Source organism: Lonchura striata, chromosome 13, assembly GCF_050655825.1.
Source record: "Lonchura striata isolate lonStrDom1 chromosome 13, ASM5065582v1, whole genome shotgun sequence".
Lineage (NCBI taxonomy): Eukaryota > Metazoa > Chordata > Aves > Passeriformes > Estrildidae > Lonchura > Lonchura striata.
In genome coordinates this window covers 11,455,944-11,600,122 of record NC_140715.1, presented here as the reverse complement: position 1 = coordinate 11,600,122, position 144,179 = coordinate 11,455,944, and the positions used below count along the sequence as shown (strand labels likewise).

Genomic DNA, 144,179 nt, shown 5'->3' with positions numbered 1-144,179 from the left:
GACACTAAGAATGGTTCAAAGTGAAGTACTGGCTGTGCATAGCAGCTTACAGACCCCTGAGCGATCCCACCTGTCCCCACTGCCATTCCCTGCTCCTGGGACAGTGCCAGGCCCAGTGACAGTGCCAGACCCAGTGACAGTGCCAGCCTGGCCGTCTGACACACCTCTTGGTGATCACACCCTCTAAGAGATCAGGTCAGGGCTTGGCATCCCGCACAGCACGGGAGCTTGGGCTGCTCCAGCCCTTTTTTGACATTTGAAACTCCAATCAAAACTTCAGCGTATTTTGCTGAGACATAAGCAGGGCTGAGCTCTGCTGCATTCCTTTGGGACACCTGAATATAGCACATAATTTCCACACTGTATCTCTGTCCCAGAGCACTCCTCAAATACAAACCCAGCCTATTTTCTTTTTATATTTAGAAATACATAGCCCACAGGGAAACCCATTTTCCATTCCCCCACTCCATCTCGCTCAGGCGCTCCTAAACGCAGAGAGGATGAGCCGGCTCGGCTCCAGAGCACCCCAGCAGCGAGTTTCTGGGGTGGCTTTGCCCGGAGCACGGGTGCCTGCGCTTTTCTCCCCGGCTGCCCCTCGCTGCCAGTTTGGGGAGGATTTTTTTCCACTGGGTTTTTGTTTCCTTTGAGAACACCCTGTGTTTGTGTTGCTCTTTCTCCGCGGCACAATGCGCCTCTCCATTTCCTCGGCCGGGGGCTGGCGCGGGCGTCAGATCTCGGCGGAGCGGAGTCGCAGGGGTCGCGGGTCACCCGAGGGCATCGGCGACAGACAAAGTCCCTTCAGCCGCTAATGTAAGCCGGGTAACGGCACGCTGAAAGCGCATCCACTTGAGACTATCTACAAGGCACTCAGCCCTCTCTAAGGGCTTATAATGTTGACTCTCCTGTCATTGGATCCAACCTTACTATAAGCCCTGGAGGTATGAGGGGCTTAGAGACATTCATTCAGAAAAATAAATCCCCCTGCTACCATTCTCTTCATGAAGATAAATATACCACAAACAGAACAAGGAAAGAGGCTGAACTCCTGATCTCTGCTCCAGCCGCTTTAAAAATTGCCATTAAAAAACCAACACTTTATTAGACTCTTTTATTATTTGCCATTAAAAAACACAACACGGTTTATGAGACTCCAAAGCACTTTATTAGTATGTTTTACTAGCAAAACTTGCCTTCGGTTCAGTGCCATTTCTAGTCCACTCAAAAGAGAAAATTTTGCAAAGAAAATGGGGTTTGTTTGTATTTGAACTCGCTGTTTTTTGAGGCATTGCGACATGAGCTGCTCCAGCCTGGGGAGAGTTTGTATTCCATGCTGGAGGAGTTATTGCTCAGCTCCAAACTGTTGTGCTTTGCATTGGTATTAAACCTAGGAAGACTCCTTGGCCTCGGGACTGCAGCTGGCCTGGGGCTCTGCAGACACTGGGGAGCACAGAGCACCAGTTCCAAACCCAGCAAAACATTTTGGGCACTGTGACATGTGCCACCCCTTCTCATGACCTCTTTAGCTTCCATACTTCTGTCCAAAGCTGTGTCCAACCTGCATGGGAGGGATATATTCAGCTCCTATTCAGTCACAAGGGAAAACAGCTGCCACGGGGATGTGCTTCCATACAGCAACTGGAGGTCAGCCTCCATCCCCACCCCTTCTCTTGCATCAAATCTTGCTGAAATACCCCACCCCTGGTTGTACTGGTAGAGCTTTTGAGGGTTGTGAATCTTTCCATATTTACTGATTTTTCCTGAGGGAAGGTGTCTTAATGTCCCCTGGGAGTTCAAGGAGCAGCAGGTTATCTCTAAGTTCCTGTCCTTACGTGCATCCAACCTGGCATGTTCCCAGTAGATACAGATAGTAAATACAGCTGCTCTGAATTTTTCCATATTTACTGATTTTTCCTGAGGGAAGGTGTCTTAATGTCCCCTGGGAGTTCAAGGAGCAGCAGGTTATCTCTAAGTTCCTGTCCTTACGTGCATCCAACCTGGCATGTTCCCAGTAGATACAGATAGTAAATACAGCTGCTCTGAATCTCAGTCAGCCTGGGAAGGGGATATGTAGAAGGTCTCCAGCAAATGCAAACCACTGACAGGACTCTGCTCAACAGATCTGGGCTGGCATCAGCATTTCTTCTTCCACTCCTCCATAGCTGGCTCCCTTAAAAAATTACACAAATCATTGATTTTTAGCAGAATTTTAACTTCCACTGCAAACGCTTAGTTCTGGATGTAGATGTGAGTTTTGACCATCTGCTTTTGTCTCCAAATATCAGGTGCTAAAGCAAAGTCTGAGGATATTTCACTTTTATATGTATCAAATTCTTTCTTCTTTTAAGAAAAATATCCTGGTGGATGCGGGTGCTCCTGCAGGCAGATTTCCCTCCTCTACCTCCACCTGCTCATTTTTTGGCATGATGGAGGCAGCAAGCCAGTGCCACTTGCAAGGGCTGGGCTCTGGGCATGGTGTGTGTACACGGTGAGGTGCTCAGATTTTGAGGGGAAAACATGCACAAAGGGGGAAAGTTGTTGCCTTGGGGAGCGAAAAGGCTGAACTGATCAAACTGCTTATATAAAAGAGGAATAATGGGATTTTGTGGGATTCACATTGATGTTCACATGAGAAGAGACTCTGGTTGCCTTTTTTCTTTCAAGCCACTGAACAAGAACTTTAAAGCCCCTTTAAAATCTGCTTTGGCTGAGCTAATTATTATCACAGGAGTTATTAGACAAAAGCTCAATGGCTTTTCCAGTGCCTCTTCAACAGTTTCTGGGCTGCCTCGACAACAAGAACCAGAGCTCCCTTTTATCATTGCCATATTCCTATTGAGAGTTTTCAACTGCTGATCCTTATGTTAAGCCTTACAGGAAACACAGACAGACAAGAGGGGTGCCCACCAGCCTGGCTCTCTCTCCTCTCACCCCACAGCCTGCAGCATCTCTGCTCCCCACCGGCACATCTGGCCTGCACACAGCTGTTTTATTTTCTGACATGCATCAGGGGAAAAACAAATGTCACAACAGAGTATCCGGTTTTTGAGTAGTGAGACAGGAACAGCCAGCAGGAAGCAGCAGCCAGCCTGAGACTGGCCGAGGCTATCCAGTGACTTATTCAAGGAAGCCATTCACACCTTCTCCCCAAGGAGAGGGCTGCCCTGGGAAGTGATCAGCCCCAGCACAGAGCTGTGCTTGTGGGTTTTTAATTTGAGGTTCCACTCCTGGGACACAGCCTGGGCTCTGAAGCCACGGTACTTCAGCCTTTGTTCTTCACCAATGCTTCCAGACCTTCCCAGTTTGATAAACTGACTTTTTTTTTTTTCTCTTTGGGAGAAGCAATAATTACATGGTTTTTAAACAAGGGTATCCATGGAAAAGCAAAAAGCAATAAACAAAGCAATAAGGAAAGTGAGGACAGCAATATAGGCTGCTTGTGGCATTATTTCTCCAAGAACTCCTCAGCACTGAAGGGAACCTGGGACCTCATTCAGCCCGAGACAGATACACCTTCAGTATTCCCCGGGGAGGAGAATTTCCTCAGTGCCAAGCAGAATGGCAGTGCACAGAACATGGAAACCAGCTACTAGTGTCCTTGCAGCTCTCCCATTCCCCATCTGCCCAGCCCCGGGGCTGTGGGGTGCTTTGTGGATCCCACTACCCAGCAATGGATGCATTGTGCCACGGAGAAAGAATAACACGGGATTACCCATGCCTCCACCTCACAGGTGCCAGTTTAGCACTAATTTCCCTTCTTTTTAGGAAACCTCTGCTACAAAGATGATGATGGTGTAAGCAAACTGGCAGTAGGTGGTGGCACAGGCTGGAAGCTATCCTAGAGCAGAATGGGAGCTGCTGGCTCCATCCCACGGCTCCCAAGCCCACAGGCTGCTCCTTGCAGGACTTCCAGCAGTTCACATTGTTTTCAGAGGGTCTTTCAAGATAAATGGACATTTTTTTTCTTCCCTAACTGGACATCTAAACAAAAGCTTTCCAAGGACTCAGGGGGAGATGCTTGATGAGCAGACAGGAAATGGGAATGATTGATCGAGTGCTGATGGCCACAGCACTGGCACCTGGGCTCAGGTTTCAGGCCAGAGCCCAGTAAGGAAGCACCTCTCACCTGCACAGCTGCCACACACCGGCTGCCTGCACGGGCAGCTCCCTGCCTTCCTCTGCACAGGGTGACCAAAACGTTTGCTGCCCCTGCAGCAGCCATCCCTGGCAAAGCAACCAACACAGGCACTGGCTGGGTGGAAGGAGGAGGTGTGAGGCTTTCCCCATCACTGGAGAACTTCTCTTTTAGCATACAGATGAGCAAACAACTAGCCTGACACATTCCCTTAGACTTACCTCACCAAAAAATTATCTTAAGGCAAAAGAGGAAAGTAGAGAAAAATCTTCTGTGCTAAATGGTCTAGTGTTTGCCCATGAGTGGGGTGCTGGGACTAGATGATCTTTAATGTCCCTTCCAGCCCAAACCATTCAGTGGTTCACTGATTCTGTGAAATAAATCACAGGTGAGCTGAACTGGGCTGTTCCTTCAAGCCCAGGCAGTCGCTTTCAGGTGTCACTGATGGGGTAACATTTACTGTCTCCCAGATAGCCTGTGAGCAAATCCACTGCTTTTTGCAGCAGCAGAGACCAAGTACACACCAGGGCAGGGGTGGCTGCTGACTTCACCATGTCCCCACAGAGCACCAGCTCCAAATTTGCCAGAAGGAAACACCATTTCTACTTTCATTAAACAGTGTGGGGGTTTATGATGCTCTCATAAACTGTGCGTCCTGAGCTGGCCAAGGTGGGAATTTTGAAGAAAGATGAGATAGATTTTTCCCCCACAACCTTTCCAATTCATATTTTAAGTGTTTTTTAGGCTTGTCCTCTCTTTCTGCCTAGAGCTGGGTGTGAGATGAAGCACTGACCAAGCAAGAAGAAAGCAACACCCTCTTCTGATTTCTTGGTACAGGTGGGTGCAGAGCAGCATCCCCAGCCCACAGCCAACAAATGCTCCAAGACAACTCCAGGCCAAGACAACTTTCTGTCTCTGCAGAAGGGCAAAGGCTCATCACTCCCCTTCCCCCTTCCCTTCTTCTGACCCTTGTCCATCTCCCTCTGTTCCTGGAGGTGAGCCCTGGGGAAGTCATGGGCTGCAGGGCACTGACCGCTGCCCACGCCAGCGACACCGGGATGTGCAGATCCCCCGGCCGGCCCCCGGCTCCTCTCCCTTCCCATCTCTAGAAGTCATCTATTTTGTTGTGTGTACACACAGAAAACAAGGGGCTGCCCCTTGTTCTCCTCCAGCCATGACACATCAAATTATCCAGCCTCCAAATATCCCATCTGGCTGTTAGTTTTTAGCTTTTTTTCCCTTCTTCTAGGTTGTTTCTGCTTTCCTCCTCCTCCTTTCTCTGCTCCCCAACCCATGTGTAAAAGTAGCAGGGGGGCCTTTATTAAAGGCAAAGCCCCACGGCAGCAGCTTCCCAGCCAAACTGCTCTTGTATTACTTTTTGATGAGTTTTCAATTTAGGCCTTTGCAGACAGGGGGAAGAAGGCGACTTGAGAGACAGAGGGGGGAAAAAAATGCAACAGATGGGGCCGATTGTGCTCTCTAGGCAAATTAAGGAAGACATCTGTAGCTCCCAAATACTGGTGGTCTAAAGCAATTAGTCCCCTGTGAAAAGGGGCCTCTCTGAGCCTCCTCCAGCCAATCCGCGCCCCGGCAGCACTCACGTTACAATGGCCTTGACCACAATTCACTGAGCCAAAAAAAAGAAAGATTAATCCAGGAGGAGCTGTGCGGCCAGGCTGGAGTTGCTAGGCTTAAAAGGGAAGGTTACGTCCGTTTCTGCCTGAGTTTGGAGCAGAAAAGCAGGGCGGGGGGAGCTTTTTTATCCTTCTTTCTGACGGTCACCCACAGCGTACCTGGTCTGTGTGGGATGCGTGGAGCGGGCGTGTGTGCGCACACACGTCCCTGTACCAGGAGAGAGCTGTAATCTGTAAATTGCTCAGGGACCTCAATTTTCCACTGGCTTGTTTGGAAAGTGATGAATGAAGACGCAAACCCCTGTGGTTGGAATTATCTCCCCCAGCCCCCTTTGGTCCCACTCCATCCCGAATAAAAAGAAGCTGTTATATGATAAGACCCCTCTGCAAGTGATAATTATAATGATTGTTATGATGCCAGGGTTCTGCTTTTACAATTGGAAATAGGAACTCCGGCTGAGCTAATCCGGTGGTGTGGTCCCTTATTTCATTCGACGTCAGGAAGCCGAGAGTGGAAAATTTAGAAAAGGACTTTATCCAAGCTGGTTATGAGCCCCCTTCCCCCTCCCCTCCTCTCCCCTGGCTCTTTTATTCATGCATATTTATGATCAGGAGATTTCAGTGGAGGAAAAAAAACACATACAGAAAACAAAACCAGCCTCACAATGGGGAGAGCTGCTCATGGGAGGTCACAGCACCTTTAAATTACACCTCTTGGCTTTGTTCACCCCCGCACAATGGTGCTAAGAGATAGGAAGAATAGCACTCTGCGCCCTGGCGCATCACAATTCTCCCAGTGATTTCAAAAAGGACACAGAGGCCCAACTAATTTGATATCTTATTGCATTTCTGCTAACCTAAGGCCATGCCTCATCCCAGCCACAGAGGCTTGGCAGGGGCCGGGCTCGTACAAAGACATGGCTGTGGCTCTGCAGAGCACTGGGGTTTGCCAGTCAAAGCAGATCTGTCTTGGTCAGCTTTGAATTTGAGCTGAGTTAACTGGTTTGGAAATACAAAAGCACCACCCGCCCACTGAACCTTTGCCCCTTTAAATTAATTAATTTAATTAACATGTTTATTGTCATGGCGCCCGTCAGAATGGGATCTTCCCGGGGCCACACCAAACTCCAGCCTGCCCTCACACACAAAGGAGATGGGCTCATGGTTTTGGAGATGAGTCGGAACCAAATGACTTCTCGAGGCACTGAAATTTGAGCCTATAATTTATTTCACCCCACCTTTTTCCTAGGATAGGAAAAACGGGTGACCAAAGCTGTGGGTCACAATGGAGAACATGAAGGGAGCAAAGTTAAAGTGAAAATTGCTGCTGTCTTGAGGCTGATATTGTGCAACAAGCTGGTAAATGCACCAACCTGAATATTTGGTAATAACTGCATCTGAAGGCAAACTAGAAGGGAAAAGGTGACTATAGTGTTGATAAAGAGCCAAATAATGAGAAGGCTCAAGGGACAGCAAGGCTCTTTAGGGGAGGACCTGCCAATTCTCCAAGAGTACCAGGCAGTCTGTAACTGCCAGCCCATAAAACTCAGTCTTTTCCCCCCTCTCTTTTCCATTGTTGACACAGTTTTCAGATTAAAATCAGGACAGGGGAGCAAAATAATCCCACAGCATTTTCAGATCCCGTATGTTGAAAACATTTAAATGTTGCAACTGCTGCCTATGTTAAATATAAAATACATTACTTGGCCAAAGGGTTGCTGGAAATTTAGAAAGCTATTTAAGTTTACTAAATGCTTAATGGAGCCATTGCCGTGCCATGATGAGCTGGAAGAGCATAACAGACAATCTCTGTGCCCACGGGACGTACAAACCTTTTAGGAGTCCAACCACGTCCAGTTGGGCTGGGTTAAATTGTCACACCTAAAAACTCTTATAATCATTCTCAGATTTCCAAGTCCTGAAAAGACATATAAAAAAGCAGTATCCCCTCACTTTATTATTCATAATGACCAAAATAAATGTTCAAATTAATTTGCATTTTAATAGCAACAGTTATGTCCCTCCAAGGCTAGGAGGCTCCCAAATCTGCCTAGGAATGCCATTAGAAGAAGAAGGAAGATCTCCTATCTATCCCCGAGGAAGGAAAGAGATAGAGAGGGTTTCAAAGTGCTTTCCAGCAGCAAGAGAATGCTGCTTAGCAGTATAATCATATCTGCTGCAAGCCTCCTGCAGAAAGCCACTCACCCTGGCCTGTGCAGGAGGCTGGCGGGGACAAGGTATGGATTTCTCTGCCCGGGAGCCAGGGTAGGGCTTGACTGACATCTCCATGGGGACTAATGACATAAGATTTCCCCAAGGACGCTGAGGGCTTTGAAGAATGGTCTTTCATTCTGTGTTGAACATACAGATAAAATGTCCACAGCAGAAAACTAATCAGATCATCTGTGGTTTGCTTTGCTGTTTGCTCAGGTCACTATCCCGTGGTTACGATTATCTCAGTCAAAAACTATACAGATGTCCAAATTGGCTTCCTGGCTTTTTCCTTAAAGAGTTCTGCTTCAGAGAACAGGGATTTCTACCAGGAAGTTCTTGGCCAAGTCTCTCATGTTTATACCTATCTCCAAGGATAGAGTCCCTCTCCAGCCTCCAGGCAAAGCTGGAACATCCCACCACCACACATAGCCAAAATAAGCATTTAAAAATCATAACTCACATATCAGAAGCACAGATTTATATGTGGAGAGGCAATGGGGCAGGGAAAGGAGGTGAGACGCATAAGATGCCTGCGGGTTAGATATCCTCAGCCTTTTGAAACAGCTGGGAATTCATTCTGCACATTTTTGGTGTATCTCTGGGAATTTCAGAATTAAATTCTGCAGCTTTTCCAGTGAGCATAAGTGCTCATGTGCTTCACTTCACCCTCTTCTGGTGGCTCAGGACTGATGTCTAGTTAAAGCAACAGCAGTGTAGCTATAGAAGTGTTTTGCTGCTGCTCAGGGCATCAATCTCTCCACTGGAAAAATTGCTTTTTACATAGGATAACAATTAATAATTTACTTAATTACACTGATGGATATAATGAGGATGTATGACCATGAGGAAGCTTTTGTCCGTGCTGGAACATGGTGGGGATGTCCTTGGAGACGCTCGAATAGCACTGGTAAGGGAAATAAAGGGCTGCTGACCCCAAAAGTCAGACCCTCTGCCCACCTTTCTCTCTGCAGAAATCTGGGAAATTGTTACTGCATTTGAATTTATTCTGGTTTGCTCAAGACTTTGATCTTGCAGAAGCAGGATGGGGCTTTGAGCAGCCTGGTCTAGTGACAGGTGTCCCTGCCAATGCAGGGGGGTCGGAGTGAGGGGAGCTTTACATTCCCTTCCCACCCAAACACTATTCTGTGATCCTGTGTTATTATTTTTTTAACAACATAAGAGTTTACCAAGCTGAAACAATAATCCTTAACATATTTAAATATATCCTTAAATTTGATTAGCATGAGGCAGAAGATCATCACAATAACCTGCAGAAAGTTAAGTAAAAACTCCAGGAACGCTCTAGAGGCCAAACCCGGAGCTGTGACTCGGGCTGATCTGGGGTGGGATGCTCCCCACGCGGCTCATCCCGGCGGCTGCCGGCGCTGCCGGGTGCCGCATCCCGCGGGCCGCAGCTCGGTGCCCCGGGCCGGCGCCAGCGGCAGCGCTGCCATCGAGCTCCACCCTCCGGCACGGAGCTAAACTGAGCCCGAGGAGACGGGATTGCGGCAGCGAGGATAAATACAAGCTCAGAGCAGGAGAAGGACGCGGAGATGCTCCGAGGGCTGGAGCCCCTCTGAGCTGGGGCTGCTCACCTGGAGAAGAGAAAGTGCCAGGGAGGCTTAGAGCCTGAAGGGAGCTTACCAAAACCATGGAGAATGACTATTTACACAGGCAGAGAGTGATAGGGCAAGGGGAATGGCTTTAAACAGAAAGAGAGTAGGTTTAGATTGATATTAGAAGGAAATCCTTCCCTGCGAGCATGGTGCGCCCCTGGCACAGGCTGCCCAGAGCAGCTGTGGCTGCCCCATCCCTGGAAGTGTCCAAGACCAGGCTGGAAGGGGCTTGGAGCAACCCAGGATAGTGGAAGGTGTCCCTGCCCATGGCAGGGGGTTGGAATAAGATGTTCTTTAAGGTCCCTTCCAACCCAAAGCATTTTGGGATTCTACAAAGACTCCTATTTGCTGAGGCAGGTTGGGTATGGCACTGCAGCTCTGAGAGGGGCAAAGATGCTCTTGTGCAATTAGTTACAGGAAATTAATTAGTACCCCTAAGAGAATCTGCAAGGCTTAGAGTTTACAGGCAAAATGCACCCCCAGAACAAAAGAGCAAAAGAGCAACATGAAACTTCTAGACCTGTGCTCCTGGAGCCTCTTCTTGACTGCCTCAGTGTACTCCAGACCTGCAGCATCCCACAGCCAAAGGGAACCCAAGCACAGAAACCTAAATTTGGCAGCATAAACCAAAATGCAGCTAGTGGAGGGGGAGACTGGCAGACACTGAGCATAAGGCTGTGGGAAATCTACTGCATCTTAAACAGAAGCATTCTGTATCCCTCAGGCAGCATCCTGACACTGGATGGGCAAATGGCAACACCTGAGCTGATAATTTGTGCTCTGGAGATGCCCCATCCTGTGCATGCTGAGGCCACCCAGAAAAGCTCTGAAATTATCTCTTAGCTATTTCTCTTCTTTTTTTCCTAACTGAAAGGCCACTGAGTGACCACAGTGCTTTTAAGCTTTGGATCCCCTGTCACCCCATACCAATTGGGAAATGACTTAAAAAGGATACAGAAGGAGACAGAAGGCTGTTTCTCTGCTGGCTTTGTTGTCAGATACCCCCAGAAAACCCACAGCCAACCTGCATGGTTTAGTCCTGCAATGCTTCATCTCCTGCTCCTTACCTGCAGCTTGGTTTCACTTAAACACTGCCATGCCCTCCTTTCCTATTTTCTTTTTCTTGCAGAGATGTTTTACAGAGATTAATTATAAATTTCATACAGTATGAAAAGGATTTATTTGTGCCAGACATATTGCAGGGCCCACATTTGCAAGGCATTGCTATAAACTCATTATAGAAGCTCGGGCTTTGAGAAATCTCTACTTTGTCTCACTTCCAGAAGATGGAGCCAGAAAGCTGGGACTAGTAGCTGCGGTGTGGAAAAGGCACCTTCTCCTCCTGCTCATGCCCAGCCCCTGCTCCTTCTCAAGAGCCACCCTGACGTGATGCAGGTGGTGCACAGTGGGGAGAGGAGATGCCGTGGGGTACCAGTGGGGTACCACTGGGTTGCTGGAAGGAGACTGATTTTCCTCTTTTCAGCTGCACAGCCCTCTGCACCCTGTTCTGCCAGAGGAAGAACATGCAGCTAGTTAGGATGGGATCAGGAGACACGAGTTTTATTTGCAGTTCTGTGGCTGATTTTGTCCAAACTAGAACAAGATCCTGAACCAGTCAGTGTCCCTGTGTTTGCTGAGGGGAGCAAGGGATGCTAAAGCTGCCTGTGATGGAAAGCAGAGGTGCTGCACAGAGCACACTGCTGTCACTCACAAACTATAACTCAATGCCAGCTTTTATCCTCTTTTTCCAGCTGATGGCATATCCTGGATCAGCGTGTAGTTTCTGGGAACGTATTCCTAAAAACCCAGTAACCTGATGGATATTTTCAAGGCATTTTGGTTTTTGATTCATAGGATAACTTCAAAATTTGGGGCAAGAAACGAATTAATTGGATGATGTTTTCATAACAGTTATCATCTATTTTTTGCTGTCTGCAGAGCTATCCAGAGACAGTTTATCATTTTCAGATATTTCAATTACAAAGATAACATTTTTAAAAAGTGATCACTTAATGAAAGACTTCTTACTGCTTTATTTCTTTCGGGTTTACTAGTTTCATTTTGCGAAGAGGACAGGCCAGAGCAGACCAGTGCTAGGAGGATCTTGCAGGAAGATTTCAGCACTGTCACCTTGGAGGATTGATGAGTCTGAAGAAGGGTCCCCAGCATGTCTGCAAGTCCCCCCAGGGCTGAGGGATGCTGATTTGAGTGAGCACCAGTTTGGACATCATCCAGGGTAGAAAAGCAGAGGAATGTTCCAGCTTTGCTTCCTCATGCCAGGTAGATGCCTGCAATGGGCTGCACCCCCTTTTTGGCTACTGTTCCTTCTAGCATGTGTAATTTCTCCAGCTAAACTTCTCCAGCTAAATATAGCCTGACTGACAATTTGAAGTTGGTTTTTTTTGTGGGTTTTTGTGGTTTTTTTTTTTTTATTATTTTTGGGGTTTTTTTTGGCTGCAGTACTTTCCTCTTTCCAGTAGCAAGAAACAATTTGTGTTTTGTTTTGTATATTCAGGTAACAACATTGTTTGAGTGTTGATGATGATTTATGTCCCTTTCAGCAGCAGAACTCTGGAAAACCACTTGGAAGATATGAACACCAAGCATTTTTTCATTTTCTCATCAGATTTCAATTGTTATGATATATGCCCTCAAGAGACTGCAAGGAGGGGAGAGGTGGGCAGGGGAAAACCTTTTATGGCATATTATGATCCATATGGAAAAAATATATATTTCCCACACATCTGATTCAACACAGTGTGCACATTTGTAAGGCACATGTGAATGAATGCCAAGAGAAGGGAATTTTTATGAAAGCAGACTGATTACATGGCAAAAAATCTATTGGCTGAAGTTAGATTTATTTACAGCATAGTAAATTGCATGCTCAGAGGAGCTGGTACTGTACTGGTGATGAAGATGTCTGGGGAAATGTTATGTTTGATAAAAGCCACCCGGGACAGCATTCCCTGAGCTAAAGTATCCATGTGTCATGCCTTTCTTGTGTCACAAGAAACCCAAGTCCTGAATATATTTGTACCAGTCTCCTGCAGATAAAGTTGGAGAAGGCAAGGAAGAATGGTGTGGGATTAAAATGTCCACTAATGCATTAAATGAGGCTCCAGAGATTTGGGGCCCTGGCCAAGCTATTTTCCTGTTTTCACATCAGCTGGAAGTAAAGAAGCAAAGAGCCTCCTCCATTGGGATTGCAAGGACTGCAGGGGAAGGGGAGGAAGAGGAAGATGGGATCCTCCATCCTGGGTTTGTGTACAACAACCTTGGCACCATCCTTCCAGGCCAGAGATGCTGCCCACTGCACAGCTGGACCCTGGATGGTGGAGATGAAGCTGGTGAAGGATATTATTAGGAAAATGGGTTTCCAGAAAAAAACAGGAAAAACCCTGTCTCCTTTTAGTAGGCACACAACCACTCCTGACAGTCTTCCTTCTCTACAGAGAGAAAAAAACATCTGAAGGAATAGGAATTTTTTCACTTTCCTTTAGCAACTTCAGGTTATGGGTTTTCAGCATTAGAAGGCATTTTCTGTAATTCACAGCTGTTCTTTGGTTAGTTATTTCTTGTATTTCTCATTCTTGTTGTCAACTTCATCTGTGTCCCATTTCCAAGGCGTAAAAAGAGACCCATCTTTTATCTCCCCAAGATCAGGGATTATTTTAAAATCCAGTCTTTGTAATTAGGGGATCCCCTTCTAATTGGAGATGAATGGGAGGAAAAGGGATAATGACAAACCTGGAGAAAATGTGCTGAACAGCTGAGCACCTCTGGAGATGCTCAGTAGATGGTAAAGCTCTTGTTCTCTCACAACTGGATTTCCTTCCACTGAAATGGTAGGGCAGGTAGACTCCATCCTCCTTCTTGGAATGAGGCTAGTTTGGGAAAGAACAGGCTTTGAAATATTTATTTGCATTGCAAAACAGTGAAGAGAGTTTAAAAGAAGACAGCAGAACCTGGATTAAAGGCTCTCAAACCTAACCCTAGCAGCAGCTTGACACTGGGGCTCAGGTTCCCAACACCGTGGCTGGTAGAGATCAGAAAGGTGTAGAAGCAGCAATGCTGGGGCCCTGCTGGGGTCTCCTTGGGACTCCTTTTCCATCCCCAGTGCTCCTGGAGCTGTAGGTTCTTTGGCTCTCTCAATCCCAACCCCAACCCCAACCCTCCTGGCACCCTGTGCCATTGCTGAGACCCCCAGAGGTGACCCCCATTACCACAGGGCAGTGCCAGCAATGCTGAGGCACACCCTGGCAAAGCCTTTTACAGCTCCATTGTCCCTGGAGCTCTTGGTCCTGTGGCTCCCTGAAACCCTAACACCAACCTCCCAGCAAGCTTGGGGCTGCCACTGAGGTACCCATCCCCATGATCTGAGAGGTGTGGAGGCAGCAGTGCTGTGGGCACACCAGTGTGTATGACCACAAACACACACAGGCTTTTCTTTAAGCAAAAGCAAACCAGATTGCATTAGCCCATAAGATTAGTACTTTATTGAACCTCATTATAGGTTCACGTCCTCCCATAGTCATATCCCACTGTGTTATTTCTGGCACATGCAGCCATCATGATTTAGTATCCTGTGTGAGAAAAATGAAGTCTCTTTCTAAAATATGTTGACTATTATTCCAGATGTGGTAGTTGCCTGAGTTTCTTTTCAAGCAGGTTTTTATGGCTGAGGTTGTTTGGATCAAGCATTATTTATTTATACGTTCAAACTAAAGAAGGGGCAGGAGCAGTTTTTAATGAAAGCTAAAGGAAAAGGGATAATAAAATGAGCTTGCTGGAGAAAGAATATTTATACATAACTTTTGTATGTTCCCCAAGAAAAATAAAACAAGGCTATATTGAAAAGCATGGTTATTATTTGGCATTCTCCTGCAACAGCAAAATCACAGGAAAGGACTGAACTTTAAGTAATTAGAGTCTGCAGTTAATTAACTGGTTATAACTAACTGTGTTACTGACAGTAGATCCAGGAGAAGCAATGAGTCATTACAGACTTTTTCAAGGCAAGATCACAAATTTGGGGATATACATGAGGCAGACACTGAGAGGGAGAAATGACCTGAATTCCCTGCTGCCATACAAAGCTTCCATGTCCTCACCTCGAGGTTTGATTTACTGTGGACCTGCTATAAACAGAAGAGTTATTTGCACAGCCAGATCAGGGGCATCCAATAAGCATTAAACAAACCTACTGGGGGGCAGAAGAGAAGGGGAAATAAAGATTAATAAATTAATGTATTGGATGAGAAATAGTGAGAAATGAAAGTGGGGATGAAAAACACCCAGGGGATGAGGATTTTGCCATGATGTCAGGAGGGCCAGACATGACCCTGGTGTGTGGGACAGGATAGGGCCCATCATTGACATAGCAAGGCAAAGTGCCCATCGTTGCACTTCTGGGCATAATTGAGCTCTACTTATTACTGGTAGGGAGAACTTCTTCTGTGAGTAAACTCTTTTTAAATGCTCATGGAGGAGCAGCCCGTGGGTGGCTCTGGGCAGGAGATGGGCTGCAGAGCAGCAGGTCCCCGGACTGCAAATTGTGAGCCTCTTCACAGAGCAGTGGGCTGGGATTTGGATTTCAGGTTACAAAGAATCCCTCTCAAAACAGGCCAAAGCTAAATTTATTTTTTAAAAGGATAAAAAAGAAAAAAAGGCTGCAAATGCTGAAGAAAACTCAGCCAGAAGACAAGCTCACATCAAATTGGGAAACAAGGATTCAAGTCAAAATTTCCACTGAAGCATCCAAGTACAAACAGCCTCAGGTCTGTTACCACAGTGATTTTGTCATGTACCTTTCCTCCTGTGTGTCTTGAACAGATCTGGAAACAGAACCAGAAAAACACCAGGTGAAAACCTATTTCATGGACTTTCCTCAATTTCTGGGAAGAACAAAGTCCTGGAATCCACACTGCATTTCTTATCCCTTTTGGCAGATGGAGCAGGGTGAGCCAGAGCAGCCAGAGCTGAGCACAAAGGTGGGTTTGAATTGTCCTTCAAATGTGCCTCCTTACTGCTTTTTGGTTTCTTTGGATTCACCATAGAGTTTTTGTATTTGATGATTTTAATTTGAGCACAAATTACTATGGAACAAATTCTCCAGTGTGGACCTGGCAGAGGAGGTTCCCATTGCCTCCAGTTAATCAGGGATTTTTAAGCACGCACCATCATCCCTCTGACAGGAGGGTGTGCAGCTGGGCAAGGCCCCTTTTCACCAGCTGGGTGGGATGAGTGGAGCTGCAGCCCCCCACCTGCCCATCCACAGCAGGACAGGTCCCCAGCAGGAGCCCCTTGTCCCAGGGAGGATGTTGGGATGCAGCCCAGAGCCAGCCCTGCTTCATGCTCCTCTGAGTTTCCATGACAGCTTGCGTGCTGGGACATCTCCTCACCACAAATAAAATCAGAAGTGAGTCTCTCGCCAGTTTTTCTCTCCCTCTTGAGATCACAAATTCTTCAAACAAAAAGAAAAAAAAAAGAATCAAATTCCACATCTGTGCTCACACCCAGGCTCACTCCCAGTTATTCTGGAGCTCCATTCAGTGGGGCTGTGCTTCACAGCTCTCCAGATGAGAGGTGTAAATCCATGTGTTTGTACACACAGGAGCAGCCTGCCCTCACTGACATCCCTCATCCCTCCAGGGGATGGAGCACACACTGGAGGCAAAGGAGAGTTAAACCCTGTGCCTGGAGCTCCACTTCATCTTCCCCTGGCACCCATTGCCCCTCTCAGAGCCCCACGCTCAGCACTGGGCTCACACTGAGCCTTGTCCTGCCTTGTGGCAGGAACATTCTTCTCTCTTTCAGGATTTTTTCATAGAGGAGCACAGAGAAAAGAAAGAGAAAACAATTTCTGTTTCTGCTCCTTGTTTTCCCATGTGGAATGTGTTTGGAGATTTACCTGGGGTGAGTGCTTGGTTGGATTCTGGTGAGATTGTTTGAGCCTGATGGCCAATCCAACCCACCTGTGGCTGGATTCTGCAGAAAGGGTCAGGAGTTGTGAGTTAGATATAATAGTTAGAAAAAGTTGGTTTGTAGTTTTAGTATCTCCTTTAAATAGTATATTAATGTATTATAGTTATAATAAAGAAATCATTCAGCCTTCTGAACTGGAGTCAGACAACGGCATTTTTTCCCACCAGGTTCACCTGCATTTACAATACTGCCTCAGCCCACCAGCACCTCACTGAAGGAGGGAGCAAGGAGGGGCAAAACCCTGAGGAGCTGGAAGGCCAATGTTAAGTGTTGGGGCTTAATATCTCTGGCCTTTCTTTTGGTATTTCAGCTAAACCCCCTAAGCTAAATCCCCTGTCCACACAAAGCTGGGAAGTTTTAGAGACACTGAACCCTGAGTGTCCACATTTCACCTGGTGCTTGTGACTTTAGATTGCTGCTCCCCTTAGGGCTGATAGGTTGAAACTGAGCAGAGAAGTAGGCAGCAAAACCATACAAAATCAATACAAATTCATTCATCTGCTGCCAAAAGAATTTTCTACTTTTAATTAATGATACTAGGTCCTAAATTGTCCCTGAATTCAGTGGCAAGATCTGACTTATTATTAAAGTATCTCAGGGCTGGAAATACATTAGATGTAGAATTTGTTCTTGTAAATTCCTCACCCGTTTAATCATCTGCATCAATAATGGTCCATGTGAGTTTTGTTCAGGCTGCACTAGAATGGATGAAGAGCATTCAAACAGTCATCACAACTTCTCAAGTCAGGGAACAGGGGCTTCTCAAGCTGTTATTGCTGTTTCACACCCCATGCTTTTCTCAAATCCAGAGCAAAACAACATCCAGGGGGGAAAAAAAAATCCTTCTGCAGTCTGGCCTTCAAGCAAAATAAAGTTCAGCCCAGGCTTAAAGAAATTCTGATTCATCAGCATCTCTGTGTGAGAGCAATAAGAAAAACAGAAATCTCATCACCACTGTGGATCCCACAGCAGCAAGGAGAGCCTATGGGCAGTGAGTGGGGTCTGCATCTCTGCAGGGAATTTGTGGGGCTGCTTCTGCTGCCCTGGGCTCCTGCCCCAGCTCCTGCGTGCCTCCAGATGGCTGTACCCCAGCAGCAGCCCAGCTCACGGGCACATAAGGCATATTTGGATGGATAAAAGGGCTGAGAGCTGCTTTAGAAACAATCCTGAGAAAACCAATGACATGCATGGCTATAGGAGAAGTGGGCTGGATTACCAGAGTTTTATTTCCCCTTCAGCAGCACCTGATGGCACAAACAGCATCCCCAGGCTGAATCTAAAAACACCAGGATGCTGAGGAGTGTCCCAGGTGGCTCTTGGTGACCTCAGGAGCCTGTGCCTGATTTTGCTTTTATTTATGCCAAACTGACACCACCAGCAATCTGCAACTGGCCTGCACAAGTGAGAAGATAAATTAGGCATTTTTTGGCAAGCTTTTCAAAAGAGTCACCAGCAACTCCTCACATTCTCACTATTGGCAAAAAAATAAAGGGGATAAATCTAGAAAATTAAATATATATCTGCTGTTCTAAATCTATTTGCTGATAGCCAGATGTTAGCTTGTGTATGGGTATTTCTGCTAGGAGGCACAGAAGGGCCAGCTGCAGATTAGCTCCAGGGAGGTTAGCTTTTATCCTAAATTGTCAGGAAACTGAGGAAAAAATAGATGTTATCCACTTGATAGTGTGGATAAGCAAAATAGACTGAGCTGAGGTAAGGGCATGACATGAAGAGTGGCTGTCCAAGGAATAGACCCTGACACTGTTACACCCTCCATTTTTGGCAGCTTTTCATTGCCTCTGCACAATACCCAATGAGCTTTTTTATGCTGAAGACTCTTTTGGGGGTAAAGAAGGGAAAATTTCACACTCTGGCCATTCCACAGGCATACTGAGGTACCAGTATGAGGTTTAACATTTTTCCAACATTACTCAGCACTCAGGGAAAAAAAACGTCAGATGACAGATTTACATCCCTGAATTTCAGTGGATGTGAAGGGTCTAAAATCTCCTTCATGTTTCTTTTTATTGATTGCTCCCAAGATGAAACAATTGCAAGTCTGAACGAATTTATAACTAGCTTATGAAATAAACCTCACATCTAGCAAAGATATTACATTGAACAGGAAACAAGCCCACAGAAATTCATTATGTTCCCAGAATTAAATGAAAACAATATAGTTTATGGACCATAGAAGGTAGTTACAGTAAAAAATGAAACGAAAATCCCTGGGCTGTGCACAGACAGCGCAGAGGTCCCGGATCCTCAGGAGTGAGGATGTTTCAGCCGCCAGTTTTGTGTCAGCACTTCAGCACTCCTGATCTCGGGAGCACAAAGCACAGGCACAACTCCCGTGGCTCCCTTCACCCAAGGAATGCAGCAGCAGCACTGGGATGCCCTTTGTATCCATCCCCCATGGCAGGACCACAAGGACAGAGGGATGCACAAGAAGCAGCAACCTGAACCGGAGGGCAGCATCCCTCAGCTGCCAGCACCTGGGGAAAGGATCATGTGAGCTGGAGACTTTTAAGCTGGCAATGAAAGGCAAAAAAAGCTCTTGGTAGCCAGCCTTCCTGTGTTTATTTTTAGCGAGAAGCATTCCTCTCCCAGCTCTTCTGTGACCGGCGCTGCATTGCTGCAGTGGGGAATGCGTGAGCTGAATTTCCAGCAGTGGAAATCTCCTTGCTCCTGGGTAAACACTGAGCAATATGAATATATATACGTATATACACACATATATATGGATATTTTTTTTAGGAAAGCCAGATGACAGCAGCCCCAGCAGCACCAGCGCAGATCTGCCTGCTGGCATTGTCCTGTGCTGGCTGTGGGGTGACAGAGGTGGCCATGTCACACCTGGGGGGAGCAGCAGCTTTTGACCCCACATTTTGCCTCTGGGAATAATTAACTTCTCATTACTGGGGTCAGCCTGAGGGGGTGAGACAAAAGCCAGGACAGCAAAGCTGTATGTCCACACCCAGAGAAAGGCGTGTGGGTATCACCAAGGGGACACAGAACAGTGTCCCTGAAGAAGATGCTCATGACAGAACAGTGTCCCTGAAGAAGATGCTCATGTCAGCAGATATTTCATTTGGTTATGAAAACCAGCTGCACCATGAAAAGAGAACTAGAGTAAAATGCAACCATTTCACTGCACTGCATTCACAGTGCAGTAGCAAGGAAGATTTTTAAAGGCAGAGTCAGAGGAGGAATGCAAATGGAATAAAACCCCAGTGCTGGAAAGCTGGAGACACGCAGAGCTGGGGCTGCCCCAGGAGCCATCACAGCCCCAGGGGTTTATGCAGAACCAGAGCACTGGAAGTGATAAACTATGTTTCTCCTGCTAAAGCAAAACCTTATTTCTGGCTGATTACCCAGGTCCTGTTAAACCTTGTTAATTAGGAATTGACCCAACATGAGAAGCCCCTGCTTGGTGGCCCACAAAGAATAACTGACAGACAGCATTTAAAAAGGGGCTGAGGATTTCAGGGAGCAGCAAGCCCTGGGCACAAGATGAACCAAGAGCCAGCCTTGCCAGCTCCATGTCCCCATGCAGAGGAGGCTTGTGAATTCCAGCAGGAACATCATACACTCCAGGCGGCATGGTTTGAGAGATGTTTGCCATCAGCATGCACGAGACTGTGCTTCCCTTCCCAGGTCAGCCTCTGCCTAGAAAAACAAAATCATTTATGTTGGAAGAGACCTCTGAAATCATTCAGTCCAGCCTTTAACCAGCACTCCCAAGCCCACTGCTAAACCATGTCCACAGGTGCCACATCTACATGCTTTTTAAACACAGACCTGCTCCCTGCCTCAGCTTCTCCTCTGAGAACCAGAGCAGCGATGTCAACCCTTTTGGAAAGCATGTGGAGATCTGCTGGTGAAGGCAAGTGCACAAGTACTGGCCTTTAAGGACTGGTACACACCTCTGAGGCACCTAGCACGTACAATAATTCAAACAAAAACTAAAGGCAAAAGCTGCAGCTCCAGCTTATTGAAACAGGGGGAGAAAAAGCTGTTCTGGGAGCCAGACTGGTTGGGCAAGCCCAGAAAGCTGATGGAAAGTGTGAACAGACCTGATGGGTCTGAGGTCTCCTCCCAATGTACATCTCTTGTTCCTTCAGTCCTCCAAACAGCCAGCTCCAGGAAAAGGGAGTGACAGGGGAAGGAATGGTGTTGTGGCAGCAGAACTCACACCTCGGCTCCCTTTGGAAAGCCCCACGAGCAGCACTGGCTGAAACTCAGCTTAGGGAAATAAAAAGCCACAAACTGGTTTCATAGTCCCAGCAGTGAGGCAAGGAGGAGTGAAATTCCAAAAGCAAGAAAGACAGCTTAAAGAAGGGACACTTCTTTGGGAATTACTGCATGGAAAAAACAGATTCAGAAGTGGATTGTGATCCCTTCTGCTCCCAGGCCTGGTAAGCAGAGCTGGGTGGGGAAGAGCTTCCCTCCAATATTGCATTTCCAACAGCATTCTTTTACCTTTTAGGTTTCACATCTACTGAAATAAGAGACGATGTAACAAACAGCATAATGGAAAAGCTGGCGAGGCTGGTTCCCCTGGAGAGCTCCAGAAGCTCAGCCCTTGGTTTTCCTTGTCTTCACAGAAAGATTCCCGAAGAAGCTATGGGCATGGAGAGAGCTCTGGGATCAGGCAGGGCCTCACCAGGAGCTGCACCCCTTGCATGGGGATTGCTGTTGCTGCAAAGGTTGCATCCAAAAGCATCAGCTTCCTAGCTTGGATTAGGAAAAGGTTCTGGCATTGCAGACCAGGAATCTGGCAGAGCTTTTAGAAGAAACCAGATTCCCACTGCTAAACACCTTCCCCCTGCCCTGTAGAAAGCCTGTAGGATTTCATATTCCCAAATGAGAATATTAACTTCATCATGAGCTTTAACACAGTGATTTAGTCTGTGAACAGCAAAACTAATAAAGACTGGATCTCTCCACTTTTTCTCTGGTGACTGATTTTAAAGGTGAAGCAGGAGCTTTTCAGTCTTTTCTGGGGCTGATCACATATGGGGACACCAGAGTATCATCTGGGCAAGCTGGTGCTGTAATGTTTCTTAGGCATCATGAACAGTCCTTACAAACTTTTAACATTTCAGTATCTCAGAGCTTTCTTATCATTTGCTCAATTTGTATAAAATTGATCAATAGAGTCACAAGTTACAGGAGGGCAAGAGGAGAGGGCAGGCACAGCAAGGGACACAAGCATTAGAAAACTCACTTCCATGGGAAATCAGAGACTGAATGGGGCTGCTCTTTCTTAATTTCCAAATGGCAGAAAGTTTCCACAGCATTATATTTTCCAAAATTATGAGGAATGTGGTCTCAGCTGTGAGCAGAGCTCCTGGCCAGGTTCAGCTCTGAAGTCATTGGGACTCACAGTGAATTTGAACTGGGATCATCCTTAAATATGTCCTTCCCTAAGCAGGCACAAAACAGCTCCCATCACATGCCATGACCCAATTGCCACAGGAGACTGCTGGGTTTTCCAGACTGAAACTCCCTTCACACTGAAATCAACAGCAAAATCCCCATCTGCTCCAATGAGGGTAAAAGATGGGCCAAAGCAAAACACTTGGGAAAAATCCCACTCCATCTAAGTGCTGGGGTTGTGCCATATAGCAATGAAAATTACAGACATGCAGAGAAGGTGTCAGACATGAGTGGCTTTCTTAGACAAGATATCATTTATCCACTTGCATACGAAAGTTAAATAAATAGCCACAAAATGATCTCATTCCTTAACAGCCTCTTTTCCAGGTCACCAAACCCTCAGACACTCTGTGCAGATACTGAGGGCCAGATGCCTTCACCACTTGAGCTGAATGAGGCCATTGGCATCAAAAGTCATGTCTGCTCCAAGCCAGGGACACACCACAGCCCCAGCCCATCCCAGGGCACAGCAAGAGACAAAAGTCCACCAGCCCAGCCTCATGTGTCCAGAAAAACCTCAAAAGAGCCCAAGACCATTTCTGCTCTGCTGGGTGTTTTTGGAAATAGTGTGGATGCAGAAACTTATTTCTAATATTCAAACAGAGGGGGGAGATTATCCCAGATAGAAATATTCATCCCAATTTACAGCCGTTTCCTTTTATTATTCAACCAGCCTATGTAAGTAGCTCAGATGAAGCCAAACTGAATCTTTCCACATCACCAATGACTGTGACATCTGTACCAAGCCTGCCTCCTTGCCCTCAGCCTGCTGAGGCTCAGCAGGATGCTCACTCCATGGCAGAGCTTCCTCACACTCATGCACATCCTCAGATTGCACTCAAACAGCAATTCTTCCCGGGGTGACTTATGTGGTTGAGCTGCTGAGGCCAGTACTGGCAGGAAACACATGTTAGAAATTAGTGTGTGTCTGGTAGAGCATCCCTTCTCTGTTTCTCCAGGTGGCTGAGCAAAAGCAAGAGCAAGAACATTTTCTGATGTTCACCCTGGTTAACGTGAGCATAAATACAAGGTTAATACCCGAAGGATGGTTGATCAAGGAAAAAGTGAAGAAAGGTAATCAGGATGAGGAAAGCAATTCAAACAATTCCTTGAAAAATATGCAGCTTTGGCTTGTATTCTGACAACAAAGGGTGAGGATTACCATGAAATAGGAGAGTAGCATGTGTTATGTTACTTACTCCTCAGGAACTAAATCAGCAGTGTACAGAAGATGTTAAATCTCTTAGCAAAACTAACTCAGTGCCTATTTTTAATCGAACAGTGTGCTCCAGCTCCAAGCAGAGTGTGCAGGCCGCTCTGTGGCTTTCCTGTGTGGATAGATAATGTTTTCTTGCAGTCTTGCAGTCTTACAGCTCAGCTTATCCTCAGGGATTTCAAAGCTCACCACACAGAACTGGGGCTCCTGCTGCCTGAAGTATCTGTGGAGCCAAGTGCATCCCAGTGCAGCAGCTGTGGGTGCTGCAGGCAACCACACCTTTCCAAGCAGGAGCCTCCAGACATGACACAGAGAGCACAGCTACTTAACACACTGCTTTGGAGAAAGCCAGCATTGAAGAAACCCAGGGTGTCTTCACTGGGAGCAGGGAATGAGGAGTGTGGAGCTGCTGTGATTTTGCTGTCAGGACACTGGCACAGCCAAAGATCAGTCAAAAGGCCAGGAAACTTCACAGAACTATTTGTCATCTCCATCACTTTCTTGTCTTTTCTTTGTTCCCCAATATTATGCTCAAGCTTTTTAAGGAAGGGAAATTCCTGCTCCCTCCCCTCCACATATTCAAGAAAAGAACAATCTGTCCCAAAGCCTTAATACATTTTATAGATACTTCAGGCCAGTTTTGGTTCTCAAATCCATCCTGGTAAATTTGGAATGAGCAGATTTCAGAGGAGCTGCTCCAGCTTCCTTGAGAGCAGATTTGCCCTCTCTCTGCCCAGTGCAATGGAAGAAAACTGTGAAAACCTCATCTTTGATGTTCTCTCTGCAGGCTGGATCTTCTCAGCTGCCCCCCAGTTTGCTTCATCATCTGTGATCTTCTTCAATCAGCTTGTCAGCTCCACCTCATGTCCCAGCCATGGCAGGCACTGCAGGACATGCAGCACAGGCAGCACAAGCACAGGGCTGGGCTGCAGAGAAGACTCCAGGTCCTGCTGAGACCTTCTCCCCGTGCTCCAGCAGGGTGCCAGAAGGGCTGAGAGGCCACCAGGAGCAGCTCCCCAGCTGCTCCCCAGCACCTCAGCAGCAGGTGTCTGCAGGAAGCCCTTTGACCTGGCCACAGATTGTGTCCCTGTTGGTGGCAGGGACACAATCCATGTGTGGTTCAGGACTGCTGCTTCTGCTCACTCTGGAAACAGCCCACAGCCTCTGCTCCTCTCCACAGTTCTCCCCACCTAGGGACCAAAGCAGATCTATTTCAGTGGAATGATGGATCTAGATAGGAGAAGTAGCTCTTTGCCATAAAAAAAAAAACATTCCTAGACCCTCATGGCCAGTGCAGGAGATACTGCATATGTGCTCATCCCAGATCCTGATCCACAGGGCTGTGGGTGAGCTTCAGGAAGTGCAATTCTTTTTCCAAGACAGAGGCTTTCAGCAGAAACAATAGGTGAGGATATGAATACTTCTAACACTGCCTATAAATTCTTGCTGAATGTGCAACAGTGATAGTTAAGAATGACCTTGGCTGGTTATAGAAACATATTTCAAGTCACTTCAGACAAAATGCAATGAAAATTAATGCAATATATGTTTTCATCCTTCTGTAAAGCAATAGTGTCATCAAACAGAGATTCTGCTCCTCTGTCATCTTTGGAGGCAACAGATGACATAGAAAAAAGTAAACCTCTGGAGTTCTTTAGGGTTTTTGTTCCCTCTGTCCATTACAGCCCCTCTGATTCAGCACTGCATCACATTTTCTGCTTTTAGACTGGTTTTACTCTACTTCCTTCTAACCACATCACTGTGGGAGCATGAAAGGGAGGGAATCTAAGTCAGAAAAAAATCCTGTTTAAGGCAAAAGCCCAACTCAAGACAAGTTCCCTGGTGCCTAGCCAAGCCTTGTGCTGTTCTCCTGGCTATTCTCTCCCTGCTTGTTTCTGAGGGACCTGTGTTGCAGCTGCAGCAGCAGCAGCAGCAGCACATCTTTGCATGGTCTGTGAAATGAGCCTCGTCAGGTCTTACCAAGTCATCCAACCTCCCCACAATGCATTAAAATATATCACATCACTTATCATCTGTAGCTGCAGACAAAGAGCCTGCCTAAACACACTCTTCCCTCAAAGAAAACCAGACACACTTGCAGGACCTTCAATTACCCCTTAAGCTGCCTCCTCCTCCCTGCTGCACTCATCCCTGAAGGCCCTGGAAAACAGATGGTCTTTGCAGCTTGCCTGCGAGTTTTTTAAAGCTGATGGCCCAAACGAGAGGAAGCAGGTTTCAGAAAGCAGGGCTGTGATCAGGATGCCCTCTCACCTACTCCCCCATCACCACGGATTTTGGCCTGAGCCCCTCCAATGCCCTCTGCTGCTACAGGTCTCTGGAGGGAGGAGCTCCCTCTTTCCCTCCCTCTCTTTATTACCCAGGTCACAAAATGGTTAAGGCTCTGCAAGCTCTGCTCCAGACCTGGAATTTCACCCAGAAACCTAATGGCAGCTGTGCTGATTGCAGAGCTCTGCATTAAATTCAGCTTAAGGAGGGGGCAGCTGCATGCTGTGAGGGTTTACTGAGCTGTTCATTCTCCAGGAGCTGCAGCATGGACACCTTGGAGACAAAGGACCACACTGACATCCCTGAGTATTGGCAACTGGGGGCTGTGTCCAAGATGTACCTGCTGCATCCCAGATAATTCACACACTCCTGAGAAGGAAGAAGGCTGAGTTCTTCTCCTGCAGATGCCACAGGGAAATATGTTCAGTGTCTTTATTTGACTCATTGGACACATAGTCCTGACATATTTCTTCATGGAATAGCTGGATTCTCTTCTGAGGTTTTGCCTCCAGGAACTCATCATGATCATTAGGCAAATATCCTCTAAAACCACCATCTGCATGTTGCTCATGCCCAGTAACAGGGAAAAGCCACTGCATGCACAAATGTGGGACCACTGATGAGAGCAATGGGGTATCTCAGGAACAAGCACGGCAGACATTGGCACCTTACTCTCACCTGTAAAGATCCTTGGATTAAAGTATGAGCATCTTCAGCTCAGAGTAATGACAAAACTTATAATCAGCTCATAAAGTGGACTTTCATCAGCTCTTCATGTGGCTTTGCTGGATGTGAGACTGATGCAAAATTACTCGTTCAGGAAGAGTGCCTCAGGTGCAGCAATGGTGGGGCAGAAGGAAGAAAAAAGGATGGATTTTTCTAGTTTAAATGTAAATCTCAGTTTGTTACTGAATATCAAATATCTCTTACAGATTTATCTTCCTAATGCAGGTCCCAGAAGAAAGTCAATTTCCAGTTTAACCCAATGGTCACTGAGGCTCCTGTGTTGGGTAATGAGCCCTTGATTGCTTTTTTACAGGACAGGGGTGTCTGTGCAAGTGCCTCAGCTCTGAGGTCACCACATTCTGCACAAGGACATAAAATACCAGCTGAGCTCTATTTCCTTCCTGGCTCTGTGGTAAGAGAAGGGAGAAACAGCAGTGATCTCCAAACCCTCTTTGAACAAAGGGCTCAGATACTGTGCTTTAATGAACTGCTATCACCCTCACTGGAGAGCTGGAGTATTTCAAGACATCTCTCAGCAGCTGCATTGCAAAAGTTAATGATCTGTTCATTGCAAGAGCACATACAGATTCAGGACGAAGGATATAGAGTCAGCCTTCTTGCCTTGTATCTTTTAATATTAACCTTTTTCTAGTATTTGACCTCAGAAATGTGACCAAGGAAAGCCACCAGCATAAAGAGAGGCTGGGATTGCAATGAGGTGGTGAACTGCATGACTAAGTAGAATGGATGTAGTTATAGATGTTATCACAAAAGAGTCTTCTTGCTTCAGACCCACAACTGATTTTCCTCAATCCTAGGCTGATTGATCAATCCAGCTAAATAAAGGTGACTGATGCAAAAAACCAAAAATTAAATGTGATAATAAAAGCTAGATTAGCAAGACCTGAACTAGCTTTGTTTCCATGTGTGGACAATGCTACAAACCAAAGCAATAGAAAAAAACTCAATAAGTCTGAGATGGGAGTTTATAAGAAAAGAATTGTTTTAAAACACTTGAGTATTAACAGAGAAAACAGGTCTGTGCTCAAATCTCCAAATTTGCCCAGAAGAAAACTTGAATTTGCAGTCAGGAAGTTATTAAGAGAAAGGTTTGTTATATCAAAGAACACTATCCGAGCCAAAGGTACTTGGATGCACAAGATCATCATCATCAAAAGCTGTTTACTTGATGTACAATTATTTCAATTTGCTGAAGTAATTTTGAAGTGTTTATATAAGAAGAAGAATCACATTAAACTGCTTTGAAATCACCTCTAAGCACCAAGAACTGAGCACTTGAGCATCTGAGTTGGCAAACAAGGAAACTTCAGGAAACAGAAGCCCAGAGTAGCCAAGGACATTTCTCCATAGAGGGAAAATTAAGTAGCTAGGATGAGAAATGGGAAAGGCTCTTGGGCATATCTATGAAAACAGCCTCTTCACAGATCTGTGCCCTTGATGACAAATAACTTTCAAGTACTGTTGCAAGGATCCGAGCAGAGGAATACAAGAAAATGAGAATTTGCTATTAAAACGGTTATGGAAAACTCCTTGGCACAAACTTAGCTCTTCTCAGCAAAGTCTGAAGCACTCCTTTGTTGAGTGGATGAGTTTTTGCAGGAGGTGAAGCTCTAAGCCTACCTAGAAAGGGCAGTTACCATTGGCATCCCAGTAGATGATCTTGCAGACCCTGACCAAGGTCTGTTAAATTCATGAAGAAATTCTTCAGGAGACAATAAATCTGGCATTTGATGCTTAAATGACTTGCATTTTCACTGATATTCTGTGGAAAGTTTAGGAATAATAAAATTATTTAAGGGAGAATTTTATTTTACTGCATGGGGTAAAATGAATGCATTGTGCAATATCTTAAAATTCATCTTTTTAAAATGTCACATTTTAGTCCTGGAGAAAGTCTTGCTTTTCCAGAACCTCACACATGTCATGCAATTCGCTGTGAAACACGATTCATTTTTAAATAGAAAATTCACTGTCGGATGCACATGGGAAGAAAATTTTGTTTCCCTGGATGCAAGGACTCCAGACAAGCACCAACAACCAGAATCCAGAGCATTGAGAGAGCTCTTTCTGTTGGGTGCTCAGGTGACCATTCAACTTTCCAAACCTTTCACAGTGACTGAAAACCACCATTCAACAAAATACATACAGAACACATTCTCCTGAGCTTTGTACTTTTCTGATCAACCTGGCACAATGATAAGGACATGGTTTCATGCAGAAGCAAAAATGTGTCACCCTCCCTGCAGTAATCAGCCATCTCTCATCCCCAGGTCCCATATCTAACATGCCCCTAGTGATATGGAGATGTTGAGTGAGCCACAACTGTCATGCAATCATAGACTCATAAAATAGTTTGGGTTTGAAGGGATCTTCAAAGGTCATCTAGTCCAGGCATCCTGCAAAGAGCTTCAACTGCATCAGGTTTCTCAGAGCATCATCCAAACTGACCTTGAATCTTCCCAGGTATGTGGCATCCATCACCTCCCTGGGCAACCTGTTCATTTTAACTTGCACTGAACGCTGCTGTCAATATTGGAGATGCTCCAAGAGCTCATCTCAGATGTGGAAGAAGAGGAAAAAAAGGAACATTAAATAAGCATTTATGACTTCAAGCTGAATCTCCTCCCAGGTGCATGCAGCCAGGGTCTGAGGTTTGCACTATCTCTGAAGGAGACCTGCCAAAAGGATAAGCAAGGGCTTAGTGCACCTGATCCTGCAAAGTGGCCAGAGCTCAGGTCCCAGTTCTGCAAGGCAGTGAAATGAACACTTAACTGTAAGCACATGAGTAGTCTCTCCCACTTAGCTGAAGCTCTTTTCCAGACCACTTTTAAAATGAGATTGGACAGAAAACTAGAAAAAAAAGGAAAAAAATAAAACCAAGCTCAATTCCCACAGTAAGTGGGAAACAGAGAAAGAAGACCAATAAACGTTTATCATTTCTAAAAGCAGAATTTGCAGTGGTGACTGGCTTGGAGAAAGATCTCATCTGGTCTGAGCTGACAATGTGCTGTTTTCCCATTGAGTACCCCAGTGCCTGAGGAACTACAACTGCTTTTTTCTGGGGCAGGGAGGAAAAGGGGAAAGAATAAACAGGGTTTTTTTGGGGCCAGGGGCGTCAGTGGTGGTGTAGGCTTTTACAGGCCAGCAAAAAGAAATATTTCCCAAGTGTTGCAAGATTTTTCTGAATATACTTGGTCCCTCTAAGTTCATGTGCTGTTGTCCTTGCTGCACCCTTTGAGCCACTTCCCAGTTGGTTTTGCCCTCAGGAGCACCCTGGAGTCCTCCATGCATAAACAGAGCCAGGGCTCCTCCCAAAAGGAGCCACAGAATTTAATTAACTCTACTCCATGTTTGCAGTCCTGTGATTTCTCTTACCTTTAACATGAACTCACATATGGATTAAAGTGAAATAAACCCTACAATTTGAGTTCAATTCAAAGCTGATTGGAAACATGTATTACCTTTCCTTGACCCGGCAGTGGGAAGGGAAGTTATTACAGTTCTTTAGTGAGTTTGTAAACTCTTTACTGCTGTGGCAGTTTTAATCCTACTGAGAGAAAATTTGATCTCTACAATAAATTGCTCCCATTTTATTCTAATGCTTTACAATCACAGGTTTAGATAGCAAACAATCATCTAGTTCTTTTGGAATCAACAAGTGAGAATATTACCAGCATCCTCATGGCATTTTTAGGTTAAACAGTAAACAGCCATAATAATAAGAAATTAATGCTTCAGATCATGCAGGTTCTAATATGCTGAGGCATAAAAATTTGGAAATTTTAATGGTTTTGTTACACCATGACCCAGAAAAAAACGTGCATGTCTGAACTAAAGTGAGTGATCCTGCATTCCCAGATAAAACAGCAGATCTTCACCATTCTTTGGAAGTTTATAAACATTTCATGGTCACACAGGAGAAAGTCACAAATGATAGATGCAAAAACACTGGCAAAGCTCTCATGAAAATGTGAGTCTAGTGCAAAGGAGTCCAGAGCAAAGTCCCAGCAGCTCTAAGCTCTTGCAAGCCCTAATGGCTGTTTGCACATCAGCTGAAAGGAACCGGAACCCATGCTCAGGCTGAGTGATGGGGGTGATTACACATTAGAAAAACAGAATTGGATTTTCTATCTCTCAAGGTCTTCAGATGAAGGCAGGATGTCTTCCTGGAAGACGTGCTTTGGCAAAACAGAAGTTATGAGGTTGCAAACAGAAATGAGCTGGGCAACATTTATTGGCCAGTGATAGATGAGTGGTGCTTCCTCTAATGTGCTTCCAGCTTCCAGTGCCATGAATCTCCCAGGAAAAAATCCATGAAGAATCTCACCCAGGAAGTCTAAATCAAATCTCTAAGGTCTTTGCTTAAATTAGGCAAATCAAATACTTTGTACAGGACTGATGTCTCCTAAGTGTTTGCATTTATGCATTCGCATGGTGATAAGGCACAAATCTCCCACACAGTGCAAGGTTCCCAACCTTTCCTTTTCATTTAATGGGATGAGCTGGTTCTGTGTATTCTGACAGCTCAGCATGTCACTGTCCCCAGGAAAGGAGATGCCACTCTTGGGTTGAAGAACTGGATAAATTTTAGCAACATAGTGAAATGACACCTGTAAAGCATTTTTACGTAATTCCTTAAAAATAAACAAAGAAGGTGCAGGAAGGGGAAAAATATATTTTTCCTCTACTCTCAATTTGCTTGCCAAGTTGAATGCTGTGTAAGCCACCTGGGCACTCAGGCTCTAGGAAAGGCACAGTCCATTAGCAGGATTTTCTATCACACCTGGGCACCAAATATCTGCAGGTTCTAGATTCATTTGCCACACTATTAAAGCTGAAATATTAAACACTCCAGGGTATTCAGCTGAAAAATGCGGGTTTATTATTCTAAAGGAGCTTTAGACTTGCCAGGCAAAACCCCTCAATAATATTCCTTTTAAACTTAAATAAATTATTTGCTCTACACAGAAGAGTCAACATAATATAATTTACAGGAACATAATCATGTCATTCCTTTTACTATCTCTGTTTTTTTGCATGGCACAAGGGTAAAAAATGAAAAATATTGATGCTGAAATCAAATCAGACAGAAGATGATCCAGTGTAAATAGAGCATAAGGGAAGAACTGTTTGGATTTGTTTTCACTGCTGGCATCTGTTCCTTCTGACACATAAAATTAAAGAGAATGATAATTTGTTTTCATGGGTGAACAAAGAAATAACTGCAAAATAGAAATAAAATCAAAAGCATGCAAGAATGTCAGTAATGGGTTAGACAAAGATGAACCAGCTAACAGTGGCCACTGCTCAGGCTTCTGAAAAAGAAATGAGGAAGAGGATGAATGCAGTGTGATGATTCTCCCTGTTCTTCCATGCTGGCATGTAAGGACTCCCAAAGCTGAGGTTCCAGGTTGGAGCAGCATGTTTGCCACCAGTCAGCTAAGCTCCAGGACTGCTTCCAGGACTTTGTTAAACTTCTATTTGTTCAGGAGTGGTTGCCCTGTCATTTCCCTGAGCACTACCTCCTTTTGTCTGACGACAAAAAGGACAAATCACTCCTTACTCAATGTGCCCACATGCAGTTTTACCAATCCCTATGTACTGTTTAGCCTCTCTTTTTTGGCAGTGATTACATATTCCCTGTTCTATGGATCACTCCCAGACTATTCCCAGGCTGAAATGCCTTCTTTAAAAGGGGTTACCAGCCTCCACCCCTGAGTACTGCTTAAGCAGGAGGGGTTCAACAGCCCCTCCTCGCCCATTCCCCTCAGTTTCCCAAGCAAGAGGTGATGTGTCTTTGTAAATCCTTTTCTACAAACTTCAGAGGTCTTTCAGACTGAAGGAGAAATAATTTTCCTTTCCATAGATGATGTGAGGCTGAAGAGGGTCAACATGCATTTTCCCACAAGCATCCCTGATGCTCCCAGCACCCTGGGCCATGTCAGAGGCTCAGTCCTTGTCCCTTGGCTGTTGTCCTCTCTCCCCAGTCCTACTGCAGCCCAGCTCCCCTCTGGCATTGCTTCTGCTGAGGCTGGCTGAGCATAGGGTTTGCATGCACGCTCTCCAACATCACTGTAACCAGCTGACTACCCTCCCCTCAGCCCCAATTTAATTTTATATCATTAAACAACAAGGTACAGTCCAGAATATCTAAAGCCTTTGAGTGGTCAATGTAACCTACAGCAGCCAAAAGCTCCTGATCCCCAGCCAAAGCAAACTCATTAGGTACCAGAGAAACAGCCGTGGCAACACTGTTTTTCTTTCAGTGCTGACTGCAGTGGGGATATTATATGAGGAATGTTCAAATGGAATATGATTTTTACTTGGCCAGTAATAATTCTGTGAGGTTTACAATCGCCGGGGTCTTGCAGGTCAGGAGTTATTAAATGAAGTTATGAATTTTGCATACCTACCAACATAGGAAATGGGCAGTGACCTCCTACACCGCTGAGACACACTCAGGTCTGTGGGGCCTGATGGGATCCACCCAAGGATACTGAGCCACTTTCCACCATTTCCCATCAGTGCTAGCTAACTGGGGAGGCCCCAGCTGATTGCAGGGAGCAAATGTGACACCCAGCCACACGCCTGGCTCCAAGGGTGCTGGGTGATGCGACAGCAGGGTGGGGTGAGGATGGAGATGGGGATGGAGATGGGAGCGTATCCTTCCCTGCACTGCTCCCTCCCTGCTCCTGGCCTCCCACTTACAGCTAAACATTTCAGCCAGCCCTTCAGGGTTGCTTTTGTTCTCTTTCTGCCTCTAAAAACCTTCCAGGGAAATGCAGTGCTAACTCGCTGGCCGGTGCTGTGCTCGGCACAGGGAGGGAGCAGGGGGGAACACACAGACACCAAACCCAGGGGTCACCACACCGATGGGAAGCACAGAACAGGCTTTGTGTGGATTTGCCCTGCCAGTTCCCTTCATTCTGCACTTGAAACACTTGCTGATAATCCACTCCTTGACCTCTCCTACACAGGATGCAGTGTCACTATATGGAAGCCATATGGAACAAAGGGATCACTCTCAATACACGCTGAGCATAAAAAATAAAAGTTTACAATGGCACTGTCACCACAGCAGCTGGGTCGGCTGTTTGCCAGCGTGCCCTCATGTTGGCAGCTGGAAGCTCATGTGCCTGGTATGACAAAGCACAGATTATCAGGCTTCAGTAAGAGGAATTTCTGCCAGGGAATGTGTTTGTACCTCTGAGCTAGCTCCTGAATTTATTGTCCAGATTTTTCCCCCCTTTGAGTAATCATTAAACCTGTGAAATGTTTTCTAGAACATGAGAAACAGATATGAGCCTTGATGGTCCTGTTCCTTTGAAGGAGGATACCTGGTTCCCATTAATAACCTCTATATTATGGGATGGAGCTATGGACAATTTGCTTTCTAGTGATTACAGATTGGAGTACAAAGCTCAGGAATAATCAGAAAATGCAATGAGTTTCTGCTCCAAATGCATTAAACGTGCATACATATCTCATGTCTAAAATTTAGATTTGCCGATAAAATTTAATAAACAACGCCCATCAAGATAAATTACCTACTTGTGCTTTGAGAATAAGAGGAAAAATCAACTAAAAAGTTGAATTACTTTGCAAAGAAACAGTAAGACTCTAACTTTTCCCCCTCAATACAGAAATAAGTACAAGGCTTCAAATGCGCCTTAAAGGGATGGAGCTACAGGTAAGGTTTTGATCTTCTTGTTCCGTATTTCTTCCCAAATCTGTCTCTAATAGCAGAAAATATGTTCTGGCAGATGCAAAAGCCACCTGATGACCAAATTTGAGCCAAAGTTTCCACGTCACTTTTATCAACAAGGTGCTACTCATCCCCTGCCCTGCATTCCCAGTGCTTCTGGAGCAGATGACTGGAGCTGGATTACAACCAGCAACTTGTCTCTACCTTCCTTTGCCTTTCAGGAAGGTTTTATTGGAAATCTCATCTGCTCCCATTGGTTTGGTCCTATGCCAGCTCTAAATGAGAAATGGCCCATTTCCCACTCCATTTCCCCTTCACAATTCACAGGGAGTGCTTGGTAGTTTTCAAACCAAGCCTTGACCAAAAAACCCAGCACAGCCTAAATCCACAACCCAAAGGAAACCCAGTTACTCAGCCCAGTGCTGCTGCACTGGCACCACTGCAGGGAGAGCAAGTCCTGCTTGGTTTCAGCATCTTTTGCAGAAACCCTTCTGCCCTCACCAGAGAGGAACACACATAACTTTTGCTGATCATCTGGATGCCTGATAATGAGAAATTTCTCATCATATGGCAGAGCACAAGCAGTGGTTTCTTCACCATGACAAGCTAAACCTTTCTCCAATTTTCAGCCAGGAAGGAGGGGGTTTAGTTTGGAATCAATTATTTAATTATTAGGCTTGTGAGTTCAGTATCCCTTATGAAAATGATAGAGACAAATGTGATGGGTTTTAAGACAGATATTAAGTGACCTTCCTTGCACACAAATCCCAGTTTACTACTCCACACTTTTGGGTGGCAAAAAAAGAGGGGTAAAATGTGTCTTTTCTTGTATGCTAGCAGCTGACCTCAGAGTAGCCTGAGGTCATTTTAAACCTACCTCTGCCTTTATTATGTGTGTCATATGCCCCGATCCATCCTTTGTAGTTTAAAGCAAAAATGACCTTTATAGCTATCTAAAACATAATTTTGCTTATATTCTCCACTCTCACCATTTGTTTTGAGTTAAATATCAAACATATGTGCACCCATTTTTAACGAAAAAATGTTTAATATTAGAGAGCATGCCCTCATATAAGACTGGGAAAGCCTTTTGGGGAAATAAGCCTTTCAAATAAAAAGGCATATTAGTAAATTTTAAAGTGATTTTAACTGTATATTTTCAAGCATTAAAGGAAACAGATCCAGCAAGCCATAAAGTGACAAGTGGGAGGTGGGGAAAGATATATGGTACTAGTTTGAAAGAGAAATTAGTCCTGGAACAGGATGGAAAAATCCACCTACCCTGGAGCTATTTGAATTCACAGGTTTGGAGGTAGGGAAGTTGGAGAGAAGGAAGGAGGGCTGAAGGCTGGATGGGGGCATCAGCTCCATGCCTCAGCCCCTGGCAGACACAGGTTGCTGAGTTGGAATCACACCATGGAGAAGGTGGCAACATCCAGGCTCATTTTATATCTCATGACTAAGAGGCAAACAGCAAAGCCCAGGTTTTTCAAAGCCAGCTCCCAGCTGGAATATTGTGCTGTGCCTTCATGAAGGTACCAATCAGCTCAGTACAAGTTTTGCTCTTGTTCCCCTCCTGACTCTGCAGCATTGACGGTGCAGGGCTGTGTAAAACATTCCACATCTCCTAATACTTCTTGGTGCTGCACATATTCAAAATACAGAACTAAATTACCTGACCTCCATGATCTGCAACAGCCATCTCCTCTGATGGTTAATGCTGAAATTAAAGTATTTCCACGTGGCTGCTTGAATTTCTTCTGCTGTAAGAAAGGACTTTCTCTGCTGAGACATGCCTGCAAATTACATTTCCATTTGGTATCAAAGATGGTTTGCACAGATTTACTCTAGTCTGGGGCTATTCCATTGGCAGTCTGGAGGAGAACTGATACCTCTGGTGTTTGTTACAAAGTCAGGCTGTGTCTGCTGGTGCAGTCCAGGAAGATGTAACTGGTTATCACTCCATTAGGCTGTCGCAGCAATACCTGAAACCCTGAATAATCTGAAGTAATTCTCCTTAATGACTGCTGAAGGGAAATGGTCCTGCTTCCATCCACTTAGCTTTGACAAAGCAACCTAGCCCAGGGGTCTGCAGGAATTAGAGCTTTGGGGGCTTGGGGAAATAATCCTCTTGCTCCCTCACTCTTTTTCAAGCCTGGCTGCCAGCTTGCACATCACAGCAGCTTCCCTTCAGTACCTGAAATACAGGTTCCTCAGCTGTGGGCAAAGCAAGAACATTTCTGTCTCTTTTAATACCTTTATTCCTCATGACTGGCTGAAGTGGGAATAGAGCATTTTGAGAAGTGTAACAAGGCAGTAGAAGATTTGTTCCTGGATATTCCACTCTTGCTGAGGGATCTCTTGACCAAAGTCTCATAGTTTGGGGGCTTCTGAGCCCAGGGCAGAGAGCAAATTTTGCATCTGGGAAACTGTTGCATACCCCTGCAATGTGCCAGGTCGAGCACAGAGGTGACAACTGCCACAGGACTGGCTAAAGGAACAGCTCCATCACATCACCCCACACTGGGGCAGTGCATTCCCAAAGCTGGGCAACGAAGGGAAGTCAGGGTGTTTTTTCTGTGCCAATCAGCCTGGCCTGCCACTGCATGGTATATCCATTGCATCATGAATTTTAAGGTCAGAAAGCACTACTTTCATCAAGGTGTATTTTTTTTCTCTATTCACCTACTTAGTTGAATTATGAAGCCTATCACCACCACCACAGTTCAACAAAGGGTCATCAGTTCCTCAATTAGGACTTGTTTTGATTGTGTTCACTCACAAAAGAGAAGCTCAACCATTTGGAGACCTTCCAGCCTGATCTATCTCCCAGAAAGTCAATGGAACTGAGGTTGGGCCCTTGCTGCTTTCATCTGGAAGAAAAATAACACAAAATCAGGCTGGAGAACAGGAGCAGTAGAGCAGGCCACTTCATTATTAAGGCAACTCAAGTCACAATCCAAGAGAATTCAATAGTGATTTTTAAATTCAGTGCATTAAACCAGGACAACCTAATAAAACCAGTTTTCCACCCTAAGTACTGAAAAAGAACAATGGAATTATTGCTGCTGGCTGGACCTGCTGCCCAGCTCAGTAGGATTTCCCATCCTTTGCTGAGAACAAGCACAGAGCTGACAGAATGTCAATGTGTGCTACTAGGCAATGAGAATCATTTAGATTCCAAACCATCCCATCCTAATCCTCGCCTCCCCACCAGCCGAGCTATTCATCCGATAACCAGAAACACCTGGCTACAAGGAATTTCCTGCTGCAATTCAGCCTTAATTTCCTCAGATAGTAAAAACCTAAGGCTCACAAAGGTGAAAGAAACCAGCAGTCAATCAAGTAAATCACCACCACCACCACTGCAGCAGTGATAGTACATTCTAAATTAAATTTTAATTCCCACCTGATGGTTCACCGGGAGTTACTTATATACAAACCATTCATCTGACCCACCTTTGTATTTCAGGCAATTTGTTGGGGTCCCATTAGTTATTAACACCCACCTAAGTTCCAGAACACTTTTTTTTATTTTCCTGTGATTCTGATCAAAATCAAAATCAGAAGCAAAGACAGCAATGTCTGCAGGAATTTGCTGAACAGATACATTAAGGTACACAGACAATCTTACTGTGGAAAGCAATGAACAGCAAAGCCAAGAAAACTCCCAAGCTCAAGCCTAAGTATAAACAAGACAGGTTTGGGATCTTTAATTTTTATTCATTTTGGGGTTAGAAAGAGTTTATGGTGCTTATTGGGATCATGGATAAGTGACAAAGTCACCTCTCCCTGTGATCAACAGTCTTAGCAGCAAAGATTTCTGAGAATTTGGCACAAACAAAGAGAAGCTGTGGCTGCCCCATCCCTGGAAATGTTGAGAGCCAGGCTGGATGGGGCTTTGAGCAGCCTGGGATAGTGGAAGGTGTTCCTGCCCATGGCAGAAGCGTTGAAAAGAGATGGTCTTTAAGGTCCCTTCAACCCAAACCACTCTGTGTTTCTATGATTCCTCAAAGGAGGCTGGACATTAATTAGAAAAGGTGATCAGGGCTGAGGCATGCGGGCAGAGCTGAGTAGAGAAAGGCAAGAGGGGACATTTCAAACCAGCACTTCCAGTCTCTCATCATGTGGATTAATTCATTAAAAAAATAAAAGTAAACCAAGTCCTGACAGCCAGATTTTTAAGAGCAATATTTGTTGAATTTCCATTTTTACAGACTCAGCACAGCATCTGCAGTCATTTCTGTCTGCAATTCTGCCAGATCTGTCAAAGTAATGCACACAATTAAAGTATGTTTTTGGCAAAATTTATTGCAAAAAAAATAGCTTAAAAGGAAAAAAAAAATTAATTCAGTATAAGAGTCATCCAAAATTGCTGACATTCCTTTTTCCTTCTCAGTGAATTTAAATATGAATAGTCACAATTGCCAGTTTGCCAGTGAAAACTGGATTCTGTATCCTAGGAAGATGCTTTGCAAGGCAGCTTCTGACACTCTTGAAGACTATTAAGACCAGGGAGCTTGCTGTGCTCACCAGGCAGGGGCTGTGTTCAGAGACAGCTGCCAATACCACAGGAGTGAGACCTTCCCAGAGAAGGTGTTGTTAGGTTTTACTGATGGGACAGGAGTTTCAACAACATCTCCTGCTGCTCCAGCACCCCAAGCACTGGGAAATGTCACACTGCACTTCTGTGGTAGGAGGCCCTTTGCCTTCTGGGGGAGATGAGAAATAAAACTTTCCCCATCAGCTGTAAAATTCTTTACAACTGAAAAATGCTGTGGTGATCAATGTGAATGCAGTAGCATCTTTAGGAAGGTATTTGCTCTGATATGTTGCAATGTGAGCATTTAAAGGAAACACTATTTTAAATCAGTCCTATCATTTGTGTCTGAAGAGCAACAGTGTGGCAGCTGGAATGGGTATCTTTAGGGGCGCAGTAAGAGACTTTACACACACCAGTTGCCTCTCACATCAAGATCAGTGCAAGGTAACAGATCTTTCCAAACTCTCAGACAAAGCAGCAAAGTAAGTGTCAGTGATAGTGTCAAGCCAAAAAAAAAAAAAAAAAAAAAAAAAACCAGAAAAAAACAAACCTGCAACAAAGCTGTATGAAATTCTGTCATTGCAAACTAGGATACAGAATGGGATGTTACAGAAACAACCAAATTATGTTCTGGCAGTGTAAAATTCATGTGGACAAACAGGAGTCCTGCACTCACAAGGAGAAAACAAAGCAGACACCAGGTTCAGGTCTTTATCCTTTCTGGTTTCTGTCATGCTGAAAAGCTGCCCAAAGGCTCCCAGAGTCCCTGTCACCATGACATCTCACAGAAACTGCTGGGACCTTCTCAAGGAGGAGGAAGATGAGCAGATGTCTCTGTAAAGCCCAGCTCTTTATGGGTCAATTAACTCCTTGGGGCCCTGTTGAAGTTAAACTAAAGGGAGACTTTTCAAGGTACCTGGGCAATATTTCAAATCCACTTGGTCCATATTTCTCAAAAAATAAGGTCAGATAAGCCCTGGAAGGGGAGAAATTCTGCAGTAAAGAATATTTCCCACAGACACATTCCAGCCTCTGATGCACCAATTTCCCAGCAGAGAGTGATTCCTTCCCTGCTATAATGGCACACACACGATGGTCCAGAAACTCTGAGAAGGGAAGGGTGATGGGTGAACTGAACAAGGACTGCACCAGGAATAACAAACACACTCATATGGAAACAATTAGAGCTGTTTCTCAAGGGAGGAGATCTCTCTTTGCTTCTTCAAGCTTTTCTTTATATTCCTCCCTTGGAGTTAGCCTGAGCAATTTTTAAATTCATAAACTATATTATGTAGGTGGGATTTTCCAGCCTCCTGCCTGTTTATAGCAATCAGGATTGCCTCTGTCAGGATATTATGTCTATTTAAAAATGTTTATCACTCACTAGTTGAACCAAATTTGAAAGCATATCTGTTGCCCAGCAACGGAAAAAGCTGCTCCTGCTTCCTGTACAGAAAACAGGAGTTTAATCACCTAATGTCCTCCTGTTCACTGATAATTAGGCAAAATATGTTCAAGTAAATGCCTTATATTAAAGTTACAGGAATTAATTTTACTTCCATGTGTAGGATCAGATTGTGGCTTCTCCTCTGTGGTTTGTGGGGAAACTTTAAAACTTAAAGTGTGATGAATAGGGTTTCTTCTAAGTCCTATTCACTCAGGACAGTCTCAGAGCTTAATTCCATCCAGGTGATGAGAGAGAGGGAGGAACCATACTCAGATCTCTAGAAATTCATCTCGACATGCCAACCACAATGTGAGCCCCTCAGAACTGTGTGCAGGTATTTTCTCTTCTTCCCATGACCAGGAGATCTGCCTGACTGCACAGTTCTGCTTATGGCCACAGCTCAATGGCACACCAGTAATGCTCCTTGAGGTCTCCTTAATGGTCCTCTTGGCCTTAATTCAGGTGGATTGATCCCTATTTGTGACTGGACGGGACAATTACTCACTGCCTTGGATGGCACTGATGATGCCAATGAAGCCTGGTCCCACTGTGCAAAGGATGATCTGAACTAGTTCCTCCAGTGCTGTTCTCAGTGCCTGGAAAAGGAAGCCACAGGCATCCTGAACAGTTTAGAGTCTTCATAAAATGAGAGCAATTAATTTTAATCCCCACTAGATGGTGCAGGAAGTCAATAAATGTCAATCGTCCGCTAACACTGGACTTGTCTTTCAAGTGCTTCCATATTCTCCTGAAATACCTCATCAGATGGTTTCTTTCATGAAGCCCTAAGTAAGGTTTGAACCAGAATCTGAGCAGCACCTGAACTCCCTGCTGTGCACCAGAAAGAGTTTTTAAACACGTTTTGGGCATAACTCTGTGTTTGTACAGCACATTATTATTTTGAAAAATAATAAAAACAATATTAATAATAATATCCATCTAGAAATTGCTTGCAAAACTTAACAGAAATCTAGTTATGCTGACATTTAGAAATTCTCTATGGGATTTAATAGACAACTGCATCCTTATTCTATATTAAGGCAGTTTAATGTATCAAAGGACAAGATCTGTTATCTTATAATTAGATTGTGAATGATTTCCAAATACAGACCGTACAGCTTCTTGTACAAATGCTCTAATTCATGGTTAAAGATCTCCAGGATTCTGGAATAACATAAAAATATACACAAAGATAATAAAATCCTCATGGATTTTATAATTATTTCTGTCTTTCAAGATTATAACAGCTTCATACCTCCAGTTCAGTTTTTGGACTCTCAGGCCATAAACCAGAGAGGTCTTGCAGGATCAATATGCAAGTTATTTAGAGGACTGTTTGATGCACATATGATTTTCTGTAACACTGACACATGGCAGCACGTAGATCTAAACCCAACAAGCAAACATGCACACATTGGAGTAAGGATGAAAGAGAACGAGCGTGGCAGATGTTAGTTGGATCACATAATGCTTGGCTGGAAGGCACTCGGATACTCTCTGGTGATGAAGGTAGAATAACATCCTGTATAGATGAGAAAGCAATTTACCCAAGGAACTTGCAAGCAAATAAAAAAATACAGTACCACACTCATGAAATGAGCCCTCTCTCTTCAGTCCTAAATTCTGCCATGAGGCAGTGCTCTGAAACATCTAAATATATATGGATCAGATGAATTTCCAGCTCTGAACACTAATCAAATCCAAAGAGATAACGAGCCAAACAGAGACATTAATTATTTTTTATGCTGTCATTTATTTTGCAACATTTAATTAATGCCATAAAAATATATACTATACATTTTCAATAAAGAATTTAAAGTACCACAATCAAAGATCACATGACCCTAGTTTCATTATGAAAAATACCTGGATTCAATAAAAGGAGGACATAACTTTATCCAAGACATAAATTTAGTTCAGGCAGGAATATTGAGAAAGGTTAAATGGTAAAGAAAACTAATCTCTTAAAGCAATATGAATCACAGAAAAAGAGGTGGTGGTAAGGCGATAATAAAAGTCAGAGCTGTGATTTTCTTCTCACAGAAGCAATGGCTGCTCGGGAATGCAGAGCACTGCGGGTGCTTCACACCACAGCAGAACCCGCAGGGTGAGCAGGGACCAAGCACGCAGAGCTAGGAGTCACACCTGGGACAGGATGATGGGGGAGAATTTGGAAACAGACTGCCTAACAGGGCTGCTTTGCAACCTTCAAAGTGCCACTGGGGTTAAATACTGTGGGCACATTGTCTCCTGGTGTCCAAGGGTGCAGAACTATCATTTGTGTGGAGCTGTGCCAGTTTGCTCCAAATATTTCCAATTAGTATAATTGCTTATTTATATTTTTGAAGCCAGTTTAATGAAAGATAGTTTAATACTTCTTTACTCTTCACTGCACATTCTCTTTGCTGTCAGCCTGAAAATGCAACCCCACCAAAGTAAGTTGTTTTCATTGCCATTTGTCCTAGAGTTTTAGACTTTGTTGAGTTCTGAACTTTGAGTCCAGCTGAGGAGACCCACCTCTCAGTCAGCACATCTGGCCAGTCACTAAGATTTGTTAGCATCCATTTAGAGACATGCAGACCCTTTGTGTTGTTCTGGTTTGTTTCTCACTTGTTTCCAATATTTCATGTAAACCTTGGCATGTTTTGAGTTCAAGTTTTTTAATTGTCTCTTTGGAGGGACAAATTTGGTCTGACTTATTTTGGTTTACTTTAGTCTTCCTGAGCCAAAACTGGGAAAACACAATGATGTGGCAAGGTTGTAAAGCCACAGTGATTAAAAAGGCCATGTCTTGAAACCATTGCTTTCTGAAAGGTGGAACTGCAACGACTCCTCAGATTCACTCTCTCATTAGGAAAATGCAGTCTGGTTTCCCTCCTGCCATCAGAGAAAGACTGATTCTGAAAGCCAGTGCTCATGAATGTATGAGTAGAAGACGGATTAATTCTGCTTCTTTAACAAACCAGTGTGTCCCTGTATCTTCCTGACACCTATTTGAAAATCTTCACTGCTGCACAGTCATTATCCTGCTACCAGCTGCCTGAAACTCTAACACGTGTCTCTGGCAGCAGATCTGTCTCCTATCCAAAACTCTTTGATGAAAACTTTAGATACACAGGCTGGAATTGAGTTGGCTCATGAGGAAAGGCTAATACTTCCCAGAAATAAAAATCCCAGCTCTGTTACTCACCAGCTAGATGTGGATAGCATTTGCTCATATTCCTAATAATTTCATATATGGGCATCAACCAAACCATGAAATGGATGAAACTTGAAACCTCCTGCAGTGAAGCCTCTCTGGATTGAAAAAAGAAAGAGCTCAGTGGGTCTCAAGTATTTTAAGATCTTGATCAAACCAGGAATTCCTGGCATGCTGGCTGTGCATGGCACATGACCTTCTGTCATGCCACTTTCCCCCTCATCCACCCTTAAACTTGCAGTAAAATATTGGATATATTCATAATTTCTCTAACCCTCTTACTATTTATTGCCAGACCCTGAGGAAACTGTTCCAGCATTCCTTCATTTCCATTTCCCTGGCAGCTCTGTAGCTACATTCAGGATTTATTTCTTGAAAGTACAGACTAAGTCCTAGACACAATCACACTACATCACTGCCCTGTGCAGAAGTTGTCTTCACATTCTGCTCCATTCCCTGCAACTTTCTCTGTTATCTTAACACTGAATTTTTATTTAATTACACTAATTCTTCTTTTATAGCTGAAAGCTTCTCTGATAACCTAAATAGAGATATTTGGGTTGTACCTTTAAATGTTTTAATATTGTTCCATGTTTCCTGTATGCTTTCTGGAGAAATAGATTTAGACCAGCTAATACTGTCTGGATAATGGAGTCCAGAAGCCAAGAAGAATGAGCTCCTTCAGCATGTTTTACACAATCCAGGGCACTGACAAATAGCATTATAAGGCAAAATAATAAATACCTCATGTGCTACACCACAAGTACTGCCTAAAGAGAGATAAGAAATACACATCTTTAGGATGCATATCTGACAGAAGCCTTTATTTGATAAAATTACCAAACTCTTCTCTGATGAACCCTCTTGCAGCTCAAATCTGCTTATTCCAGCTGCTGTGTTCTATTCCTTTGCTTCCCATGCTATAATCCCCTCCTCAAAACAGTCAATAGCAATTCCTACACAAACTGACCATAGCCTCCTCATTTTAAGTCAGTAATTACCTCAGTCAGAGAGCAAAACTGGGGTGCCCTTTGCCTTCTGAACAACTGCTTTCACAGCCGTGGAGCTGTTTCCCAGCTTTAAAGAAAGCAGTGTGGCACAGCAGAGCTGTGTGTGTTTCACAGCAACCTCCAGCACAGCCATCTGCAGGGGAGCTGCACTGGGGCAGCCACAGCCACAGGGACAACACCTTTTGCAGCAGGAGGGGGACATTTGAGCCTGAGGAGAATACCCCTAAAAAAAAAGCAACAGACCTTGGTGACAAGCTACCGTATATATCCTGAATGCTTAAAGCTACATGATAGGAGAGCAGGAGCTCCTGCACAGAAACAATAGTTCTTTAACAAGAAATAGTGAGTTTCCTACAAACCAAAGAGATGATCTCTTATAATCATCTTCCACAACCATTTCCCCACCTTAGATTCCTCCCTCCTTGTTCCCCCTGACTGCTAGAAGTCAGCAAAGACCTGATAATAATAAAACCCCCACTGTTTGCTTTGTCTTTGGATTGAGGTGATGGCAAGGATCTCTGCAGAAAACAAAGCCTTGCTGCTGATGAAGTCATTTTAAAACCATCTGTCGTAATTTACTGAGTAATGAAGTGAAGGCTTGCTCTCCCCAGCCTCACTGCAATTTGCCATTTTTTTGGCACATATATAAAACAACACTTGCCTCCTCTAGCAGTCTCTGTGACAGTCTCAAGGTGACTGTCCAAATATTCCTCAACTCTGGCAAATGTAAAATTGCCAAACTTTGTTTGACCCTCACTGAAAGACATTACAATAGAGTTAGTTTTGCAATACTCTAACAGCAATTTTTCTCCCAGCGGCTGTGTGTTGGCAGTAAAGGACAAGATCACACAGAATACACAGCAAATCCAAGTAAAACTGAAGTTCATTGCAGAATTGATTGACTGAGGTTCAGAGGCAACTCAAAAGGTGAAACCATGTGTTACCTCACCATCACCTCTTTTATCTTGTACAGCAATTCACCATCCTTGACTTTGAATCCTTTCTTTCTTCTCTTTTTTTATTCTGCTGGAAATACTGCAGTTAATATGTGGGAATCCAAGCAGCATATTACTTATGGAATCCCATCTGATTTCAGGTACATCCCATTTACCTCATACCCCATACATTGGCAGTTAGATTTTGTTTAGAAACTGAAGAAAAATAATACAGAATCATAGAATGGTTTAGGTTGGAAAAGACCACTAAGATCATTGAGTCCAACAGAAATATGAGAATAGTTTATTTAATTAAAAAAGAAATAGCCTGATCTTGCCAGAATTTTCCACTTCTAGTTCAGGGAGGTTTATAGCTTGCCAGTAGCTCAGTCTTCACCCTTTGCACATTTTTCTTCCCTTATGTCTGTAACTCCCTTCAATCCTGGCAGGTAAAACGATGTTGGGACTGGAAGCACCGAGGTACACACGTATGCTGAAATCAGGCATGAAGCATTGCACCAGGAGGCTGGAAAGCCTGTTTACAGTGTATCATTTCAAGAGTGGAATGCCATATATTTTCTTTGCTTTTTGTAGCTTTCTTTAAAAAGTCTTCATGGAGTGAGCTGCTGATTCAGCATTGCCTCCTGGTGAGCTGTGAGAGGGTGATGATGTGAAACTGAAACACGAGATCCAGCTCTGGAACAGATCCTTAGATCAGCAGTCAGCCCTCTGCTATGGCAGAAAGCACATCATCCAGGCCTTTGCACTGCTGAGGTTTTCTAAGGTGGCAAGCAAAGCACTGTTAATTTTTGCAGTTGGCGAGACAGTAGGAATAAGCCAGGGCTGGCTGTCTGAGCCCACCCAGGCAGGGATGACCTGCCCCCTGGAACGCTTCCCGGCGTTATTTATGACAGCCTCCGTGGCCACGGCCGCTCTCCTTCTCCAGCATCAATTGCCAACTTTCCTTTTTTTGGCAGTTAATAAGGAGAAAATTCTCTTTTTTTGCCAGGTGAAATGTATTCACTGAGCTCAGGGTATTTGGTAGTAAATTCTGGCTCTGGCTTTGTTTAATGCTACTTTGGTCGAGTGCAGTTTGTCCATCTGCTCCCTAGTGCTGCATCCATTATGGGCGCTGAGACGCTTGTTTTATAGCTCCTGTTACTCCCTTCTCTCTCCTGAGGCGTTCTGCTGACTGATTTGAGAATACAAGCACATTTTCAGATGCAAGGATCTGAAAATCATTTTAATGCTTCCAAATGTCTGGACATTTTCTAGAAGGTCTTTCCAGCCTGTGTCATCTGCTTTGAACATGATTTTTGTGGTGCTTTGCACCTCTCCTTTGAGTCCTTTGTTACAGGTTTAGTGTCATTAGTTCAGGAAAGACCTGGTTTAGATGAAAGCAGTAGTTTTTCTGTAGCCTCTACAACTGAAAGTTCAGTCTGTATAATATGCTTCAGTGTTTTGCCTGTAATTCACATTGTCTCTGCAGTAATCGAGTTGTGTCATCATCTGCTTTCAATGGCTGCCAATTCCCTTTCTTCTCCTGCATAGCTCAGAGGAAGTCAAGGTAACCTGGCAGTCCCTGATCTGCCCATCTGGTTTGCTTTCCCTTTCCTCTTTGCGTGTTCCTGCCCGATTTGTGTCCAGTAGGACTCCAGATTTTATAGACTCCGTTTACGTGAGGTTTGCAAACCATTCCTGGCCAGAAGGATGCAACCTTTGAATCACCACAGCACTGAGTAACAAATTTTTTCCCCAAAAATTGTGACATAAAGTCTTCCCTGGATGCCAGGACTGCTTACAATTCTATTAATCAAAGCAAATGCCCGCATTGTTTTTCTACACAGTCTTACACACCTCTTACACTGATTCCTGGATAACAGCAAAAGCTGCCTCCAGAACAGAGTAGCTTATCATAGCAGCATTTACTAAGGAGCTCCTGTCTTTAACCTCAAAGCAGAACTCACAGTGCAAGATAAAGTGATTCCAGACCACACAGCTCATCTCCAAGATTGAAGGAATAAGCCTTGGAGCCTGGCTCTGCTCCCAGGCAGATGCCAGCCATAACCATATTCTGCTCAGAGGGGTTGGCCAGCTCCAGTCTCTCTAGCTTTGGCTGTTGTTCAGCATTAGGTTCATAATAAAGCTCAGTGACAGATGCATAAACCTTGCTGTCATCTACCTCCCATTGCTACCAGTGCAGTGTTATATTTGTCAGATACTTCTTGACCCTTCCATCTCTTTCAGTGCTTAATGCAGCTTCTAGTGAAGCACTGCCATCAAATCCTACACTGAACTTATTCTAATCCTATTTTTTGCCATTAAGGAAAAAAATTAAAACAGTTTAAATTAGGAATTCAGTTCATCTGAGTGCTCCTTCTCCCCTCATGTCTGTTCATGTATACATAAAAATGACAGATGATTTTTTTTTAAATTTACACATAATCACAATTATTTAGCATTCCACCACATTACTCCAAATTTGAGGCAAGCAAGTGAATAAACTGCCCATGCCACCTTCAGCAGCGGCAAAACTTACCCGACCCAACGCTCTTCCAGAAGTGTCCATAAGAGGCATTTTCAGTAGTACAGTTTCAGATAAACCTTAATCAAAGTCTCAAACTGCTGTTTAAATGCAATTTAAACCCCACCTGCTGGCTGAGCTCCTTAATGGCATCATGTCTGCCCATACAGATGCTAACAGGGCTTAAGGATGCTCCCCTTCCAGTGCTAAGGGGCTTAAGAAAGATCTATGATACATCCCATTAAGAAAAATACCAGGCAAGACTTTCTAAAGTGATTAATCATCTATATTAGCTCTGTTTAATAGTAACATGTCTAAAAGATCTGATTTGCAAAACCACTAATCACATTTGGCAAAACCAACCCTGAAATACTCTGAAACACAAATGGGTCTAAGGAGAAGCAACAAATGTCCTCTCAGTTAAAAAAAATTGAATGTATTTCACAAAGAAGGCTTGAAATAGGGGTTTGATTACCAGATATTGTTTTGTTTCCCAGATCCAGTTTCCAGAGATACATTTCAAGTAACTGTAGAACACTAACTGTACATACATACACACAGAGAACACAATGCAAACATGTAACAATGAGGGATTTGTTCAGAGAGTTTACATTTAATTCAGTTGGGACTCCGATATGACTGTGTTTTTACAAAACCATATATTGAAAGAAAATTAGGCTTTTGTTTTCATTTTTTATTTCAGTACCTAAAAGTCAACTTCAGTGGAAAAACAATCTGTATAACAGTTTAAGAATATGAAGTGCGTTCAGGAAAAATGTTGGGCATTAGTAAATTTTTCCATGTGTGATAAGGGTAATTTAGCATAAAACTATGCATCTTCTGTTTTCTTAAAGCTTGCCAGACTTCAGAAAAATGTTATGGTGCTAATGAGACAGAAATCTCTGCGAATTCAGTGCATGGCATACAGGGAAATCAAAAATTAATTTAAGAGGCATATTTCTAAGCTATGAGGGTTATTGACAATAATCAGTACAATCAGGAAGTCATCAAACACTGACTTGACTCTTTTCAAAACAGTGCATAAAAAGATATTCATTTTGTTTTGTGTTCATATTTCATATTAATTTATTATCCAATAAACAGTTTATGTGACTGTATTTATATTGCATGAATTGTTTGGAAAGTATTTACCACAACTGTCACCCAGAGAACATTTTACTTTCCATAGCTCAATTTGTGGAGCAGGTCAACTGACACTTGAGACTAATTCTGCTTGCCTGGTTAATCCACAAGCTTCAGAATGACCCTCTAAGCACTTCCAAACAAATACCCTGGCCCACTTCTCTCTGATATCCACCCCAGAGCTTTCCATAAGCCATTTTTTATGGATAAAAATGTCATCAGATGAATTAGCAAGAAGCAAGTAGAAAAGAATAACATATCCTGACATGAATTGTAGGGCTTTATGTAAACACATATAAACACACAAGAATATATATGTTAAAAGCATCTACTGATTCTTATTGTTCTTAGTGGCAGAATATGAATAAGAGAAAGATGGACCTACTCAGTTGGTAATACCCTGTTACCTTGATGCTGCTTACACCTTCAAAATTAGCATGGGAGGACAACCACAGTGAAAAGCCTGTTAGGGAAGAAAAAAAAGAAAAGCAAAGCAAAACCCAACAATAATCATAGGGCTTCTCATTAACATGTATAGTCTTTAAAAGCTCAGGTTCTGAGTAGCTGTCAAGAAACCAAGACTTTAGTTAGAAATAATTAGTTACAGTTCATACCCTCAGATTCTGAACCTCATCAGCCCACCCAGCCTGTCTGGAACTAGCAGGAGCAGCAGATGCTTGGCCAGACAGGTAAAGCACTGTAGGAGATTCCAGCTGCCCAGAGCCTGGGGCTGCAGTGCAGGTGATTCCCATAGAGGGAGATGTTGCTTTGTTTCTTCCTTATTTCAAAGGTTTTCTGTCCATGTCATGTGAAAAACGTGGTGTGCTCCAGTCACAGTGCAGACAGTTCCCAATAGGTAGATTTTTAAGATGAGCCAGAACTTTTCGGTCATGTCTATTACTGAATTAAATTTTTCCATTGTCCTGCCATATGGCTTTTTTGAGCCAGCATTACTGAATTTACAATTCCTGACTGTTTTCTTAGCCTGTCCAAAGGAACCCATGAGGATCCTCAAAGGGCTGGAGAATCTCTGCTACAGGCTGAGAGAGCTGGGGGTGTTCAACCTGGAGAAGGAAGGCTCCAGGGAGACCACATTGTGGACTCTCAGTACTTAAAGGGAGCTTATAAAAAATGGATAGAAACTTATTCCAAAGGCAGATCTTATCATTTTCCCTTGTCTTATCCTTAGTGATAAGGGAGAATGATTTTAAACTAAAAGAAGGGAGACTTATATTGTATGTTAGGAGGAAATTTTTTCCATTAGGGTGGTGAGGCCATGGCACAGGTTGCCCAGAGAAGCTGGGATTGCCACATTCATGGAAGTGTTCATCCAGGCTGGATGAGATCTTGAGCAACCTGGTTCTAGTGGCAGGTGTCCCTACCCATGGCAGAGGGTTGGAATGAGATGAGCTTTCAGGGTCCTTCCAACCCAAACCATTCTGGGATTCTATGATTCCTAAAGAAGGATGGAGATGGAAACTGTTCTTACAAAGCAATGAAGCAGCTACTGCATTCCCAGCACTCTTTCAATCCTTCAGCAACAGCCAGGCTGACCACATCACTTGGCACTTTTGACATGAACATACTTTTGTGTCCATCACAAATAGCTGGCACCATCACTTCCTCATTCTGTACCTCCACACAGAGAACATACTTCAAAATAAACAGAAGGAATAATGGACTGTCTCTGATATAACGAATTTATGGAGCTCAGGTTAAACTGAGGACATCATCCCTGGTAACCTATGGTTTGCTATGACAGCCAATGATGTTTGCATTTGCAAGAGAAGTTTTGTCTAATTTAAGGAGTAGGATATGAAAGCACCTGATTTCATTGCTGCCTGGTATTATGGTGGACTCTTCATGAACCATATGCTATATGTCTGCTGTCCAGCACAGGAGCTTTTTAAATTAATATTCCTCAGAGAGGTGATCTGATATTGCTTTTGCAGGCAAAGAAATGGGTCTGCTTTAAAAATAACCTCTTATATGAAATGATGCATCATAGCAATCCCATGCAGAACAGCAGCTAGGAAATTATTCCATAGCAACGGCCACATCTTAATAGAAGATCATCTCCTGGACATCTCCCTCTGCATTTCTGCAATTACCAACTATGTCTCCTACCATCTGCAATTATATAAAATCCCTCTGGCAAGTACAGCTATTGCTTACATGGAAAATTAATGTAGTGGAGCAATGGGACCTAATAACTAAATATAAGAAATGTGAGTTATTACTACATTACTATCTGCCAAGCTTTACACCAGCTACCAGGAGCCATTGAGCTGATCATTATGTGAACTAATTTTGAATTCTTTGACTTAATAATATAAATCATAGCTCTTGGATTTAATATTATCTTTGCACAATAATGCAGAACTTTCTCCTGCCACTTGACATTAAAAATGCAGCAATGCAAGAGGCTGCTTTCAAAATCAGAAAGGAATTAATTGATCTGCTCAAAGGACAATGTGGGAGCCAGGTTATGTTGGCAGCAGCTGTGACCACAGGAGCAATGGACAAGTGTGCCTGGGTACTCCAGGGTGCATCAGGCTTGTTTCAAAGCACACTTCTTCCATACTGCTCAGAAAGAGGCATTTAAGTTTCCTGCTGCCCCTGCGTCATACTGCTGTTGGGCTATTGGTTTTATAAATCAAAAAGCACTTTGATTCTATGTAGAAGAAGCAGGTTTTGAAGTGATTTATATGGCAGGTTAATATTATCCCTAATCTACAGATTAATAATGATTTTACAAACTTTGGTCTTTTTTTGTCCCAGCATCCCTTGACTGTATTAATAACTTCCTACTCTGGTTTTAGAAGGTGCAGATATCATAGTGGCTCTCATTTTCATCTTAAAAATTTAAGACATTAGGCTTCTTTTTTTAAAAAGTGACATTTTATTTAAAGTACTTTGAAAGCAATTAAACATTTTCTGACAGTGGGTATAAACATTGATAAAAAATTCCATAACTGACATTTTTCTAGAAGAAAGCAATGACAAATGGCATCCATGTTTGAAAAAGTTGCACAAATATCATCTTGGGGAAAACAGTAAGACGTCGCCTGCCTAAAAAGATTTGGAACAAAGTAAATTATTGGTACTAACCTATCTCTGTCTACCAGCCTAGGAAAGAAATCTTAGACATCCACTTTTTGTGCTCTGGAAGTATTAATCTCACCATAACATAGCAACACCAGTCAGCACTTCTGCCACAGAACAACATGCCTGGCAATTAATAGAGTTGCCAGTGCCTTGACAAAGTCGAAGCAGGAGGAAATGTTCTGAAGAGGGAGGATATCCCAGTTGTCATGACTTGGATGTCAAAGCAAAGATTGACTGTTTGAAAATTGAATTAATCCTGCTCACCTGTGGCAGATGAAGAAAGGCTGAGTGTAAAACAGCAGCTCAGTCCAACAGTTAGCTGTCAGGTTTTGAACTGTGCTGAAACCAAACTGCAATTCTCTGGTGGTCTAGATAGAGGAGATAAAAAGGGATCATTATGATCAATGGCTCTGACCCTGAACCAAACAGGTATCAAACATACTGTGCTTCCAGCACCGTTTGTGGGCAACCTTAGTTGCAGAACTTCCTGATTTTGATTGCTAATTTTGAGTAACAGGAAAGCTGAGTTTCTTCAGAGTGTCTGGAAAATAGAGGGAAGTGAAAGCAAAGGCCTGGCCCACACACATTCAAGCCCTGTGGTGCGTCATTTCTCGGGATGGTAACGACACCGGTGGATTACAGCAACCTGCTGGAAGGCCAGGGTGAGCTCTGTAAGTCACAGCCAGTACTGCCCTGGGACAGGCAGTAATTCTGTGGGTCACTTTAGGAGCATGAGCACTGAGTGGATTTGGTACAGTCACTGTGCCCCTGTGATGGTGAAGGCAAGAATGCCACTAGCATGATGCACAGTACAGGTATATTTATCTGTGTCACTGTAAGCTGAAGTTAAGAAGCATGGATTAGTCACATAGTCTGCAAAGACAGAGGAGGCTGAGCAGCTGAAGGAGGTTCAGAAAACCCCTTCTGAGAAGCAGGTCATGTCTGAGGAATCTGTCCTTTTCACCATGTGAAGTTTGAAGGAAAACAGCAGGTATCTGCTGGTTAGGTATACAACATCCTGAAGGAGTATTTCAGCAACCTGCAGTAACCTAGCACATGTATTCTCACTAGCCAATAAACATACAACAACAAACAAATACCAGTGCCAAAAGAGGTGACACATTTAGAATTAGAGTAGCTATCCCAAACTGAAAATGCTTACCTAAGTTTAAGAGGATTACCCCCAGCCCTTCCCAGGCTGCTCTCTGTCCCCTCCCAGGTGATATTTGCTTCTCCACCACCTCTGTTGCATAAACAGTTAAATATTTGTATTCTCAATCATTTAGAACTTTCTTCTGCAAATAGTCCCTTGATTATAGATTCAGTGTCAAAATAAGAGCAAATAAATGTAAGAATATGAACTGTTTATATTAGAAATAAAGGCAGTAGAACCCTGGAAATACGCTTTTTATCAATTTATAGATAAATAAATATATCACAACTGGCAAAGAGAACAAAATCTAAGCCAAATTTGTTTTAGTGAGGTAGTTCATGTAGTGTAGTTTCACAGGCTTTCATAGAAACTTCAAGACAGTCACAATACATTGTGTGCTTTCAAAATGGGCACTCCTTGTAGATCCAGCAGATGTTCAATATAATAAATCTGTGTTTTGGTGGGAGGTGAGCCAGTCAGTGCTAACATTACACATTATCAACAGCAGTTTTCATACTAGCATCCTATTCCACAGACAAATTGTTCAGGCCCTCTGCAAACTCAGGCAGCTCTCACTCCAGAAATTCTCACCAATTGAGAAGGCTTTGAAAGATAAAATTGGAAGTTTTGAAGGCTTTCTTCAAAAGCATAAAATCCATAGACATCCTTTCAAGCCAGACAAAATGAACAATGATAGCAGAAGAGCACAGAAAGCGACCTTTGGGTTGTAAGGGACCTTAAAGATGATCTAGTTACAGCCCACAAGTCCCTACCCCTTCCATCAATCCCATCAGACAATGTTGTGTGTTCTTCAATTTTACACAGGCCTTTGCAGCTCATATCAACAGATATATCTAGGGGAAGGTTGGCTTTGTGGTTTGGGTTTGTTTTTTTTGTTGGATTTTTCTTTATTTAAATAAAGCTTGTGTGGGTGACAGGAAAACAGTGTGAAGAGCCATGCACTTGAGCAACACCAGCTCTGCTGGGTACTCTGCACAGCATACAGAAAATGTTACTGCGTGGGCAGCACTACCAGCAAGGAAAAAACAGAGCGGGACAACGAGGAGGAGGAAGAGGAGGAGAAGGGGGAGGTGGGAAGGAGATGATGTGTGTGGATAGGAACACAGGGAAAGCAGTGTGTCCTCAGCTCGTAAGAGCTGTGGCAGATGGCCTAGTAAGAACTGTATCCATATCCTTGGGTTAAGGGCAACCAGGGTACTTACCCAGCAGAGAGCCTTTGTTAGGCAAAGCTGCACCACTGCAAGACATGCAAGGTACAATCAGCACCCAGGGAGTGCAGTCAGGACTGGGCTGCATTTGACCCTGTGGTGCACTGAGAAGTAATGAGAGATGTCTCCGGAGACACTGAGTTTAGCTATGTTAAAAACCAGACCAGGTCTGGCCATTTAGATGGATGAGAGCACCGCAATTATAATGCCTGAAACATTTTTTGAAAGGATTTTCTCAGACCAGACACACATTTTACATAGACTGCTCCCGCTCCCCTGTTCTTTCTTTTTCTTTTAAACCCCCTTCTTCCTTTCTGTGTTCTATTTTGTATGACAAAGGTCCTGTGATGATATGCTGATATTCAGCAAAATAAGGAGAGCTGGAGCTCAGAGTGGCTGATGAGAAGAGCAGGAGAGAAACTCCTTGTAATCTAGTAGTAATGGCATTATGCCACTTGTCACCTGGTACAGTTCTACCCATGAAAGAACAGCAAGGGACACTGGGGAGGAGGCTATGGGCTGGCATTCTGCTTTGGGTACTGAAGGAATAGGATGCTCCATTCAAATGGCAGTAGCACAACAGTCTGGGAACACTAGCAAGCTAGGAATCTTCCAGAACTTTAAGAACTCCAGTTGCTTCTAGTCCCACCATTATAAAAACAGAGGCAGTCTGTTGTGACTTGTCTGTCCCGCAGCCAAGATCCACTGTAGCAACTCCTCTTTTCCACTGGCAGCCGGTGGGCAAGGCAATGGGGAGAGGCAGGAGAGAGGTGGAAAAGGGAATGAACCCTCGGTCTGGCACAGGGTGTGGGGGCAAGCAGCAACCCAGCGCTCCCAATCCGGCAAGGTGAGCTCAAGGACATCCGTGTGGCCCACGCACAAACGCCTCCAAAGGCTCCATCTGGGGCCTTGGTAAAATGGCACTGAGCCATTTTTGTATAGCACGAGGGAGGTGCGTGCCCCTCACGGAACAATCCAGCTGCTCGTTCTCTTCCCTCCATGAACTTCAATCTTCGGAGACCACAGCGCGAACGCCTCGTTCAGACCTCCCCGTCCTGAAAACGTGGGAGCGGAGGCGCCTGCACACAAAGGCTGGGCCGGCAGCAGCTGCGGAGGCCGCGGTGCCGAAGCGCAGCCCCAGCAGGGACCGGCCTTTTCAACAGCCGGGCGGGCGGGCGGCAGGGCCGGCAGCAGAGCCCCGGCAACCTCCGGGATGGCGGCACCGGCGGCCCAGCCGTGAGGGGATCCGTGAGAGGATGGCGAAGGATTTGAGCGGAGCGCGGGGAGGCCGTGAGGGACGGTGAGGAGCGGCGAGCCGCGCCGCCAGGGGCGGGCGGTGGATGTGACGCGCGGCGCGCGGGGCATTGTGGGAGCTCCGCCAGCCCGTCCAGCCGATCCCGGTGGCCCCGCGGGCGGAGCGGAGCGGCGGCAGCGGGGACGGCAGCGGGGACGGGAGCGGGGCCGCCGCCGGCCGACCGGAGACATCTTGCCCGCGCCGTAAGTCACCGCCGTGGCCCGCCCGCCGTGGGCAAGGAGGGGGCGCGGGGCGCTCTGTGGCGGCGCGGTGGCACCGGCGGGGTGGGGGGGCAGCGAGCCGGCCGGGCGCGCCGTGGGACGGACGGGAGCCGGTCCCCTCCCCTGAGGAAAACCGGGAGTCGGCTCAGCTGCTTCTTGCTGCGCCTCGGGTGAAGCCGGGAGATCCACCCGCGCCCCGCGAAATGGTGGCAGCGGGGCTCTGTTTCCCTGGAATCCGCTGTGGAATGACGGTGTGGGGCTGGGGGAGCCGCGGGGTGCAGAGCGGCCGGGGCTGGGAGCCGCGGTCCCGCGTCCCGGCTGCTCCACGCACGGACGGGCTCCGTCCTTGTCGCTCGCACCGCGGGTCGCCGAGCACGGGAGGATAATCGAGGGAGACTGCGAAAAACACAAGGCAAAAAACAGCAGGACTCGTTTTCCGTGTGTTTCACTTCGGGATGAGGAACCCGCGGTGTAAAAGTTACCTGCCTCGTTTGGATGACTTAATTTTAAAAAGCCTAATGATGTATTTTAAACCGTAAGCAGAGGCTTCTGAGAGTAGTAAAAATAAATGTTTGTCTGGAATCAGGGCTCCTTATTCTTTTAGGACTGTCACTTCTTGTGGAGGCTGCAATATGTCTGCCTGCGGGATTTGAGCAGCCCGTGTGGACGGGCTGGGGGTGGGAGTTCCTCCGGGGGCACCGCGGGTGCGGCCGGGCAGGTGAACGCGGGTTCCTGGGGCTCCCCCGAGTGCTGCAGGGCGCAGGTTCCTGGGGCTCCCCTGCATGCTGCAGGGCGCAGGTGAATGCGGGTTCCTGGGGCTCCCCCGAGTGCTGCAGGGCGCAGGTGAGTGCGGGTTCCTGGGGCTCCCCCAGTGCTGCAGGGCGCAGGTGAATGCGGGTTCCTGGGGCTCACCGCGGGTGCTGCAGGGCGCAGGTGAGTGCAGGATCCTGGGGCTCCCCCGAGTGCTGCAGGGCGCAGGTGAACGCGGGTTCCTGGGGCTCCCCCGAGTGCTGCAGGGCGCAGGTGAACGCGGGTTCCTGGGGCTCCCCCGAGTGCTGCAGGGCGCAGGTGAACGCGGGTTCCTGGGGCTCCCCTGCGTGCTGCAGGGCGCAGGTGAGTGCAGGATCCTGGGGCTCCCCCGAGTGCTGCAGGACGCAGGTGAACGCAGGTTCCTGGGGCTCCCCTGAGTGCTGCGGGGCGCAGGTTTCTGGGGCTCCCCTGAGTGCTGCAGGACGCAGGTGAACGCGGGTTCCTGGGGCTCCTCCGAGTGCTGCAGGGTGCAGGTGAGTGCGGGTTCCCGGGGCTCCGCACCCGCTCCAGCTCAGCAGCGCTGGGACTCGGACTCCAGGCTGACGTGTTGGTGCGTGTAGGAGACAGGGAGGGCAACAGACTGTTTCAGTGACTTGCATCTCCCTGTAATCCTTTTGTTTCTTCTGTAATATTTAAAAGTTGTAGAAGGCCCATGAAATTTTGCCTGAAGCCAGCTAGTTGGAACTAGCTCCTATGCTAGCAGGGTGGTGTAAAGCTGAGGTTGCTTCATTTGTAGAGATGGAAGGAGACTTGTTGTTGAAATATACTTGGATGAGACTTGTTATTTATCTCTTGACCGTGCAAGTGAACAACCATTTTTTCCCCAGGACTGTGTGTGGCTGTCACTTAGCAACAGGTCTGTAGAGAACTTGGCAGATCCACTGCCTCCCCCATTCTGAAGAGTAAAAGAAATAAATTAGCAAAGGAGCAAGAGTGACATTAATAAAAACAGTACCTGGGTTCTTAGGGACAGCCCAGAGCTGAAAGACTTATGTTGGAGCAAGACAATTACAGTTGCTTTGAAAATTATGTTTTAATGCAGTTGGGTATGGAAGATTTTGCATCAAACAGTCCCTAGAAAACTACTCAGTGTATTTGGGAGTTTGGAGCTTTTTTTTTTTTTAAGTGTTGTGAAAGAAAGGAATTAAATTGTTTACTTAGTAATGGTTACAGGTTATTTTGTTGCACTGTGTTTCATAACCTTTCACACTGAAATCTAGACCTTCTGGGTTTTTGAACAGTAACTTTGCTTTTCTGTGTGTGCTGCTTCTGATTGCCAGTAAAGTCAAATGTTGACAGTGTAGATTAAGCCATAACTGATATGAAAACTAGTGGTAAGACTAGAATTTGGCTTAAAGTCAGTAAAGTGCTTATGCACTGCTTATTTTGTAGATCAGCATGAGCAAAAAGAGAAGTCCACCACTGCAAGCTTAGTCTTAAAAGAAACCAGTGTGTTTAAATTTGTTCTTAGGAGTTGCCTAGTTCTGCCGGTGCATAGCAATGATCATTGATAAAAGATATTTTCTTGATAAGGTAGGTGATAGAATCACACTCTGGAAGTATAGTCATGAACCTTTGCTCTCAGAGAAGTACAGAAATATTTTTGTGCAGCTCTGTCAGCTAGTTTCAAAGCTTGCTGTCTGTTCCACAGAAAAGGTAGTCCTACCCCATGTTGGAATCAAAGAGCAGGGATCTGTAACTGATGCCACAAGTGGAGAAAAGAGCCTCCAGACAGTTTCTCCATTGGGAGAGGAAATTTTGGCCCTGTGGGTAGTGCTAAGCATTAGGTTTTGTCATCTCAAGAGGTAAAATTGGAAAAGAAAAATAAAGCACTCATGGAAAGACTGCAGGGCTGGCTTGTTTGCTTGCTTGGGAAGGATGCTGTGAGCACATAAAGAAGCTGTAGTTCCTTACCCAGGCCCATTCTAAAGACAGGATGGTCAGGATTCAGCTCATGGTCCTTGTTCCAGGAGTGATGCAAGAATCATTCATGACCTCCTTGATGGATCAATCCCTTCTCTCAGCAGTATATTATCTATTTTAAATTTTGTTCTGCATCTGAATTTTGCTTTGGAAGCATCCACATGAATTCTTTATTATGTTTTTATTTTCCTACAAAAATGTTAAAGGACAAAGTTGTTTTCAAAGTGTTATTTAAAACAGTTTTTCTGCATTGAGTTCATAAATTATCCACTGACTTAAGGCCCTGTGTAAATTTTTATGCTTTCTGTCTAGTGTACAAAAACCTACAATGTATAAATGGTTATTTCAGGCCAGGTCTCCCAGCAGTGGTCAGTGAAGACAATTGTATTTACATTTTCCTGGATATTGGTGGCAGGATGCCCAGCAGAAACTTGTCACACTCCCAGCACTGTTCTTAGTGGAAGTTTGCACATTAAGGGGTATTTGTTTTGGTGTTTCAGACCCACTGTGGGAGGGAGGGGCTTCTGCCAGTTGAGTACAATTGTACAGCAGTATTTTGTTTAGCACACTGGTTTTGTGAAAATGTTATTCCTGTTTGTCTCATCCTTTCTGTTACTGCTATAGGAATTTTAATTGTCTTAATCTTCAACAGAAAGTACACATATTGTGCATTCCTAGATAGAGAGTGTTCTCTTGGTTTTCCAAATGAAAATAAATGTATGGTGCTACCTTCTCAGATGAGAAGTTAATGGAGTTTTCTGGTTTACAACTGTTTTTCACTCTTCTGTCTGTTTCAGACCTCAAAGAGTTACTGCTTTGATATAGAGCTTGATCTGAAGTTTGAAATCACATGTGATCAAATGATAGCTGAGTGATTGGCTCTTTTTAGTTCTAGAAACCACAGTCCCAGGCAGAGACACTGTTGTGCCAGGCAAGCATTATTAGAGAATATTCTATACCATTTTATAAATATGCCAGAGTAGCTTCTGATTACCTAAGGACAGAGCAAGCTCATTGTCACAGCAAAGTCAAATGCATGTTTTCAGCAAGAGTTCAGCGAGTGGCTATTATTATGGGACATAAATAGATTTAATAGAGAATGGCAGCACTTACATTGTTAATCTTTTGAAACAAGGGAAAGAAAATAGTATTGCAACTAATCTCTTGTGATACAAACTGAACCTTCCAGTTTGGTCTTTGTACTGAAATAAAAAGAATTACTACATCTTAGTATTTCTCTTACTGTAGTAGTGATCTCCTGGATTCCACTAGTTACTGATATGATGATGTAGACCTAAATTGAATCATCTCTTTGCTAAATGCAGTTGATACACCAGTGTAAGCCCACAATCAGAACAGTGTCTGTCTCACAGCAGTAAGATTCATAGTAATTTGTTTAGTCATTAACAACCAGTACCTGAAAACCGTTAATTACAGACTGGGTTTATTACTGCTCTTTGATCAAGGTGTCAAATCTACCAAACTAATGAATTGCTGGTATTTGGAATTTGGGGATCATTTCACTAGGATGTTCAGGCTGTACTTTAAGAATTATGTGATGTTAAACCTTTCAGAAAAACAGCTGCCTATGTGCATTTGAGGAAGGTGGTATTTGAAGGTGTGGTTCAGCAGAGTATCTGTCTTCACACAGAAAAATATGGCCAACCAGAGTTACTCCAGCCAGTTTCAAAGAGAAGAATGGTAATTTTGCTGATTTCATTGCTATACATTAAGGATGTTTCTTAAGAAATGTATTTCTGGCTCACAAAGATGTGACAGCAGAGGAACCTTGTAGCTTGGATCTTTGTTATGACCCAATTAATACACCATCAAATCTTATTTAGGCATTTGGAGATATTAGAAACCAGTGTGAATCTTGCCACAGTCTTTAAGGGGTTTCAAAAGGCTGTGAATCAAGTGCTAAATTCTGTATCTAGGGCGATCTGCATCCAAGCACAGCAGAGCCACTGAAGAATATAGTGTTACATTTGATTTGAAGTCAAAGCTGAACTCTAGATACTTAACTCCTCAATGACATCCCCTGATTATCACAGTGATAATTTTATGAACTCTCACATTGAAACAAAATCATATTATTGTCAAATCTTTGGGGATTTTGCAATGTATTTGGTAAAGTTCTCAAAAATTCCATTACAAAGGCAGGACAGAAGAAAAAAAGGAAAGTACTGGTCCATTGACTATGATTTATTTTGAAATATATTTACTTGCTTTTATTATACTGCTCAAATCTAGTCTGCACTATGATGCGTGTGATAAGGTTGCCTTCGGTTGCCTCTCTGATCTGTGGGCTCCCAGTGACTCAGCAAACAGCTCTGGTTCATTAGTGCTGGCAGCATTCCAGAGTTTCTGGTGCTACAAAGATAAACCATTTCGGAACATGTAAGGCACATGGCTTGCTTTGGTTTTTGATCTGTTGCTATGCTCTTTGCATTTCACCTCAATACATTTTCTTGTGGCTTTTGCAAGTGAAATCTTTCTGTTCTCTTTTTTGGTGGAGAAATAGGGAAGAGGCATTTGAGAGTTGGTTGGGCCATCCTGCAGCTCAAAGGCAGGACAAACAGGTTCTGCAGAGTAATGATCCTGAATACACAATTAAGCTCTGAGAAAAGGTTTCCATGCCAGGCTCTCACTTTCACCTTTCAAATGGCTGCATGGTTGGTAACAGTAAAAGTGGTACTTGAAACCTAATTGAAATTTTCCTCTCTCCACCCCAACATCTAAGCAATCTGAGCATACATGTAGGAATGGGATCCTTGAGATGGGCATCTATATATTTCACCTTTAATAGTGAAAGTTTCAGAAGTTCTTGGGTTTTTCACTATTCAGCCCTGTGCACCAGCATCTTTCAAATTCAGGCAAATTAATTAATAAAAAAATACATTAAAATAAAAAAACACATTAATATTTAGGATACCCTGGACCTAAGTGCATAAAATAAATTATCTGTAGAATTTGCAGAGGTGATGAAGTAAGCTTATGAAAGAAGAAAAAAAGACACCATTTTATAAATGGGTTGGTGTTACTCTGTATTACTACTTCTTTACTAGTGCTTTGATGCAATTGTTACAGCAGCTGACAGCTAAGATGACATTCTCCCAGAGAAAGAAAACATTAGGAAGTAAGGATTTCCATATTCTCTTCCAGCTGTTCTGATATCCCATAAACTCATGAAATGATTAATAGACATTTGCTGCTTAAGGCTTTCAGGCTTTCTCTAGAAAAGTTATGGTTTTCATCATTGACCTCTCAGTTACAAACCAAATATATTGCAGGGCAGCACAGATATTTCTCATGCCCCTCTCTGTGGTGTTTGATTCAATGAACCTCGTAACATTTGAGGTTAAACATCCCTAGTACTGTTGATGAAAATGGATTATGAAATATGAAAATAATTCTTGGCAGAAGGTCTATAGACAAGTCAAAGCCCCACCCAGCCTTCCTGCTAACAAAGACAGAGCTAACTAGATGAGAAAATGCAATTAAATGGATGTTTTTAAAATCATTGGTGAGCTGCATTTGGGTCATTTCTCAAGGCAAGAAAATTGGCTTTTGTCCTCCTCTTCACAGAACAATGATTGTTACAGAATTAAGTCCACAGCAGATGAAAGGAGAAGGAGCCCTTTTGATGGCTTCCCCTTTCCAAAGATTCCTGTCCGTCTCTGGACATGAGTTTCCTAAACATAGTGTGACTTTCATCTGATCTATGAAGATGGACTTGTTTTGTTTAGCCTTAAAAAACAGTAAACCCTTTGCATTTAATTTACTTAATGTGCTGTGCAGGTGTAGATGCTGATGAATGGAATGTGGAAGTGGAAAGGAGAAGAAACCTCTGATACTCGTGTTCCTTTAGCTATTCTGACTGGTATTTGTTTGGTAGTTATGTAGCCTAAATCTTATTGACTCATTGGGAATTGAAGGACTGCAGGATGTGTCAGCACAGAACAGAAATTGCAAAACCTAGGAGTGGGGTTGATGAACCTGTTTTGCCTTATTCTGAGATCACTTCATTGTGGATTCAGGCATGTGGAAAATACAGTTAGGTTCTGAGGGCAAGGAGAGAATTCAGGATAAACAAGTGAAAAATAGGGGAAGTAGAGAAATGGTGTGATAGGAAAGCAGAACTAAAGGAGGTTTCATTGTGGAGTGTATAAACACATCAATGAATGTGGATGTGTGCTAAGTAGGATTTGTGCAGCAAGGGAAGAAGTGAGGTGTGTCTGTATCACTGATGCATTCCGCTGGTTTCCCTGGAGTTCAGACATGAGGGAGGGGAGAGGTGGGGAGATGGGCACTGTCTCCTCTGAGGTAATTTCAAAACCCAGTGAGTTGCCTAAACCTTCAAAGACACCTTGAGAGCCTGTGAACCCTCCACCTCTTTGGATTTGTCAGTTTCTATTTACAGCCTGAGCAGAAATCAAAGAGAGGACAGAATATGTTTGACAGCTGTATCAGCAGTAGGTTCCCTCAGCGAGATAAACTGAGATACAGTTGTCAGATACGTGCTGGGTGTTCAGAGCATTGTGCTGTCAGGGAAAGGTGGCAGATAGAAGATTGTCAGATTCCTGGAGGGAATGTTGAAGTAATATGGTCTTCAGGGTAGAGATGGCTGAGTTTTGGTAGGTTCAAATCTCAAGAGGGTCATTTCAGAGCTTTCTAAAAATAGAACATCTACTGTACAGGGAGATGTATTTTGCCATCCATAGGCCTTTGTTCTGTCAATTCTCATGCACCTGGAAAATCAAGTATTTTAAAGGAGGTGAATATACTTTTATGAAAGCTTTAGTGGATATGGTTTCTCCTAGTTTGGAATATAATTATACATGAACCTAACTGCCCTATCACATCTGTTCAAATGTCCTACCAAAATATTTTCATGGAGATAAGGGGGCTGTGTCAGTCTCCTTTCAGAAAGCATCCTCTGCTTCAATGCAGAAGTTCTATTTTAAATCCGGTACCTATCACTCTTTGCTCCATTAGTGGTACAGGGTCTACTCTGTTAGGAATTTCAGGAAGGTTGATTCTTAGGAAATAACTTGTTTTATATACTTTCTGTATGAAGTTATATGAAATTACAATGGGGACTAAACATTCAGTGGGAAATTATTTTAGGTTCTTGTGTATAGTCTAAAAAGACAACTCGTCTGTATGTTTTAGATACTGTAATGCATTGCCTACCCCAAAATGCTGATTTGCCTTGGAATTCAATGTGTGGTGTTACAGTATCAGTCCTTATTAATAACCTTTTATATTTTGTTCCTTTTTTTTTTTTTATTTCTTCCTAAATATAGAGTGCTGTTTCAGACCTGATACAGACAAGATGTCCAGCAGGGGTGGAAAGAAGAAGTCAACCAAGACTTCCCGCTCCGCAAAGGCTGGAGTCATATTCCCTGTTGGAAGAATGCTCCGGTACATTAAGAAAGGCCACCCAAAGTACAGAATTGGTGTTGGTGCTCCTGTGTACATGGCTGCTGTACTGGAATATCTAACTGGTAGGTTTTGCTGAATTATGTGAAATAGTAGCAGTAAAAGTTAAACACAAACTGAATTTACACAGGAAAAAACCCAAACAAGCAAAATAAATTACAGCTGAAGTGTGCATTTTGCTGATCACATATCTAAGCCAAAATCAAGGTACCCTCACCCCTGCCTCAGAGCCTTGATGACTTTTGTTCATTCCAGCATGGAGTTTGCTTTCACGACTTGTAAACATACTCTTTCCACATAGTCAGGGTTCCCACTGCCGTCAGTGTGTGTGGACTACATTGTTGCAGTTCTCCTTGCTTTGATTTGTGCCTGATGACTTTGTTTGGGTTATAATTGACTGTTAAGCTTATACATTAATTTTAAGTAGAGAGCTTCTCCATGTTTACACAGGGCTGAGACTGCTTACAGTTTTGTTTAAACATTTTTGTTCAATTTGCAGATTTATTTTCAGACTACACATGCTGTTTGCAATTTGTTTGATTGATTCTGTGTATACATGCAAACTGTTCATCTGCCCTGGATCTATGTAGCTTATTTGCTTACAGCTGTAGTTCTTGTTCTGTTCCCTTCATCACATCAGAATGAGAATACCTTAAATAACTATCTCATCCTCACCTTCTCACAGACAAAAGTATTATTTTGCCTCCATTTAGAAATAAGATTCAAAGGAATAAAATACTTTGCCCAATGACATAAACAACCAGACATGCAAGTGAAAATCTTTACATAGCTGTTTTATTCTCAAACGGAACTGAAGACATTGCAAGTTTACCCACTCTAAACAACATTACAAAAGCAGTCTTTTGACAGAAAACCCCAACTGGAATAGAATCAGCATATGGGCTTTTTGCAATAATGGTTGGCTTAAAATAAAGAAAACAAATGGATAAGAATGTTCAATCACCTTCATGTGGCCAGATTGATGTCTAAGTATTTACCTGTGGTGTAGGGATCTAGCAAAAAGCACAAGTGCCAGACAGATGAGTGTTTGGAGCCAGATTCTATTAGCATGACTAAGGAAAAGTTTAAATTGGATCTTATTTCTCAAAACAGTGTTTCTTTATCCAGTGCATCTTGCTTGTGTTGGTGCTCTTGCCATAGGTTCAAGTGTTTCAATGGACAGGAGACTTTAAGCTGTATTGATGTGCTGAGCCTCTAAAAGGTACAGGTTTTTCTTTGACTCAGGTAGAAAGTTATAAAGCATTGTCTTTTCTGGGAGTATTTAAAATTGAAGCAACCTGACCTTACCACACTATTACATATAATGGCTCTTGACATTGAAGGACAGAAGATTTCTTCTTATAAAGTTTCTTCTTCCCCTAAAGATGAAGATTGGCAATATTACCAAAAAAATAATATTGTGTTTGTTTTCTGTAGGGTATTCATAACATCAAATATATTTTTTTTCACCTTCACTTGTCAACATTCAGTATTCTTTATAATACAGGTGAGCTTAAGGCTCTGCTAATGAGCAGCACATATTATGGGTTAAATAATTTAGTGTTGAATGAGGCAATGATAGTTTAAGCAGTTAAGAATAGGCTGGGGAAATAAAGGTGTTTCTTTAACTGCTGTGCATCCCGAGAACTTGTCTGAGGATATTACCAACAACAAGAAAAAGAAAAAAAAAAACCAAGGAAAATAACATATATCACTTTAGGAAAAACTAAAGGCAGGAGGAAAGAAAAGAAAGAATAGCTGAAGGAGAAAGTACTTTCCTTCTTTATCCCTTCAACTCTTTTAAGGCAGTTTTGCAGTGGTTTTTCTGTCTCCTTGGAAGGCTAGGTAGGTAATCCTAATAACCTGTATCTCATGGCTTTCTTTAATTCCTGTACATAGATGCATGTCAGAAGCACAGATATGCCTTTCTTTCCAGAGTTGGTACCAGTTTTATCATAGAATTATTTGGGTTGGAAGGGACTTCCTTTTTCTAATCCATTTTCCATGGACAGGGATACCTCCCTCTACACCAGATTGCTCCAAACCACGTCCAGTCTGGTAGCCTTGAACCATCTTGGCCATTTCCAGAGATGGGGCAGCCACAGCTTCTCTAGGCAACTGTGCCAGTGCCCCAGCACACTGACAGGGAAGAATTTCTTCCTAATATCTAATCTAAATCTATCCTGTTTCAGTTTGAAGTGATTCCCCCTTGTAGTCCCATCACTACAAGTCCTTCCTTCTCCAGCTTTCCTGTAGACCCCTTACTGTTTCAATCTGGTGGTTTTTGTTTTTTTTTTTCCTTTCTGTAAGTTTTTCACACAGTGTATAGTATGATTTTTAAGCCTTTAGTGCTCAGTATGTTTTCTGAACTTCAGGTCATTAATCTTTTTCAAGGTATTTCAGAAACAGCCCCTTGAAATTGAATGCTTGGAGATTTTGGGTTTGTGTTCTTTTTACCTCTTGGTAGTTATTACTTCACAAAACCATAGAAATCCTGACTTCTCTGCAGGAGAGTTTTTAAAGATCCTTATGTTAGCACATGGTCTGAGACCAAATCAAAGCATTTCAACCATTTCAAAGAAAAACTAGGAACGTGACATAATAGGAAGGAGACCATCTGAACTGGCATGCTAATAAATTGGCTAAATCAAAAAGCAATCCTGTGTATCCAGGAAGGAGAAGTATAAAATATCAAAAGCAGTCATAGGAAAGAGAAATTTCAGAAACAAAAACGGGAGGGGAAATGACAGAGACACGACCTAATAGAAAGGAACCTACTAAGGTTTAAAAATTGGTACATCAGTGCACAGAATATGGAACCATCTTCATTCATTTAGAAAGTGAGGTGTTAAATTTTGCTGGCCTTTTCTGAGGTTTAACTTCAATGTAAATCTGAAGTCAGCCCATAATGTGGTCAGATCTGGGATTTTTTGTTCAATTTGAGATTTGAACTTCTGAAATGCTTCCAGCTGTTCAAACTTGAAGATCTGTTCTGGATTCATTTAGAGTTATGACTTACCACTTTGTACTTTGAAAGTAGCTTATTTTTATCATGTATGTACAACTCTTCATCAAAAAGTAAGAGTACATATTCTATGATTTCACATGTCCTTAGATTTCAATATACTTCACATTTAAACAAGTTGCACAGTGAGTAGTCTCCTTTTCTTACTTACTCGCTAAAGGTTCTCATTACCTAGAAGTAACATTAGAAAATAATTCTCTCATCAGCACAAGCAGTGTATCCTGTTTTGTTTCTTAGGCCAAGTTGCTTGTTGTTTCCTGGTTTTATCTATGGAAATAATGTGTTATGTCCACTGTAAATAGAATGCAAGTGTGTCTTTCATGGGTAAATGTGCAGAAAGTACCTTTGTGTGTTACCAATATTGAAGCAGGTGGATATATACTTCCTTTCTTTACGCTGGAGGAATAGTGTGGATGCCAAAGAAATATAAATGCACAGTTCTTTCTTTTCCTTCTTTGAAGCAGTAGTTCATGCAGTGCTTCCTGCTTTGCAGGGAATAGTCAGAATAGTGGATCAGTTCTGCAGCATAAGCAGAAATTAATTTTAACCATTATCAACAGTTTTCAGTTGGCACATTCTCTGTTGATTACTTTTGTCTTCTTTCCCTATTGCACTTACTTTCCAATGTTCCTTGCCTATTTGTTTTTCCAAATGTGAACTTCAGAAAACTGCAATCCCCCCCATAATTTCTCTGCAAAGTAGTGTATCAATATCAGTTTATGTCAAAAAAGAACTCTAGGTCAGTCAAGAGAATGGCCACAGACTTCATCTGGGGCATTGCAGCCACTCACATGAATTTTGGTGGTTTATATTTGTCAGAACTGGTCCTGCCATACATCTCATCAAATATGGTCTTTTCGGGTGTAGAGCTTGCACAAGTTACAATATGTAGTCCAGTCTTTCTTACTAATGGAAAGAGATACTCCTTTGCCCTTGAAAAACAGAAATCTCTTGAGCTTATTTAAAGGCAGAAAGAGCCAGGCCTGCAAGTGATTTCTGCTCTCCCCTCCCCCATCAACCATTCTACATTGTAAATAATTTTCAATTGCCAAAATGTCATAGCAAATGAGAAGAAGGAGAAGTTTATAAAACAGCAGGAGCACAGGAATACAGAAGAAATGAGACTGATTTATACTTGTTACATACATAATGAAGGTAGGAGAAAATGTTAAATACTTGTTTTCTCCATTAGATCTTTTTCTTAGCTGTGTTTTTGGGATTGTTTTGCGCAGGGGTACTGTTGATCATATATTTTCTTGAAGTGTAAAATAAGCACTTCTTGAACCCCATGGTTAGAATTGCATCTGAGGCATTCCCTTGTTTACCTGAGTTTTTGTTTTAAGGCTTTCTAATGTCACCAGAATCAAATAATGGGGGTTCCTGTGCTGGAGCTCAATTCATTGCATTTTTATCTTGATGAATTTTCAATGTGGGAAGCATTTTTGATCCAGCTGCTGATTGGCTGCAAAAGACAAGTCTTTCCTGAGTGCAGTAGGTTTTACTGCTCATTTCAGATGCTCGCTTTGCAATGTCCAAGCTGAGCAAATTGAATTGCTGTTCACCTCTTGTGTTCTGCTTACTGACCAAAATCTTCACAGGGTCACAGAGGAAAACAATTATTTGCCCTTTCTTCAAAGCAGATGTTCCACTGAACTCCTGCTTGGAAGCAGAGGGGAGCTCAGGGGATCACAGTAATAAAGCATTTGGTTAAAAGCAGATTCAAGTTCCAGGCAGTCTGAGACTCCCATAAATAACCATCCTTGGAGAGTAATGAAATTTAAGAAGATAATTAACTGACAATATTTTTTGATACCATTGAAATGTGTATTCACTACCAAGATACATTTCTGCTATTTAAACAGGCAGCTTTAGAAACACAACTTCATTTAATGGTGGTGTACCACAAACTCTGTCCCAAAGATGCCAGAAGTAAATTAGGGGCTCATAGGACCTGTGCCTTCTTTGAGCGAGCATGAAAATACCTCTTTGTATGTATTGTGCTTTCAATATGGATTAATACTGCACCTAAAATACAGCAGGGCTGTTTATGACAATAACCTACAAGCAGAGACCTTTTGACTGTATCGGCATAGGAAAACTCCTTTGTAACATTCCTTCTACATAAGACTAGTGTCATGCTCTCAAGTGAAGTGTCAGTATCACAATTTAAAATTGCTCTGCTTGTAAGAAGTGCAACTTCAGATATAAAACTTTGCACTGTTATCAACTGAATTACCAACTTTCTGAATTATAAATGCATGAATCAGTCTCTTTTGAATGTTTATAAATGAAGAGTTTTCTTTCACTTACAAGCCCTTCCTTAGCTCCAGCCCCGTAACACTTACAGATATGTCTGTCTTATTATGTAGTCCTGTAAATTTCCATGGATCTCTGAGTTACAAAAGCTTACTCAGTACAAAATTACTGACCTGATTACAGTCGTGATGTATTCTCCAAGCTGCACAGGTCAGGTTTGACAAAAAACTGTAAGAACCAACAAGAGAGTTTTCTTGTAATAAAAGCTCTAACAATGTGTACTGCTATGTCAGCATAGTTCAGAGTGGTGAATATACAACATTGTGACGTGTCATATTGCAAGAATGTACAAAATGCTGGATAGGGCTGGTTTAGTTTTATGGCATGGTCAGTGAATATTTCCTGCCTTGAAAATTTTTTTTGCTATATTTCAGTTACATTTTAACTAACATTAAATACTTCTTAGTCTATAAGTAATTTCACCTGTTTATTTGGCTAAGCTGCAACAGAGTAATGACTTCATCTATATGTTGCTGCTCAATTTAACACTGGTATCAGCCTTTGTTTGGAAGAATGGAGTGTAAAAGAAGTGTAAAACAAAAATGTGGCTGATTTTGTTACATGGTTTTTACCTACTCATACCTTTGTCTTAAATGGAATTCCTTGTTGAGAAGAATAAAAGAATCTATAAAGCTGAAGTCTTTTCTTCTTTGGCCCTTTATTCTTGGAATGACAGTTGTAGGACAACTGGGTAGAAGCAGGAAGACATTCTGACTCCACAGTGTATTTAGCAAACAGTTCTTTCCTCGGATACTCTCAAATTCTAGAAGTTCTTGCATCAAGTATTGTAAGCATGATTTTTTTTTTCTTTTTTTTCCATGAGGATTACTTATAATGCCTGAGTTCAGATAATATTCTGTCTTCGATCTTCGTATTTTTCCAAAGTATATTTTTCCCTGAATTACATTTAGAAATTAAATTCCATGTGGATTCTTTGGTCTCAACAAATGAAATGCTCCTTCCGCAGTATAAACTTCACTGGGGAAAAAGAAATTTAGGGGATATACAGTGAAATACAATATTTCTAAATCATACAGGAGGTACTTTCTCTCAAATTGCAAAAATGTCTGTGGTATAGCAGGCTTTGTTAGTGGATGATGTCATGGATACTAAAAATGGTGCTAAACCTTTCTGAATGGGTTCAGAAAACAATTAGACACATCCATAGAAGTAAAATCTGTTGGGGAACTAAACAAAAAGACAGCATTTCTAACTTGGGGAACCACTCAGCTGCAGATGGCTGAAATCAGAGGGAATGTTCTGGAAAATTTGCTTGCTCCTTTAATGTCCCAGCCCACCTGCACTTGGGCACTGGCTGAGGACCGGAGGTCAGGCTGGATGTGGGCTTTGCTCCAAGGAAGTTACAGTGAGTCCTCTTGGTTTCTTTAATGTTTAGAAAAGCAGCATTAAAGACTAAGCCAGGACCCGGTCTCAGGATGTGAGTAGTCCCCTGTATTCTTTAACAGCCAGACCAAAGCATACATGGAAATCATTTAGATTGGAAAAGTCCTCCAAGATCATCAAGTCCAACTGTTAACCTGGCTCTGCCAAGTCCAGCACTAAACCATGTCCCCAAGTGCCACATGCTGCACTTGATCAGGTAACGTCTGGCAGCAGTTACTTTAATCATGTTTGAGTGCTTGTCTAAAACATGTGTAAGCTGTTATGAGGAACAGCAAAGTGTACTGCCAGGTAGAGGAAGCTCCACTGAAAAAGAATAAAGGCTGATTTGAGTTTGATTAGGATTCTTGTGAAGAAGAGCTAGGCTATCTCTTTAAATTAGTGCTCAGGGTGTAGCCATTGTAAAAAATAACATCTGAGTTGAAATTCAGGTTTCCCTGAAAATTGAACTCTCATGTCCCTTACAGATTAATAGTAAATAAGAACTCAAAGTATAACAAAAAAAAAGGAACTTATGTAACATTGGATGTCTTACAAAAAAAATAATGGATGGTATTATGGTATTAAAGTGTAGAAAAAAGCTGAAGAGACGCGTAAGTCAGATCAGAAGGCTCTAAGTGGAAGTGGCTTTTGTGGCCTATTTGTGTTTTATGTAAACAGCAGTCTGTCGTCTGCCTCACAGAAATGCAAAACTTATAATAACTTTGTGAAGTTAACAGTTTATCCTTTAAAGGGGCCTAGTTTTGATACAGCTCAGACACTCAAAACTGAAAGGATTGGGGTTTTTATCACATCCTAAGAGAACGATTGCCCTGCTGAGAGTTACAGTTTCATCAGGGCTTGTTCAAAGCAGTAAAGTTTCTTGAACTGATTTTCTCTGCATCAGGTTTCCACAACTTTGAACCAGGGATGAGAACTGTTTTATTGGAATACGTAAGAGGGAAAGTGTTGTTAAATGATTCTACCTTCACTCTTGCAACTGCAGATTCCAGGGGGATTGGGTGGAATACATGGAGAGAAGAATGCAGGAAACTCTTAACAGCCTGGGTTGATTGGGTTAAAACCTTCTGGAATCATGTAAAATGAATCTCAAGTCAATAAAATGCTGATGGGAAAGATAATTAATTTAAGTACAATAAGCAGATTCTTTGTCACTTTTTTGACTCTGTAGCAAATACATATTTTTCTCAGTGGAATTGTCAACATTTATTTTTCTTTGATTTCTGGATATTGTTTTCAATTTTCTTTTAAGGAGTGGCTTCACAATTTTTTTAGAAACCCCCGACTTGTTCCTGTTGGAATTCGTGTGTTCAGAAATTGGCCTTGTATCAGCACATCACCTGTTAGTTGTTAAGAGTTTAATTTTCAAATATATGATTTCATCTCCCTGAAGATAAGGTGAACAAAGAGATTCAATGCAACAGCAATGATTTAGCTTGCAATTTAAACCAAAAAAAGAAAAAAAAAAGGGAAAAGAACATTTTGGGGATGAAGTCAGACCAGTTTAATTTATTGCTTACATTGAGAAAGAGTACAGCCTGGAATGCATGATAAGCTAAAGGCTTTTTTATTTAGGCTTAAGAGGAGTTTTAGTCAGTAATGACTAATAATTTTGTTTGAAAACTAGTAATATTTTGTTTGTACTAGTAAAACTAGTAATATTTTGTTTGAAAACTAGTGATAAGTGAATTTGAGCACTCTCCAGGAGTGGGAGGAGAATGCATTTGTATTTGTAGCATGCAGGTCTGCAGTTTATACTGTGCCTGCTTTGTTCTGGCCTAATAGTAAATAGTTTAATTTTAGCCATGTGTCGTGGTCTGTTCCAGAATTTGCAAATGTGAATACCAATGTAACAGTACTCAGGGCAGAAGGCAGCCCCTTGTGAAACAGGGAAATGCAAGTAGTGAAATTGGGAACTTAGTAGGGTGAGTAGAGATGACCAGGGTCTCTGAAAGTAAAGGACAAGGAAAACTGAAATCTGAGTCCTAAATCCTTCATCCAGGATGAGGTTTCTGTGGTGACTTCTGACACTTTTTGGTTGCGTTTGAGTAGGAAATGTCTTGACATCAGCTTTTCCTGTGGTCTTATCTCAATCTTAAATATGAGGATATACAACCGGTTTGCTTTTCTCCTTTAAAAATACTTAACTGAACTTTTAAAAACCTCAGATGAAGAAAACCAGATTTGGTCCAAGTGCTGAAAACAGGCTTAGACCAGTTTTCAGTACCCATATACCAGTTCTAACTATTACCAAGAAGTTTTTCAAGTGATCTAAATGAAATCTGCTTTGGAGATACGTTTTAAGGAAAATTTCTTAACTTTTAGGGTTTCCCACTCAACGCTTTTACTTTATTAATGACTGAAAGGAAGAAAAATATTAATCATAACAATGTCTTTTAAATCAAATTGGTATGCTCACAGTATAGTCAGATTTCTGAAGCATCCATACCTTTTTTGCTATTAAACAGCTGTCCATGCGCGACTATATCACATGCTGACATTGAATTCCTAATTAATTTTCTTTTCCTAATTATACAGCTCTCACACTTTTTTTTTGGTTTTTTTTGTGTTTTTTTTTTTTTTATATCTGTACTTAAAGTGGTACGTGTTGGTTTGCATTTTTGTTTGAAATTATTCAAAAGCACAGAAGAAGTCATTTGTGCAGATGGAGTTTATCTTCATATTAAGCTGATTTCAGTATGTAGTAGTTGAAGGATACATTCCAAACCATATAATATTGAAAAAGTTGGTATTTTTCTTCTTTTTTTAAAAAACAGAGCTCTTCATGTTCTGTAGTTCTGTAAAGTGTGTCTTGCAGTTGCCTGCTGCCTGAGTGGTAGTGATGTAATTATTCTCTAGGGGGGAAATGCCTTGAGTAAATATATGAAACGAATGGAATAGACATTATGCAACTTCCATCCTTTTTGTGAGGCCTCATTTTTGTAAAATATTTTTGTTTTGGTTTTCTGGTTGGATAAATACAAGCTGAGTGAAACCTGATGTCATGGAAGCTCTTAAAACTTTCTTTTCCCTCAACAATTCTAAGCAAAGCTTTCCCTCTTGACCCTTCTTTGTTGCTGGAGTTGATTTTTAAATGCTTTCTCCTACTGTGAGAAGATTGCTTTTAATGAAACAGAACTCCTCAATGACTCAGACCTTTGAACCTTGTAGAATGACACTTCCAAAGTGATGGGCTGACCTAAGAGTTCAAGTCCAGTTTCAATTTTAAGTACTTCTTCCCACCTACTCCTTTTCCAGGTAAATCCACAGTTACTCTTCTGAAAATTTGAATCAGTTCCTTTACAATCCTCTAATGTAAAATTGATTTTTAAAATGGGCAAAGCACCATTTAAATCTCCAGAATTAAAGCAACATTAAACAGTGCTGTCTGCAAGAAAAATCCGGGCAAGTAGTCTGAATCCTGTCTGCATCCAGAAAGTCTTCATTTCCAGCATTTCTAAGTGCTCTGGTCTGTTGGATTTGGATTAGGTTTGTCTCTTGTCAGTTCTAAATCAAAAAGCTGTTGCCTATGTTTGCCTCAGTTTGAATACCCCCTGATCCTCTGTTTTTAGATAGGGGAGTCCCCCTCTGACCAGACTCGTGCACATAGCTGAGTCTGGCAGCTCTGAGCGCTGTGGGTCTCTCTGCATGTACAAGCAATACTTGATTGTTGTTGGAGCATTGAGGAGAAGGCCAGAAGAGAAATTCCAGCCTCCATGGCCTCCTCCTCTCTCCCTCTCCCCAAGCTCCTCTTTTGTGGTCCTCAACACCGGTGCAAAGCGTTCTCTTCCTGAAGAGGAAGTGGGGTACCTCAACTTCCCTAAAGGACCATTAGAAAACTGTAATTTCAAAATGAGTTTCCTGTCCAAGGAAGAGGGCTTAGCACTTACAAGAACAGTTCTCCACTGTACGAGGCAGACATTTTAGTTTTATGAGGAACAAATAAAACATTCCTGTGTGCTTTACAGGCATAGCACTTTCTTAGAGTCTTTAGTTCCAGAATGACCTGTCTGCATAGCTGTGCTGATCAGTCACAGAGAGTAACACGGCCTGACTGTTCAGCAGGGCCCGGTGCCGGAAAGCAGTGGAGGTGGAGGAGCAGAGGCCAACCAAAAAGCAGCAAAGCCTTCCCTTGCTTTTGAGCTGGCATTAAGTCTGAGGTACAAACAGTTGCATTCCTGGTGTGAAGCAGTGGAGGTGGTGGCGTTACTCAGTGACAGAGCCTTGCTGGGGTCAGTGGGGGTGCCTGGGGTGCACCCAGGATTTCACAGTGTCCACTGCGAGGTGATGCAGGGCTTTGGCACCACAGGCTGCAGGCAGCAAACCTCACGTGTCTGAGCTGAGCCTTGCCAGAAGTATGTGAAAGGGATTATGCCAACTTAATTCAGTTCTTTGGAGGTGTGGAAACAGTGGGCAGGTTGACCTTACCCTGCTAATCCTGCTTTAAAAATAAATTAAAGCAATTGTTGTCAGCATGAAATGTTGACTTACTTTGGGGTTTAGACTGAATATTCTGCCTCATGCTATACTAAAGTTAATTGTGTGCTTTGAAGAACACAAAAATGGTGAAAGCACACCAAAATCCACAATGAAGTTTAGTTGTAGAATATCCAGTTGAAAGTTTTCCAGTAATCATCATAGCTTAACTGTTATGGGACTTAGGATGGAAAATAATTGGTGAATCATGTTAAATTCAGTCTAATGAGAAGCCATAGTCTGTACTGTATAGTATTACTGAAGATTTACTGTGTCTTATGGTAAAGGCATGTGGTCACGTTGATTTCAGTCATTCTGTTTCCAGGTTAATGCCTTAATTCAGTTCTCTTTGCTTCTAAATCAAGCTTATGGGAGAGCTCTCATGGTGTAGTCAGTTCTGAAATGTGAAATCAAGCTCATATATTATTGGAATGTTACATTTTAATATTAGTATGTAATAGAGGTAAAAAAAGACATTTCCCTTATTTTTCCCCTCTTTTTCTCCACATATTACCAGATACACAAAAGGAAATCTACCAAGTGCAATAGTGAAACACGGATTGTAGAGAGGGAGATGAAAGGTTAAGTGTAATGGAGACAGCAGTGGCACATAATTGCTAAGTCTGATAAACATGTTATGTCATTTTTTTTAATTGTTCCCCAGACTTTCTTGTAATTAATTGCATCCTTGCCCAAGGATTGTTGAGCTGCAGATAAATCAGTTAGCAGGTAATGCTCTAGCCTTTCTCTTCAAAGATCCTTGGACAGGGAGCAAGATCATCTTTCCTAATTCAGTAAAAGCCATTAAATGCCTGGCTGTTGAACATTATTTTGTCAGCCCTGGAAATATCTTCTAAGGAATAATTTATGAGGAGCAAGCAAACATGATTCATCAATTACTTTTTCTGGTTAAAAACTTCTCAGATAGAGAAAAAAATCTTTAAATTAGTGTAGCAGCAGAATTTTTATTTTTAGTGTCCTAACTTGGATGTGTGTTTACATGGTTCCCTAATGCTAAAAATGAGTCATTGATAATAGTGTCTTTTCCAGTAATAAAAAAGTAGGTGATGCAAGCCAGAACTCACATTTGACAGATTTGAGAAAAAGACCTATAGTATTTGTCTATCTACTGTACTGTGTCCCTGATAGGAGAGGGGTCTTAAGAGATAAGCACACAGTAGCCTTGAGAAGAACACTGAAAAGTAAGGAATCTGGGGAAACTGTTTCAAAAGAATAAAAAATAATAATTCTAGTTTAAAGCACGAGACTTAAGTGTGCATTTGTTCTTCAGTGATTAGACATATAAAATCAAAATGATAATTTTGGAGTTAGATGTCTATTGAAGGTATCTACAGCAGTTAGGAGTAACATGATGTAATTCCCATACCTTTTTGCATGGATGCTAAATAACACATTGACTTTTCTTAATGACCACACTGTAATTAAAAGGAGCTTACTTTTTCCCCAGCGGAAATTCTGGAATTGGCTGGAAATGCTGCAAGGGACAACAAGAAAGGTCGAGTCACTCCTAGACACATCCTGTTGGCTGTAGCAAATGATGAAGAATTAAATCAGGTAAGAAGAGCCTCTGCCATGTGAAGGCCAGGATTTCATTTAGGGCTTCTTAAATTATTTTTTTATATAGCTGACTTGTAACTCAAGACCTCTGCTTATTGAGCAGCACACCAGGAAACACTCACTAGCATGCTGCCTGTGTAACTAACTACAGCACTCAGCTTAATTATGTATTTCAGCACTCCTAAAATGTGTAAAAATGCAAAATTGATGTAAAATTATGCTTGCTAACACTATTACAGAGGCAGTGGACGGGATTAATGTACCTTTTTGTGAGGTACTGTAAAAACCCCCCTGAAAAGATACTTTTTCCAAATCTGTGTATCATGATGGAGCAGGAAAGAGTATTCCCCCAACCACCCTCCTTCTGGTTTTGTATGAAATTTGGTAATACTTTCCATTCATTATCCCTTTGTAAGCTTGGATCCTCACTGAGTTGAGTAAACACAAATCAGAAGGTTGGAGCACCTGGGAGACTTTGATGTCACTGTCTGTATCCTCCTGAATAGTGAATTAGTCCCAGTTAGATGTATAAAAATGAGTTAAAGTGGTTTTAAATACAGAACATGATGTATTTCAAACTCTGCTTTTAAAGGGTTGAATAAACTGCCACTTTTGAATATTGATCTTCAGCTGCATATTTTTTTTAAGAAAGACAGGTATAGAGATTTGCTTAAATGTTTCCCTCCATTCTGAAATTTCTTCTTCTAAGAAAAAAAACTTTTTAATAATACAATTGCAGGAAAATGCAGCACTTGGGACATATACTGGGTTCTTCACAGTGTGGCACCCACTGTAATCTCACACCCTGGATTTGGGGTCCCATTTTTCTCTCACAGGCTGCCCTGCTGGGCCCTCAGGTGTGTGCCTGGGGCTGTCTTGGTTTTCCTCACTGGATAACAGCCTTCATGGCAGGGATTCAGAGAAACAGATCTCAGGTGAGCCCTAGAGATGCTGACAGTGACAAGCACATGTGCAAGAAAAACACATGCTCCCTTTATAATTAAAATCAAATATGTGGCCAGCTCCATTTCATATATTTCTCATCTCTTCTTCAAGGATAATGGTGGAGAAACTCACAGCAGTATACAAAATATGCAGTAAAGGCTATTTTCTCTTTATTGGTGAGTAAATACTAGAATTTGTTATGTACAACTTTTTTTTTTTTATTAGCTATTGAAAGGGGTCACCATAGCCAGTGGTGGAGTGTTACCCAATATTCACCCAGAGCTGTTGGCAAAGAAGCGGGGATCAAAAGGAAAACTGGAAGCCATCATCACTCCACCCCCAGCAAAGAAGGCAAAGTCTCCATCACAGAAAAAAACTGTATCAAAGAAAACAGGCGGCAAGAAAGGAGCAAGGAAATCCAAGGTAGAGTAATGTGTTTATTTTAAACCCAAAGCTTGCCAGCAGTAGCTGCAGGGAGCTTCACACCGGGCCAGCTCTCCATTGCACGTGTTGTTACCAATGGTGATTTCAGGGAGGATGAGCTCTGCCCTCTCCCTGGTGCACCTGGAGCCTGAACACCCTCAGGAGTGGCCCAGGTCTGCACAGACAGATGGGCCATAAATCCTCTGTTCTTTGTAAGAAACATTCTGAGGAGGGCAGAGGTTGTACCAAGAGACAAGAGGAAACCGTCTGGGGGCTGTACTGCTCTTGCCTTACAGATTTCAGTTTGTAGGAGTAGGAAATCTTTCTACTGTGTACATGTGTAGCCAAGGATGTTTTCTCTTTTGCAAAGCAACTACAGTTAAGCAATATGTTTGGCAAGTAGGAAGAAAAGTACAGGAATTTCACATGAAATGGACAAGGAATGTGAAAGTTCCCTCTGGGTCAAGCAAAGCTTATGTATTTATCCTGTTACTGTTTACTTGGTCTCTCTTCTGATTGTTTCACTCTTTTGGTTTTTTAAGCTGTTGAATTTAGATTTCTCCCTCAGAACACCTATTAGTTGACATTTCAAATGCAGTGCTTCCAATAACTAACCATACACTAATAATTCCCCTAAATCTGGAATTTTTTTGCCCTGCTTGATTACAAAAGCAGGAAGTCTGTTGTGGGGTTCTGTTTTTCTTCCACACAATAAACTGTATTGTCTGCTTACTATATTGGTATTTGGCTAATAGTAAACTCCTAGGGAATTGAAATAAGACCCATGAAAATGTAATTTTCAAAACACTTGTGTAAAGTAAAGCATGGTTACAGTTTCTAAAAGCACAATGTACCCTTGCATCAGTTATTTTAGTTGTTTGGCCTCAGACTTCATTTATATACTTCGGAAAGGGACAATAGGAGAACAGTGACTTCCTCAGTGTTCCAGGTGTCCCTTTTTTTGATTCAACACAGATGTTGCTGAGGCACCAAATATTTCTGTAAAATTGTAAATAATCATTTTATTGAAAATGTGAAATTGGCACCAATTGAGTTTATAACCACAGCCTTTGTGAATTGACTTCCTTTTCAAAATGTTCTAATCCTCCTTTTTGTTCAGTAAACCAATTAATTCCTGAAACCTGTTATTTCAGTGCAGCAATAAAGTTGAAAAGAGAAATGGTGGTTGAGGGGAACTCCTCTCTCCTCCAGCAGTTTCACTGGAGATGAAAGTAGGTGATGATGGTAAATAAGACAGAAAATTGTTCAGCCCATTTCCTGCAAGCAGGCAGATAGAAAGTATTCTCTTGACACTGCTTCTAAGGACAGCCACATTACAAAGGAGAGTTTCTAAAATTAAGTCTGTGAAATCTGGGAGCACCTCCCTTCACAGATAAAATTTATTCTCTGACAAGTCAGTTTCTAGCTTACAATAAGTGTCTGCCCACACACAGAAATCTGTAATCTTTGTCCACACAAGCCATTAGAAAGCTTTTAAAAGGTTGGGGCTGTTTATATGTTTTCCTGCAACATTTAAGACAACTGTCATCTCAACTGTTGTGGGCAAGAGGAGGCGCCTGTACATCTGCAGACGTTGAGGTTGTTTTTCCTATTGATCCCTTCAGCTGTTATCAGGCACTTTGGTTGGACTACAGGATAAAATCCAACACAACTGTTTGTACAGGCATTTTATTGCCTGCTAAGCATTTAGTGCATATCATATATTTTAGTGTCATTAAACTGTTTTTCTCAGAGCCTTGAGTTAACTAATTAACTATATTTCTGGAAGAAGAAGCAGGGAGAAGTGAGCAAATCAGCCAGTGCTGACAGTACAACAGAGGGAACTCCTGCAGATGGTTTCACAGTCCTGTCCACCAAAAGCCTGTTTCTTGGCCAGAAGGTATGATCCTACATTTTTATAAATTAATATATATTCTTCTGTGCTGCTTAGGGAACAGCCCTCTCCTACTACCCCCTTTTCCACAAAACATCTAGGTACAATGGACATTTCCCCACTGAGCAATCAAGGAGATGTATGATATCAGTTTTTCTCATCAAATAAATTTTCTGAAACAACTCTAGAGCATTTTAAAAAGTACATAAGTCATCATGTGACTACATAATTAAATACTTAATTAGAAGGAAAGCCTGTGTGCTTGTAATCTGTCTCTTTCATAAACAACATAATTGTTACAGATAAGCAACTGCCAAAGAGATTATTCTAAGCATAAAATGTGTTTTTCCAACAGTCAGCCCACTTCATTGCTGATGTAAATGATTTACAGGTTTTTATCAAAACCTATTTTAGACATTTATTCATAATAATGGTGTTATGCTGTGTTCTGCATTGTGATTTACAGAAGTTAATGTTGTGTAATAGTGAATTATGCTTTTATGAAAAGCTAGAGATCAACTATTCTTTTTTTCCCTGTGAATATGATTTGGGATGTGGGTTGGTTTAATACAAATACGTATCTGCTTAAAGAGGATCCATTTAAAGAGATGAGTCATTAAATTAATTTGGTCTTTTATCCTGAAACCTGCCTTTAATTTGTGATGCAAAATTTTCTTAAGTAAAACTGCATCTTTCTGCTATCATTCAATAATCAGATCATTGTGTTGTAAGCCATAAAAGATGAGCCATTGTCCATTGTGGAATGTAACTCCTCTGACTCATTTTTATTTCATACTGAGGTTGTTCTTCATTTATCCTCCAGTTTGTTTGCCAAGTAACATGCATGACAGTAACATTTTTTTCAATACTTCTGATTTTCCACATTTAATTTTACAGCTAGGTAGCTGTTTTGGTAGGATTAGTTTTTATTTTCCTCTTATTAGGAGGGTGGTTTTTCAAAAAACATTTTGATGACTAAATTAGAACCTAAAATTTATAGCCTACATTACTGTTTCAAGAAAGCAAGTAACGTCAGCCTTCCAGAGCTGATTTTGAGCTCATTTTAGTTACCATAGGAAACCTGTAATAAGACCCAGTGCTGTGTCCCAGCAAGACTGACCCAGCAAATCAATGGGGCTTTGCTGTTGGGCTCAGTGGAAGAAAATCATGAACTGCTTTAAGCTGTGGTGGCCAGTGTCTGTTGTGCAGCTTCCCAGTGAGTCCTGATACTGGGGAATGGACTTTCTGTCTTTGTCATTCACTTGAGTCCAACCCCCTGAGAAAAGTACTGGTGTGACACATCCAACCCTGCACTGGGTCCTTGTCAGCTAGCCCTGCACATGACAGGGACCAGGTGTTAGCATTTTGTTGTAACACATAATGAAAAGAGAAATTTAAAAAAATGAAAACCTGTTTGTCTCCTGTGAGGGAATGAGGGTTAGAGAAGATATTTGAAGAACTGCTGCTGCGATCAATCAATCAGGATCTTTCAAACCTTCTGTGACATTCTTGAACACCTTCCCAGCCATTTGTGTGGTTTGCAAAGCCATTATCTGCCAGATCAGAAAATCCTTTGCTAAATGCAGAGAAGGAAGAAAACAATCTTGGTTTTGATGTCACAACATTCATAAGTGTTTAATGAAAAAAATATTTTTCTAGGCTCCATGTTTATAGAAGGGAAGGAACTTATTTGCAAGAGCAGCTCTTCATCCTTCTAATAACCCTAAATTTAATTTGATGCAAAATCACAAATGAGAATGTTGCAAACCTGGGTATTGTTCAGCTTTTAAAATTACAGTTATTGCATTAAATATTTAGGTAACTGCTGACATTCAGCTGGAAATTCCTAGAGGTCATGAAATGGCAAAGAATCCTTCAGTTATACCTGAAGAAGTTTATTAGTGCCACATTAATTATTAAAATCTAGTTAATATGTAAATGATTGCACATCCACAAGTGACATCCCAGTGGAAATGTGGTATTGTGCACATTAACTAGTTTGTTTTTCCTGAGAGTATTGCAAAGTAGAGGCTGAGTTGCAGGATCTCAAGCCTAAGCTTTAAGGTTTGGATTTTCCAAGAGACCTCAGCTTTTGGTCTGCACTAGGCATCTTCAGTTTTCAGTATGAAACTCATACCAGAAAAAGCTTCAAGACTTTTAAGGTAATTTTGTCTGAAATCAGAAATGCCAGGCTTGGCTTTGAAAATATTTATGGATGTGCTAAGTGCCATCTGCATTTTATCTAACTAACATTTAATTGAAATGTTACCTCAAGTTATGTCCATTCTTTGTTGCACATGTATATGCAAGTTGTGTCTATTTTTTTAAAGTTGCCCTTTAGGGGATCACTTGTGCCTAAGACATGCTTCATACTATTGGGCAATGAAATTGAGCAATTACTCATTGGAGGATTTAATTCCACAGGAAAAATTCTGATTAGTTTTTTTTTTTGTTTTTGTCAATTGGATAGCTAACAGTGCATTGAGCAGTAAATGCAGAATTTAGTAAAATAATACTTAGCTGCCAACACATGCTATCAGTCATGCAGTCATGGGCAGCTTTTTAAGCATTTTCTTGTTGTTGCTAAATTGAAACTTTAATTACCAGCTGGCTGTTATGTAAATGCCATATATGACTAGGCTCAGGGATAGATTTAAGCTCCCAAACAAAAACAGTCTGCAGCTGATAGATCTGTGGCAAAAACTTGTAGAGCACAGAATTAGGAATTAAAAAAAAAAAAAAATCACTTACAGAATGACCAAAATATGTTTAGGAACATATCTCCACAAAACAGTTGTGGTGTGTGCATGTGTTTTGCTGTTGTGTTTTTTTTTAATTTTAAAATTCATTAAGTTTTTTTAATATTTTGATTTTGGTTTGATTTGATTGACTGGTTTTTTAAACAGCAGTTGCTTGTAGTCAAACCCAAGACTCAAACTCCAGTATGAATAACTCACCACGTGTGAAGTATTAAAGGATTCCAAGCTATTTGGAAAGGAAGCTTTCTTAGATTTTATTAGAAATTCCCGAACAGACACGTACTTAAAACAGGGCTGAATTACACTCATTTTTAGTCAAAATCACCCTAGTTTGAGGTAACATAGTTTATTCAAGCAACGTATGCAAATTATATGAAATTGCAGACTTTTAAAAGGAGAAAGAAGTTCAATTCATAGAATCAAATTAATGAAATGGAATTTTTTTTTTTTTCAGAAAATATAAATATAGGGATGATGGCCTCTTTAAAAGTCCCATTCACTTGTATGGGTTTCATAGACTGTCATATTCCCTGTTAATAAATTAACATACACAAAGAAATTATTTGAAGAGTTAAGTTTAAGAATGTGGGCTACAACAAACAAGAGATAAAATTCTGATATGGATGATATAAAGTGCCATGCCTGAAAATGAATGTTATGCTTTGTAGGCTGAGTGCTTTGGATTAAAAGGAAAGCCTGGCCTAACTGCAGCTGGTTGCAGGAACTGTATAAATGAATGAGAGCTTTCTCCTTCATAGTTGCTTTCCGTATCACCCCAACAGCTACTGGAAAAATAAATTAAAATACATATTGTAAACTCAGGCATTGGTTATGCTGTAGCTAATGTATTTCCCCAAATGAAAAAGTCTAGAAAATCTTTTGTACTTTTACAGTATTTAAAGTTTTGTCAGTAATCAACATGGTTCCCATGAAATCAGACTTTCCAACAGAAGCTATGAAGCAGGGTCAAACCCTGGTTAGAAACTTCCCATACCTGCAGTTTTGACCTCTGCCAAGTTTAGCATTCCCATTAGGTTGCATCAAATTGTAGAGTTGGTTTTGTGTTGTGGGTCACATCCTATTAGGAGACCCCCAAACTGTCTCTTAAGAACTCATAATGCAGATGTGAGGTCAGTTTAGGCCTCTGTGCTGCCTTCTGCAGTTCCCTGTGTGCCTCAGGAAAGAGGAGAAAACTTCAGGAGCAATCCTCCTGATTTACAACAAGAAAGAAATTGAAAGACATGCTTGAAATATATGAGGTTACTTAGAGGAGTAAATGAGCATTAATGGGTGGGTTTAAAAATCTCTGCTTTCATAAGGGACAAAAGGAAGTAAAACAATCAAAATAAGAACTAGAAGCAATAAGCACGTAATATCATTTGCCTGCTTATGGTACCTCACCAAGACATTCCCAAAGGCTGCAGAACTGTAATGAGTACTGAAGTATACAGAACATGGTGACCACTGATAAGGAAACAAAAAAAAAAAAGCCTCGTCCCCTTGTTGGGATAGAGGAATTGCTGGAGACAAGTGTCTGCTTTCTCAGAGATAGGCTCGTGTTTGCTGGCTTAAAGAAGGAGCAGCAGCAGCTTTGATCCTGTTTGAGTGCAGAATAGTCTCAGCACATCCCTGTAATTGATGTTTAAGGGATGCTTAGGGTGTCCTTCATCTCTATACTTGGGAAAGAAACAAATACCCTCATTTAATGGCAAAATTAGAATCACAGAATAGTTTGGAAGGGACCTTAAAACTCCTCTCAATCCAAACCCCTGCCATGGGCAGGGACATCTTCCATTATCCCAGGTTGCTCCAGGCCCCATCCAACCTGGCTTTGACCATTTCCAGGGATGGGGCAGCCACAGCTTCTCTGGGCAGCCTGTGCCAGGGCCTCATCACCCTCACAGGGAAGAATTTCTTCCTAATATCCAATCTTAATCTCCCCTCCTTCAGTTTAAGGTCATTCCCTTTGTCCTGTCACTCTATGCCATCATGAAAAGTCCCTATTCAGACTTCTTGTGAGCCCTCTTTAGATACTGGATAATAATAATCCCACATAGTGATCAGTGTAAAACCAAAATAGAGCTTACTAGTTGGTACATTCATGATCTCCCAGTATAAACCATGTTTGAGTCTTGTGTTTGAATTTTTTTGGGCTAATATCCATTTATGACCTGCCTTTTATTTTGCATATTTGTTTGCAGTGATGCTATCTCCATCTGTGTTGCAAAGCTCACTTTTCTGCAGCTTCTCTGTGATTTCCCAGCTGTCCTGTTATTTCCCACCTCATGCTTTTCTTTTCAGCTGAACCTTATTCACAGTGAAATCAGTAATTTAGCCGGCTTCGAGGTGGAGGCCATTATCAATCCTACCAATGCTGACATTGACCTTAAAGATGACCTAGGTAAATGGGGCATGGGTTGACACAACTAACGGTCACATGGAAATTATGGAACCCAGAATTTACTCTCTAGGGCTTCATACCTTTAATCAGAGCAGAAATTCAAATCTTGCAGGTCCTGCTTTTTTGAAGAACTATATTCAAAACACTTTTTGACCAATTCTGAACACTTGCAGCTATTGCTAGTCTTCAAGCTGATTTCAGTTCAAAAATTTTAAATTCTTTTCCATAATGATCATATGTGACTGTTAGCTATTTTGGGGGGTTTCTTATTTGGATACTTTGAGGACTAAAATACTTTTTTTGTCAGGTTTTTCTCAAAATAAGCAGTTTCTCCATTCTACCTGCAATCTCAGGGGTTTTATTTCAATATTTAGACTAGGCTTAAAATTTTTTTAAAGGGCTTACTACATAATTAGCTGTCCCCAAATCTTCTGTACCTTGATTTAATGTTTACTCAGTCAATAATTTGTTTCCATTATGTTTCAATCCTTCCCTGTCACTTTTACATTCAGCTGGAAACAAATACTGATATTATATCAAAAGTGAACTATCATGGGTGGAGAATCACTTTTGAAGCTTTTCTCTTGTTTCAGATTGATAAGAAATCAAAAAATCCTTCTTTAATAGAAGTTTATCCTTCAGCAAAACAAAAATTGCCTTTCATGCATTATGTACTGTGTTTCCTTCTTATTTGAGTAGACCTGCTGCTGTCTTTTTTTGAAACTTCCTTAATGGAATACAACCCGTAATTCTAATACTGCTGCATTTCCTATGGGAATGTAGAGAAGTAACTTCACAAGAAAAAAGGTCTAAGAAGGCTAATTTTTTTATCAGCCTTTCTTAGAAATATGTATATTTCTACAAGTGTCTTAGCCAGTCCAGCACATAATTAAAAGATATGCCTTACTTTAACAAACAATTATTTGTAATTTTAAAGCAAATTCTGTACAACCCTGGCTGCAAATACATCATTTCCTACACGTGAAGGAAACTGACATTTTTAGAAACAAAATTATGAATGGCTTTATATATGAAAATCAGTGGCTGTCAGCTTATTAGTGCTGACAAAATGGAGAAACTAATTATTTTGTTTGTCTTGATGATCCTGAATTTCTCTTTTTTAAACAGATTCCTTATTTTAATGTCATGCTCTGTGGGGAACTTGTTGTTCTAGGTTTCTGCAAAGTGAAATGGGGCATTAGCTGATTTTAAAACTTTGGAAATGATCTCATGTGATTGCTCTGACTTGTCATTTTAACATTTATTTGATCATGTCATACTCAATATTCCTCCTCCTGCTCCCTACACCCCTTTCTCTACACACACCTGCACACACAACTCAGCATACTCCTTTGGCGCAAGGTTTGGAGATGTAAAGGTAGGCAAATATGGACGTTGGTACATGTGTAAATGTAGAGCCTGTGCTGGGTCTCTGTCCAACGTGGTTGATATACATCTGTTTACCTGTTGTAGTTGCAAGTTGTACAGGCTGACATTGCCACGATCGACAGTGATGCTGTCGTTCACCCGACAAACTCTGACTTCTACACCGGTGGTGAAGTAGGTAATGGCAAGTTCAGTGCTGCGGAGTTCGTATGTGTGTGCATGGTCGATCAGCAGCCACCAGCTTGTTGTAGCTATGCAGATTTGCATTCATTTCTCACTTCCAGCAGTCCCGACTGATCGTAACCAGAAATGAACAATTACAAACCTAGTGAGCATCTTTGGTTTTTGTTGCCAAATCAGCCTTTCAGAAGTAACCATGGAGTGTACCACCAAAACTGAAGTGCAGGAACAGTGCATTAAATGCAGGCACATGACCAAGGAAAATTAATTACGACATTGTTGGTTTGCCAAATGCCTGTTTTAAATGTGACTTGAGTCTTGATCTTTAGATTTTAACCAGTTCCAGTGCACCCTCTTCATGCTAAGTTTCAGATGTTCATATCTGGATTCATGGGCTAGATCTAACCTGTTTGTATTTTCCAAACTCTTAAGAATATCCTTATAGACCGATGACCTTCCTAGCCCTGCTCCGTGGTCCTCACATCCACAAGCCCAGGCTAGTGCTGCACACACATCGGTCACCTGAGCTACACGAATGAGAGAAGGCATGACAGGAAACAGGACAGATCTCTTAATTCAGTCATCTTAACTGTCCCTTGAGTAACTCTTCTCCTAGCCCTTCTCTTAACCCTCTCATACACAGAATTTTGAAGGATTTTATAAAAGGATAGGAGTACTTTGATTTAACTACCTTGGTAATTTGAGAAGGCAAATCAGAACTTGGGCCAAATGTAGAAGTTGCTGGCAGTGCTTAAGAACAAGTCAGCTGATCCCAGCCTCTGTTCTGCATCTCATCTTGACCATTGCTGTGAGAATGGGCTCCCCCTGTGCCTGAGGCCTTGTTTTCAGTACTGACTTGGAGGGACACATGTCCTGCACCACCTGTTTTTTCTGAAAGGGCTGCATTCTGAGTAACAAGCAGAAAAATGTAGCTCTGGTTGGCCTGTTGGGGCACAAGCACTGTGACTTTGCTGGCTAAATCATATGCACAGTGTCATAGTAGCCTGTAGCTGAAGAATATGCTACCAAAGTCTGTCAGACCCATTCAGCCAATGTGCCTGTCTCCTACCCTGTGACAAAGAAATGCTTTGCTACTCTGCAAAGAAAATTGTCTCTTGAAGTTGGACTGCTCATTCCTTAGTGTAGGTTCCTGTTGCCTCTGACTGCTGTAAGAAAGAATAGAAGTGCACAAATGCTTAGCTTCCAATGATTAACTTTTACCCATCTAAATTTTTTTTTAATTTTTCGTTGGTTTTTTTCCCTAACAATTTAAGTGTACTGGGGGCTTATCCTGAGAATTTTAGAGCCTAAATTTCTGCTAACGCTGTTTTCAACACTGATACCAATGCCTGCTTGGAAAGCATGAGATAATGATCTTATTCTCATGGGAGTGACACATATTTATGCTTGTGAGCAAATAAGCTACTAACCTTGAAGGTGTGAAGCAAGACTTCCATCAAGAAACTTGCTAGTGTAGTGGAAAATGGTTAAATACAGTCTGTCCTTTGCCAGATTAAGCTAATTTACAACATAGATGTCGAGTATTATTTCAATATAAACCCTCACTATTAATCAGAGCATAATTGAGGAGTAAATGCAGAATATTTCACTCATTCATACCAAATATTACTTTTTCTCTTCTTTGTACCAGATCTGCAAGAAGAGAGCTCAGTGGAATAAACTGACATGGTTGTTCATTGCTTTTAATTATAAATTAATTCCCAGTAGAAGGGAAAAAGCTGATCCTTCTGGATTGAATTAAACCAAACTAGGCTAAATTCCATTAAATGTACAACAGCTTTGCAATGGCAAAGAAATGACCTACTTAATAGAACTTTGCTGTTCCTAGGTTCTGCACAAGGCTTAATTATGTTTCCCCTTGAAACAAGAGAAATTAAGGATTATGAATGTCATGGGTTTTAGGACTGATCAGAGTCCATGGACTCATGGGGAATATAACTGGCATATACATAAATATAAATAGGAATGATATCGAAATATATACAACAGGACTATAACTAGATTGGAAGGCAGTTTCATTCCCTCCCCATTCCTTCTCAGAGTGATTTTATAAGACTCTGGAGTCAGCCACATCTGCTGGATGGGCTCAGCAAAGGGCACAGGGTGTTTTGCTTTACTCATGCCTTTGAAGGGTAGAGTGCTTCCAAGCACCTCAGTGCTTCTCTGGACCTCATTTCCCAGCACTCTCCCGAGACACCTTGCTCCTACAAATAAAGCCACTACTGTCTTTTCTAGGAGATTTGTAAGGTAATCCTCCCACTCAGTTGCACTGGGATAGGCAACTTTAAGTTTCAGGAAATCCTTAGGAGTTTGGCTGAAGTATTTATATGTAAAAGCTTAAATGAGCACAAACAGCAAATTACACTCTGACCTACACAGTCTGACCTTGCAATCCAGTTTTTGGCAAACCCTCTTGTGAACTGCTTATGAAAAAGCCAAAGAAAAGGCATAGCTTTTGTAATTGTCCTCAGCTTTTGTACCCCAAAAGCAATAAACTCCCATGAACAAAATAGACTCAGGGTCACAGAGTCAGTTTTTGAATGGAAAACAAATGCATTGTTTTCAACTTTTCAGTTTGGAAGAAATTTAACAAAACACAACAAAAGCATCTTGCAGTCTTCTTAGTTCCTAGAGCTATATAACCTGATTTAGTTACCAGAATCTTGGAGGAGGGACTCTGCTTCCTGGAGCATACAGTATGTGCACTTCCATCAGAAATTGCATTTTTTTCTTTCTTCATCAGTGGAAGTAAGGGGTGTCACCAAATAAATGTCTAGATCTTTAGAGATCATAGTTCTGAACTTTTAGAAATCAGTTATCAAAGCAATATCTCAAATCAGAGCCTTTATGATATCACTGCTTTTTATTTATCTTTATAATTAATATGTAAAATCATGTGGGATGCTTATGTAGTTAGGAAAATGCTTTCATGGGCTGTTTTTTCTTTCATTAATATTTAAAACTAGAGCTGCAAAATAAGATCTAAACCATTTAATGATGGACTGCCTTTGTAAACAGCATACCTTTTGGTTGCCCTGACACACTGCACAGCTCTTCTCCTCCCAGAATAACTTTGTCCAGCTCCTTAGTTGTAGTTAGAGAAGTTCATTGGAGGAATGTGTTCCTTAGAGATTCTCCTTATTTCTGAGGCTCTTCCTCTTGGTTAAAGGTGGCTCAACAAGCTGGGCAGTTACCAAGTAAAGCAGCCCGCTGCACTCACGAGACTGTTTCATTCCTGGGGCCACCTGTTGGGGTCAGGGACCAAGATCAGGTGAGTTTCAAATTCTTATTGTGGCAAATGGCTCTTTAAAACAATTTGTAAGAGGAGAGGGGAAATGAATCATAGGGGAAGGAATTAAAAACCTACAACCACTGTTGAGCTAGCACATTCTTCTGGAACATTTCACACTAAGAGATGCTCATGAGAAGGAAGGAGGTAGGGATGTCATGTCAGATCTTTTTTGACAGTAAATTCAAGTCTGAGAATGTTAGCAAGGGATATCAGTGTGAGGTTTTTGGGTTGTTAGGGTTGTCTTTTTGTTCTTTCTGTTGTTGTTGTTGTTGTTTTTAATGACTAGCTAATTCTCAAGTCCCAAAAGGTTTAGATCTTACTTTGCAGTCCCCAAAAAAAATGTTTGGGCAGAAAACTCTAGAGTGATGTAACAAAAGCAAATGATGAGTCATATGTCTGCTGCAATCAGAGGAATAAACTAACAATTCTCTGTTCAGGGAGCACTTTGGAAAAGAAAGGTGGCAAGGAGTTTGTGGAAGCCGTCATTGAGCTCCGCAAAAAGAACGGGCCGCTGGACATAGCCGGAGGTGAGGCTGCGCTTCGGGACCCCCAGCCAGAGCCCTGCAGCAGTGCTGGGGCTCTGCTGTCTGCAGGCAGCTCCCAAGGGCTGTGTGTTTGTATTCTCCACAGTTAAACTGCACACATTGCATCTTAAGTAACCTTTCCCTAAGCACCTGGGAAAGGGCAGTGCTGTAGAGGTACAGTAAAGCCAGGCCGCTCAAAGGTACGTGCATGCACACTCAGTGTTGATCGTTAAGGGCACAGTTCAGAAAAGCAATTAATGAGATGCTTATTTTTGAGTCCAACTCTGTTAAACATCTGCTTTGCTGAAATGCTGCTGACTTTCACTGAACTTAAGCATGTGCCTAAAGTTCAGCATCTGCTTGGGTACTTAGTTTAATCAGTGCCAAAATCATCACTATAAAAGCTTATGACTTTTTGATGCCTAGTTATCAAAATTTATGTAATCTCAGAGAAAAATCTACTATGTGAGTAATAAAGTTTGATAATGGCAATATATAATTTTACACCATCTGTGAAATTGCTGATCCATGTTGTTCATATAGAAGGCTGATTCTGCCATCTGTGTTTATGCTATAAAAATAAATAAAGTGTGCACAGTTTTGTAAACGAATCCTAACTACAGCCGAAGGGGAGATGTAAGAATTCAGCTCTGACAGGAAAAATTACAACTGTTTACTTCTGGAGCTTAATACTTTGGGGGTTTCTCCCTTGCTTTTTAAAAATTTTAATAAGTTTTTCTTGGAATTTTTGTTCTGCAAAAATATGCAGAATCAATTACTCACTTCTTTCTTTTTACTAACTTCTGTACAAGATTGCTTACCAGCCCAGACCAAACTGCTCCAAATAGGTGGCAAGTTGAAAAGAAAAGTTTCTTTTTCTCAGCTGTTAGTGCATCCCTCAGATCTGGGGGTTGCTTGGCAGTCTTACTCCAGGGCAGCTCTGCACTGCACTTAGATAAACTGGCTGTTAGGGACTTGTTGGAGGACTCTAGAGCAGAACTAATACATCCATTTTTCAATCCTACATATACTCAGGGTTCAATTTCTCAATTCTATGGACATCTCTTTAATATACCCATAAGCAGAATGCTTACCTGGAGTGTGACTAGCACAGAATAAGTCCATAGTTGGCTTTATCTTTTCTTAATTCCCATTTCAGTGCACTTGCATTTGAAGTAAAGGACAGCTGCTCTTGGTAATGAACAGTTGTCCTCATTAGAATCTTAATGAGTTAATTAATGACTACCCTGGAAAACACTCCCTGAGAAATATTAAAGTTGGTCATGTGTATCAATACAGTATTTTATTCTTTCAGGGTGAGGATGATATCCATATTTCACATCTGACTAGAGATATGTCAGCTGCTTCTAATAGATTTTTCTTGGATTTATGATGTATTCTGAATCTGCTAACATTTTAGTTGCACATTATGACAAATTAATATTGCCTAACACTGAGGCTATTCAACATGTTGGGACTCTGCAAACCCATAAGAACATAAATGCTTGTGTTTCCATTGTCCTTCAAAATGTTCTGGTTAACCCCTGGTCAGGATCCATATGACAAAGTCTATTTTCTCTTTCCTGCAGCAGACACGAGATAGTATCCATATGTGATGATCATGTGCCAAGAGTTACCTCTACTATACTTAAATCGCAAAATGCCTCATAAACATTCCAGAATGGAATAGAGGAATTCTATAAGCACCTCTTCTTATAGACTGATTTTTTAATTTTTAAAAAAAACTTGTTGGTATTTTTATTATGGTTTTGTGAAGACATAAGTTACCATTTTATACCAACACTTTTGTGCAGTATTTTAGGAGCTGACTCTCTGTGAAGGCTCACTGTATGTTCTTGTGAGATTTCAGATGTTTTTCTTCCCTCAGCTTCTCATTAGGGTGGCTTGCTTCTCCCCACCTTTTTTTCTTTTAACGAACCAAAGTTACAACTTTTTATTTGCAACCACAGCCCAGTGAGTTTGGAAATGACAGAGATCCTCTCACCCTGGCTTCTGGCAGGCAGAGCACAGTCTGTTGTTGATCTGTGATGGAAAGTGGTGAACCCAGAACGTGTTCTCCTGCAGAGAAGGAGGCCTCTCATCTGGAGAATCCCTGCCTGTCAGCAGTTTGTAGGCAGGGTCTGCTGCATCTTCTTAGTCCCCACATGTTAATATTGTGGTGGTAAGATATGATTAGCATGGTAAAAATTCTTCTTCATTTCTTTGTACATACAAGGCCTGGCCTGTTGTTACACAGGCAATGTGAATCAAACACTGCAAATCTGTAAATGCATCCTCTACACCCTTCTGTCAAAAATGTGATGAAAGAGAGAAACTAAGCCCAGCATTGTTCAAGTGATCTTGGATGACCCATACACAGAAAAGCTAAAATAAGGCCAGGCCCAAAGTCTTGAAATGACACAAAATGTCTTCATTATAGTTATTCAGAGACAAAGCTAGAAATAAAGCCAGAATCTTAATTCACCTCTTTTCCATCCTTCCTTTGGGGTTTGCAGAACACTAGTAGCTCTGAACTGCTCCAGTTTGGGCTGGGGTGTGATCAGAAGCCAGCTGAACACTCTGTACATTTAGCAGGAGTAGATGAAGGTCATCAGATTTGTAACTCCTTGTGCCTGTCCAGCATCCTGGTATTTACTGTATTTCTGCAGTAAACCCAACCAAAACAAGATCATCCCTTGTCTGGGTTTGGGTTCTGCCCTTCTCTTTACCCAATCCTAAGTATAAATGTGCTTCCTTTGATGTCAGCAACGAATTCTTGCTCTCTCTCAAATAAGCTTAGCTATGATTTGTAAACTATCACAGCAAAATGCAGCTGGAAATGGAAAACACAAAGTCTCTGTAATCATGTTATATTTTAAGGCTGTGTGATTTATAATCTAAAACATTCTCAGAGGCTAAGGGAATGTCTGTTGATTGTTTGCTACTTTAATCACATGTACACTCCTTTAATCCTAAAGAGAGGAAGGTAATTATGTTTCATTTTCAATGCTTCCTAGCTGTTGTCAGTGCTGGCCATGGACTGCCTGCAAAATTTGTGATCCACTGTAATAGCCCAGGCTGGGGCTCAGACAAATGCGAGGAGCTGCTGGAGAAGACAGTGAAGAACTGCCTGGCTCTGGCTGACGAAAAGAAGCTGAAATCAATCGCGTTTCCTTCCATTGGCAGTGGCAGGTAAGGTTGTCAGGCAAACCTGATGCCAAATAGGTCACATTCTCTAAGTGCCATCTGGTGTTCCAGTCCCTTCCCATGTACAAAGCACAGCTACAATGCTGGCTTTTTTCTTCCTTGTTTGAATCAGCTCCCTGAAAGAAGAGTTTCTTCTAGGTTTGTTCAGGCAGTGCTTGGAACCTGCAGTGTTTTCCTGAGTACCAATTTAGTGTTGGCAGATCTCATAGTGATCCCTGCAAATCTTAAAGCATGCAAATGAGATAAAGAGCATAAAATGAACTTTCAAGAGACTGTTAAAAGACTTCTTTTAGACAATCAATTCATTCATATAAATTGGAGATGTGGAAAAGAACATGAAGAAAAGGGGTCTCTTTTGCCTGATTTTAGTGCGTAATGAAACTTACCTGTCTTACAATAGCCAGAAGACATGGCTTAGTGTTTGTTTAAGCAGCAAACCTAAAATGCCTTGATTTTTCAGGATTTGCAGAGTCACATCAAGCTTTCATCCAAAATCCATAAGCTGAATTCCATAGAGTTTACATCATGGGACCAGTTCATTAAAAAAAACCAAAAACCTTAAAAATCCTTGCCAAGGTCTTTGAAAGCCTTAGTCTAAAGTTCAGGTCCTCTGGCTCTGTACAGTGTCCTCAGTGCCTTTGAAAGTCAGATCATGTTCTTAAGAGTTTCAGTCCAGACTGACTGCACCTTCAGTCTGAGGCTTCTGGGTTTGGGGTGCAGAGAGAGGTTGGGAACACCTGGCCCTCATTGATGGCTCTGTAAGAAGACCAAGGGCCAAATCTAAGCTGAATTACACAGTTGTGTCTCTTAACCCTGAACAACTGACCCTTTTCAGTTGCCATGAAAGAAGTTAGCTGGTATACAATAAGAATATTCTTCCCATTGTGTTGTGTTTCAACACTAGATTAATTCTTGCATATTCTGTGGGCTAAGGTAGAAAACAGTGTTTGAGGTTTTGGATGAATGACAAGAAATAAAAGTTTCATTAGGATGCTAAATTTAAGCAACTTGCATCATAGAAATCTCCAGCTAAAGTTAATTTGCATAGGTGTAATTTTAAAGAGATAACTTGAGCAAACTTTGCAGAACAGTAGAGAAATAAAGCAGGGGGTTCATACTAACTTAATGGATTAGCTGTCAGGGTCACAGGCTGGTCAGTACAAAGAGAAGCTCTGAATCACTCTCTGGGAGAAACTCTATTCCTCCACAGAATGATGTGGAGAGTGCAGAGCGTCTGTGGAATTGGTTATGTAAAAGTGGGACCATGTAAAAGTATCTTCCACACAGCCCTGTCTTTTCTGGATAGCTCCCAGCAAAGAACCATTCCCAGCCCTTGTTGTGAAGTAGGTGATTGGTACTGGAAAATGATGAAGCCTTGAACAATCCTTAGGATTCATATTTTGTTCTGAAATTTGGTTACTGACAGGCAGGATCTAGGGCAAGTCCTCCACTTGGCATATACATGTAATTCTTACTTGAGCCAGCTGAAGTGGTGCTTTTAAAAGATGGAGAGGAATCAAAAGGCCTTGAGTAATATATGAGGTTATGTATTTTTCCTTTTTTTTCCCCCCTTAATTAGAGATACTCAAGCGTAAGTTAATTTTGGAGAGAACATAATATATTCTGACAATACTCTCTACTTGTTTTATGAAGTCAAAAGTATTAAAAAAAGAAAAAAGTAAAGCTTTAAAAGATAACAAATGCCAAAGACACCACATGTATGCAGCTGTTCTAGTACAGGCATCTGTCAAGCAGACATCACCCAATAAACCCACATAAACAGTTTCATTCTCTTTTATAGTTGAGGAATGGGATTACATGAGGGCAGTTCAAATAAATCACGAGGGGAAATAAAATAGCATACTTGTAGCATTCATTGGGCCAGATGCTCAGCTACAGCCAACTTATGGAAAGCACAACTTGGGTTCTGTTCAGAGGTAGCCTGGAGTTCAGTCTGGTAGGGCCAGCAGAAGAAAAGGGAAAGGAGAGTTAGGGATTGAACATGAACTCATCCTCTGAGAAGGGATTTCGTTCTGAGGCTCTGACTTTGATCTGAATTGACACTGGTTTGGCTGAAGTCCCAAACTGCCTTTTCACAAGAATTTAACTCAGACCCATAGATCAATGCATCAAGCTTCTGTTTCTCACAGCCCACACATGCCCATCAGGCCAGCACCTTTCTGCTGATTTTTCTGCTCTGTTGTTCTGGGGAGGTGTCCTGAGCAATGGATTGTTATCAGCTAGCCTAGCACTGTGCCTTCCTTTCACCAGGCCACTCCTCTTTCATGTGCCCTGGTGTGACCACCCTGCCAGAGCACTTGGAAGCTGTGTGACTTCAGAGGCTCCTGAGAACAGTTCAGAAACAGTGTATGTCCCTGTTTTGATGCTGCCCTGCATCCTGGAAGATCTCTTCACTGTATGCCAGGATGCAGCACTCACAAATAACCTGCAAGTGCCCAGGTGTGGAAGCTGCTGACTCCTACGCAGCTCCTGTGTCAAAACTGCTCTCAGTTGATTAACTTCTCACACAACTGATTATCCCTGACCAGCTCATTTGGCTTTGGAATAGTACAAACTTTGCTCACAATGCTTTTTCCTTTTTTTTTTTCCCTTCAATAGAAGAAAAAATCAGGCATTTTCAAGAAAGAAAAGAAATAGTGTAAGCTATTTCATGCCATCATTTTTGAAATACCACAAACATTTTCTTCAAGACAGCACATATAATATCACATTACAGGCAGAGCTGATATAGAATTGCTCTCTGAGAATGTTTTTTGATAAGGCAATGTGCAGCAAGTGGGCCATGACACAGGCAATTGCCCTTCACATTTGGTGTGTTGCAGCACAAAATAAGAGGGAGATTACAACAGCATTTTACTACCAGTGTGGTGCTTCAGTGAGCAAGTGCTGAGAAATGTTCTCCTGTTAGTGCCAGAGGTGGATTATCCCAGCTTCCTTGAGCTGCTCAGGAAATGCTGAAAAATTCATCCATCTGTGTAATCTGTAAATTATTTGTAGTATTAATAGTACACACTTCATAATAGGAAGGATTAACTACCAGGTATCTGTAAGTGCACATCAGGGAACCAGGTGATGTTCAACAGGTTCTTTCAGGTTCTTTTTGGGTGCTACTCCTAAGAGAGAGGTCATGTCCCATCACCTTCAGACTGACTATGGAGTGCACATCATTGAGGCTGGGGGAGGGCTCAGAATTTGGCAGGGTAGAACCGTGGTCTGGGTGAGTAGCACTACTTCAGGAGTAACACAGCAACAAAGTTCAGGCAGTTCCAAGTAGTTACCAGGTGTAATTCCAGGAGTTTGCCATGATCTATAAAATTCAGATCGTAAAGTTCAGATCATAGCTTTGTTCAGACAATTCTACTTGTGCTTGACTTGTTTTAATAATAGATGAATCTTTCAGACAAGAATTCCTAGATAAAAATGTGAAGAATTTTATAAGAAAGGTTGTCAGGTTAGGTCCTGTAAAATCCTGTGCTTAGTTACCATTAGTAGTGGTAAGACTGTATTGTAGTTTGGGTCTTTTCATGTTTCATATTCTGTATCAAGTTCTCTGTCCCTTTTTACTTTTCTTTAACAGTTGCTTTGCTTTCAGGACAGTTTAATTTTGCAGCTCCAACACATACACTGCTTTCCAGAATACTGCAGGCTCTTTGTTTACTTACCTGTTAAATGAGAATAATTGACCCATCAGGTATCATGAGGTTCAATCCAACATTGTGTGTAGACTCTGTATTCATATTTTAGGAATGCTTTTCTTCTGTTTGAGCATTTTAAGTCTTGCCTAAATCAACAAGCCTCTAATTCACACTGTAAACACTGATTTTGTAGCTTTATTTGCCATGAGGTGTTGGAGAAAAGATGGAGCCTTCCCTGAGAAGCTAAACCATCAAAAGTTGGTTCAGCAAGTCTTGATTTTCTTTTTTTTTTTTTTTTTTTCTCTCTCCTTCTAGAAATGGCTTCCCAAAGCAAACAGCTGCTCAGCTGATCCTGAAAGCCATCTCCAGCTATTTTGTGTCTACAATGTCCTCTTCAATCAAGACGGTGTACTTCGTGCTCTTCGACAGCGAGAGTATAGGGATATACGTGCAGGAAATGGCCAAACTAGATGCCAACTAAGCCTAGAAAGCTACAGTACCAGCCCCCTCTTCCACCCATCAGCATCCTCAAATCTTTAAATCATTGTGAGGCAGAGCATCTCTTATTTTAACTTTTGCTCATCTAGGGAAATAAACGTGGGGGGTTTTGTTGTTTTGTTTTGGAATTTTTTGTTTGTTTTGTTTTTCCTCTCTAAACTGTTTTATGTTGGCACTGATAGTTGGCATTACTGCTGTTAATGCACTGTTATACCAGGCATTGTCTGAAGTTAGTGTAATCTAGAAGATTTTATAGTTTTATTTTAATGAAGTATAAATTGGAACAGGAAACTGTTAGGAGTATGTAGTCTTTTACTTGTGAAAGAAACAGGCCAACCCTATTTTGTAACTGTGTTGTGGTGCTTTATCAATACATCAAGTGGCGTTCCTTTCATTTTTTAAAAGAACAGATGCTATAAACCTAATTTGTGTTTGTTTATTGTCTTAATGATTCTGGAAGAAAAAAAAAATACAGAAACCCAGTTGTCCTTAATTATATTTACAATTTTGAAACTGTGTGAATTGATTTAGTAAAATGTTTGAACTGTTGCTCTTGGTGTACTTGGATTGATTTTTCCTTTAAGCCTTTATTTTTTAAGTTCTGAAAAGTTAGCTCTGAGAGGGATGAGAGCAGATCAGAATCAGTGACCTGGAAGTTTGTTTGGATATGCTGGGCTTCTTCCCTGTGTGGCTGCATTTGAGTGAGCTCAGTGACACTCACAGCTGGGACTTCTCCAGAGTGTTCACCCTTCCCAGTTGTAGCTTCAGATCCTCCTGTGCAGAATCTGCCCTAATTGCCTTTTCAGTTTGGGAGGTTGAAGCCTTTTAGATCAAGCAAGGCCTAAGACTTTTTGAACTCTTTCCAGTCATCTAATACTGGCCTGTTTGAAGCTACTTTGTATTTTTTCCAAATATTTATGAGCCCTGTTTGTAGTGGTGGCCCTGTCCTTTGCACAGCTGAAATCCATACCAACATTGACTTTATGGAAGCCACTTGGGTTTGTACTTTGAGAAAAAGAAGTTACACTGTTAGCATGTGGATACTGCTCTGAGGGAGGCAGCTCTTCCTTTGAAGTTTTTAGTTATTTGTAGGTAGGAGGCATACGTTTTCCATCTCTGTTTTGAAAAACTTTATTTGCTGATGAAAGAGTATTTCACATCCTATTGGATTGGCCGAGAGCAACAAGCAGACCCAATCTGACTTTTCAGTAAGTTCAGGAATACCAAATATTGAAAATGTGTAGATGGAACTCCTGCAAAAGTTTGGGGTGTTTTTTGTAGAAGTTGAAATACTTGGAGCCTTCAAGTGTGGCACCAATAACAGAAGGCAAAATTGAAAATATAAAATAAAATAAAAGTTAATCTAAATATATACCCGAAGTTAAAAGGATCAAAGAGTAAATTATTTTTGTGCTTCAAATGCATAAAGTCTTTGACAGAATATAAGCTTAAACTTTAAAATTTTTAATGGCCATTTCTTAGACAGCAGCTTAAGGGACAGTAAATGAAATAAGGTGCAGTACTTTGGGCATTTAATTGTGATGCATCTGCTACTGACTGCAGTTGGATCAGTCCTTGGAGTTCAACTGAACTTGCACTTTCCCCAAGTTTCACTAGATGTCACTAAAAGAATTGAAAAATATCAAAAACTCTCACAGCTAACTCTGAATGAAACGGGCCTTGATTTTTTTCAGGAGTGCATTTTTAACACAGGAGAGCACACATCACACTGAGCATTCAGATAACAGAATCCTGATCTGTTTGCAGTGTAGAAATTACTATACTGTATTAAATCTCACTATTTCAAACTCAAAAGGTTTTAATGTCAACTAAAGTGTTTATCCAGTTTATTTTCTAGGTGGTTGAAAGTACAATCTCCAGTGGCATTTAACAGATCTCACACTGCACCAGGCTGGGAAGGCCAACTTTTGTCTTTCAGCTAGAAAAGCCTAAAGCAAACTGAATTGTAATTCAAATCACATGGACTTGGTTCTTTTGGCCTCACACCTCACCTTCTTTTTTGGCTGTGGGCTCCACAAGAAGCTTGGCTGACTTCCTTGGGATCACCTGTGATGTGCCATTTTATTTGCTGGGATTATGGTGCTTTTGTAAGGAAAAAGCAAAACCAGAATCATTTGCAGTGTTGGAGCTGTCTCATGTGGGGCATTGCCATATTCTCTCTCCATACAAACACCAGAGCATCCTCTTCTTCCTCCTCCAGCAGCCCAGAGCCACCGTGTTCACCCACATCTCCCAGAGCCCAAGGAGTGCTGCTGCAAGGCCCAAAATCCAGCAGCCTCTGTCAGGAGATCCCAGAACAAGCTTGACCTCAGGCAGCCTGAGCATATTATGGCACCTATTCAAGAACCTAAAAAGTAACATATCAGGTTACATTCATAACAAGGAAAACAAGAGGAGAAATTCCTGCTAACATGTGCACTGGGGCCAGGATATTACTTTGGGAATCTCTGTGGTGTTTTGCTTGTTGGAGCTAAATGTGTAAGCTTCACTTGCCAAAAAAACCCCAAAAATAAAAATAACACTTTGGGAAGGCCACACATGGAAAAATGTCAGTGAGATGCCTTTACAGCTTCTTCTCTTACTGGTAAGTTCATTCTGTCTTACCTGAACACAGCAGTTAAGATAGACATTCCCTAACTTTTTCAATACTTTCAAGGTAAAAAAGTTTAAAGCATTTTGTGGCCAATAGCATTTTCAATTCAAGTCAGTAGAAGTCAGGTGGCTGAGCAAGGATGACCCTGACAGGAGGTACAGACACATGGCAGAGACTTTGCCTGTCCTGATGCCTGTTGCATCCTGGAGATCCCACTGCTCCCTATTTTCGGGCAATTGGGCAAAGAATAGGTGGGACTGAATTGCTTCCATGTGCTTGATTACAGGTCTGACACTACATTTCATCATCATCATTCAAATTTACAGCATAGTTGAGAACAAATAATTGTTCTAATTGTTTAATGAATGATGAATTTTAAAAAAACTCTGATTAGTAACTCAAGCCCTCATAACCATAATATTGGAGATGCTGTGTGCAGCAAGGTAAACAAACACACCAATGGGACAACATCAGGACATCTCCAGAGATTTGTCACCAAAAATGCTTCCATTTACAAGATTTTATCACAATTGGGAAATGCAATTCAAGGGTTCATTGGGAGCAGTATCAACATAATCATAAGGATAATACGGAAATACAAAAGATAGGTGTTAATAGCAAGATAGGAGAGTGTGTAATCCTTCAGCCACCAAGTGTACTAAGGAAGTCACTGAAGTGACTGTAGTTTTGTAAAAATGTGAGGAAGACTGGAACTGGAGTCATTAGGTGTGAGCAAAGCACTTTTAGAAATGCTTTTTTCAGTAAGAAGGTGAATCAGGAACCATCCTGTTTGTAAAAACTCCAAAAACCAGAGTAGAATCAGAGTCCTAGGGTGGTTTGGGTCAGAGGGACCTTAAAGATCATCTCTTTCCAACTCCCTGCCTTGGGCAGGGACACTTTGCACTAGACCAGGTTGCTGAGCCCAACCTGGCCTTAAGCATCTCCAGAGAATTCAGAAAAAGCACTCCAAAAGGGAAAACAATAACACACAGACAAGACATCAGAGCCATACTCAGACTGAAACAATCAGAGAGGCAGAAGTTTACAGAAACATAAGGCTCCAGGTTTCCAGCATTCATTAGCACCAAGTTTTTGTGAGCTCCCTTCCCCTTGATCCTAGCTAAAATTGGGGTTTCTAGCCCAAGAAGCAGCATTGATAGGAGCTGCAGGTGCTGGTACTCGAAGATGAGGTCTGCAGTCAGTGCTAACCAGTCACATACTCTGCTCTGTGCTGCTTTTACAGAGGACAGTAATACCTCAAGTTGTAACTGCAACTCAGAAGGAGCAGCATAATTGATAGGCCTGAAGAGTGCAGGTAAGTAGGAGGATTGTATTTATATCCCTGGCATGAAACCCAAAGGGAACCAGGCTATTGCACACTGGCTAAAGTGCTTGAAAATTGCCACCGATCCCTTTTTGTGTCAAGTTCTTCAGAGATTTACTTTGCTCCTCCATAGAATCCCACTTAATGCCTCCACAATTCATGTTTAACCATTATCACTAGCAACCTGCTCATAAATGCTGCTTCCTTGTTACATTCCACAACCAGGAATCAAGGGGAGATGATACCACTGTTTCCTAATACAAAGGAAGGAGCAACGATGTTTCACAGCGCAGCCCATAAAATCCCAACTGTTCCCCACTTTTTCACCAGCCTGGTTAACGGAAGAAATTTGATATTTTTGTACCTTGAAATGACTAACCTTCTTAGGCTTAGGAGAATAAATTAAAGTTGAGTCAAAGTATGCCTCAGCTGCAGCAATGGGCAGATTGATTTGCTTTCCATCTGGGAGATTAAATTCCACTGCCAAAAAAATGGCACCAGCATAATTAGCTGTCAGTCAAGCTGCAAAGAGACAGACTATGTGGGATAATTGAAAGCCCTGCAGCTTCTCATTACATACTACAGTAGCCCTATTTGCAAATTTCCACCTTGAGGAGGTTCTCCCAACATGGTCAGTATTGTACTCATTCCTCCTGGCACATTCTTGTGAAGTGAAACAGGAGTGTTGTGCAGGGATGGATTAATTTTAAGTAACTCGCTTAACCTAAGTTGTTTATAATATATTTGTCAACAGCCCCTGACAGCTCCACTAGACTTTAATTGCAAACAAATCCAAACAGCTAGAAGGAAATTGTGTATCTTCCACTCTGGGTACACCCAGGAGACACCTTTACAGACATAAAAATCACCTCCCTCCCTTTGCCTTTTTTTTTTTTGTTATGTGCTGTCCCTCCCACAGGATCCTCCTATTCAGCAAAATGTAATTCATAATGAATCCATCAGTATGCAATATTACAAACATGTACCTTTCATAAAATAATGAACTATTTTTTCCTCCCGTTTCCTGAGGCTCGAGCATGCTTCAGCGATTGTTGAGTGTACAGGAAAGTTTAGAATCATAGAGGAGAATCACAGAATGGTTTGTGTTGGAAGGGACCTGGTTCCAACCCCCTGCCATGTGCAGGGACACCTTTCACTAGACCAGGTTGTTCAGAGCCCCATCCAGCCTGGCCTTGAGAAACAAGCAGCTCTGATGATCAGCCCAAGCCTTACTGAAGGGTGTCTAGTAATCTTGGTGATGAGTCAGGAGGCAAAAATGGTCCTAAGAGTAAAATATGTTACAGCTGTCACCCTAAAACTATAGGGAATATGTAATCCATATTTTCCCTCTGACTATAACGGGAGTCAGCACTGCCTACACTCTCCTCTTAGGGTGAGATGTAATTTCTGTCCCTCTTCCCCACCAAGCTAAGGAGAATTGGGTCTGTCACTCACCAAGCTCCCAGTTTTAACCAAGGCACAGCTCCCACCGCGGCCGCCCTTCCCTCCCGGGGAGGAGGCAGCCGTGCCCCGCCGCACAGCGGGGCGTTTCCTGATCTCACCTGCAATAATGTCATTTATAGCCATGTCCCGAGGTGGGAGGCATGGGGGAGGCTTCGGGGGCTTCCTTTGCTTTTGGCGGCTTCCAAGTTCTGCGGCGCAGGGAAGTCTGTGGTTCCCACAGAAGAGGGAGCCAGCGCCACACGCCCGGCTGTGAGCTCCGCGCTAATAAAGCCGCACTAATGCACTAATAACTCTTCCTAAACCAGAGCTTTCATTATAAATGTAATTTATGCTCACCTTTAAGAGCACCACAAACCTGAGCCCTCGCACAGCACAGATTTGCCTCCCTGCAGCACTTCCTCAACACTGGGACGCGCTGGTGCGGACTGGGAGCCAAACTGGGAACAGAGCAGGTGCTTCATAAATGGAGTAAAGGCAAAGTAATGAGTTTGCTGCTGTGCTGGGGGAGAAGACTGGGTTGGCACGACAGAATCTGCAGAAAACGGTGTGAAACTATTCCTGATTATTCAGGCTCCATCAGAAATCTAAACACGCCAATCTTCTCCTGTGTCTAGAGGGAGCAAGTCAGGATTTAGCAACAGACAGGTCTCACGCTGGCTTATCCTCATGTATGCTAGGAATGGGAAAATTGCCCCTCTTGTCTGTGACAATGCCCCTTTATGATTTATTAGACGGTCCTCTCTTTTTGCCTCAATTACTCACTTCAAAAGAGGGTGGAAATGGGACATTCCTAGCCCTAATACTAAATGCATGTAGTCAATAAAAAAGAAAAAACACTGAAAAATGTTTAAAGGGAGGGTGCTTAAGTTATTGCAGCCCTTGGGAGCATTAATGTATGTGCCAACAAGTTACTGTATGTGGCTTTAACATGCTTATTTATTCTGCTGTGCAATAAAACTCTCTCTTAAATAGTGCCAAAACCTGTTTGCCATGGCAACCCCTCATCACACATGTGTTCCAGTAGTACTTACAAGCACCTTCTTAAAGAGAAATACACAGCAGGATAAATGTCTTGTGACCTTCAGGGCATTTTACAAAGTTTTAAGTACCCAAGTAAATATTACTTTGGACTGAAATATTTATTCCAGGTATTTTTTTTTCCTTTTTGAGCAACATTAAGCAGTGAAGCAAAGCTTTTTCCTTGCTCACTTCTCCCCAAGTGGAGCTCTAATGACTTGGACAAAGCACAGAGCCTGGTTTTTACCTGGCAGGGCTCAGGTGTTGCCAGTTGGCTGGGGAAGCATGGTAGGGATCAGCTGATCTTCTATAGTTTCAAGTGCACTGCAGCTGTTCCTGGTGTAATTAGTCATCCTTTGTACTGTACAAGAAAATGGATGTTTTTCCCTCCTCCCATCCACACAAATGTTTGCTCAGTGTAGCCACTGGCCTGGAATCCAAGCATGCACATGTCCATAATAAAGCCACTAACACTGGCATTACATTTCCAGTCCTGCAAGTACTCAGGAAGGGCTCAATCCTGGTCTCTTTTAGCACTGCTGTTTAATTTACTGCTGTGCCTTAACACAACTGGCAAGACCAGCTCATTTCCCACATCACTGGGTGATACATCCATGGACTGTGCAGGAAACTGCAAGGAGCAGGTCTGGGTCCTCCTGCTGAGCCTTCCTCCCACACTGCCCTGGTTGCTTCCAGCCAGCAGCTCTCAGCTGGAGGCAGCAGTGAACAGAAGAGCCCTTCCAGACACAAATTCCCAGTGACTCAACAAGCAAAACCTGATTGATAGTGGCCTTTTTAAATCATCATTGGCTGTTTGTGCTGTTGTGCACGAGCAGGACCAGTGGAAGGAGCAAGCCAGGCAGGTTCTGCCCAGAGAGTGGGGCTCCCCCAGGATGGCTTAACCTTCCCTGCCCCTCCCTCCTCATCTGCTTCTCTTTGTGGGGTTCCCACTCCTTTCCTCCCCTTTTCATTTCAAAGAACATTATTTAATATTTCCCAAACCCATCACAGGACTGTAGAGGATGATGAAGTACCTTTATTCCCCAGGTGTGGAGAGGGCAGGGCTGGCTCACTGAACATCAGAAACGGCTGCTGGGGGCTCCTGAGGAGCCACTCCCCAACAGCTGCAAGGGCCCTGCATAACAGCACATCCTGAAAAGCCCCACAGCCCTCCAGCCCCAGTGCCCTCCATCCTGAAGGTGGCACTGCCCAGAGGTGGGTTCATGCTTGGGGCACCCCTGGGGGCATGTCCACTTCACTGAATTCTGATAATAAGATTGTTAGGGGGGAAAATAAGAGATATTTTATTCCTCTGGCATCATATAGAACCACAGAACATTATAAGCCTGAAAACAATAGTAAGATGATCAAGTTCAACCATTAAGCTAACACTGCCAAGCCCACCACTAAATATCATGAATTTTTGCACAATAAAGTTCAGTTTAATCTTTCCAGAAAGAAATCCATGAATATTATCAACCTCTCCTGGGCATGCACTTTCCTCAGAGCTGACAAACCTTGTCTACTCCATTGTCCACCTGAATTCCCTGTCCCAGCCCTGCTGCAGACTGTGGAGGGGAAGAGCTGGTCCCAGTAAGGCACAGGAACATTACCAGATATGGCTGTGCAGACATTCATTCTTGTAGCCAGCTCCAGGGAAATGCTCCCTCCAGCACCCAGGAAAGAAATCCTAGAAAGCACCAGAAAACAGTTGTTTTAAAAATAAATAGATGTATATAAAACAAGAAAAGAAAACAGTGTATTCTTAATGCTCCATTATTAACGGTGCTCAGGAAAGGATTTTCTGCTTTACTGGAGCATGTAACAGGCTTAAATAAGAATCCCTACCAGAATATAATTTTGTAATTATGCAGATAATTTTTTTTCTTGTAATGATAACATGAACACTCAAGCTACATTACTTGCACATTTCTGTAAATAGCAGGGATGTCTCTCAGGTTGCACTTCCATGAAGACCACAAGCATGTCACCCTGACAAACCACAAATCATTTAAGACTCCAGGCATTTAATAGTGCTGTCCTGTTGGTTTTAGTGAGGCTTTCAGCTACTGGCTCCTAGCAGGATTCCTGAAGCAGTTGTGCCAGGCAGAAAGCTGATTTCCCAGCCCTATGTTAATTAATTAACTATTTCAGCACCAACCCAGGTGCATCCTTTAATGCTCAGTGAAGCCTGTAGAGAGCCAACCAACCTGAGGGCTGTTCTGAAATGCCTCAGTTTTACTCTTTATCTCACAAAACAACAATACCACACCTAGAAATAAATAAATCATAGAATGGTTTGGGTTGGAAAGGACCTTAAAGATATCCCATTCCACAGCCTGCCATGGGCAGGGAACCCTTCCACCAGACCAGGTTGCTCCAATCCCTGCCCAACATGGCCTTGGACACTTCCAGGGATGGGGCAGCCACAGCTGCTCTGGGGACCTTGTGCCAGGGCCTCACCAACCTCATGCTGAAGAAATACCCTCTTTTTGTCTTCCTCATTTTCTCAGTGGCTAACAGAGAATATAAACACAGCACTTGCACGCCTGCAGCTGTGACAGGACATAACTCAAAAATTCCAAATGTACAGAAATAAAGTCTAACAGCTCTGTACAGTAAGTGATTCCTTCTGGCAAACTGTGACACACTTCTATGGTATCACAGCAAATATATGTTTTACTGCTCTGGCAGTGGGATCGATCCCTTCCACAGTAAGCGTTTAAACAGATACATGCTTTGCTGGAGAACTGTTTTGGGGTCAAATCCATGAAATTTCAAATTTGTGCTGAAATGTCTAATTATGAACACTTCTGTCATGTCTTACAGCTTCCTAAATCCCAACTGGAAAATATCTTTATTTTATACTGGTGTCATCAGACAAACATATAAAGTTCCATTTATTGAGCTGCAATTTTGCAGTGCATTTGCAAAATTCAGAAAATATGTTAATGCTTGATTCCTCCAAAAGGCAGGCACAGAAAACACACACTGATCTACTTGCGCATGTGTTTATAATTATTTTTGTACATTACTGTGTCCAAATAGCTGTTAGAAAAAAATCCAGGCTAGTGTGGATATGTTTAGTTTTACCCCAATGTCCATAAATGCATAAGAAATCTCTGCTGCCTAGAGACTTCTGAAAGCCTCATTCTAGCTGGAATCAAATATCAGGAATGATACCTATTACTGCATCCCCCTTGCCTGCTCCATCATAACTTGGAGGCATCACAATATTTTGTGTCATTACATAGTGCTGGAGGCATGAAAATTCTCTGGGCTGATTAGCATCCTGGAATTTCTCACACAAGCACCTAATCCATTGGAAAGGACTGTTGGGTCTCAGCTGATCACTCATTTGTCTCACTGAAACACTATGAGTCCATTTTAAGAGCTTTTTTATAGACTCGTATAAAGGAGAAAGTGAACTTTTTAACATGTTTGCACTTCACTAAGTCAATACACATAAAAAGAAGTACAACTGGGGTTCCTACATGGATATACAGCCCAGAAGTGCTAAGCTGGTAAAGAGATACAGCTACTAGCTAGGCAAGAGATTAACTTTATTTATTTCCTTTTCTTCAATTTGCTAACTTCTTCCAAAAGATGCAAGGAGCATCCAGGAATGTGACAGCAGGATGAGTCAGATCCCAGACTCCCCAGACAGATGTTTTACCCAGGACGTTTATATGTGAATTTTTTTCCCCCTTAAATAATTTTCTTGGAGCAGTCTGTGTTACTCTGCGAGTTGTTTTGCTGTTGCTTCTCTGTCCTTTGAATGCCAAATCCAAAAGCAGAGCAGGATTCCCAGAGCACTGTCATTCCTGTCTCTACAGAGCCTTACATACAGCTCAGCACACACAATCCCCATCCCAACAAGCTTTTCTGGGAGCACTTTGCCCAGTTACCTGACAGGAGCAGCAGTGAGGATTAAGGGGCTGTTTCTCCTACATGAAAAACTGATGCACTTGTCCATCCTGCTGCCTAAATATCTAGCAGTAGTTCATAAAGCATGGTGGGGTGTTTGACCATCCCAATTTACTGAGAGCTTCTCCTTCTCCCCTGCTTGTTGTCCAGATTGTTCCCACACCATTGTGAAGGTCTGAATCATGTGAGAGAGAAGAAAATCAAGTTCTCTGCAATGGCAGTGTTGGAGGCACTTCCCCCCTCTCTGATGCCTGTGAGATGCCAAGAGAAAGAATCTCAGCAGCTGCAAGATGCAGCAAACAAAAGAGACTTTTTTTTTTTAAATAGAAACCATCAGTACCAATACAGTTGTCTACTGTGCTTTGCCCAAGTGAATTTTTATTAAGCTCTGTAAAACTTTCCAAGTCTGAAACTTTAAAAACTTTTTTTTCTGTTTAAAATGAAATTTAAAGTGGCAAGTTTTATTAAAAACTAATGTTAAAGCAAGAGCATAGCCAAGAGAATCACTGAGATAAATAATGTTATCAACTATCATTTAAACATCTACATCTTCAATAGTCATCCAAAACCTGTCAGAAGGAAGACAATCAGGATCTCCCAGCCAGATGGCTGAAACAGCACCAGCCAGCCTTTCCCATGGATAACTGCCTCCTTCACAGTCTAACTTCCAAAATGTTCACAAATCTCTGACAAAGTTTAAAGAAAAATGCTTGATCCAAAATTAATGGCATTGGTGCAGTACCACTGATTCTCAGTTTGCAAGAACCTGGGTGGCATTCAGGAAAGGACCAGAAGAAAGTACGAAAAAAGAAGAAAAGAAGATAAGCAAACAGAGATTCAGAAAGTCCAGTTTTATACAGAAAAGAAGAACCGTCACATCAGCAACACAATCAAAGTGAAATTTGCAAGTTATCTTGGATGATGTTTTAGTTAAAGCTTTTCCAGGTTGGGGTGAGGTTTTTTGTTTTCTTGAAAAGTACAGACATTAGCCCAAGCCCTCTGAAGGGTGATGAAAGCCACCAAATTCCCAGCCATAGCCCAGCATTATCTTTTCCTAAAAATATTGCCCTCGGCTTTTATTTGACCAAAAAGTTGAGAACATTCAAACCAGAGTGAACCACAGGCTAGAAACAATGCTCATTAGAAACAGCCTCAAATTATATGTATATTTGTATACTGTGATCCTGAAATTATATAACAATAATTCTTCTTGGAAGAGAATCTTCCTGGAAACAAGGGCAGAAATTTATGCTGCCCTCTCGTTTCTGACACTACATTGAGAAATACCCTGGCAATTCATGGTTTATTACCATGAAATGAAACTTTAAGGGAGGAGATCTGTCAGGGAAAGCAGCTACTGGATCAAAATAAATACACACAACAGAGGAAAAAAGAGTTCACAGCCAAGTCTAAAACCTGAGGGAACCCAACTCTGCCCAGCTCCACAGGTTTAATGCAAGTAACTTATTGTAATAGCCATAACTGTATCAAGGGCATAACTGCTGCTTAAAATAACCCAGAGAATCAAGCATTCATACTGGGATAAAGCTGGACCTTCATGGTGGCAGCATTTCCATTTGTAAAATGGGGATGTAAAGCAACGGGGACCCACCAGAGCCACGGCTGTGCTCTGCCAACAGCAGCCAAGATTTCCGGTCCCAGGCCAGTTTGCTGGGGAGGATTAGGGATGAGCAGGGCTGGGGATGACAGACATAGTGAGAGCAACCCAACACAGCCCCCAGAGCATGTTCAAACACACCAGCATCAGCTGTCAGATGTAAAAGGAGGTTGAGAGCACTGGCATGCAAAGTATTTTCTCCAAGTCTACACCAAACTACAGTCTTGAAGGGAAATCTTGATTTCTGTCTCTATAGTTCATAATCAACCTCATGACCCAGGAATTAAGGGAATCTTGAAATAATTGCAAGCTTCTTGTGTAACTAGGGAATTTGTTTTTCATTCCTGCTCTCCAACAAAAATTTTTCACTCTTCAGCTTCTACATGGTCCCACACCCTTCCCAACAACAAGGTCATTAAATTTTGATCCCAAAAGGATGTGAAGAACAAAAGGACATCAAAGTTTTTGGGTCAATTCATGAATGCAGGACAGCAAGCCATATACAAGTATTGTTTGAGTTTTCTACTGTTCCCCCTGACTCCCAAAATTCTCTGAAAGACCTGGTAGAGCTCATGTTATGATGGGCAATTTGACAAGAATCTGAAATATGTCCTATCCAAAATACAGTCTGACACACAAGTGGTCTAGGCAGCAAACACAATGTTTGCCCATATGCTATGATTCTATGAACATGTGGAGTAGTATAAAATGAGATTTTGAAATGCTTTGGAGTTTAACTTCATTACCTCACTCAGTGCCTCGTTAGCTAGGTCTAATTTTAATCAGCCAGCAGTCCTAATTGAGCAGAGCTGTCTTCCAAGGGATAGTGGGAACAACACCAGTGTCCCATCACATTTATTCAAGGCACAGCATTCCTGGAGTGCCTGTCATTCCACAGGCTTTGTTTCAGAAACCACGGCAGTGTGGTTTTACCCAGCTCTGGTGGGTACAGAGATCCATTTCATCATAGTTCTCACAACAGGACTGTGGAGATCCACGTTTCTAAGCAAGATCACCATGACTGCTCCCATCTCACAAAAAGGTGGGAAAAGAAAGACATGTCACAGATTTTGGGGCAAAATACTCAGGCCTTTCAGTATTAGGACTGTTGATTGAAAGACCTCTGATTTTTTATTAGCTCTAAGAGGTAATTTTTTCAAGCACTTTCTTAGTCCTTTATTAAGACAACTTATTTCCTTTTAATTAAGAAGCCAGTGGTCTTCTGAAAGATAAACAAAAGGGAGGGAGACCCCCAGCCAAGTGAACAGGATCCACTCTGTGATATGCAGTTTGTGCATGGTTAATGGATGTTGGGCATTAATATTTCTTACCCTTTTGTCTGTGTTCTCTGTAATAGAAACCCCTGTCTAGACTGAGTGGCTACTACAAGTAATCCCAGTAATATCCAATAAAATCACTCTGAAATGTGATAGCTATAGTTATCAAGGAGCACCAGGATTAACTTGATTGATTGAACAATGGACTTCTGGTTTTTAACATGATCTATATGTGTCCCAAAAAAAATTCAAAAATATACATAAGGTTGTAAAACCTTCAATGCTGGGCAACTTATCATAGTCTGTAAGTGTACTGACACACCCTGAAAGGAGAGGGATTAGTGCTGCTCCAAAATTAAAGGGAAAATGGCAGTGGTCATAAAGAAATACTTTCACTTAACCAACTTCTGCAAGGACAGGCACATCACCTTCTCACTGACAGCCAGCAAACACAAACATAGATACTCAATCTTTGCTTGAAAGTCCTCTGCTGAAAATGCTGCAAAAATCATCATTTATGGCTCAAGTCTGACCATGAAAACCACCTGCTTTTCCTAGAGTGGCCTCTGAAGTGTCTCAATAAATACATCTTTCATTGAAGAAGGTGAATTAGACTCTTCCAAGAGGTATGAGACCACATGGAATGCATTTGTTGAATTTACATAAGTAGCAAAATATCTAAGTCCAGGTGTAGAGCACCATCCACTTCTATGAGCCCACAATGGCTTTCCTGCTGACCCAGGTGTACAGCTTGCATCCAGCACTCTGCTTTGAGCTTGGTTAGTTTATGGTGGGATATCTGATCTGTCTGGAGACTAAATCACATCAGTGGATAATTAATTAGTTAGAGGTACCTTGAACCAAAACTCTTGCACTCATTTCCAGCTCTGCTCAAAGTCCTCTTTTTGAATTTGTTCAAAACCTTGAATTCTTTGCAAGGGCTGATATGAGTCTGGAAATGAGAAAAATGTTCCTGTCTAGAACAAAAGATAGAACATTCAATTACTAAATGCATGCTTAAGTTGGAGATTAATAACTTCTCAAACTATAAAAGTATGAACCTTTAGGAAAGTTGCTCAATAAACCAGTTTAATCTAAGGAATCCCCATCCAAAGAACTGCATTTTGTTTCTAGAGTTCATCATCAGTTCCCAGGAAATTGGAAGGAAACTGTCCTGAGTTTGCAGCAATACTGACACCAGGAATTTCAGTGAGGCACAATCTCTTAGGAATGGGTTTTGAATGACCTGGCAGCAAGATGGGGTTTTGCTCATCTGTGGTATACCAAAAAACAACATGTCTGCAAAGGAATAGAAAGCTACTAACCATAACAAATTCTTCTGATGTTCAGGTTATTTCTGCACCAGATGTGCAGTCACACAAAGCATTCAGGCACTGTCTCATACTGCAGCAAAAAGAGCTTCCTTCCCCAGTACCTCTGCCTTCCCTTTTATAGTGCACCTGTGGATCACATTTCCCTGGCTTCCTGCATTAAAATGGCAGAACAGGAGGTCAGGTTTGTTTGAAAAAACAATTAAAGGAGCTCTCCCTGTACTGCCAGTTGTTAAGTAGCTCAGCCTTACTCACCTGGGACTGGCCTACTGCAGCAAGGCTGCTTGTTCCCTTTGTTCCCGCAAGTAATTCAATTTGAGCAGGGAAGGAAAGGGAATTACAACCAAAAGTCATTCATTCACTAATAATTTTTGGTTTTTTCTGGTGGAAACATTCTTATTGCTGCAAGCTCAGCTGTACCCACTGCCTAACTTTGCTCAAATTCCAACCAAATCCAACATTTAAAATAAGCAAGAGATGAACACTTTCAATCACTTCCCATCCACCAGCCACTATGAAGCTCTGGCAGTTTCTTAGAGAAGGATATGGTCCATGTCTAGCAAAACATGGTTAAAGAGCTTGCTTTGCTGACCTGACATTGAACCTTTCCCTGAGCTGTTCCCAGTGCAGGAAAATATTTGTTTTATTACAGCCCTGCAGAGCTCATCCCAGTCCAGGCACTCAGATTAAGACCAAATGTGTTGAGCTTGCATTGGGTGAAGTTATGATATCTGCATTTGGGGTTTTGTCTTTTTTGTAGATGCTGGTGGTGCTGAAAGGACACAAAATAAAAGAATTGCAATAATAACAGCAGTCATGGCAGCATGTGGGTTCTGTTGGGGACTTCATAAAGGGGATAGCCCTATCCTGTGTCAAATGTTGTTTTCAAAGTCTTATGTAACACAAGTCTCCTGAATCCTAAGAAATTCCTTTTACAAGGAAATTCACGAGGCTCTCCTGGCTGGCTGAGCAGCATCAACCTTCGAGTCTGAGCTTACATCAGCTCCCTGCACATCACAGACCTCTCCAGACCCAGCTTGGCAGCACCAGCAGCCACCCCAACACCAGCAGGGACATGGAGGAGGGAACCTCTCCCCAGCCAAAAGGGAAAGGTGTTGAGGTGGGGAGAGGTCACAGGGCACTTTTGTCTCCAGGCATAACCCAAATCTGATCCTGGGAATCCTGCAGCGCGAGAGAAGAGACCATCAGACCTGCACTGAGACCCAACTCAAGGGTGTCCATACAGGCACCAATGAACCATGCTCATTTATTTCTGATTTCCACTGCATTAACAGCTATTTCAAATAGCAGTGAGACAACTGAAATCTTGTGGGGTTAGACACTGATGAAACCATTAAGGAGTTTTCTCACCGAAATTTCTAAGTAATCCATGTTCTCATAGTAACAGAAAAATCCCTGTTTAAAATATAGTTGCAAATATCCTGTTTCTTTTTATTGCTGAGTTGATATATCAGACCTGGGATATGAGATATATGATATTTCCATTACAACCATAATGTCTCTTTGGGACCTATATGGTGTCACTGTGTATTACTAGACTTCAGGAGTGATCCTGAATACAAGGATTTTGTTTACTAAAATATCACATATACCAGTCCCCAATCCTTCTATTGTATTATGAAGAAAATGAAAACTAATGAGAAATAAATGCTAATTCCAATATTTTAAAGCCCAAGTGTAAATTTCCACCTTTAGAAAACATGGTAGGGAAAGGGGAGGGGGGGGAGGAAGAAAGTGTGCAATCATAAGTTCTTTTATCTGATCACAAGAGAAATGCCAAATTAATAGCATGAGGGTTTATTAATGTCTCTGGGCTTGTTTCTGAGACTGTGTGAAAGGAGCCTTTATGAAGGAGGCTTTATTTGAAGACGCACCCCAGTTCTCACACAGTTTTCCAAAAGTGTAACAACAGATCACTAGTACAGAAACAGAGATCTGCCCCAGTATTATCTGTCCATCTATTTGAAAGCAGCTTGAGAGGCAAGGAAGGGTTGTGAGGTGCAGATGTTATCAATTAGCCAAAGTTAACAAAACAACTTCAAACCACAGCAGTTGTTCCAGCTGAGCAGGCTGAGGTTTGAAGTGGGCATTGAGCTGTGGCTGTGTGCTCACTGCTTTTGTATGTGCTGATAGGAAACCAGTCAGACCACAGCTGTGAAACCCCAGCTTTGGGACCCAGACCCTCACTTTCAAATCCAAGGGGCAGCAAACAAGGCTTGTATTGCAAAGGATGCACAGTCCTAAGGTAAAAATCACAGCTAGAACACAGCAGGGCTTGTAAAGTGGTTATTGATGAACAAAGTGAGAGAGAGACAAAAGTAAACCCATTTATGTCATAGCAAAAGCAGCAGTGACATGAAGGTTATGTAAATTGCTATTTAAAATAATTCCTTCAAATCACGACAGGTAAATATGTGGTTAAGGATGACCAAGTCTAGAAATAAAGAGAAAATGTGCTTGTTCTACACCTTGAAATGCCACTGGGTGAGGTGCAATTGCACAAAGTACACAGATATTTGCAAACCCTGCTTCATCTTTGGGCCATGCTGAACCCTCGGCACCATCTACTGATCACCTGCTAGAACATCCAAACTCTGGCAGATGGAAAATCAGGGATTTGTATTTCCTACTGGCAAAAAATAACAGATGTCCAGAGCACAGGAGAGCCAAAGAACCTTCCTTCCCTAGGACAGAACTCCCAGCCTGTGTCTCTCTGTCGGTTATTTAATGCAGTTTGTGGCCATCTCAGCAGGTCCATCACCTCCAAGCAAACGTGGTGCTGAAATCCAGCCTGTGGATGCTCCCAGGTGCACTGAAGTGACTGCACTGGCAGCTGCCAAAGGCACTGCAGGTTCCAGAGCAGCCTGAGGACACTGCAGGATAGAAGGGCAGTGTTTAAAGCCTGTTGGAACAGGCAGTGGTGCTTCCTGTGGAGCCTCCATGGCCTGAGCAGAAGCTGTTCATCACCTCTGCAAGGAACATTCATCCAGACTGTGTTTCTGACCTACTTCTGCAAAAGTCAAAGCAGAGTCTAACAAACAAGTAAGCTCAAGATAAATACAACTTGCCTGCAAAGTCATGATGTCTTGATTGTGACAAGCCTCCTGGGGTTGTCCTTGGCCCAAAATCTTGCGTGGGAGACAAACACATGGTGGTGTTCAGCCAACAAGACTCCGTGGTGACAAGACCACAATGCAGAGCTAACCAGGGAGAGAGAACCAGGGCTACATGGTTGGAAGCAATAGGAGGCCAGAGCAACCAAGGGCAGCTGAGTAATTGATCTTACAACAGTTAATTAAAAAATCAGTGTGATTCAGAAGAGTGCAGCCAGAGGTTTATAAGGCAGTGTGCTGTGGAGGGCGTGTGTTGGCATGGTTTAAAAGAAATAACAGCAAGAAATAAAACATTCTCTAACCCTGAAGTGACAAGAGAGAAACAATAAAAAGTTGGTGTACCTGCAGTTCGTCAGTGAGCTCTACAAATGGGAGTGAAAGACTTGGTTTCACTGCCTTGGAGCACAGAGCCATCCCTTTGTTTCCGGGAGTCCTGCATGACATGGCCACCAGCCCAGAGCTGCAGCATCCCTGGGGTGCTGCTGGGGCTGCGATTGCCTGGTCAGAGCCAAACACTGCCTCCACTGAGTTAACTGCAAGTGGTTGCACCAGCAGGCAAGCAATTTGAATGAGGTCTGAGTCACACAGCCATGGCATCTGGTGCACAATTCCTTGCAGAAAAAAGGGCTGAGAGAGGCCCAGCCTTGTCTCCTGCTATCACAGGCACCGTGTTGTATAATCCCCTCCATAAACAGCAGCAGCTGTAGGAGAAAGGCCTGGGATGGCTGAGGATGCTGAAAGTGAGGTGTTACAGGGTCCTGAGTCAGGGGGATTGGGAGTATGTGAGGAATGCAGCTATGTGCTGTTCAGAAGAGCAACATAATATTTTATTAATGAAGCTGGAAAGTCATACATCCAGGGAAACACCCAGACCTTAATTATACCAGAAAGGCATCAGGGTAATGCAGTACTTACTTTCTACTTCTGGCCTTGAGTTCAGAGAATTGTTTTCTTCTGTTTCAACATTTGGTTGAGTACAACATGCCAGCAGGAGAGAAAAAAAACTGGTTCCCATTCCTGTGAGTACTGTGTCTGGTTTAAATCATGAGAGAAGGAGACTTCTAATGAGGCTGATTCATATAATGATGTATTTTACAAGCTATTCTTAGCAGATTCACTGCAATATGTCATTCTTTATGTACCATGAGAGATATATGAGCACACGAGCTTATGAAGGGTGGGGAAGTCTCTGAATAACTGGCCAGTTTTGCACCTCATGTGTAGGAGAAGGGGAAGTTCACACAGACTATTGCTTCCAAACCCTCCAGACCTCAGGTCAGCTGTGAACTCCGCTCCAATAAACCCCAGCATTACAAGACTCGTGTCTTAAAACTTATTTCCAAGGAAGTGTCTCATTTTATTGCAACACGAATAGGAGACTCTAAGGTAATATTTACTTTGGTTTACATTTCATAAAAAAAGAAGACTGTAATTTCATGGAGGCTCTAACAGAAATTCCTCTTTCCATCCAAGCGGAAGAAATCATGCTCAGGACCTTTCCCCAAGGGCACAAGGAAAGCACATTAACATGGCAACTCCCACTTTGCTTTATTTGTGAGTTACCCTTGCAGGAGGATGAGGCTGGAATTGAGACAAGCTATAAGTGGGCTAACAGGCCAAAGCCTGTGACATTAAGGGGTAGGCAAAGATGCTGAGAGGATAATCCCAAAGATGCAGCTCTCCAGCTGATGAGAATCAGAGCAGGCAATAATCATTGAGATTCTCGCCTAGACAGAAGGTAATCGCAGGGGCTGTCAGCACAAGGGTGCAGTGCTTACTGCAGTTCTGCCTGTCACCCCTGCCACTGCTGACCTTCCCAGCACTGTTTTAGGATGCTAGAGGAGGGGCTGAGGCCCTTTGAATGGGCTGAGGGATGAGCAGGAGGCCTGTCCGGACCAGCAGTGGAAGATAAAAGACGTGAGGGGGAAGCAGAGCTGCTGCAGCCGCAGGAGCTGCTGGAGCCCAGGAGAGCGCAGGAACTCTCCCCGTGAGGCTGAGGCAGCTCTGGCCAGGTGGGACTGGGGCAGTGCCACTGCCACTGCCACAGGCACTGCCACTGCCACAGGCACTGCCACTGCCACTGCCACAGGCACTGCCACTGCCACAGGCACTGCCACAGCCACAGGCACTGCCACAGCCACTGCCACTGCCACAGCCACAGCCACTGCCACTGCCACAGCCACGGCCACAGCCACAGCCACAGTACAGCCACAGCACAGCCACAGCCACTGCCACAGCCACAGCCACAGCACAGCCACAGTACAGCCACAGCACAGCCACAGCACAGCCACAGCCACGGCCACAGCCACAGCCACAGTACAGCCACAGCACAGCCACAGCCACAGCCACAGCCACAGCCACAGCCACAGCCACAGCACAGCCACAGGCACTGCCACAGGCACTGCCACTGCCACAGCACAGCCACAGCCTCGGCCACAGCACAGCCACAGCCACAGCCACAGCACAGCCACAGCCACAGCACAGCCACAGCCACAGCCACAGCACAGCCACAGCCACAGCACAGCCACAGCCACAGCCACAGCACAGCCACAGCCACAGCACAGCCACAGCCACAGCACAGCCACAGCACAGCCACAGGCACTGCCACAGGCACTGCCACTGCCACAGGCACTGCCACAGCCACAGCCACAGCCACAGCACAGCCACAGCACAGCCACAGCCACAGCCACAGCACAGCCACAGCACAGCCACAGCCAGAGCACAGCCACATCCTGCCAGCGCCCAGCTCTGGGACCCGGGGACGCTCGCACAGGTGAGCGGCTCCTGGCAGCCCCGTGTGCTGCTCCGGGCCCTGCTCCAGCCTTTCCCCCAGCTCTGACAGAGAACCTGAGCTCTGGCATGGGCAGCTGGCGCTGTCCCCTCATGGGCTGCCAATGGACCTCCTCCTCCTCCTCCTCCTCCTCCTGGCCCGAGGGGCCACCAGAGAGGGATCCAGGCTGCTGCCAGCTCCGTCTGTGGGGACCAGGGATGGAGCCCAGGCCCAGAGCATAGCTGCTCCCTGCTGCTCGCCTGCAGACCAGCCCTCCTGGATTTCTTAAGGGCAGGCTTCCCTTACTTACTAATTTTCTTAATTTTTTGTGGCCTCATCGATGACTTAGCCATAACACCAGAGTCAGCCACCAGCTGCTGCCTATTCCCACGGTATAACCTGCCCCTTCACTGTCTTTCCTTAAATGTAATATGTGGTACATTTGTGTCTGGTACTTTCTCTTGTTTCTGCAATTGAAATTTTATCCGTTCATGGAGTGCCCAAAATTCTGCAGAGACACTTGGCCTGAATACTCATTTCATTGCTGAAAGCCAATACTGCTTTAACAGATGCAGTAAAATTGTGAGAATCTAAAGTTCACTTTTCTTCTTTAACTACCCCAGATGAAAGAAGTCCACTCCACACAGCTGAATGCCTCTCTTGTGTGCTGGCACATGAGCTTTAAAGATGTTCTGGTAGTTTTCAGTCCTCTGTGCTGCTGGAGTATTTTTGACCAGATCCTCAGCTGGAAGAGATGGATGCAGCTATGCTGCAGCCAGCACAGCTATGCTGATTTATACCCCCAGGCATACTTTTTAATGTGTAGTTATCCTTAGAAAGTAATCACCAGGCTCCCTCAAGCTGATTCCTCATGACTTGCAACTGCAGTTTCAAACAGTGCTATTCCTGAACCTGGGTACCCCTCCCACACTGGGTAGGAATCTGTCCAAGGCAGGAAGGAATCTGGACCCACACCAGTGGCAAATTCCCAGCCTCTACACAAAGTATCCTTCATCCTTAGACATGCTTGACTGTATAATTATTGTATTGCCTTGCACAATTTCAAACAACATTTCATGACACAAAAACCTCCAGACCAAGCTGTCAAATTATTTGCATTGCAATAATTAAAAAAATACAAAATCTGTCATTTCTTCACCTCAGGGAAATGAAACCAGAATGAGCCAAAGCTTTAACACTGCACACCATGTCTGTACCCCACGTCTTTAGATTCTCTTTCAAAATCATTTCTGCCATGTGAGTTAGACCAGTTCAGAGCAGTTCCCTTCTGCATTTGGAGCAGTCAAACACCCTGTTGAGATGTTAGGCTCTGTTTAGTGTACAGAAATCACAGCCCTGAGTTGCAGGGCTATCCCCATCCAGCAGTACAGCCCCTCTGCTTTCGGCCGACCTTGCAGGTTTGTTACCATTTGAAAACAATTATTTTCCCCTGACTTGGCATTTTTGGCTCCTACCCAACTCCTTGTGGGCACTTTGGGATTTATAGTCAGAGCTTCTCAAAGGAACAGTTATCTTGAAAATTGAAATTATACCCAAAAGGCTAAAACATATCTTTCAGCTGAGTGTGGCTTTCCCTGAAAGAAGTGCTTCATATGGATCTAGACAATTCATTTTCCTGCAATGTAGGGGTTGCAGGGATACCTAAGGGAAGATTGGGCTGAATGTCTCTTACCACCAGGGGCTTGACAATAGCAGTACAATTTACTTCTCTTCTGAGATGATTTACGTAGCAGACAAGCGTGAATCAGATTTTCTGACTGAATAATTTTGTATGAAGAAATAATGTAAAATAAAGTAATTTAGCTGGTAAGTAAAGGTAATAAACATTTTTAATGCTCACAAGAGAAGGAGAGAGGAAGACCCAAGAATTATGACCAGAACTAGGTACCACTGAAGCCTCTAGCTCCCAGAGAGGGAGACACTGAAACACAAAGATCCCAACCCTGGCAGCCTGTCTTCCACCATGCACCACGAGGCTGCTTTGCCAATGGGAACACAGAGAATGGGAGCTCAGCACAGAATTACCTCAGCTGTACCTGCCCTCCAGACTGTAACCAGGATCTTGCATGCTGTATGCTGCTAAAAATGATTGTCTGTAGTCCAATGGACATCTGTATCCCAAACTTCCTGGCTAGTGTTTAGCTGTAGGGAAACCCAAGCAAGCTGCTAATTTTGAATAGAGGGAACTGTTCCTCCTAAACTGTGAGATTCCAGACTTGAGATTGGTGCCATTTCCTCAGCCAAAACTTTCCATTCCTTGGTTTCAAAGGTGACTATTTAATAGATAAAAATAGAAATAAAGTGATGTCAGTGTTTATCTTGCAGTCACCTCTTACTCAGGGCGGTCAAGACATCTTTGAATCATTCCTCACAAACACATAGCAACAAAAACAATAAAAAAACTGCAAAAAATTTCCATGTTTCAAGTGTACAGAACTTCTTTCCTGGGGTAAGGCCTCTAGCACCTCATGCTGTTCTTGATTTTTATAGCTGTGGAAGGAAAGATGTTAAGCTTAAGGTTTGGAATTTGTTCTTTGATCACTAGTTATGTCATACAGTAGGGTGTGCCAAGTGGAACTTTCTACAGTCTTCTTAGAAACACCCTTGTACAGATTCCCGAAAGACCTGGACCTCAGCCTGGCACATTTCAGACTTGCTGATTTCTGAAGTTAAAAAACAAAAAGAAGCAATGCCTCTAGCAGCACTTTGGGATGTTTTTGGTACCCAGCCTTGTCATGTAGCTTGTTCATGGTGCAGTCAGCTGGATGGCCTTGGTCAGGACTCCCAGTAAGGCTCCCCCTCACATTTCTGCCCCCTTGTTATGACCCACTCATTTAACAGGAGACAAATATTTCAGTCATCCCCCAAGTCTGGTTTCTGCAGTTGCAATATCTCCCTGAAGTGTTGGTTTTCACCTGCTTGTTAATAAAACATGCAGGTGACTGTGCTAAAAGGAAGTGAACCCTCTCACCTTTTCACTGCCACTGAAATGTCAGCAATATTTGGTAATGACTTGAGCACAAAACAGATGAACTGAATGTTTTGTGTGATTTGGGTCAGTGTGACATTGAGGGTCATCATGATCTGGAATGGAAATGGTAGTTGACTAAAGAGGGTAACAGGAAATAGAATAAATGAAATAAATTAGTATCCACATTGAGATTAAAAATTATTTTCAAGGCTCTGTCATTGGATGAGTTTATTCATTTGCAATTAAATGAGCCTTTTCTCTCTCCATTAACAAAAATATAATATCCTTGTAGCTGTTACAGAAAAAAAAAAAAAAACATAGATCAAGCTCACCTTTACATAGGTATTTAACAACCTGTATTCTGTTATAACAGGTGGCCACAAGGAAGAAAGCTGGGACTACTGAACTATAACCTTCATGATGCTCTACAGGTGTCAGGGGAACATGATCTGGGAAAATACTCACTTAGGAAAATTGATCAGAGACAGGGGCTGATATGAGTCAACACCTCTGCCTTCTGCAGGGCACTCAGACTTACCCAAGCAGGTGCATCAAATGGAGCTGAGCCTGCCTGTTTTACAAAAAAAATCATCCTGCTCACATTTAGCCATACTTCATCCTGGGGAATAATTCCTATCATTCCTTCTTTTGGAATTCCAAAGAAGGAATGATAATTTATTGTTAATAATTTATTATAATGTATTAGTTATTTCTCCACACATCAATGTCTGAATGATCTCCCTGGAAAGCATTCCTCACAGGAGTGCCATCCTGCCAGGACCCTGCTTTGACTTATGCCAGTGCTACCTGCATGAACTGATCCCATGGAAGTGTCTGCAGTTCCTTGGGAATCCTTTCCCATCTGAGAGATTGTCATGAAAAAACTGTTAGTAAATTCTGTTTACAAGTGGATAAAACTTTTTCCTTAAAGAAAAGTGAAACCACAAGCAGGATAAGAGGGTCAGAGGAAAATTCCTAACCCTGGAATCCAATGCACTTTAGAATAAAATACGATAAATTTGCTTAGTGAGTGACAGCAGCACTTGGTAGGAATGCAGTTGTAGCCCTTCATTTATCAGAGCTGTGCTTTGCCTCACATCTTTATCAGACAGATTTCTCTGCAGAGCTTGGCTACATCATCATTTGAAAAGCTCCCATAAAAATGCAAAGTTTGTTCTTACCTGCCTTTGCCCTCCATGCAATCCCTTGGTTTGCACTGCATTCCTGATACTTGTCCCTTGCAGACCAGAGCTCCATTAGCACAAGTCCAAGGTGATACTCAGATTGCTTTCGACACCCAGAGTGCTTAATTCTTCAGGCTGTCTGGAATATATTGGCATCAGTGGTGGATAATCCCTCCCAAGTCATCACATCAGGCCTGTTTTAGTAAATCTTTCCACTTATTAAGAACAAATTTAAACCATCTAAATATGCTTATGTAAGGAGCCCTTTAAAAATAGTTCGTAAATTTAGGAGCCAGCATACACGGAAAAAATACAATAAAAAAGAAAAAACTCAGTGACGTAGTTTAGCCCAGTTTAAACTCAGCTGAATCCTCCCATCTTTTGCAAAACAAAGAGGAGGTTTTGCATAAAAGCAGCCAGCAAAGTCCTGCTGGTGTTAAGACATTCTTTCTGAAATGCAAGGCAACACTTCATCTGCTTTATGAGCCCAGGGCCAAGCTGGTATGTACATTCCTGAACAGGCAGCCAGGATTTTGAGAGGTATATGTGCAGACCAGGGGCTCCTCAGCTCTGGAGGAGTGGAGAGGGTGTCCCTTGGACCCAGCTGAGCACTCAAGTTTCTTACATGAATCTTTGGGATAGAGAAGTCAGGGGAGCAGTTGCAGAACCTGCAGGCTGTTCACGGCAGCCCTGGGGAGCTTCTCTCTCTGTGCCAAGCTCTTAGACAAGCACTGGGGCCAGGATACTCTAATGGCTAGGAGAAATCAGCAACACTCAGGAGTTACTGTTCAATCTTAGCTGGAGCTGTATTTCACTGAATGTCAGACTTCCTGCAGAAGCATCTCTCTCTGCATCCCTGCAGACCCAGCAGCCACTGCCTGGCAAGGGGCCCTCATCCTGCAATCACAGAATGGTTTGTGCAGGAAGAGACCTTAATGCTCATCTCATCCCAGCCCCTGCCATGGGTAGGGACACTTTCCACTGTCCCAGGTTGCTCCAAGCCACCTCCAACCTGGCCTTGAGCCCTTCCAGGGGTGAGGCAGTCACAGCTTCTTTGGAAAACCTTCTCCTTGCCCTCCCTTCTGACACAAGGCACTTCCCTTTGGCAGCTGCTGAGACCTTCCCTCATCTGTTGGTGTGCAAGAGGAGGGGAAGGTCCAGCCCCAGGTATTACATTCTTTACCCGAGCATGTGCATGAGAATGGCAGTGGTTTGGTCAGTGTGTTCTTAAATCAATGATCCTATTAAAAAAACAGACTGCCAGTGGATGGAGAATTCATTGGTATTGCAGGACTGTCTTTTAAAGATGCTCCCCAGGGCTGATTTGAAGCTTCTGCTTGACAGGTGTATGTAATGTACCAGGATCCAGGGAGAAATCCTGTCTTGACAATTCAGCTGAAATGAGGCAATGAAGAGAAAGGACAGAGTCGGCAGGTTCATGTGTGAGTTAATTTACAGCATCTCTAAGTGTCTGCCAGCTCAGTACTTGGAAATCCTGTCACATTCTGTGAGATTGTATGAATTATAAATTCCCACTAATGGCTTCACACATAGGGATGTTTCAATAGTAGTTCCTTATTTTTGATTTTTTATGTAACAAAATAGAGAAAAGGACTTGCAGCACATTCCAGAGTGAAGCATTGCCTGATTGTGACAGTAAGAGTTGTATTTATCATTCAGGAAGGTAATCTTCTAGACTTCCAATATAAGTAAATATAAAGCATTTTGCTCTGATTTTTATTCAGGCAGATTTATGCCTTAGATAAACCCCACTTCCAAATGCACAACCAATATTTAGGCAAGTCTAAACAAAATCTTATTTTAATACATAGTTTGAGGTGTGAAAAGATTTTGCATTTGTGCACCAAAATGTATAAACAGCATCTATATGCCTCACAACATTTCCACTGGAAGCAAGCTGATTTAACTGAGGTGCAATCAAAGCAGAAAGATGTGTTTGTGCAGCACAGAAAATGCACTGGGATATCCAGAGAAGATTATGTTGTCTTGCTGCCACACTGGCTTTTAGGTTTAAAAATAGCAGTTTTTTTGCTCTAGCTTGCAGAGCACTGGGATTCTATCTCTGATTTTCAGCTGGAACCTTGTGATAGAAAGAAAATCAGGACAGATGTCTCCCTTAAGGAACAGTGGGGAATGGCTTTAAACTGACAGAGGGCAGATTAGATTAGATATTAGGAAGATATTCTTCTTTGTGAGGTGGTGAAACAGTGGCACAGGTTGCCCAGAGAAGCTGCAGATGCCCCATCCCTGGAAATGTTCGAGGCCAGGTGGAATGGAACTTAGAGCAATTTCGAGGACCTATGTATTTGAGGCAAGGGAGGTTAATAACTTAATCAATAGTTTCCTTTGAAAATATCCTCCACAACTCTTTGACTATGTGTTAAATTATTCCCCAACTTTTCTACAGTCACATAATCCTAGGTGCTCTGCATTAATTGCATTTGAAACGTTGTGCACTCACAAGCTTCTGATGCCATGGCTGGTCTGGAACCCAGCAACACACGTCAAGCTCGGTGCATTTATTGCTGCTGCATGTGAACTTCTGGTGCTGCAGTGCAGGGGATGGATGTGACACACCAAAGCCACTTTCATTTCTGGAGCTATGTCCCTCTGCTTGATTTCCTCCTGCCTAACTCAGGCTTAGGGTTAGGGTTGGGTTGGGTTGGGTTGGGTTGGGGGTTAGGGTTAAGATTACGGTTATTGTCCTTTTCTCCTGTTAATAATTTCTGTGTGTCAGCAGTTTTGTCAAGTGCACAGTGCCCATCATTCCCAAACCCTTTTTCCTTTGGCTGGGGCAGTGGACAGCACTGGGCTGAAGCAGCAGTGTCCGGCTGGTCCTGCCTGTCCTCCCACAGCTCCATCCCATTGATTCTAACTGGCTCTGCTGGGCACTCAGCCCTCCCAGCTCCCATGAAAATTCCCGAGCCTTTGGGACACTCAGAACTTGCAGCCCTGTGCTTGGTCTGTCCTGCTTCCCTGGAGTTCTCTGGAGTACAAAACTTTTGTACCTGACAGAGGGTAAATGAAAATGAGTATTTTTTGCCTCCTAAAGGCACCTTCCTGAATGTTCCATTGGCTGTTTTCTTCACATGAATATTTTTCTATTTTTCATCTGCTAGACAAGGTCATGGCATTGCATTTTGCCCTGTGGAAATTTTAAACAAAAATAAAGCTATTTTTATTTTGATTTCCAGCTTCTCTGAATATCAAGGGAAAGTGCATTAGCCCCATTTCTTTCAAAATGACTTTATAATAAAAACAGTCATGTTTTTCCTAATACTGAAAATATGGCTTTCTGTTCACTAGAACATTCCTTGTTTTTCTTTTAAGTAATTCTGACGAAAATTACTTTGGTTCTCTTTTACTAGAAAGCTTGCATGAAAGAAGGCAGAACATTGCCTTGAAATGAAGAAAACATATCTCTTATTTTAATCTTTTTATAAAAAGCCTGACTTTTCTCCCCATCTCATTGCTCATATTTTAAAAAACGATTATCAAATAGAAAGCAGAAAATCTTGGGTATTATTCTTTGGCTCTGCGTTCAAATTGAAGGTTTTTAAAATTCTTCTTGGCTGTTCACAAGCCCAGAGGATTTCTTTTGATTTTTTAAGCCTCTCTAGAAAGTGCAGCCTTTTCTCTGGGGACAAGTTCTAAAAGAAACAAATCAGAAATGAGGAATTTTAGTAGTCAGTTCACTCTCTGGCTCATTCCTTTGTCTCTCTCCTGTCAAGCCACTTTGATTCTGCATCCCCCACATATCTCAGCCTTCCGAGGCATTTATAAATTATAGAAGTATTTATTATTGTGGGGAAAATATGATCATTTACTGAACTCATGGTGAACTTTGCACACATGCTCACTCCTTTGGTCCTGAGATTTTTTCATAGCAAGCAGCCCCATTTGCTTTAGCTCTGCAGGCTGAGAGCTTGGCAGGTGAGCTGAGGCTCATTCTGCAGAACCCAGAGCTAGAGCAAAATGCAAAAATTCCTACTGTCTTCTACTCTCTCCTAAAATGAATCTGCACCTTTCCTTCATGGTTGTCCAGTTTGCCATATAAATATAGCAAGCACTGTGTTGGTGTGTAAATCTCTGGGAAAAATTTACCCATAGTCCCACATAGTTTTATGGTGAGATTTTCAGTTCCTTTGTTGTTAAAATATAAATGTGTGTGAGGGTGGGATGTGAAAACTTGTGAATAAAATTGAGCTGTATTTTCACTTTCTCAGGTAGTACTGAAAGAATAAGTTGGTGTGTATTGAACAGGGACCTTGTCACTCCTCCACTCTTCTAACACTGTTAAACAGGGCAGTTCAATGCAAAGGATTTGGAATATTTGGTTTCACATATTTTGGGTGTTTAGGTTCACACCTGAATATCCCACCTGGGATATCACCTGGGAGATTGATAACTCTTAATCAGTGGGATCTGTTCCACTGCTGACTGTGCAGGTACATGACCACGTCATGTTTCCTTTCATACCCTTCCTCGATGCTAAAAAGAACAAAGTTCTCAGTGTGTGCTGTTCCATTGCTGCAAAGACACTTCTCAGAGCAGACACTCTGGATTTGAGCTCAAGCCCCTGGAGAAGGTCACTTAATCCCCAAAAACACCTTCAGTAGCCCCCTCAAAGACTCCTCACTTACTGTGCCTTCTGTGATATCTTCCATTAACGCTACCAGGGACCCAAACTCTGCCCGAGCACTGAGTGATCTGTTCTCCACCAGGCCAGAAAATGAATGCATTTAATAAGGATTAACCCCAGCTGGCACTAGGGAGCAATAAATATCATAGCACCAGCATTTGCAACGCTGCAGTTATCATTGTGTCAGCATTTCTGTTATAAACCAGGGGTTGCAGTGGATTAGAACTCAGCCATAAAATTTTCTCCAGGCTGAAACTTGGCACAAAAAAGAAATATCAGTCTATGATATTTTTTCTTAACCTTAAAAAAAAATATCTTTTCAGTCTATTTTAAGTTGTAAAAAGAAAGAATATGAGACTCTTCCCAAATTCTTTAAATCATCATCCAGGCCTCTGGGGAATGAAGAAAAACTCTGGCTGTGTCTGCATTTATGGGTGAGTTTTCAATGGGGTATCAGAAGTTCAGGGATTAAAGATGTTTTTTGGTATTTCTTGAAAGTCAAAAGCTTTGTCACATTATATTAAAGAGCCCAATTCTTTAGCAATGGGGCTTTACAAATATTTCTTGCTCCCCTTTTTGTTCAGAGAAGTGGGTAATCTGAAACGACCTGGACCTCCAAAGCATAGAGTACCCAGGCCAAGCCCCAGGTTAGGAGTCCCACTGGGATGCCTCCTTGTGCCAGGCTGGGATGCTCAGGGGACAGACTGGGGAGGCTGAAATCAGGGTTGTTCAGATTTTATTTTGAGCTGAAACTCGAGGTTTTTCTCAGAATGAGTTCCCTGTCAGAAACCAGCGGCACAGCGGAGGGAACTGCCATGGAAGGAGGGCATCGCTGTGGTGTGGGAGGAGGAGCAGGCACAGAGCTGAGCACTGGGATGCCCCTGTGACTCTGAGCCTCTTCCCAGAGCAGACATCATCCCTGCTCTCCCTCCCCACTGTGCAGCACAGCCCGGGGTTCCTGTGTCTGCACACGCTGCTGGCTGGAGAAAAGCACGGTTTACCCTGCAGTGCACAAGCACACACTACCAGGAAGGTCAGCACTGTTTTGTGTAGACCTCAAGAGAAGAACATGTATTAATTTGTTCCCCTTAAATAGCATTTTATTTAAGTAACAGGAGAGCTGGTTGTTTTTTTTTTCTTTGTGCAATCTGAGGTATAATACTGAGTTCCAGTTTCCCTTAAGAGCTGAACTTCATCCTCCTACTAGGACGGTTTTATTTTAGTTACCAAATATTTGAGGTTAAAGTGAATAGTTCATCTTTAATGGGATTATCTCTTTCAATGTTTGCTTTCATTACAGTTTGAATTGCTCTGAGCATGAGAATCTAACCTCACCAAAAGCATATTTTTGTAATTTGATACAAACTCAATTTAACCTTTGACTCTCATCTATAAAGACGTTACTTTTTTCCACTGAAAAGCAGAATGTTAGATTAAAGATCTGCCAGTTTCAATTTCCAGGTTGCTAACCTTCCTGTGATTGGGTCCTGCACTGTGGAAAGCTGTGTATTCAGTAAAGGTATTTAACATTAGCTGTAATGGTTGAGATAGTCTCATAACTGCTACTTTTAATGGCTAGCTGGAAGTTCTCTACTGATTTTTTACATGGACAATAATTTCCCTGACCTACACTGTACAATACAAGATAACTCTTTGCACAGAGATATTTAAAATAAAATCTTCCCTTTGAGACACTTCACTATGTCATCATAGTTATTTTGTTAAACAAATAAATTTTATCCAAATGCTTTGGAATATTAAGGCTGTGCGCTTAGGAAAACTAGATACATGTTCCCTCTCCTGAGGGCTCGTTTTAAATGGCATACAGAAAGGGAAACAGCATCTCTGTATTATTCTATATATTTCCTCCAGTAAATCACCAGGCAAATAGAAAGGACTGGCTTTGTTTTAGAAAAAAAAAATGTATCCTTGTTCTCTGCTGGGAGAAACCTTCCAATACGTGGAGTTTTTCACTTCTGCTTTGATAAGATGAAGTGTTGAAACTTTCACTGACAAAGCTTTTCAGATATTTGTCAGCAATTTAAGAGTGGGTTCTTTAGAAAGAGCAATTAAGTGTGAATGAAAAATTATGATGCCTCCAGTCCTGGAGGACGGATCCAAAGTGGATCAGCTGTCAGACTCCTGGGGAAGGAATGGTGCTTCCCTGCCTTTCTGCAGAAATGATGTGAACGGGGAAATGGCTCAGTGCATTTGTCAGGACACGGAGAGGAATTGAGGTGCATTTATTTCTTTATTTAATCAGGAAAACTCACTATGAACTCCACAAAATCCTTTCACTGGATAGGTTTCCTATGTCTCTTGTTTTTACACTTCAAAGAAAAGTCTTTGTGTTCATAAATTAACTCAAGTTGTATAGGGAAGATTGACCTGGATACAAAATTTACACTGTTAATTCTCTCCATTCTGTAGAGGAAAGAAAACAAGGAAAAAAAAAAAAAAGAAACCCACCTTTATTTCACCTCTGCAGTCACCAGAGAAGAATACTGCAGCTAAAATTCAAATTTCGGATTGAACACTACACTATACTGCACTAATAAATGGTCAGCTTAGAAGCATTTCCTGTTTATACACTGTGTTAATAAGCATCCATCACCCATGTCACATATACGGGATACCAAATTCAAATGTCAAACAAAATGTAAGAGGTCACACATTTTCCTTTGCTAACTAAAAGTGTAATTCATAAATATTATTGCTACCAAACTCTCCATCTACAGCACTTGTTTAGAAATATGCACATGTAATATAAATTGTGATTAAGTTAAATGGGTATATTATTTCCTGTTTTAAGGGCGAGCAGCAGCATGAATTATGTTTTACTCAATAGGCATTTCAATAAAAACCTACAGCCTAACAGGCTGCTATCAGACAGTTCAGCTGCACAGACTAACATGAGAAGGGGCTTATGATCCACCACTGATATTTCAGCTGTTTCTCTGTCTGTTATTTCTGCTGATGCAGAAATACACAAATGAGAAAACACATTTTCTTAGCTCAAAATCTCTTCCCATTTTTTGCTATAAAAATTAAGCTTATTTGGTCACAAGGGGTTTCTACATGCAGAATAAATAGGATAAATACAATCAGCTAATGGCAGTTTTTTCATTTTTACTGACTTAAGAAATGTAGGGCTGGAGGAAATCACCCTGTGAAAATAATCAGCAACTCCCATGTTTTGAAATGACTTGTTTTTGTTTGTAGAAATCAACCACTCAAGGGACAAAATAATGGAGAGGTTTTAGAAATTACTTAAACAGATTTTTGAAAATGTGCTTCCAATGTCACGTAGTCACTAGATTTTCTAGAATTTTGACTGTGGTGTCTCTCTTTTCTTGATATTGAATTTGCAGTTAATTTGAAACATTTTAGTACCAGATTCAGAATTCTTGGGGGTCGTTTTAAAGATTTGCAAAGCTGTAAGTAGAATAGACTTAAATGAATTTGAAGAAAAAACCTGAAACTGTGATATTATGAGTAATATTATTACTGTGACAAAACATTCTCCCTTCAGGCCCAATGAAAGATCTTGCTCACAAAGACACCAAATAAAGATATTAAAATTGTGTTTCAAATATACCATTGCCCCCCATCATTTACATACAAACTGCCAGAATTCCTTCGCTTTCGGTGTGCAATTAAAGAATAGGAGCAAATGTACATTTTGCTTGGATTTTATTTAAGGAGAGTCATTCCCACCAAGGAGCTGCAGAGCCCCAGATAAGCAGACCCAGTTACTGCTTGTCTTGAAGCACTGCATACAAAATGTGGTTGCAAGTACTGTCAAATCAAAGGCTTTCAAAGCAAATAAGAATGCCACACATTCCCAAGTTATCTATTGCTTTTTTTTCAAGCTTTGGGTAAAAAAAGGAGGTTTACCAAGTCACTGGAGTCTGGTGTTCTTTTAAAAGCTTGTAAAATGGGAGCCAGAATATTTTCTTTTATTAGGAGGACCATAGTGCACAGCAAACACAAAGAAGATTACTAAAAAGGAAGGGGTGCTAAGACCTTTAAGATACTCAGAAATGAAAATAAGTTCCATATTCTGAAAATCCTAGGAAAACAGCCATATAGGAGCACAGAATTATATTTCAGAGTTTTTTACAATAGTGTAAAATCTTTGATGTGTCCCTGTTTATGAAGTGAAGGAGACACCGAGGCAGATACTACCAAAAAGGAAAAATGCCATTCCATTTAAGTATTCCAGTAATGGAAAGAGAGCCTTATTCATTAAAATTTCAGCACTAATAAATAACTAATTGTATAAATCTTACCCTCCATGTTTTGGCGCTGAATATCAGTAGTTAAAAACATAATAGAGTGAAGTTATTATCATTCATATATATTATTGGGTGATTTCCTTGAAAACAGCCAACAAAGAACGGAAGAATTCCAAAATCAGTTTATAAATCGCTGTGTTGAGTTTGTTTTGCCGTGGGGTTATATCCTTTAGCTTTTTCATATTCCTGAAAACTTCCCAGAAGGAATTCCCAAGAGATGTGTCTGTTTTTGCACCATACCACATGTGAGCCTGTGCTGTCCTTCCAGCCTGGAGCGGGAAGAGGAAGCCCCAGGTGGTGCAGGGAGCAGCCTCAGCTCCGCAGGGCAGCAGGGAGGATCTGCAGGAAAAGGGTCTGTCCAGGAAGCCTCCAGACCTCCTGGTTCCCAGGGGATCCCTGGAGCTTGTGAACCACAGTTCAGCCTCAAGGGGATTCCCAGTGACAGAGCTGGGGCAAGAGGAGGGCAGCACCCACTGCCCCTGCCTGGATGCTGCATGGGAAAGTCCCCAGGGAAAAGGGTTTGCACCCCAGGAGTGGGGGTGCAATCCAGGCCCACGTTAGGAGCCCCTGCGTGTTCAAAGGGAAGGTTTTATGAGTAAAGACAATGTCCTTCCCTGAGTGAAGATCAAACCCTTCCTAATCATCTGTTGCAACAGGCAAATGACTTAATAACTGTCTGCATATTCTCCACATAAGCTTTTTAAAAATAACTGAAAGGGTTTGTAGAAGTGGTGTCCCTAACTGTTGAAAAACAGGGACTGAAGTAAGAACATTTTTTTTTTCCCTCCAAGAGGCCAAAACATTGCAGTATTTTTCCCTTCGTCACACAAGTAGTACCATAGTCTTGGTAATCTTCCTGAATTTCCTGAAGGCAGAGACAATCCAGCAGCGTGTCCTTCTGGTCCAAAAGTACCCTGTGAATGTTCCAGCTGATCCCAGGAGGCTGCTAGATCTTCTGCAAAATTTGTCCTTTTGTTCTTTTGTTCCATGCTTATTGCTAAAATCCCTGTTCATTCTTAGATAAGGATTTTGTACAATTCATGAAATCTGTTCATCTTCTAGATATTTCAGGAATATAGACTGAGAAGAAGAAGAAGAAGAAGAAGAAGAAGAAGAAGAAGAAGAAGAAGAAGAAGAAGAAGAAGAAGAAGAAGAAAGAAGTAGTAAACTTCATGGAAAATTAACCAGTGTTGACACCACAGATATTACCAGTACAGCAGTGTTTTAATGATGCTCCTTTCCCATCCTTCACAAGATTTATGTTAATTAAAATTAAACGTCGGTAATGTTAATAGGTTAGAAAAGAGTTTTGTGTTATTTTCATTTCATACACAGAATTGTCTAAAGCACCACTTCTACTGAGAGAGGCAATAGTGCTTAACTGTCAGATTTCCAGTTCTTTTGGATTCCCACCTATGAAATTTTGCAACTAAAAAGAGGTAATACAGCATGTAGCCACTCTTCAGGAACACGAATTTTTCAAGGGCCTGAGGCAAGGATTTGGGAAGGTACCAGCAGTGAGTTCAGGAAACAAGGAAATTCACTTAAGAACCAAACACAAATTAAGGCAGCAATGATTTCTAATACCAATTTGCAGTGGGCATTATTTCACCAAAAATCAAATCAAAAACTGTGCATTAACCACAAATATACCACACACAATTTCCTCCAATGTAATTTGCTTTGTGGATAGCTGTGACTAGCAGAGACTTCTATAATTGGCCATCTCCCCCAAGGAAGGCAGTCAGTGCCCCTCAATAAAAACCTGATTTCTGCACTGAAGACTCCACATGTGCTGAAAGGTTCAAGGTCCAGGGACTAGAGGTATGCAATGGACAAAGACTATCTGGAAAAGGCTGTCCTCTTTGAATGCCTACTGCTCTTAATTTTAGTGGAAAAAATTTAAAATCCCACAAATGTATAATTCTTCCTTCAGAGCCTAATACCAAATGTAAATAATGAAAGACTCCGTTTATCACAGTCATTGACTGCTTTAAAAAAATGTATTTGAAAGCAACCTTCAAAGAGACAGAGCAGATCAGGATAGTCATGGTGACTCTATGGCCCCACAAGAAAATGTCACTCTGATGTCCTATGCATTTAACCTCAAAAAATGTCATTTGGTCAATGCATTTTCTTACAGTTACAGGTTGCTTGACTTTGAGCATTTTCCTTTGGTGTGCACCATGAAGAGAAGGATATGGGGAATCCATTTGAATTCACAATTAGTGGCCTCTTTTATGACCCAAAGCAAAGGAACAGAAGATGTTGAACACAGCAAGGCTCCAGCAAAACGTAGATAAAATGGGAAAAATTATTTATTTGCCCTTTGTGAATGAGTGTTTGGTTTGTATTATTTCTCACCAGGGTCCCAGTACTGCCCTGTACACTGCTCAGACAAACTTTTCCAAAGTAATTTAGGTTCATAAATTTTTGTTTTGCACAAGGTTGTCTATGGAGCTTGAGCCACCTTCACTTGCAGACAATGGTGAAGAAAGGAGAGCCATGTGGGACAAACTCCAGTCTCCAGGGTTAAAGGTGGTGCACACCTTACTGCTGGCTGCATTTGTGGGGAGGCTGATCAGTCCACTGGAAATTTGACTTCTGTAGTTACAACTGGAGCTCAGTATCTGCTGCCTCAGGGCACAAAGGCTGAGCTGGAGCAAAGCTGGAGAGAGGCCATCCCCAAAAAGCAGCAACTTCTCTCCTTTTCCCAGCAATGCTGCGGTTCCTCCTCTGTGTCAGAGACAAATGATGAATTCTGACAGGAGGAAGGCTGTGGGACACAAATTTTACATTGAAAGCCAAATTATATTTCTTCCTGTTTATAACTGCAGAACTGGCTCAGCAGAGCACCAACTCCTCCCAGCCACTGAACATGTGCACAGCAGAGACTAAAGCTGAACTAAGCCCTTCAATGGCAAATGAAACACAACGGGTAGGTAATGAGAGAAATTTTATCCATCTACGGTCAATTAAGCTAATTTAATACCCCAGCAACTCAGTGTATAAAGTTTCCATCACTTGTTTTGTTCCACTGACATTCAATCACTTATTTATCTCTGTTGCTAAAGGGCCACACCTGAGCTCTGATTTATGGAGCACAGTTGCAAGGGAAGAGCAGCCAATTTCACTGCTGATTATTACATTTCTGCTCAGTGAGTAACAGGTTCAACCTGCACAGGTAACTTGGAGGGAAATTAGCATGGAACCTTCTGTTCTTCCACCTGTCCAGCTGTATCCCCTGCTTTTGTTTGAAGCTACAAGCTTTTCTTGTCACCTGTGTGGACTTTCCATGCACTGCTGGGTTACCTTGCAATATTTCTTTCCAGAAACCAATTGAGGTTTTCACTTTTTGGCATGTTTAACGAGCCTGACATTTCTGGGAAGCCTCAGTCCTTGTGTGCATGCATTGGCACAGTAAACCCACCGTGTCTTGAACACATCATGTTTATCACTGGTGCAGGCTGTGCCTGCAGCTCCTGAGCCGAAGGTCTGACCATCCCCAAATCACATTTGGGTTTGCTTTGATCTGCTCACAGGCAATGGACAGAGCTGAAGTTTCAGGGTGGTCAGCAGCCTAACTGGCACAGTAAACCAGATGGATTACTAAACATCTGGATATCCCCTCCTAAATTAAAAAAAAAAAAAAATCACCAAGTTGAACTCCAGCAAAATTTCCAAGAGAAAAGGGAAAATGTGTCCAGAGAAACCCAGATGTTGAACATCTAGGTTGGACATGGTTTAGATTGGTGGAGCAGAGGTGAGGGCAATTATTAATTTTTTAATAGGAAAACAAGATTGTGAATCAATCTGAACCAGTTTCATCAATAAATGTAGTTTTCTGGTTTCCAGCCCTGTTTGCAGAGGTTCTCAGCACTTATAATTCATATTTAAGGGAAAAAGAGCTTCAGATGTTCAGCAATGTTAAAGTCATTGAAGCCTATTGTGTCCCTTGAACCCCAAGACACAGCAGCCTTTTAACTGCAACTTCCCGTGGCTCATTTCCAGTAAAGAAATATAAACATGTGAGGTCTGCTGACTCTCTCTCCATTTAGACTCTGGGAACTTGATAAATGCAAAACATTTGCTTACCTTATGAAGAGGAAGTCATGCTCTCTATTGCAAAATTTTGATGGCAGAATGAGGGACTCATTGCTGTAAAGCAAGAAAAATAATGCAAGAAAACTCTGTTTTCAGACAGATTGTGTGGATTATTTTTATGATTTCTGACTGTTGACTTGGCAAAGCAGGAGTCTAACAAAACAAGTGATGAAGGCTCCTGGCATGTGACTTCTCAAATATTTAGCAAGTATTTGTACATTTTATTAAGTCAAGATGACTCATCCATCTTGACTTGCTTACATGTATGTTTCGTGTTCTATGCTATGTAGACCAATAGAAAGTGTTAGTCATTTGTTTTATTACTGCAGGGTTTTATTTCAGCAAAACTATCTAGTTTTGATGCTGTTTATTTTCAGAACAGCTCAGGGTGAATTTTGTAGGTCTGCAAAACCACTGGCCTTTCTATCTTTTTCTAGGCAGAGGAGACATAGAACTGTGAAGCAGAACCTCAGTTTTCAGTTTAAAATTAAAATAATAAGTTGCTCTCCCTTTTATTCAGGGGCTGTGTTCTTGGAAACATAACTCTATTAAAGAATAAAGACAGAGGAATTATTTTTGCCAAAATTCTTCCACTGCTTTTTGATCAAGGCCAGGTCTTCTGCAGCCAGGAAAAGAAACCCATAACTATAGGTGTTTTGATTTTGGGAAAACTTCCTTGGGAGATAAAGTTTAGAGGAGGAAGTGACAATGACACAGATATTTACTACAGGGGATGTGGACATTTTAGTCCTTTTTTTGAACTTCAACTTGTCCAACTTTAATGAATTTAGTCTCTTCAGATCTGTAACAACCGCTGGATGCCCAAAAACCCAGCAACTGCTGGGTTTGCCCAAGTCACCTTGAGCTATGAACTTGGACAAATCTCTTCCAGGATGCAAATATGGGTTTTCTGGGCTAAAATCATATAATAGCTGTGCCATGTTACAGTGCAACCTCTGGAGTGAGGGCTGTGTCCTTCCCCACTATGGCTGCACTAATTTAGTCCTTCCATAACCACTTAGTGAGTTCTCCTCACAAGTGAGGTGAGCAGCTTTTTGTGCAGAAAAAGGGGTCAGCCCACTCTGAAGATGGCAGCATGATCTAATGAGCTGTATATCAGTCTGAAAAAGGGGTCAGATTATGCTGGTGAAACATCATGAAGTCATACTGGCCACAAGGCAAAGATTTGGGACATGAGTGTTTAACATATGACCTAAATCTAACTTAGCTTTGTTCATCTAGACAGATATTCATTTAAGCCAGTTCTGAAATTTCTGACTGAAGCCAGGAAACCACACAGATAGACCTCATTAAAAGTAAAATAAAATAAAAACTGGGGAGGGGTGTTCTGTGGAAAATTGTTACTCTAACTAAAAGAAATGCATGGACAGTGCTTTTCTTCTGCTAAAAGCATCATCTTTTCTCTGGAAAAGGGAAAACCTGGGCACCAAAATAAATCTCCTGAAAAGTGCAAATTTTATGCATTAGTTCCTGCCAACAAATTGCTCCTGATGAAAATTCCGTTTCCATCACATTTTTTTTTCACAAAAATCTTGCCTAAGCTGTTAGCAGCTCCATACATCACTAATTTCTATTTGCAGTCTATGCTACCTTTCTGTCTTGTTGTGTAAACATTTTTATTATGTTTTCTTTTTCAGACCAACAACACATCTTCAGGAAAGAGAACAAGGGGTAAATAACTTATCGCTAAACATGTCTTTTCCATCAGTAAAAGAGAACAGATGGAATGACATGTGAGAGGTTCTTGAACTGAAAAATATGTGGCAGATACATAATATATATGTCTTTAAACTCATATATAGGAACACACGGGCACATGTGCATGCACAGATGACACACCAACATCATGTACATTCTGCAAGGTAAATAAATGCAGATGGAAGCAGATTTATGTTCCATAGCCTGAGAAGGACGCTGTATATGTATATTTTATCTGTAATAGCAATCTACCTAATCTATTCTGAGTTTTGGCTGGTGTCTCAGGGTTCTCTAATGTTGCCAATTGTGCAGTAAATCTGCTGGGTCACATTACCAGACATATCAATACCACTCACGGTACAAATGAGCCATCAGCAAACTGCAAACACCAATGCAGAGCATTCAAAAAAAAAAAAAAATTAAAAAAAGGACAATAATATGTAGGCCTGCCCTATCCCCTTACAGCCCTAGGAGTGAAAAATGAGTTATAATGCAGAACACCTGTGCCACATAATGAAAGTCCTGGAAAGCAGTTGTGGCTCAGAAAAGCTGCTCGGGAGTGGAACATATCCCTGCATCCACCATCCAGGAACATAAAGGCCAACAAGCAAAACCCAAACCAGCCCAGACCATACACTGCTTTTGCCCAGGAGTTTTTCTGATGACAAAGAAGCAGGAACATAATTCAGTGCTTGGGAGTGGCTGGGGCAAACCCTGACATAAAGCCTTTCCCAGCTCAGTCTGGAGATGAGCACTAGCACAGGGGGAAGGGTTGCTGTTTGGAAGGTCACACAAATAACAGGGGCTTCCCTTCTCTCACTCAATCAGTTGTTCCTGCACCAGGGTCTGCAGCATGTGACAGAGCTCCTTTATGAATTTTTCCAAATAAAAGATTTGGAGAGATGTAGTGTGTGAGAAGAGTTGCTTATTCGTTAGACAAAATACTCTTGGAAAACAGTGGAGAAGCTTCAGGGCACAAAAGCCCTTGTAGAAACAGCCAATGTCAAAACCAGCACAGGCTTAGCAAACCATCTCTGTGGTGTGTAATTATGTTAATCATCCTGTTAGGCTGGGCAGAAAGGGTGACTGCAGCTGAGGAGATAAGGGAAGGTGGTCAGGTTTAACCCTGTGGGACAGAGAACTGGAGTTTTGGAGGGTTAGCTGGAGAAAAGAGTCTTGTGATGAAAATCCTAATGGACAATAAGACAGAGTTCAAGTGATGGACTGTATCATGTCCCTTGGGAAACTGTTTTATTAATAACTTATAATGCTTTTAAAAGTTCACCTCTTATTTCCAGGTTTGATTTTTCCTTCTTTGACGTGAAGCCAGAGGACTTTGTCTGCCAACCCTAAAGAGATTTTTATCTGTGATATTTAAGGATTCATAGAGTAACCCAGAATTTAATTTCTACTTATGGATATTCCTTTCAATTTAAGGGTTCTTCCGCTCATTTTTTTTAAACTCAGTGTTTTCTTTTGTATCAGAAGGAGTCCCTAACTTCACTCTTCAGGGATCGCACATAATAGAGCACAGATTGGGAAGGAAGGTACTTAGAAAATTCATATGGAAGGTCTAGAGATCCTGGGAAAGCTATAAAGCTCTGCAATGAACACAAACCAGAACCAGTTCCTGGAAGCTTCTAAAATAAAACTGCTGTTTTATTAAAAATTAACATTTTAAACCTGAATCTCACTTTGAGTGGCAAATACAGAATAAACCCAGCAGAACAGAAGTAAATTGGTTTCCAGGAGTGCTAGTCCTGCATGGTCAACATACTGCTGAAGTAACTGGGGGCTTATGCTGCTGTAAATAGCAGAATTGTCCCCCTTATCAGGAGATTTCACTATTTTGTGCTTTGCACTCCTGTTGTTCTTTGGAAGGTTTTTATGTAACATTACTGGTTGTCCTGCAAAAATTGGGATTAACTTGGAAGACATATATTGCAGATTGGATTAGACTTCAAAGAAGTGCTGCCAAAGAGAACTTTTAAAAGGCTTTAAAAAATGATTCGCACTGATACATGCTCATTCCTTTGAACATGGGGGAAAAAAAGCAGAGTTTAATATTACTTAAATGCATTCAGCAATTAAGTTGCTTGGTACTCAGGCAAACCACATGGGGAGGTTTTCAAAGGAAAGAGGATATTTTAGTGACTTTTCAATAATTCCTTTTCTCCACATTTCTTCTGTGCCCCCGAGACAGCTGACACCCATCTCAGGCCTGTGTGTGAATCTGCTCTCCGTACAGAGCACCAGAGCCCTGTCTCCCACCCAAGGGAAAAGGGCTTCAAGCTGACAGAGGGCTGGGTTTTAGGAACAAATTTTTCCCTGTGAAGATGGCAAGGCTGCCCAGGGAAGATGGGGATAGCTCATTCCTGTCAGGATAATGGGGCTCAGCCTAGTGGAAGGTGTACCTGCCCGAGGCTGGGGGTTTGAAAAGGGAGATCTTTCAGGTCCCTTCCAACCAAACCATTCTGTGATTGGCCCAGCATTCCCCTTCCCTGCTTGGGTATAAAATGGCCCCTTGTTTTTTGTCCTTTCCCCTCAGGTTGTGCTGCCTCTCTCAGGCTCTGTGAAATGCTCTGAGCCATGGCAGACACACCTGCCTGTCTCTGGAGCACCACGTGGGGTTTAACTGGGGATATCTTAAAAATGATGAGCTAATTTCTGGACTGTCTCTGCCCCGAAATTTCTGTGTGTGCCTTTGCTCCAAGGAGCTTGAGGTAAAGGGGGAGGAGGGATTGCTTCACGCTGCCCCAGGTCCCCCAGCCTCGATGGTGCTTTGCCTTGACCCTCCCCATGCCACTGCTGGAGAGGACAGCTCAGCATGTTTCATCCAGGCAGCATTGCACAAGGGATGCCACTGGCATTTCCAATGAATATTTATCAGATGTTGTTGAGCTTTCAGTGTTTTTGGCCAGGCCCTGCCCTCGTGTAATGGCCAGCTTGGAAGCAGCAGGCATGAGGAAGATGTGCCCAGGCTTCAACAGCTGCTGGGCACCAAACAGACCTGCCCTACCTGTCTGCTCCCAGTGCCCTGGGGATTGGCCCAGAATGTGGCTCCAGCAGCTCCTGGGTTTTACATCACATCTTTGAATGGTTTTGTATTCTTCTCCATTTATTTTTTATTTCTTCAGGGTAGGAGGATTTATCTGTCAGCAAGACTTTGGGGTAGTTTGTTTTACTGCAGGGAGGGTGAAGCCCTGACTGGTGGATGAAGTCAAGTGCTTTTCCAAGTGGATTTGGGTGTTTGTAAGGGCATGTGGAATGCAGGGCAGGAGAGCTGCTGTGATAGGGACCTTGGCTGACTGCAGATTTTCTATTGGAAGAGTAAATACAGAGGGTAAAATGTCATTGTTTTTGTAGAACATAATAGATCTCTTTCTTTTTCTCCCAAGAAGCCTGGGAACTCCAAACAAATGTGGGGGCAGTTTTATTAAATGAAAATATTCGTGCATTGAGCTAATTTATATCTTTCCAGCCCAGCCCAAAAGAAAAAAAAATCAGTTGAACAAACCACTCTCTCAGGAGCTGGGGAGGAGTAATCCTAATTGCACTCTACCTCAGTTTTCCATTTTGTTAATCAATGGCCAACAAATCCTGGCTTTCAGAACTGACTACCAACCTGCTCCATGCTCTTACCCCTGCCCTCACCCTTTGGATACACACTCTGCACAACCTCTGCCTTGGGCATCCTCCAGGTTTCCTTCTGCATCTTTCTGGTGCACAGTCATAACAAACTTTTGAATGTAAGTCAACTATAAATAACTGGGGTGCTGCTGCATATATGGATTTGTGCCAATGGAGAAGCAGAACAGAATGAGCACTGGTGGCCAGCTTTGCTCCTGCTGGGAGCTTTAAAATCCAGCTTGGGTTCCAGAAGACCTCTGCCAGTGGAAACTGCCCAGGCCCGACACTTCATCACTGTATCTCCTGGCTGGATCCACCCCACCCAACAAAAATGTTTGACAAAACTTTACAACTAGAAGCTCAGGTCAATTTCTCACAATCTGCAAATTTAAAAAAAAAAAAAACAAAAAAAAAACAACAAAAAAAAAAAACCACAGTTTGAATTTTCTCCAAACTTTACATGACTCTTCTGTCTTCCCTTCGGAGTAGATTTGGCAATTTCAGGCCTAATGAATTTTCCAAGTTCCAGTAAAAGGGGAAGCTGCCTGCAAACTTTCAAGCCTTCCAGCTCCTCAAAGCTCAGTGGTGCTTTCCACTGTGCTGCCTCTTTGTGGTATGTGCAGTAAAGGTCTACAATTCCCCTGGACTTCATTCTCTCTCCTTTTTTTTTTGTTAAAGTCTGTCTCAAACACATTTAAAAAAGAGGATTAGAACTGGGGATTGTATGAAGAACAGTGACATCTGTTCTAGTGCCAGGTGACTTTCATTTTTTCAGAGTTTTGTGACAAGAACATTACTTAAGAATATGACCAGATGAGAACCATGTCCCACCTCCATCCTGTGTCCATATGTTTGAGTTTGTCCTACAATGGCCATGAAATATCAATCTTTGCTGCTCTTTTGGTGTCTGGACGTTACAGCATATACAAGAGTTACCCTAGAATGAGGTCAAAACACCATGACGGCAAAATTCAGAGGGATTTTCTGCCCCCTCATCTGCATGGGCTTGTGGCACAGCTGCATTGTCATACTCAAGAGAATGGAGATAGTTCAATGCCTTACACTGGGATCTGGGGCATTACAAGTGGCCAGTGTTGTATAGTTGGCTTTGCTGGGCAACAAGACTTGGGCCCTGCAGAGTTAGACATATGGGGAGAACCTGCTCAAGCTCATCCCTGGAATGAGGGTGATGGGAATTCCCCAGGAGTTGAGCATCTAAAAATTCACACAGATTCATTGGCAAGAGGGAAATATAAAGCAGTATTTAGAAGTAGATGTCTCTCCACTACTGCTAAGCAGCTACAAACACTGCACAGTCATGTGGATTGCTCTGCTACAATCCAGATTTATGTACATGGAATCTCAGAACAACATAATGCACAGATCTCCTCACCAAACTTGGCTGTAGTTCCTCCCAGAGACTCTTTAGCCCACACTTTCTCCACCTACAAATCTTTCCCTGCTTCCTGCCCTTGGACACTGACATAAATATCCACCTGCAAGAGGATACACTGAGCATCTCCCAGAAGAACCTGTAATCTTACATGTTGCATATTTGGAAACACTCCTGCAAATCTAAACACACCAGTGTTCCCTTTCTATAGGTGACAGAAAGGCCACATTGCCATATGTTCAAAAGCAGAGCACACAGGAGGACAGACCTCACTCATCTCACTTTTCCTCCATTTTGATTCAGATTTTAACCATTTTCTCAAGATGCAGGTAGAAGTCTGAATGGGCTGTTCCAAAGCATCTGTTTACCTCCTTCTGTAAGAAAAATACCTTCCCTAAATCTGCCCTTTGCCCATCTGGTGTTGAGGAGTTGCCTCTATCAGAAAACTGCCTTTGTCTGTCACTTCTCTTTGGAGGCTGGTGCCATGGAGGCCGTGTCACTTGTCACCTCATTTCCTCACCAACATCTGTTGCACCACCAGCCCTCAGCCCCCACCGTATCACATGAACTGCAGACTCTGCACCAGAGGAATTCCGTGGAGCTTGAGGCAGCCCTGATTTATGTTGCAATACAAATTGCACTGTAAGTTACGCTGCCCTCAAAGGCGAGGGATTCTGACAGAGCACCTGTTGTCCAGATTCCTCCCTTCTCCCCACATCAGCCTCTTGCAAGGTCGAGTCATGGCCAGCGTGGCTTAGGATACAGGACTCTGAAAGCTGAAGGCATTGAAAGGGTTGTTTACCCATATTTTACATCAGCTATTTCAAAGATGCTTCATTTAAAGAATAGAGAGATTACAAAAATAGTAATGGCTAAAAGTACCCTGGCTGTTTAGTATGAGGGTCCTTGAAAAGGTCAGAAATTATAATAACAAATACCCAGCAAGCAAAATATGAGACAGATTACCTGTGCACATTAATGACTTATTAGTTTTTAACTGTTGTTTTTCTTAGTTGCCAGCACATGCTGATGTGCACAGCAAAGTTGACATGACAGACTTAGCAAAGGTTTTTCCAAGTTTGTATCATTTATTCTTACAGTAAACTTTTCTGTCAGTTAAGCTTTTTGGGCCAATACTGGTGACAAGTTCAGATCAAGAAATCAGAGATGAGCAGTGGTCAACTACAACAGGAGAGAAATATTCTGTTCTAATGAATCCTCTCCCCTTTTCTCCACCTTATGAGTGTGCTTAACTCTCATCAGATTGTCAAAGAGGACAATTTCTCTTTCATTTGGCTGGCTTACATCTCGTCTACATCACCTGGAAATGAAAGAGAAGAGAGATGACCTGCTGTAATGTTCCAGTCCTCACATGGCCCTGCAAACCAAGAGCTCCCATTCAGGCCAGAACAGCAAAGGAAGGGGCAGGACTACTGCTGGGTTTTTTCATATTATGGCTCCTTTTGCCCCTGGGAACTTTCTGCTCAGGCAGGATCTGAGGATCTTTTTTCTTTTGAATTTCTCTGACATATACAGTTGATTGAAGTGACCTGCTCCCATAATGAACTGTTGTGGTTATTAATGTGCCCAAAGCAGATATTTGAGTTGTTCAGTGCAGCTGGTCCTGCCTGTCCTGAATGCACTGAGCTTTGCTGTGCACACACCTACTTTTTTGTCTGGCCTATGGCAGCCAGAAGGACATGACAGCAGAGCAGAGGTGAGACACAGCACTAACAACTGCACTGAGGCAGGGTGAATCTTAGACTTTGATCCAC

At 42.4% G+C, this 144,179-nt stretch overlaps 2 protein-coding genes across 14 annotated transcripts; one reads left to right on the top strand and one right to left on the bottom strand.

The window, feature by feature from the left end:
• Window positions 1–51,675: 51,675 nt before the first annotated feature.
• MACROH2A1 (macroH2A.1 histone) lies at window positions 51,676–98,494 on the top strand. 7 transcript variants are annotated; one of them, XM_085591277.1, is made up of 9 exons: window positions 51,676–55,570; window positions 63,828–64,028; window positions 76,650–76,756; window positions 77,930–78,127; window positions 79,920–80,027; window positions 85,082–85,181; window positions 90,498–90,587; window positions 93,602–93,776; window positions 97,763–98,494. In XM_085591277.1, exons 2-9 carry the CDS (start codon window positions 63,857–63,859, stop codon window positions 97,926–97,928), a joined length of 1,116 nt encoding a protein of 371 aa, XP_085447403.1. In that variant the 5' UTR covers window positions 51,676–55,570; window positions 63,828–63,856; the 3' UTR covers window positions 97,929–98,494. The 7 variants fall into 7 exon arrangements, with proteins under 7 accessions (XP_085447403.1, XP_085447404.1, XP_021405203.1 ...); XM_085591278.1 differs by lacking the exon at window positions 85,082–85,181 and adding an exon at window positions 86,655–86,745 and having other exon boundaries at window positions 79,917–80,027; XM_021549528.3 differs by having other exon boundaries at window positions 79,917–80,027.
• An 894-nt stretch (window positions 98,495–99,388) lies between these two features.
• LOC146766178 (uncharacterized) lies at window positions 99,389–122,582 on the bottom strand. Of its 7 annotated transcripts, none has more exons than XM_085591282.1 (4): window positions 112,512–122,582; window positions 106,287–112,163; window positions 102,263–106,054; window positions 99,389–100,313 (listed from the first exon to the last, which is right to left on the bottom strand). In XM_085591282.1, exon 1 carries the CDS (start codon window positions 118,534–118,536, stop codon window positions 117,487–117,489), a length of 1,050 nt encoding a protein of 349 aa, XP_085447408.1. In that variant the 5' UTR covers window positions 118,537–122,582; the 3' UTR covers window positions 99,389–100,313; window positions 102,263–106,054; window positions 106,287–112,163; window positions 112,512–117,486. The 7 variants fall into 7 exon arrangements, with proteins under 7 accessions (XP_085447408.1, XP_085447409.1, XP_085447411.1 ...); XM_085591283.1 differs by having other exon boundaries at window positions 105,978–106,054; XM_085591285.1 differs by having other exon boundaries at window positions 105,978–106,054; window positions 112,041–112,163.
• Between the last annotated feature and the right edge of the window lie 21,597 nt (window positions 122,583–144,179).

What these genes read in the sequence shown, in the direction of transcription:
- MACROH2A1 (XM_021549528.3), top strand. Translation starts at nt 63,857, where the DNA reads ATGTCCAGCAGGGGTGGAAAGAAGAAGTCAACCAAGACTTCCCGCTCC. An exon ending in ATGATGAAGAATTAAATCAG is followed by an intron (nt 76,757 to 77,929) that starts GTAAGAAGAGCC and finishes TTTTTTTATTAG; the next exon opens with CTATTGAAAGGGGTCACCAT. An exon ending in AAGGAGCAAGGAAATCCAAG is followed by an intron (nt 78,128 to 79,916) that starts GTAGAGTAATGT and finishes TATTTCTGGAAG; the next exon opens with AAGAAGCAGGGAGAAGTGAG.
- LOC146766178 (XM_085591279.1), bottom strand. Translation starts at nt 118,536, where the DNA reads ATGAGGGGACAGCGCCAGCTGCCCATGCCAGAGCTCAGGTTCTCTGTC.